The 144,179-nt window shown below is 43.8% G+C and overlaps 3 protein-coding genes, 2 non-coding genes and 1 pseudogene across 7 annotated transcripts; 2 read left to right on the forward strand and 4 right to left on the reverse strand.

Moving 5' to 3' along the window:
• Positions 1-7,237: 7,237 nt before the first annotated feature.
• On the reverse strand, positions 7,238-7,310 carry TRNAM-CAU (transfer RNA methionine (anticodon CAU)). Its single transcript has one exon. It is a non-coding gene; the product is annotated as a tRNA-Met (tRNA).
• A 16,518-nt stretch (positions 7,311-23,828) lies between these two features.
• Positions 23,829-42,940, reverse strand: LOC125164123 (V-type proton ATPase subunit E 1-like; annotated as a pseudogene).
• A 212-nt stretch (positions 42,941-43,152) lies between these two features.
• On the forward strand, positions 43,153-44,695 carry CLDN23 (claudin 23). The gene has a single exon (XM_047856625.1). The coding sequence runs from the start codon at positions 43,290-43,292 to the stop codon at positions 44,163-44,165; it is 876 nt and encodes a 291-aa protein (XP_047712581.1). The 5' UTR covers positions 43,153-43,289; the 3' UTR covers positions 44,166-44,695.
• A 7,514-nt stretch (positions 44,696-52,209) lies between these two features.
• LOC125163262 (very low-density lipoprotein receptor-like) lies at positions 52,210-73,250 on the reverse strand. 3 transcript variants are annotated; one of them, XM_047854784.1, is made up of 19 exons: positions 72,825-73,250; positions 71,823-72,038; positions 69,825-70,063; positions 68,148-68,277; positions 67,747-67,931; positions 66,311-66,497; positions 65,516-65,734; positions 64,938-65,121; positions 63,306-63,507; positions 63,055-63,219; positions 62,678-62,878; positions 60,961-61,231; positions 60,682-60,849; positions 60,134-60,259; positions 58,921-59,031; positions 57,390-57,626; positions 54,799-55,276; positions 53,062-53,170; positions 52,210-52,348 (listed from the first exon to the last, which is right to left on the reverse strand). In XM_047854784.1, the coding sequence occupies exons 1-19, from the start codon at positions 73,138-73,140 to the stop codon at positions 52,322-52,324; spliced, it is 3,771 nt and encodes a 1,256-aa protein (XP_047710740.1). In that variant the 5' UTR covers positions 73,141-73,250; the 3' UTR covers positions 52,210-52,321. The 3 variants fall into 3 exon arrangements, with proteins under 3 accessions (XP_047710740.1, XP_047710739.1, XP_047710741.1); XM_047854783.1 differs by having other exon boundaries at positions 60,682-61,231; XM_047854785.1 differs by lacking the exons at positions 69,825-70,063; positions 72,825-73,250 and having other exon boundaries at positions 60,682-61,231; positions 71,823-71,931.
• Positions 73,251-73,914: 664 nt separating this feature from the next.
• LOC125164136 (low-density lipoprotein receptor-related protein 8-like) lies at positions 73,915-93,507 on the reverse strand. Its single transcript, XM_047856644.1, has 14 exons — positions 93,399-93,507; positions 91,606-91,725; positions 90,922-91,161; positions 89,939-90,052; positions 88,581-88,700; positions 87,327-87,452; positions 86,548-86,751; positions 85,686-85,854; positions 85,217-85,385; positions 83,833-84,058; positions 82,902-83,027; positions 80,825-81,049; positions 75,081-75,392; positions 73,915-74,460 (listed from the first exon to the last, which is right to left on the reverse strand). Exons 1-14 carry the CDS (start codon positions 93,493-93,495, stop codon positions 74,069-74,071), a joined length of 2,640 nt encoding a protein of 879 aa, XP_047712600.1. The 5' UTR covers positions 93,496-93,507; the 3' UTR covers positions 73,915-74,068.
• Positions 93,508-106,795: 13,288 nt separating this feature from the next.
• Positions 106,796-106,902, forward strand: LOC125164993 (U6 spliceosomal RNA). Its single transcript, XR_007151902.1, has one exon. It is a non-coding gene; the product is annotated as a U6 spliceosomal RNA (small nuclear RNA).
• Positions 106,903-144,179: the final 37,277 nt, after the last annotated feature.

Genomic DNA, 144,179 nt, shown 5'->3' on the forward strand with positions numbered 1-144,179 from the left:
TGAGGTGCTGGGGATCAGGACTTCCACGTATGAATTTGAGGGGGATACAATTCAATCCATAACCGTAAGTGATCATATAGCTGACCGTGGAGGGCAGTCCTGTATTTACATGCCCACGTCTGTTATCCGTAATGCTGATCAGTAATTCACGTTCAGTATTCAGGGAAGAAAAAAACCAACAACTCGCACCGGCACATAGCTTGTACGTACGCGGAGTTCGAGAACAGCTGTCTAGTTGCAAGTAACCCAGGGGAAGTGACCAAATGCCGTGTGTGGCCTTACAAGACAGTCGGCTTTGCCGGCTGGTGGCCGCAGCAGTGGGAGGGCAGAGTGTGACACCATGAGGTTTGCAGGGTCACGACGAGAATGTTACACAAAGCTTCTGAGGACTCGGGCAGATGGCCTTAGCTCCCTGCCTTTGCCCTGCTCAGGGGCTGCCCCTCAGCCCGACGGTGCCCTTTAGACAGATTCCCGGAGGCTGACTCACCTAACACCCAAGCACGCACACTGAAATGCCAGTGTTTCATTTCTGCTGAAGGTTATTTCTTTCCAGTAACAAAAATGCTCCAATTCCTGTCAAAGGCCCAGAAGCTTAACATCCTAACATTAATCAGAAGGAGGCTGAATGAGCTTGGAGTGAAGGCAGGTGAGACCTGACGCATTATCCTCACCTGGCCCACCATGGTCAAGGCCTTTCCGGTGGGGGACCCAGGTGGGGGGGGGCCTCTCTCCCCTGGACATTCCGGGGGAGCACTACCAAGCCCTGCTTCATGCCGTCCTTTCTCCGCACCCCAGGCTGGCGGCTCCCTTCTGTTCCCATGGTCTGGCTCCACAGAGGCTGCAGGGGAGTCTTGTGAGGGTTCATCCAAATGTCCCCAAGGGAGCCGAGGGAGGGAAGGGGGAATGGTGGGCATTTCTAGTCTCCACAGATTAAATGGAGAAAACTCCCAAGTGCTCCCCACCTTCTCCAGCCCCCAGTAATCTCAGGTTCTTTCAGGAAATCTATGGGCCATGCTCCTGAGGATGAACACAGTTGCCTGGGAGCTGTGGATCCAGGATCCGGGCAGGTCAGAGGTCAGAGCAGCTCTAGGGACCACCTGAAATAAGGGTACAACAGTTCAGATGCACTCTCTTTTCCCCTCCTAACACACACACACTTTCTCAATCTCTCTGTCTCTTTCTCTTCTGGACTCCAAAGAAGACCGGCAGTATGAGCCGCCCTCTTTTGCAAAGCTGAGCTGCTGGAGCCCCCTATGTGTAATGCAGCGCTAAGTCCATTCTCCTAGAACTTTCTGCCTGCCAGGATTTGGAAGAACATCAGGAATTAATTTGGTAATTCTACTCCTAAGAACATACTTAAAATAATTCCACATACCCACACTACACGTGCACACACACATACACACACACACACACACACACACACACACACGTGTTCACTGGAGCCTTTCCTTTTTAAAGTTTTTTAACATTTATTTATTTTCAAGAGACAGAGAGTGAACACAAGCGGGGGAGGGGCAGAGAGACAGGGAGACACAGAATCCGAAGCAGCCTCCAGACTCTGAGCTGTCAGCACAGAGCCCGACGCGGGGCTCGAACCCACTGACTGTGAGATCGTAACCTGAGCTGAAGTTGGATGCTTAACCGACTTCACCCAGGTGCCCCAAGGAGCCTTTCTTTTATAGTAGAAAAAATTAAAAACCTAAGTGCTGGGGCACCTGGGTGGCTCAGTCGGTTGAGCATCCGGCTTCAACTCAGGTCACAATCTCTCAGTCTGTGAGTTCAAGCCCCGCGTAGGGCTCTGTGCTGACAGCTCAGAGCCTTGAGCCTGTTTCGGATTCTGTGTCTCCCTCTCTCTCTGCTCCTCCCCTGCTCGTGCTCTCTCTCTCTCTCAAAAATAAACATTAAAAAAAAAGCCTCAGTGCTAGCATTAGGAAAAGATTTTAAAATGTATGTTTCATCCATACAAGGAAATACAATTCAGCTGATTTTAAAACATATTCTTTTTTTTTAATGTTTATTTATTTATTTTGAGAGAGAGAGAGAGAGGCCAGAGAGAGAGGGAGAGAATCCCAAGCAGGCTCCTTGCTGTCAGTGCAGAGTTTGATGTGGGGCTCAGTCTCGTGAACCATGAGATCATGACCTGAGCTGAAATCAGGAGTCAGATGCTTAACCGATTGAGCCCCCCAGGCACCCCTTACAAACGTATCCTTGCAGATGTTGCAATGTCTTTGGAAAATGCCCACAAAATAATTACTAAAAGAAAAAAAGTAGGCTATGAGTCTATACGAAAATAACATTCTCCAAAAAGTTGGTGGTATTTATCCTTCAGTTTTAGTAGATGAGTATTTTAGTTTCCTTCTTTAGGCTTTTCTGTATTTTCTAGCTTTTCAATAATGCGAATATGTTATATTTATAAACAGGGGGAAAAAAGCACCAATAATGGAAAGTATAAGAAAGAGCCCACGTTTCATTCTTTTCCTTACATCTTCCGCCTGAACCCTAGGCCTCTTGTGCAGGAATTTCTGCATTTCTTGTACCTCTGGCCACCTAAGAGGTAAACGGTGCTGAATCTGATACCTAGCCCAGGCCAGCCCCGCTTGTCTTCACTAAGAGAAGTCGCTCTGGCTAAATTCCTCTCCTCATCTCTCCTCCCACTACCCTTGACTCCCAACACAGAGAATCCTCCCAAACTCAGCAAACAGCACCCTAGTCTTTTCACCATGGCCCTGCGTGGTTCAGTTTGTCCTAGCCAGAGTTAAGTTTCACCAAAGAGAACAAGCAAAGGAGGGAGACAGAGACAGGGAGAGACCGACAGACAGAGACAGAGACAAAGGGGGTGGGGGATAGAAATAGACTGATCTGGCATTCTGCCTTCCCGGATGGAATTTGTCCAATCCAGGCAGGATGGATGAGGAACACAGACCCATTCCTTCCCACGTGTTTGGAACTCTGGCCCCGAGCCCTGAGCTGAGCATTCCATTTATCCTCTTTGTGGGCTGGACTGATGAAATTGCTTTAGCTGAAGGAAGTGGTATGGATTTACTGATGTATCAGATCTGCAGGATGCATCCATCATACAGACCTTCGGGTCGGCTCGAATCGTGAGACAGGTACGCATTCAGCAGGCAAACGCTAGCATGGTGCTCGTGCCTCCAGGCCAACAGGGTGCAGCGAGACCCCCATCGGTGCACGCGGGTGGGGTCAGCGGGCTGGTGGGCTGGGCCACTCCCCTTCCTAGATGTATGGTGGGTGGGTTGGCAATGCCCACGAGGTCCCCCAATTGGAGAGAGGGAAGGCTGGTCACTGGGACCCAACTTCCCATCTGGCCACCACTGTGAGATGAGGTGGGGAGGGGGGGCAGCCGGGGACTGGAGGCTCTGGGGAGAGCTTCAGGGTCCTTAGGGCAGTGTGAGACTGAGACTCGTTAAAGTGAACCAACCCAAAGGAAGTTCTTTGTACTCTTCTTTCCTTTCTCCCCAAACCCTGTGCTCCCCTCCCTGCCTTTCCTCCCACAGACAATAAACCATTTAACAGAGAAGGTGGCTTTGTTTCCTCTCTCGCCTGTTCTGATACATCTTAGGCTGAAATGCCACAGGGCCCACCTCTGATGAAAATTAATATTAAACTGCTCTCATTCCCAGCACCAGCCTCTCCTCCGGACCTGAGAAGTCAGCACCCCCCGCCCCTGCGGAGGCTCTCCAATTCCCCGTTCTCACGCCCCCACCATGGCTGCCTTCCTCCCTTGCCTACCTCCCTTCCCAGACAGACGCAATGTGTTAACGTGTCCCCACCTGAGACAAAGAAAGGAGGCTTTGTTATACCTGTGTGATCCTAAATATTATCATCATTTAATTACTGCCATTCTCCCAAGCCAACTTCTTGGCAGCGAGCGCTCCTTTAGTTAAGTAGGCTTTTCATTTTCCCAGGGAGGCCGCATCAGAGGTGATTTGTGAATGGAAACTAATTTGGGGTGTTGCTGCTGGTATAAAGAGGGGACTCCAGGGTAACGGAGCCTTAAAAGACAAATCGGGGAAGGGTTAAGCATTCCCTTCAGGCACAGATCGTCTTTTGGAAAGGGCCGCCACACGCAGATTCAGTGTCCTGGGCACAAACCAGTGGACTGCGTTATTAACTGGCCCAGATTCAATTCTTCTTCTTTTTTCTTTCTTTCCTTCTTTCTTTCCTTCCTTCTTTTTTCTTTCTTTCCTTCTTTCTTTCTTTCCTTTTGTCTTTCTTTCTTCTTTCCTTCTTTCTTTCTTTCCTTCCTTCTTTTTTTTCTTTCTTTCCTTCTTTCTTTCTTTTGTCTTCCTTCCTTCCTTCCTTCCTTTCTTTCCTTCTTTCCTTCTTTTTCTTCCTTTCTTCCTTTCTTTCCTACTTCTTTCTTTCTTCCTTTCTTCCTTTCTTTCCTACTTTCTTCTTCCTTTCTTTCTTTCTTTCTTTCTTTCTTTCCTTCCTTCCTTCCTTCCACCCTTCCTTCCACCCTTCCTTCCTTCCTTCCTTCCTTCCTTCCTTCCTTCCTCACAAGAGAGCTGGGTCACATTCATTATGCCTTCAGTTGCTCGGAATTGTTCTCCTGCTTGTGTGCTCAGGCAAAAAGGACAACTTGACTTCAGTCTTCTGGTATGTGAATCAGCCAGGAGTGTCTGCTTGACCCTAAAAGGTGCCAGAAGCTTTCAGATTCTAAAACGGGCGCTTGATCTGCAAAAAGTACAAAGTATTCTGTACCTGACTTGATGACCCTGGCCAGCTCCCAGCCTTTGGAAATGGGAACCCAGGTTTGCCGCAAGTGTTAATGTAACAGTAGGAAATCGGATTCCGCTCGCACTGCCTGGACATTCCTAACTTTATTTGGTTAGGTCATAACGCTGCTGTTTCCTCATGATGTTCTCCTAGAACATCTCTGATTATGGGTTGCTCTAATGCTCCCAGCTGGAGCCATTCTTGCCCTCACTTTTGGCCACCTAGGCTGGGAAGAAAACCAGCCCAATCCGGTCAGTGAGATCATTGACCATCCCTGATGTCGGAGGACTGGAGTTAACGCCCGAGTGCCCAGCTTTTCTTTCTCTGTCCTACTCCTTTTTTATTATTGCTGTTATTGAGATATAAGTGACATATACCATTGTGGAAATTTAAGGTGTACAACATCCTGGCTTTACACATTTATATACTGCAATATGATTACCACCATAGCATTAACTATACCTCCATATATCACATCACTATTCTCTTTTGTGGTGAGAACAGTTAAGATCTAGTGTCTTAGCAACTTTGAAGTTTATAATACAGTACTGATTACTGTAACCTCCATGCCGTGCATTACATCTCCAGTAACTATTTATCTACTAAATGCGGGTTTATATCCTTAAGTGACATCCCTCCCAGCCCCAGCCCCTGCTGACCACCGTTCTATTCTCTATTTTTACCAAGTTTACCTTTTGAAAATTCCACATATAAGTGATATAATCCAGTATTTGTCTTTCTCTGGCTGACTTATCTCAGCATGATACCCTCAGGGCCCATCCATGCTGGGGCAAATGGTAGCATTTCCTGCTTTCTCGTGACTGAATAATATTCCGCTCTGTGTATTCCAGTGGAATACTTACGAGCAGGGTCAGGGAAAAGTCGTCAAATTGAACTTGGAGAAAACTCTGTAGACAGAATGACAATGTGGCCCAAAAAGTTAAAAAAAAAAAAAAAAGAGGGAAAGAGAAAGTGCGCATCACCTTGATGACAAAACATTTTTTTTTATTTTTTAAAAAGATGAGCAGCTCATCTGTTATCTCACTATTTCTATCTCCTTAAAAGATCTATACCAAGATCATCTGTCCTATGCATTTTTTCTGTTTCCAGACCGAAAGTGACCATTCTTTGTAAATATCTGTGGAAATAACTATGCAAAAGTGTTCCTTTGGAACCTGTTCAGGTGGAGCTGTGGGGTGTAGGGTACACATGGAAAGAAATGTAGGACGAGTCAAGAAGAGGGTTTAGGAGCGTGTAGGGACATTACCAGAAACGGCACCCCAAGAGGCCCTGGGGAGGAAGGTGAAATGGCAGGTTTGGGGGCTCGTGCTTAGAGAATTGCCCCCACTTGGAGTCCTTAATGTTTATTTATTTCACCTTGGCATTGCCTTCTTTGTTCTGGTACTGAAACCACCGTGTAGTAGAGGGGACTCTTCACATACCGCCTGGCAAGGGATCATGCACGTTTGTGTTCAGTGAAACCTTCTGATGCCAATGTGCCTGTGTCAGTGAGCAGGTGCTTCACAGGGATCCTACAGTGTCTGGGTCATCGTTCTCTCTCTTTTTTTTTAATTAAAAAAATCTTTTTAATGTTTATTTTTGAGAGGCACAGAGTGCAAGTGGAGGAGGGGCAGAGAGAGAGGGAGACACAGAATCTGAAGCAGGCTCCAGGCTCTGAGCTGTCAGCACAGAGAACCTGGTGCGGGGCTCCAACTCAAGAGCCCTGAGATCATGATGTGAGCCGAAGTCAGACGCTTAACTGACTGAGCCACCCAGGTACCCATCATTCTCTTTTGGAAGAGACTTGCGGCTCCTGGACAGCGATGCCACACCCTGTCATCTCTGGACAGTGCAGGTGATGCTTTTCTAAGAGAAAAATCCACCAGTGAGCGCACACCTCTGTAGTCCCTCTCCTTACATTAAGAGCATCAATTATTGGACTGTTTACTCCTTGCCAAAATATGGGATAAGATTCTTCCATTTACTGTAATGTATCAATATCTTTTAATATGTTCAATCAACCTTGCCAGTTAGGTGTTATTATTCCCATTTCACAAATAAGGAATGAGCCCTTAAAAGTTAAAAAAAAAAACCCAAAACCAAACCTTTGTCCCAGGTCACTGGTAAGAAGTGGCAGACCTGAGATTTGGAGCTGTTCTTCTAAGCTCAAGGCTCCCACTTTTCTTTGTTTTCCCACTGCTGGGCTTGCCAGGACCCTGGCATCATGATCTGAGCTGAAATCAAGAGTCGGACACTCAACTGACTGAACCGCCCACATGCCCCTTCTTTCATTCTCAGGAAAGTGGACAACTTCCTTTTGGGGGTGGCTTGTGTTCCTTTTATTATGAATGAGATTGAATGGTCTGCAGTTACCCTTCCCTCTGTGGGGGGCATCCCTGTATCTGCTTGGTCACATACAGGGCCTCTAAGCACCTTTGCTGAAAGTTTTCATTATTTTCTTGAAATGCCCCTTTATAGCACAGCAAAACAGCTGTGCCCTCTCTGAGGCTCGAACTCAGGACCTTCAGATTATGAGACTGACGCGCTGCCCACTGCGCTAAGAGGGCTGCAGTGCAATTTCTCAGCATGAGTAATGATGCCTCCTGAAGTGGTAAGCTCCTTAAAGAGAAAGGTGTCAGCTCATCTTCGTAGGTCAAGCCAATGATCGAGTGGATTTGGAATAGCATCAAAAATGTTCTTTTCCCACATCTCCTCCCACAGCAGTAGATTCCTAAGTAATCTAGAAGGTAACTCAGCAAATGATACATGTACTTTGGAAAAATGAAAAGACCTCATTATGTTCATTGTAGCCCATAAGCAGAGGAACCAAAATGTATTAGGCTTGTCTAAAAGAAGGGGTGTATAAGCCTATAAATATTAACAGAAATTAAGTACTTGTCAACTTTGGCACCAGAATCCCTTCTTCCTTGGGTATCGAAAGCTTTTTCATTCTGGAAAAACCAGAGTCAAGGTGCTAGACAGTGGAGTTCAGAAATTATCAAACAAAACTTCTGACTGAAACTAGAGCAATGAGCGTACCTACCTGTGGCCGCTCGTCCGAAGCCTCACGATATAACAGTGAAAGGATTTTGAAAGACATAAGTGCAGAGCCCCCGGGGGGCTTACTCAGTTAAGCATCCGGCTCTTAGTTTCAGCTTTCAGCTCAGGTCAAGGTCTCGTGGTTTCTTTCTTTCTTTTTTTTTTTTTATAAATTTTTTTTTAACGTTTATTTATTTTTGAGACAGAGAGAGACAGAGCATGAACGGGGAAGGGTCAGAGAGAGAGAGGGAGACATAGAATCTGAAACAGGCTTCAGGCTCCAAGCCATCAGCACAGAGCCTGACGCGGGGCTTGAACTCACGAACCACAAGATCTTGACCTGAGCTGAAGTCGGATGCTTAACTGACTGAGCCACCCAGGTGCCCCAAGGTCTCGTGGTTTCATAGGTTCGAGCTCTGGGTCAGGCTCTGCTGCCAGCACAGAGCCTGCTTGGGGTCCTGTCTCTCCCACTCTCTCTGCCCCTCCCCCACTCACACTGTCTCTGTCTCTCCCAAAATAAATAAACTTAAAAAAAAATGACGTAAGTGCAAAAGACACAGGGAGAGGAGAGAGGACAAATAGCAACAAATCTGGAAGCTGGAAAGCAATGTCATGGAAACCCTGTCTTTGTGGAACCTTCCAGAAACTCAAGAGCTGGTGGCGCCAGATACTTCTGAAAGTAGAGGTGAAGATGGAGCTGAAGACAGAAAATTGGTCTAGTTAGTTTGCTGAAAAATTAGTGAGACCCTTAGGTGGCCTCCCTAAATCTAAGCACGAGGCATATTCTCCTCCCCTCACCGGGAGATGCCTGGAGGTGTCTTCTCTAAAAGGTAAAACAGAAGAAGGTCTCTGGACAAGAAACATCACGTCCACTGAAGGTGGGGAGCCACACTGAAAATGGGGCCACATACCAATGTCCCATGTAAAGCTTCTCTAGCCTTTCCCCTAGTTGGCTCCCAAAATACTGGGAGTCAGGATTGGACCTCAGCCTAAAAGTTCACTGTGTGTGGAGTATGACCAGCTTCAGACAAGGAGGGCAAAACTAAGGGTACTAGCATCAGGAGTCTCCTCCAAGAAAATAGTGCAGCAAGATCATCCTACAAGGAAGACCACCCGTGAACACAGAGCTCTAGCAAACAGCTGTTTAGTACCTCATGCATAAACATGAGCAGAATGCAGGGATCACTAGACATTTGAGGAAATCATATAAAATAAAATACAAAGATTTAAATCTGTATTTTTTAAACTTTTTAAATGTTTATTTATTTTTGAGAGACAGAGCACAAGCTGGGAAGGGGCAGAGAGAGAGGGAGACACAGAATTCCAAGCAGGCTCCAGGTTCTGAGCTGTCAGCACAGAGCCTGACATGGGGCTCGAACTCACAAACCATGAGATCATGGCCTGAGCAGAAGTCAGACACTTAACCAGCTGAGCCACCCAGGCATCCCACACACCTGTATTTTAAAGGAACTTAGAGGAAGCAAAGTTTAGATGGGGGTAAGAAAAAAGTATTTAATTAATATGAATATTCTCAGAGAGATAAGACAATATATTGGATTCATAAAGAAAGAATGGATGATATACAAAATGAGCATTTGGGACACATAATTGATTTCATTCATATAATAGAGTTATATAAGGCAATGAGACTGACTAATTATTACTGTGTATTGTGATGAATCTCACAAACATGATGTTGAATAAAAGAAGCCAGACACACAAAAAAGTATATATTCTGTGATTCCACCTATATAATGTTCACCAAAAAAGTCTACAGTGATAAAAGCCAGCATGATGGTTACTCTTTAGAGAGAAGGTGTGGAGAAAGTCTTTTCAGTTTCTAATACAAAAATAAAAATAAAACAGGTTTTATACAAAGGATGGGGAATCACATTGATACTGAATTTCTCAACAGCTACTGAAAGGTAGAAGATAATAAAGCGATGCCCTCAAATTTCTGAAGGAAAGTGACCTCCGTATCCTGCTAAGTTATCAATTAATTGTGAAGTCACACTAAAGATACTTTCAAACATACAAGGTCTTTAAAGATTTACCTTCCTTTTACCTTTTTTTCAGGCAAGCAACCAGAAGTTCTCAGAAGCTAGATACACCAGAAATATGCCCAGGAAAAGGGATACAAGAAATCCAGGAAATAGATGCACCAATGGAAGAAAAAAGCAATGGTAAGTCCCAAGATGGCAGCCAAGAAGAAGCTTAAGGTGACAGGTATGCAGCAAGCCTAGAGGAGCTAGCGTACAGTGATGTCCTCATGATTAACTGACAGAATATAGAGAGGGGAGATTTACACAATTAGGGAAAGTTTAAGATTAAATATATGTATGTTATATATGTACTATTGTATATATATTTTTTAATTGTTTATGTATATTGTAACTAATATGTTATGCACATTATGGAACAAAGTATAAATCAGACAGGGTGGAAGAAAAATGAATATACATAAGAATTCTCTTATTTTCTTCCCTCACCCTAGTCAGGATCTGACACCACCCACTGCACCCTTAACACGAGGGATAACTTTCTTGTATTGGTTGATCAGATTAGCTGGGGGAGGTGGGACCTTGAGGAAATAGGTCACGAGAAAGGTCAACATTGACAACTGGGAGAGAAGATCAAACACTGGTAGGGTCTTGCCGGGCACCACAAGCGGGGTTCTGGGTGGCCGCCACCAGCAAAAGGAGATCACTGTCCTCCATTGCCTGATAGCCAGCGTCTTGGCTGGTTGTGCCATATATTTGCTTTTTGTCTGTGTGTGTGTGTCTGTGTGTGTGTGTCTGTGTGTGTGTGTGTGTGTGTGTGTGTCTTTCAGGCAGCAGGCAAAATCTGTCCTTTTGACTCCATCTTGAGTGGAATTCCTCTCAAAAGGTGTGGCTTGAGCATCAGAGAATCATAAACTCTTGGGAAAAGCAATTGCCTTTGAGACCATCTCAGTTATAGATCTCAGTTTACCAGTGAGAATAATTTATACTTCAGAATCTTGCTTACGTCTAGTTCTAAATCCACTTAACATAGCTACATTTTATGAATGCCCAAGTGAAGGTACTAAAAGCAAATATAAAGAATTTTTTTTTTAATTTTTAAGTAATCTCCACACCTAACATGGGGCTGGAATTTACAATCCTGAGATTAAGAGTCACATGCTCTACCGACTGAGCCAGACAGGTGCCCCGCATATATGAAGAAATCTGCTGTGTGTTTAATTTCTTGTCCTAATTGTCTCCCACTGCCTACCCATGCCACCAACTCTCCTGTTTGCCACTGTCCAGGATACAAGGTTTCTCCTATCCATGAGTCTGCAGTTCCTATATAGGCTCTGGGCCGGAGCTGGGTGGGTTCTTCAGAAAACATCCTCTGAAATATGTCTGAAGAGCTTCACAGAATCTTTGTTATCTAGTAAATAGGCCAAAAATCTGACTGCAGGCACGTTTTCCTTTTTTGTTCCATCAAAGGAAAATAGAGATGAAGACTTTTTACAAATGCTTATGTCTCATTAGGATATTTTTAAAGTAAATAGCTTTAGTTATAAATGTTACAGGCAATCTGCCTAAAACAGAGGTATATTTAAGTGGCTAGATTTAATAAATTCCAGTTTACAAATTGAACTCATTGACCATAATTGCTTGCAACAGTTGGCCCTAAACAAAGAGATTAGCATAATTGCGATTGCAACTCCTATTAGCATTTATAAATATGATTAGAGCCAAGCATTGGGCTGAGTTGGAAAGATTCCACTGAAATTTCTCTCATGAAGACATGAGAAGCACATGTTCTCCACCAGGAGGCAGCATCATGATTAGGGGATGGGTCGGTTTGTGACCTTTAACCTCTCCATTTCCCACTTTCTCATCAGCAAAACACTGTGATTATTCAGTATGCCCTGGAAAAGAGTACTGGTTGAGAAATTCCACTCAAGATGGAGTCAAAAGGACAGATTTTTGCCTGCTGCCTGAAAGACACACACACACACACACACACACACACACACACACACACAAAGCAAATATATGGCGCAACCAGCCAAGATGCTGGCTATCAGGCAATGGAGGACGGTGATCTCTGAAAGACAGGAAATGCATTCAGAGAGCTCTGCTATTGCCCCAGCTTACTACCTTGAGAGAGCTTTTAAGCTTCAGCCTAGGAGGGGGAGCCCAAAGGAAGGCAGAGCCTGGTGGATTCCTGGAGATGAAAAGATGCAGACGAGAATCCAGGGAGACCAGGCAGCTAGAACGTACAGAATACCAGACAGGAGACCGTGGCACCAAGAGAGAATGCTGGAGATCTGGAGGGGGTCCCCTCGAAGATTCAGCAGAGTTCTCACCATTACACACATGCGAACATACTACCCGATGCCAGAGGAAGAAAGAATATGATAGGATCAGGTAAAGCCACCTGGCATCCCCAAAGGGCCAAGAACATAGCCTGTTCCTGCAGTCGGCCGAGAAAAAAATCAGATGTTTCAGGACACTGGGCAGAGTACCCCTGAAGGTTGTGCCTCAGTAGTGAGAAATATTTAGACCCCGACCAAACACTGACTCAGATCCACCTCATAAATCAGAAAGTAGATCTGAAGAGCTCAAACTGTTTCTAAGTAATTTAATGGCATCCCAGAGCAAAGCTCAAGAAGGGCTATAGGAAAACAAAATGTCTCGCATCCAAAGAAAGTAATAACACAATGGCTGGCATCCAATCAAAAACTGCCAGACATTCAAAGTATAAGGAAAATGTAACTCATAATGGGAATAATCCATCAAAACTGACACAGAACTGACATAGATATTAGATTAGCTATTAGACAAGAATATTAAAACAGTTATTATAACTGTGATTCAGATATTAACAAAGTTAAGTACAGACATAAAGAATGTTTTCAGAAAAGCACACCCACATTGAACTACAGATGAAAACTGCAATATCTGAAATGGCGAACTGATGGAATTAATAGATAAAACATTGCATAAGAAGACATTAGTAAGGTTGGAAACATGGCAATAGCAACTATGCAAAATAAAACCCAAAACGAAAAAAATCTGAAAAAAAAATTAAGAGTATCAAGTGGCTTAAGGTATGTGTAATTGGAGTTGCCAAAGGAAAGCAGACAGAAAGAGAGATGATGGGACAAATATTTGAAGAAATAAGACCAAAAATATTCTCGATTAAATTAAACTTGTGAACCAATGTCTTTATTCCTATTTTTTGCCATCTTTTGGATTGATTTTTTTGTATGTGTGCTTCCTGTATCTTGGTGTCTTGTCTTTTTTCATATGGGTAGAGGTTTTTGTAGTTCTTCATTTGTCAGGTAATTTTGTTTCTCATCCTGAACGTTTTAAGTATTATGCTATGAGGTGATCTTATTGATATCTGATAGTTTGACAATACTTAGAATTCTGGGCTCCTCGCTAATGTGCCTGCTGACTTATTTTTCAGAGTTCCCAAATAGCTGTTCTTGTATTCTGTCCAGGTTTTATAGTTGAGTTTAGTAGAAAATAAAGGGAGATGTGTGTTAATTTCACATGATCCATAGACTTCTATAATAGGTCCCAAGATTCCTACCCTAATGTAGATGCCCTTTATAATCTCCCCCGCCCCTTGACTATGAGCAGGATTCATAAATATGATGGAATATCACTCCCATGAGTAATATTTTATGATTTTTTGAATTTTGGTGTAGTCCCATAATTCTTTGTATTTCTTTTTTAAGTAAACTCTGGGCCCAACATGGGGCTTGAACTCACAACCCCAAGATCAAGAGTCACATGCTCTACTGACTGAGCTATCCAGGGTCTCAGATTATGTTACTTTATGGCAGTAGGGATCTTGCAAATGTAATTAAGGTCCCTAATCAGTTGACTTTAAATGAATCAAAAGAGACGATTAGATCAGGATGTTCCTGATCTAATTAGAAGAGCACTTAAAAGTTGTCAAAGAGATTCAAAGCCAGATCGATTCTCTGGCTAACCTTGAAGATGCAGGTAGAATGTGGCTGAATTCTGCAGCTGCAAGGATATGAATTCTGCCAACAGCCATATGAACTTGAAAGAAGACTTCAAGCCTCAGATGAGACCTCAACCCCAGCCGAAACTTTAATTGCAGTCTTGTGAGACCCTGAACAGAGAACTCAGTTGAGCCCTGCTTGGATTTGTGACTTACAGAAACTGTGACACAGTCCATAGTTTGCTTTAAGCCTCTGTGTTTGCCATCATTGTTACACTGCAAATATCTAATATACTTTCTCTTACCTGGAACAGCGTTGGAAACGAAGTGTAGGTACAAATGTTATTCTAAAAGTGCTGATTATTTCTCAATATGGTTGTTTTTTTTTGTTTGTTTGTTTTTTAACAAAGCTGTTTGTTGGATTTTCCTTTCTCTGAATTCCCGGTATAGTATTAGAGGGTTATCTCTACATTTCAGCTCTTTCTGGCAGAGTTCTATGTAGCAACTCATCTCTGTGCAATCATAAGCTGCTTTATTACTTTTGTTTCCTTGGCACCTCTCGGTTCATCAAGTTCACTGAGTTTTAGGCAAGAAAAGTTAATCTTACTGTATGACTTTATTAATTATTACATGAATCACCCAACAGGGACAAATAGCGAGCCTGGTATAATTAGTAACCTAGAAGAAGTAACCGTTTATAGCCACCCATCAGATAGGCCAAGTGAAAGTCACCATGAACTGACAGGTTCCCCCGCTCCCCAAATTTGACAGTTGTCAAAAGAAAGCATGATCTCCTGGTGAGAGATGAGTCATGTCATACCCATCTAATCCACATATGGGGACATGGGACACATAGAAGCAAGAGAGCATATCTTTTGAGAAAAACCAAAAAACGAAAAACCTCTACTCACATATTTGGAAAACACTAAATACAAACAAGCCCCTCTTAGAGATTCACAACACTTAATAAAGTCAATCCAGGTTTGTACAGTAAAGAAACCTATTTAAGTTGGTTTATGCCAGAATTTCCCAAACTTATTAGCTATGTATCCTGTCCAGGTTTTGTAGTTGAGTTCGCTGGGGGGCAAACGGGTGCGTGTTTCATTCCCATGGCAGACAGAATCATTTCTTTGGCACACCGATTAATCCCTAGAAATTCAAACTTTTTTGCACGGGAAATGTGGATCTACAGATTTAATTTAATTGTGTGTTTATTTATCCTGTCCCCTCTTTCTGATGATATTCCACACTAGGCCAAGTGTTGATAACATGTGAATTGATGAGAAAAATTCCCAGCATAACTACTCTCAAATAGAAATTGCCGCCCCAACCTCACCTCAAGCTGATGTAAAGCACTAAATGCTCCTGAGATAAAATGCATCCTCTGTGACTCAGAAATTTCAGGCATCCCTGATCAGTCGTGACTTATCACACCAAATCCAACAGACATCGGTTCAGCACCTACTTTGTGCTAGGCTCAGTGCATTTACTGGCATGCCAGCAGCACGTTGGCTTTGCGAGTTCACAGAAGATGTAGCCGTAACTCAGCCCCCAGAGGCTTTTGGGGGAAAGAAAATGAGCAGCCAGGCTTGAAGGTGACATTCAGCCCCAGTACAGAGAACCTCAAGCAAGATAGTGGGGTGAGAGCTGCCCTGACTGCCCAAACAGGGCCTTGGATGGGACTGGGTGGGATAGAGAACTCGTGCCCAAGAGCAAAGCCAACTTATGGCAGATACTAGGTTACACCAACCCCTGAAGGAAATTTCTTCAAATTAAGAGGGGGAAAAAAAAAGAATAGGAAAGAGAGAACGGAAAGAATAAATTACTTTCCATTTTGCATTGATTCCAAGATGCGCATTTTTTTCATACATTAACATCTCTACAGCTTGACATTGGAATGTATCTTCTGATCCAAAACATCTTACAATTGCTGTCCTCCGGTGTCAACGTGACTTGCATGTGCCAACTCGTTCACAGCTGTTGCTGTTGTCATCACGTCAGTGGGATTATGTGTATTGTTGGTACTACATGTGCAGGGCTTAATTGCCGTGTAAAATGTCTTCAGAAAGATTACACCACGATTCGGTCCCGAAAGGAAAACTTACGAGGCGACAGAGCAGTGAGGCATATGTTTGTTATTTGTGAAGTGAATGTTCATTACAGAAGAAATGCTTGCAGTTCCATTATTTCTTGCAAAACCAACCGAGTGCTTTACACTTGCTACGGAGACTGTGGTCCACGATCGAGCAGCATCACCTGGGAGGTCGTTAGAAATGCCGAATCTTTGGCTCTACCTTAAACCTCCTGAATCGGGAGCTGGGTTTTAGCAAAATCCCCAGGTGACTGCGCGTCAGAGTTTGAGAACTGCTTTAAAGGACATAATGTGAAGCTAAATTACACTGAATTATTGAGATGCATGCAAAGCAATGCTCATCGAAAGCCAAGCAGCGCAGCTGAAGACGGGGAGACTGTCAGGTGGTGCAGAATCGATGAAAGAAATTTCAACACGAGAGGCCCACGTGACCATTTCGCTCACAGGCAGGGCTGTCATGAAGACACAGTGTCACAGCCTCGGCAGTTTTTTTTCTCTCTTTGGGGTACATAAAGGAATGATATGACTTAAAATGGAGGGCATTTTAGATTCGATTAAAGGTGGCAAGGAATGCTTCTCCAGGGGCATGTAAGAAATTAACATAAAGGGGCGGCTGAGTCAGTCAAGCCTCCGACTCTTGACTTCGGCTCAGGTCATGATCTTGCGGTTCGCAGACAGTGCAGAGCCTGCTTGGGATTCTCTCTCTCTCCTTCTCTTTCTGCCCCTCCCCCCTCTCAAAATAAATGAAAATAAACTTAAAAAAATTTTTTTTTAATTTAAAATAAAGGCATTGCCCTCAGTGAGGGGGAACTAGCAGTCAGCAGAACAGGGATAATGGAGCTGGAAATCTGAGAGAATTAAGGACACCAAGAAACTTTTAAGCCCTCTGAACCTGGCTGGGGGAAGGGAGGGCCTGAGGTCCCTGGGGTGCTGCTGGGCATGAGCCATCCTGTCTGCACGCGGCTGTAGCTGTGGGCTCCAGGGCTGCGAAGGACCCTCCAACCAATGACAAAAATGACATTTGACACCTTAGCCTTTCAAGTAATTTTTATATCCACTAGTTTGTATTTTTTCTTTAATAGCTGGTAGTGTGTTTTATCATCTCACCGAGTCTCGCAGCATTCCCTGGGGAGATGTGGCATGAGCTGGAATTCTGAAGTTTGGGGTGATACTGTCCTTTCCATGGCAGAGATGAGGAAAATGGGTCCACAATTGCCCTGCTGGTAAATAGCAGAACTGGGATTAGAACCTCAGGCTTCTGACTCTACTTTGAAAACTCTAACAGGTGGGGTGCCTGGGTGGCTCAGTTGGTTAAACCTCTGACTCTTGGCTTTGGCTCAGGTCATGATCTCGTGGTTTGTGAGGTCGAGCCCTGCATCGGGCTCTGCTCTGACACCTCAGAGCCTGCGTGGGCTTCTCTCTCTCTCTGCCCCTCCCCTGTTCGTGCTGTCTCTGTCTCTTTCAAAATAAATAAATAAAACTTAAAAAAAAAATTCTAAAAGGAAAACAGGTATTATTAGCATTTTGTGCAAGGAAAAAACAGGTCTCTAAAAGTTCAAGGGACTCGCCCACGCATGGCACTGTGACAGTGTGGGGACTACAGCCCAGTTATCCTGGCATCTAACTTGCTGCTCTTTCTTCTATTCCTGACTCCTTGGCAAAAGCTGCTTAGTTATTAGTGATTTGTAGAGCTTTCTGTTATGGCTGTAAAGTAAATTGCTTAGCGGCTATGTTAACTTTACTAAAGACAATAAGTATTATTTGAAAATACTGAGGGTAGTCACCAGGGAGGTGTGTCACTCATGGGGACCTTTGAAAGCACTTAGTGCCAGGAGTGTTGTGGGTGCAGAGTCTGCACCTGCCACGTCTTTGATCCCCTGCACTTCTATATGGTTTTTGTTTTTAATTTTTGAGAGAGAGAGAGAGAGAGAGAGCATGAGCAGGGTTGGAGCAGAGAGAGAGAGAGAGAGAGAGAGAGGGAGACAGACAGACAGAGGAGCCGAAGCAGGCTCTCTGCTGATAGCAGGGAGCCCAATGTGGGGCTTGAACTCATGAACTACGAGGTAAGAGGGGAGCCAAAGTCGGATGCTTAACCGACTAAGCCACCCGGCATATGTATGTATGTATGTATGTATGTATGTATGTATTTGCCTATGGAGGTCCAGTCGCTCTGGAGCCATCTTTTCAAAAGGCTACTTGTAGATCTTCTATTGATGCTGCACTTTTGTTGAAAATCAGTGGGGTGTATTCGTGTGTATCAGTTTCTGCATTCTCTCTCCTCTTGCAGTGATCTATACGTCTATCCCCTGCCCTTACTACAGTTTTGCTTACTGTAGCTATAAAGCGTGTCTCAAATTTAGGTAGGCTGATTCCTCCCACTTTATCCTTTTTCAAAGTTGTTTTCAATATTTTCATTCCTTTTCTGTGTGAATTTTAGAATAATTTTGTCATCTACAAAAGTATCTTGCTAGGAGTTTGTTAGGAATTATGTTGAACCTGTAAATCAATTTGGAGATATTCACACCTTTACCAAATTCCATCTTCGAATTTGTGAACACAGTAGATCTCTCCATTTATTTCTACCTTCTTTGCCTTTTTTATTAGTACCTGTTGCTTTTCACATACAAGTCTGGTACATACTTTGCTAGATTTCTACCTGTTTTTCTGTCTCTCTCTCTCTCCCTCCTTTTTAGCAAATGGTAGTGTGTACTTGAGCAAGTAGCGTGTTTTTAATGTCAGTGCCCCCTTGTTCATCTTTAGTACACAGAGATAAAATTGCTTTTTGTATTGTGATCTTATATCTTGTAGCCTTGCTAAGTACACTCATAAGTTCTAGGAGTATTTTTTAGATGTGGGGAGATTTTCTATGCGAGGTGTTCTAGCACCACGTTGAGTAAGTCATGAAAGCGAACATTCTTGCTTCATTGTTTCCTTCCTTCTGATTTCCCAAGTTTTATCATTTTGTCATTTTTTCATGTTTGGAGAACTTCCTTCAGCCATTCTCAGAGGGTAAGTCTGAATTTATTTTACAAAAATCAGAGCAGAGGTATAGTCCTTTCTTTACGTATTGTCTGTAGCTCCTTCACCACTCTAGTGGCACGGTTGAGTAATTGGAGGCAATGTTTGTCGAACCCTCTTCCACTCCGTGCATTGGCCCAGATTGCAGACTTTGAGGGCCTCTGTGCAAGGCATTCCATTTCTTCACAGAAATATTCCATGCCCCTAACATTTCTTCCATTCCCACATTTGCCAAGCCAGAAAGTTTCTTGCAACTCCCCGAACACCCCCTATCTTGGAATGGAGGAAGAGAGAGATTACTGCACAATCTCTGCTCAGGTAACCTCACTTCCTGCATCCTGGGGGTCATGCCCGGGCCGCAAAGAGTGCACTCGCTAATCCCCTCTGCGGTGGGCTGACAGCTGGTTTCCCAAAGATGTCAGGTCCTCATCTCTGGAACCCACAAAGGTCACCTTATATGGCAAGTCTTTGCAGATGTGATTAAGGACCATGAGATGGAGAGATCTCATGGAGGGATTATCTGGGTGGTCCTACATACAAACACACATTTCTGTATTAGAGGCAGAGAGCGAGTCTGCACACAGAGGAGAAAAAGGCAATGTGACCCTGAGGCAGAGTGGCCTGGAGTGGTGTTGCCACCAGCCAAAGAATGGAGAACAGCCCTGCCAGATTTCAGGCTTCCAGCTTTCAGACTGTAAGGCAATAAACCTCTGTGGTAATTGGTTGTGGCCGCTACAGGGGATTAATAAACCCTTCTATGACTTATCTGTGCAGAGACTGTAGATTACGTTTTTAATGTAAATTGATCTGTTGTCAGCTCAATGAATGAGAGGAGGCAGTCACTGATGTTTCTCCCCGCCATTTTTTTTTTTTTTTTACCAACACTCTACTTCCAGGGTGCAATAGGGAAGTATAGGAAGCTAACACATTCTATGGCATCTTATCCTGAGAGGTTGGTAGGGTTTGTTCTCATTTTTACAGGCGGGGTAGTGGTGGCTCAGAGTTTAAGTCACTTAAGTAACAAAAGTGACGAGGCCCCGAAAAGGCTTGCGCTGGTATTTAGACACCAATCTCAAGCCATGTCTCAAGGACGACACTCTGTCCCTTTTAAGGAAGCTCACTCCGATATAGGCACAATTGGTACATCACTGCCCATTTTCTTCATCCGTCTCCTCCCCAATTTTGTGACAAAAGACTGCATCTTGGTACAGTGCATTTTACTTAACCCTGAGATTTGCCGACACCTGCTGACAAGTGGAAGAATAGCATAGGGTAAAGAAGGTTTTGTGAAAAGGCGACCGAGCAGCTGTGCAAAGCCAGAGGCCAGAGGTGGACGTAAACTTCACCGAAGAAGACAATGAAGATAAAAGCAGAGAGCACTAGAAAAGTCACCAGGAGCTCTGAGCCCGCCCACTGGTCTCAGGCCAAGCAGTTAGAGCCACAGGACTCCCAGTTGTGCCAGATAAACACTGTATTACCTGTGGGATGGTCTGACGCGGCGTCTCGGGGTTTCTGTGTCCTGGGCAGCATGGAATAGATGATTAGTTTCTTACAAGACAAGTATTAAACTCACTGAGTAACCCTGGGCAAATTACTGCAGTCCCTTGCCTCTGCTTTCCTGTAGCACGCATATGAGACACATTCTAGAGTTATCCTAACTAAATTCTTAATGATACAAGGCACGTTTAGATTAAGAACAACCATAGACATAAACATACAAACACCACCCCATTTACAACTGGGTCTAAAGACAACCACTACGTCTGGCTTTTAAGACAATGAAATACCACTTCACTCCATTAGGTGGAGCCAGAAGATCAGTCGAAGCATATCTTGGGCCTTGACAAGTATTTTCCAGCAACAATCATATTTGGTGGGATCAGTGAACAGGGTTTTATGAAGCCCATATCCATCCTCATTTGTAGGCGCCCCACATCGATCATCCTTTTAGGCATAACTTACGCCTCCACCAAGTCACCCCCTGTATATAGATGGGAGTGCGGACCACCCACGCCTTGCCTCCCTCCTGGTTATTCTCACCAAGTACATCTCTCTCTAATCTCAGCCCTAAAATTGGCAAATCATGGTATCAAAATACCAAAATATTCCACCTCGTAGATGCTACTTCTACCTCAACCGTGGTGACCTGACAGAGTCAATCACTCAATCAAAGAAAGAAACTAATGTTTCTTGAGTACCTGCTATATTTCAGGCATTTTCACATGCCATCCACAGATGAATGGATAAGCAAAATGAGCTATATACATACAGTGGAATACTATTCATAAAAAGGAATGAAATTGTGATAAGTGCTACAACATGGGTGAACCTTGCAAATGTTATGTTCCGTGAAATAAGCTAGACACAGAGAACGAATATTATATGACTTCACTTATAGGAGGTACCTGGAATAGGCAACCTCATAGAGACAGGAAGTAGAAGAGAGGTAGAAGAGAGGTAAGAGTAGAAAAGTAGAAGATCGGGGTGGGGGGAATTATTTAATTGGTACGGAGTTGTGGCAGGATGACGAGAACTCTGGAGAGAGAGCGGTTGAACAACATTGCGAATGTACTTAATGCCCCTGAATTGTACACTTATGAATGGTTAAAATGATCAATATCATATTATGTATAATAAACATATATATATATATTTACACAATTTTTAAAAACGTCTGTTTATGTGCCTACCTCACCTACTAGATTACACCTTCCCAAAGGACCAGATTTCACTCATTTTGAGATCCTCACCCCCTAGCCTAGACCCTAACACGTGGAGACCACAATAAAGGGCAGCGTAATAAAAATATACAAAGAGAAGTCAGAGGTTTTAAGTTTATTCCCCCAAAGTAAAGGACAGGAGGAGACAAATCTACTGAATGCTTACTGTTTATCGGCATTTTAAAAGTTTCACTCATCCCACACAAATGTCATGAGCCTGTCCTCTGTGTATCATGTAGAATATGGATTTCTCTGTCCGTTCCATGGATCGGAAACATACCATTGTCACACTGTCACATAAAGAGAGAAGTACCAGGTATAGTGTCAGATGGAGCTGTGTTCTGAGAGGAGGGTAAAATGAGGTAATGGAAAGCGTTGAAATGGGGTGGAAGGCCCTTCCTGCCAGGCACGTCAGGACAGTCTCTGAGCAGGAACCATCGAAGACCTACATCATGAGGAGAGAGCACACGACAGTCTCAGGGAGAGAGTTCCTGGCAGAGAAGAGAAGTGCAGAGGTGCTAAGGAAGGAAGAAGCATGACACGTGAGGGAGACAGACAGGTGGCCACTGAAGCTGGGTCTGGATGGATGAGGAGGAAATGTTAAAGATTCAGGTGGAGAACAAGACGGGTGTCGGGTCGTGTCAGAACTACAGGCCAGGCCAAGGACTTCGTATTCCCTTCTGGCGGCAGTAAGAGCTACTGGGAGGCTTCAAGCAGGAGAGTGACGTCATCACGCTTTCTGTGTGGATAATGGACTCTCGGGTGACCAGCCACCAGGCAGACACCAGGTGGAGTCATGATGGTGTTTGGCATTACAGTTTTAGCCACGGAGATGATGGGAAGTGGTTGGATTCAAGATACATTCTGGAGGCAACCCTGATACAACTTTGATGGGTCGGACATGGAAAGGGACAGAATGGAGTCCAGGATGGCTTCTAGGTTCTTTCCCCAGCAACTCGATGGAAGGGACACCAGTGGAGTCAGAAGAGGAAGACTCGTGGAGGGCGATGAAGACTGGCGGAGGTTCAGTGGGGCTCTGGGTTATGTTAAGGTTGAAGTATCCTATTGACCTCCGGGTGGACGTGGCCACATGTAATTCCCAGGGTAAGGCGACGGACCAAGAGTCGTTGGCATATGTGTGAGATGACCTGATGGCCTAGGCAGGGAGGGGAGGACAGGAGAAGGCTGTCCCCGAGCGGGGGCCTGGAGTACTCTCCCACTTAGAAGTCCACAAGGAGAAGAAAACTACAGAGACACGAAAAAGGACTGTGCAGTGAGAGGAATTCCAGACAACTGTGAAGTCCTAGAAGCCTGGAGAAATGTGTTGTCAGAAGGGCAGAGTGCTCAGCTGGGAAATGTTGCTCTGAGGACAGAAGGCTGAGCATGAGGTAGCAGATGGAAGTCACTGGTGAACTTGACGGGGGCCGTGCCTGCAGAATTCCAGAGACAGAGAACTGACTGGAGTAGGGTGGGAAAGGACCCGGGTGAGAGCGCAGGTGCGGTGGCAACTCTTTTGAGACTTACCCTGGTAGGAGGCCAAGTCCTGGGCCAGTCTCTGAAAGGAGAGGTGGGTGGGATCAGAGGATGAAAAAAAGATGGCGGTGTGTATCGTTCTAGCACAGTTGCCATCGCGTAGTGCATATATCCGTAATGCCGATGTCATTGTCTTCATTTAATGCATGAGAAAACTCAAAGCAGGAAAGTTTATTTCCTACCCGCCAAAATTTTTTTTTTAATTAATGCTTGTTTATTTTTGACACAGAGAGAGAGAGACAGAGCATGAGCGGGCTCATGCCCCAGGAGGGGCAGAGAGACAGGGAGACACAGAATCCAAAGCAGGCTCCAGGCTCTGAGCTGTCAGCACAGAGCCCAACGCGGGGCTCGAACTCACAGATCGCGAGATCATGACCTGAGCCGAAGTCGGACACTCAACCAACTGAGCCACCCAGGCGCCCCTACCCACCAAAATTTTTAAATGAACAAACAGCAAATGCTAGTATTATACAAGACCCAAATTATTTCCACTAGACTCAGTCACCTCCCATCAAAATACAAAAAAACAAAGGTTAAGTACCTTTGTTTTCCTGTTTAGCACAATGACACGGTTGAATGCCAAGCAGTGTAAATGGCTGTATTTTTAATATTCCTGTTATTTGTTGACGTGGAACCATTTATTAAATACAGAAAGGTTTTTGTCACATTTTAATCACTACCCCGTGTTTGGTTTACAAGCTGGCAGTCCCCCTCCCCCCCCCCCCCACACCTCTAGCTTTACCTCTCAAATCTTTTATAGGAAACAACACAAGTTTTTAAGGCATCAGAAATTTCTTGTTGAAGTCCACCTGGGTGGCCCAGCCGGTTACGCATCTGACTCTTGATCTCAGCTCAGGTCTTGATCTCAGGGTCATGGGTTCAAGCCCCACACTGGGCTCCATTGCTGTTTTAATTCGTAAAAGTAGTGATCTTCATTCCACTCAAGATTTCAAGGCTCACACAGTCAAATGTTGCCTTAAGAGTTATTTACTCGTGTGTTTATATAGCAGCCTCTGTATAGCAGGCACGGTGTTAGATGCAGCGGGAGGTAGACACAAGTTCACAGTGCTCCTGCAGAAGTGGGAAGGAGGTGCCTCAGGAGCACCTCTGAGAACGAGCCAGAGAGTCTGCCAAGGCTTCAGTGGCACAGATCGGAACACCTCCTTCCCAAAGAGCTGTGGATCACGTCCACCGCTCCCAAAAGCTAAGCCCAAAAAGTTCCTGTTGGCATTTGCACCACATAAAGCACCCGGTACTTCTGGCATCATCTGCTTTCTGGGCTATGAGATCCAGCTGGCTTTCTAGGGGACTGGAAACTTTTATTTTACGATCCCCTTTGTAGATCTCAACTCCGCCAGCTATTTCCTCAGGCAGGGCAGCCTCCTGATCAATGTGGACATCAACATCTCTTTCTGGCAGCGATTCTGTACATAGGAATCGCTTTCTGCACTGCGGCCTTTACCGGAGGGAAATCCTGTTTCCTGCAGCGAACGATCATTCGGAGCGCCGACAATTGGTAAAAACCTGGAGGACCGGGCCATCCAGGATCACCCGGTGCCTGGTTGTATCCTTTACCACTTTGCCGAGTCTCTGTTTTGCTCCATTCAGCAGGTCTGTAATTAGGTCACCTCTCACTCTGAGGACTTTGAGCCTAGCTTGATTCATTAAATTAGACATCTGAATTTTCGTCTGCTGCTCAGTCTGCTTTTCTTTCTTCTCACAGTAGTCCATCCTTTTCAGTCTTTGGGTTTGCGCAAGACGACCTTTCTCAATGTTGAGCTCTTCCTTTGCATCAGTTTCTTCTGCTTTCTCATCAGCTTCTTGTTCAATAAAAGCCATCACATGCTTAATCTGCTTCTGCACATCAGCATCACTGAGGGCCACTGGCTGGAGAAGAGGTTAGAAGGAGGCGGTGGAAGGAAGGGATAAATGGTTTTAATTTTGGATAACAAACGTAATCGGTCCTTCTTGGGAAAATGCCACAAACTGTCAGTGCTGGAATGCCACCTGACCGTGGCTCCCAGATGGGGTCCCTCTCTGCTGCTGTCCTCTGGTCGGTGCACAGCCCCGATTGCTCCATTCAACCCGCTAGCATGCGTCTCGGTCATACTCAGCAGAGATAGGGTGTGATTGCCAGGAGTGACTTTCCTGAGACCGATTTCAACCCACGTCCATTTTGCCAACTCCGTCCAAAGCAGCATACAGAGGGCCGGGTTGGTTGGCAATGTGTTTCTGAGGCATTCCTGTGCTGCTCTGGCACCCTGGGGACTTTCTCACTCCCCTGCTCCTTTCTCTGCCTCTGCTGTATCCTGAAGTGTTTTTCTTCCAGCTCAAGTCAAATGGTTGACATTTATAAAGTAAAGATTCTAGGAGGGATACCCTACATAATTCAGGGCCAGCAGTGGATGAAATCCCTTGTGTCTTGGTGGGGGATCTGACGCCCAGCGGTAGAGCAGACAGAACCGGCCCCCAGGAGAAGGCAGGCTTCAGAGGCAATCTTAGATTTCTTCGCAAAGAAGAAATTCTGCTTCCAAGTGGACTGGAAACGTGATTGATTATTGCTATGGGTTGAATTGTGTCCCCTCCTCGCCCGACAAAAAAAGATATGTTGAAGTCTTAACCCTCAGTATCTCAAAATGTGACCTTCTTTAAAAATAGGGTCCTTGCAGGTGTAATTAACTGCGTTAAGATGAAGTCATACCAGAGAAGGATTGGCCCTTAATGCAATATGACCGGTGCCCTTATAAAAGGTGGGAAATTTGTGCACAGACACACAGGGAGAAAGCCACGTGATGATGGACGTAGAGACTGGAGTCATGCTGTCAGAAGCCAAGGAACACGTGGGGCCACCAGAAGCTGGAAGATGCAAGGAAGGATCCTTCCCTCTGCTTCAGAGAAGGCACAGCCCTGCCTACACATTGACTGCAGACTTCTGGCCTCCAGAACTATGAGAGAATAGATTTCTGTTGTTTTAAGCCGCCCGGTTTGTGTTACTTTGTCACGGCAGCCGTAGGAAACTAATGTAAGAGTTAACTGAAAATTAACAAACTCCAAATGCCAACATTACACAAGAGCACTACAAGAAATAAAAAAGCTGTGGGGACAGCGGGGAGACCTGCATGGCTCAGTAGATTAAGCGTCCAACTTCAGCTCAGGTCATGATTTCATGGCTCATGAGTTCGAGTCCCAGGGCTCTGGGCTGACAGCTCAGAGCCTTGAGCCTGTTTTAGATTCTGTGTCTCCCTCGCTCTCTGCTCCTCCCCCACTCACGCTGTGTCTCTCTCTGTCTCTGAAAAATGAATAAACCTTAAAAATAATTTTTAAAAAAATCTGGGGGGTAGGGGGTGTTCATAAGCTAGCGTCACGCTATCCTTGTATTTCTTATTCTAGGGAAATGTTAAGAATATACTACTTTGCCACTTTTCTTCACTGGGCCTATTTACCAATTCAGATGGGAAAATGGACTTTTGCAGTTGTGGGGTCACCTGAGCCTTTGCTCCAAACTCTGGGAACCAAAAAGGACTCGTGTAGAGTCTGAGGGGCTTTGGTTTTCCTAAGAAATAAAACTTGAGCTAAACCGAACCATACAACAGATCAAGTCTGACACGCTTATAGAGAACATGGCTCTCTATCACGGCATAAAATTGCTGAATGACAAACTCAAGCCGTGATTTTTCTCAGTGGATTTTTTCACTTTGTCTTGCAGGTGGGTGATGGGTGACAGTGGCAGAACAGGTTCTACAGAAATGTCTGGCATCCCTTGTTCCCAAGCTTTGAAGCCTCTGCCAAATACATAGAGACGTCACATTTAACATCCTGTTACAAAGGCATAGAATGAGTGGGTGTGAGCTAAGGATTTTGCGCCGGACTGGCACACGGGTAGGCACCCAGAAAATGGGAGCCACTGTTCTTTCTTCATGAAAGATATATAATCTCAATTTTATAAGAGGCAGAATCGTTGCCGAAATTCACCAAACTCTTTAACCGTGCCTATAATCTGCAATTCTACTGCCTGAATAATAAAGTTTTGGTGTATCTTTTTGTTTCAGGGATCAACGAATGGGGATGAAAATGCTATCAATCTGAGCTCCCAATGCTTCAAGGAGACACCTAAAGAAGAGGAGAGTTAAGTTTTTCTGTCCCACTGCCTCCCAGAGGTGGTAGTTGACCAACCCTGCAGAACACAGATGGGAAAGATGTCCCATACTCTTACCCTCTAAGTGGAAGATTGGAAAAGAATATCGAGAGAGGGAAAAGAAGTGGATACATACGAGCTATGGGTGTAAAGGTAAAAACAGAGCAAGGGAGATAGGAAAACTGACAGCTCTATACTCTTCAAAATACATATATATGTATATATATGTATATATATATATATGTATATATATATATAGTTTATATATAGTTTATATATATATAGTTTATATGTATATAGTTTATATATATAGTTTATATGTATATAGTTTATAGTTTATATATATATAGTTTATATATATATATAGTTTATATATATATATAGTTTATATATATATATATAGTTAGTCACTTTTATTTTCAAGTGAAGTGACCTGATATTTTTTCCATTTCACTTTAAATTTTAGGGGCGCCTGGGTGGCTCAGTCAGTTGAGTGACCGACTTCAGCTCAGGTCATGATCTCACAGCTCATGAGTTTGAGCCCCGCATCGGTCTCTGTGCTGACAGCTCAGAGCCCAGAGCCTGCTTCTGATTCTGTGTCTCCCTCTCTTTCTGCCCCTAACCCACTCACATTCTGTCTCTGTCTCTCTCAAAAATAAATAAACATTAAAAAAACCGTGTAATTTTATTGTTGTATACAGAAAGCAACACTAAAAATCTAGGGGACTATAAGTTGACAGTGAGATCACCCGAACGGGTGAAGGAAAGTCTGAAGAGGTTGGCAGACCTAAGGGGTACTGAGCTGGCTGGAACCAAAGGCATCACACCTCAGCTTGATCCCTGTCAGATCTCTGAGTCATCTATGGAATCTTTTTCTTTTTTAATTCATTTTTTAAAAATTTTAACTCCAATACACTTAACCTACAGTGTTATATTAGTTTCAGGTGTAAAATGCAGGCTCCAAGAATTCTCTACGTGACTCTCTGCTCATCTGGGAGGTGTACCCTGAATCCCTTTCACTTATTTCGTCTCTTTTTTCTTTGCTTGTTTTGTTCCTTAAATTCTGCCTGTGAGTGAAGTCATATGGTATTTGTCTTTCTCTGACTGATTATTTCACCTAGCATTTTACTCTCTGGCTCCATCCACGTTATTGCGAGTGGCAAGGTTTCATTCTTTTTTTGGTTGAATAATATTCCCTTATGTATATATGCCACCTCGTCTTTATCCATTCATTTATCAGTGGTCACTTGGGCTGCTTCCGTAATTTGGGACTTGTAAATAATGTTGCTATAAACATAGGGGTGTGTGTAGCCTTTTGAATTAGTGTTTTTGTATTTTTTGCTCAATACCCAGCAATGCAATACTGGATTATTGGGTACCTCTATTTTTTAACATTTTGAGAAATCTCCATACCATTTTCCACAGCGGCTGCACCAGTTTGCATTCCCAACAAGAGTGCAAGAGGGTTCTTTTTTCTCCACATCTTCACCAACACTTGGTTTTTCTTTGTGTTTTTTATTTTATTATTTTTTTAATGTTTATTTTTGAGAGAGAGAGAGAGAGAGAGAGCGAGAGAGCAGGGAAGGGGCAGAGAGAGAGGGAAACACAGAATCTGAAGCAGGCTCCGGGCTCTGAGCTGTCAGCACAGAGCCCAACACGGGGCTCAAACCCACCAACCTCAAGATCGTGACCTGAGTTGCAGTTGGACGCTTAACCGACTGAGCCACCCAGACGCCCCCATATTTTTTTATTTTAGCCATTCTGACAGGTGTGAGGTGATAGCTCACTATAGTTTGGCTTGCATTTCCCTAATGATGAATGATGTTGAGCATATAGAATCTTTTTTTTTTTTAACCTCCAAAGTCTCCAAAGGCAAATTTACCCACACCCACATCTCAAGCCCTGGCCGTCTTCCTTCACCAACACCCCAGCGTCGAGTCCCCATCTTAACTCTTGGACGTGGCTTTCACCATTCACCCAGACGCCAGGCTAAGCATCACCCTCACCCTTCCCCCACCACATTAATTTTGCTTTTCTCTTCTCCAGTACGATCGCTTCTGTCCCAAGTCTGACACCTATCACCTGCAGCATTACAAAATCAGCCTCCTAGCCAGTCTCCCTGCCATGTTCCCTCTGTCCTGCTGGAGAGATGGCTCAAAACCAAGTCAGGCATTCCCTTTCCAGCCGCGGTACTTTTCTTGCCTGCAGAATGAAGACTACGCCCCTCAGATGGCAGCTTCTTTCAGAAGACACCTTAGCTGCTGCTGCTCATGAGATCACACGTGCACACATTCACACCAACACATACTCACTGATTCTCAAGAACCACTCCATGGTCTTGGGCCTGCCGGTTCCTCTGCCTGACACCCTTTCCCCTTTACCTGCCCGAAGTCTCATCTTCCAAGGACCGGTTCACCGTGTGTCCTCTCACTGGCTTCCCTCAGGCCACCCCCTGCCCCCTCCCCTCTAGGAAGGGGGCTCACGGCCCTGCGTGACAGGTAGGCATTGTTCCTCCTGAGGACCCCACGCGGTACCAGACAGAATCAGTGTGTGCGCCTTGGGATGGTGGTGGCCTGGGGTGGATTATGCCACTAAAGAAAGTCCAAGAAACAAGAGAACATCGTTTTCAAGTGACAAGCACGGAAGCAAACAAAATGAATAAGGAAAGAGTCACTGAAATGAGAAGAAAGAAGTATGTGGGACAATGGGCACATACGTTCAGCTCACCAAATGAGACGAGATGGTGTCACGTCCTTCATTGTTTTCAAGTGGCTTGACATGACATTCTGTCCAATTTGACTTTAAGCACTGGAATAGTACAACATATCCTTTAAAAAAAAAAAAAGAGCCATTTATTTCCATATTCACCAGGAACTGGTAATTGGTCCGGTGCTCAGAAAAGAACCTGATTCCCTTGATACGGCCAACAGTTCAACTTCTGAATGAGGATGTGGGTTGAGTAAAAATAAAAACAATGTTTGATACATTTTTTCCTTTTATCTGCAGGAATAAACAGATTAGCTAGACTATAGATTGGAATTTTAAAACTCCCAGGAAACACATTTCCTTAGTTACATATCTAGACAATGAGAAACCCTTGACACTGGGCCACATTCCAAACAGTGATGTTCAGACGCACTGCAAGGAAGTTCAAGGGCATGCTTTGATGACAAAGAGGAATGTGCTGAAGCAGATAGGGGGCGAATTTATAAGATTCTCCTCTTCTGCCCGGAAAGAAATCCATCTGTTCATTTCCCAAGGGCACATCATCTCCAAAAGTCATGCTGGGAATTATGTTCACGTGTCCCTTAGGACAAAGTTAATCAGCAGTGAAATTTATGTCTTATTGAAGAGAGAACAGCAGAAAAGAGACCAAGTGTAAATCCTGAACCCCTAACAAAATATTACAAGAGTTGTCCTTTTAACTTTACAGGCCCTGGCTGGAACTTTTTGCCAAAGGGATGGTGAAGAGGTAGCTGCAAGTAGGATTCTTCGGGGGAAGTCAATCCAAAGTGGGTTGGAAGAACGAGGCCCGCAACAAGCAGGTAATAGCCCCAGTTTGTTCTCATCTCTCTCTATCCATGCCCTGGGCAATCCCTTCCCACACTCACTCTGGCCTTGGCCGTGTGACTTGACAAAAGCGAGCAGAGACTTGCAGAGTACTGGTGCATTAGAGCGGCCCCCTCTTGCTGCCGGAACCCCAGAACCACACACAAAGTGCCGCCGGCAGCCTCCAAGATGCCGAGAGACCCTAAGGCCAGGCCAGGCTGTGTGGACACCTCAGCTGCCCCAGCAGCCCCCAGCCCCCATGTCAGAGGGTAAGGCCAGCAGAAGCGTCACCCAGCCAAGCCACAGAATGAAGAGAAATAGTAAGTTATTGTTGTAAGCCATGGATTCTTGATATACCCTTTATGCAGCCAAGGCCCACTGATTCAGTACTTTCAGGCTTGAAGATAGAAATCATGCTGTACGTAAGTGCGGATTAGTCATAATTCAATTATATGTGAATGGAAAACACATTGTCAGATTCTCTAAAGTCTACAAATGGATTTTAAAGTAGCCAAATCTCTCACCAGGATGTCATTTCTTACCAATGTCCTCCCTTACTTTTACCTGCCTTATCATGCAGTTCAAAATTCAAATACTTTATAGGTCTCCCTTAAGGAACTTCCTCTTCTCCTAACCATTTATAGATAAGAACTCTTGCCTCCAGGAGGTGAGTTTTATTGCCCCCACGATAAGCAATAAGCAACGTTTTACAGGCGATGTGACTAACAAGTGGCACAGCCGGGGCTTCTAAATCCTGTGTCATTGCTTCCCCTGGGAATCTTCCAGCTGACCAATCCCCCAGTCAGCCCCCTCTCAAAGGGATCAGTGCGTGTTCCCCCAGCCAAAGTGGGGGCACCTTTTCCAGTTAATTAAGACTGTTATTTACCACACAGCCAGAAGCCATTCAGAATATCGTGATGAGTATTGTTCATGAATTACATGCACTCTAGTAAAATCAAATGCCCAAGAAATTTTAAATACATTTAAATCAAAACACAAACAACATGTGGCTGGGGTTTGATAATAGCATAGGGCATCAACTGACCATCTTTCTAACGATCATGCAGAAAGATTCCAATTCTGATAGGGTCATTTTCTTTTGATTCACTGCCTTCCTCATTCTACCGACTGTATCTCATGTATCCTCAACAAAGTGCTATTCCCATTTAGAATTTACATTTGTAGTCTCCAATTATATAGCAACATTCTACTTTAGAAATGCTCTATTACATTTTCAGTGACCAAGAAAAAATATTTTTATTATTATTTTTAAATTTTTTTAAAAAACATTCATTTTAGAGAGATCTTGAGCAGGGAGAGGCAGAGACAGAAGGAGACACAGAATCTGAAGCAGGCTCTAGGCTCTGAGCTGTCAACACAGAGCCCAATGTGGGGCTCAAACCTTCGAGCCATGAGATCGTGACCTGAGCCAAAGTCAGACACTTAACCTAGTGAGCCACCCAGGTGCCCTGAGAAAAAATATTTTTAATCAGCTTTAGAGTTCTGTATCAAAATTAGCCTGAAGCAACTTCTAAGATTTTTTATGTAACTCCTTCTGCAAAACTAACTGAATTTTAAAAGTGTCTACGTTTTCAACACTTGCATTTGACTTACAGAATGTCTAACTCAAGTTTAAAGACAAATGGAGCAGGGGCTAAGGATTTGGGTTATCGTTAATGCTACATTGGTTTGTGGACTGGACACACTTTTTTTTAAATGTTTATTTATTTTTGAGAGAGAGAGAGAGAGAGAGTGTGAGCAGGGGAGGGGCAGAGAGAGAAGGAGACACAGAATCCGAAGCAGGCTCCAGGCTCTGAGCTGTCAGCACGGAGCCCGACGCGGGGCTCGAACTCACGAGCTGCAAGATCATGACCCCAACTGAAGTCGGACGCTCAACCGACTGAGCCACCCAGGAGCCCCTAAACACACTTGTTTTAATGCCACTGTCTCATGTGTTGGCTCTTGACCTTATATTCCGTAGCTGGAATTAGAGAGATAGATATACCTAGAGAACTAGATGCACCTAAATGCCGCCTTTTGTTTCGAGTCACTACCACGTCATCACTGTGAGCACACTACTTCCTCTCTGTTACGCTCTGGAGACTTACAGGTTCCCTTCTTTATTATATTTTTGAAATGCTAGGGAAGGAGTATCATGGGGTTCAATCTCTACAATCACCCAGATACAGATGAATCTAGTCTCATTGATGTTAATAAAAAATACTATTTTAAACTGCCTAGTATATGTTACATATATTATGAAGGTTCGTTAACTCATTCATCTTTATAACACTCCGGTTGAGTAGGAGCTAATCGCTCCATTTTATACTTGGAGAAAAAAGTTAAGACCCTGAGAGCCGAATGTGCCCAAAGGCAAACAAAGCATGGCCGAGCCAGGCTTACACTCACGTCTGTTCAGTGTCAGAGCTGGCACTGACTGTCTTCACTCTATAGGTCTGAAAGTCGCTTCTCCTCTCCACACCTCTGAATCCACATCAGGAAAATAAGAAGATTGGAGCCCACCTTCTCATGGCCCTTCCAGCCCCAACAAGTGTTTCTTTGGACACACCATGGTAGGCTCATCCATTTCCCCCTTGTTGGGTTTTGTCCGGGTCAAGAACTGAAGTGTACCTGCTCTGTTGTTAACATCATGTGTTGTTATTGATCCAGGTGAACCAAAAAGCTGATAAAATGCCTGACCGATGGCATCCAACTTCACAGACAACTGACAAGTTTTACAAGTTTAACAGGTTCTGTTTTGAATGGCTTCTACCAAATGGAGGTGGAGGAGAATGTTGGCCTGATGGGAAAATGAACTTTTTCTCAAAAGCTCATGCTCAGAAATTGTTCTGTGTTACGGCATTCATTTTCTAGCTCCTGGGCTAACCAAATCCCATGCAACCCAGAGGTGAGCAATACACATTTCTGCACCTTTCTCAACGATGTGCATATGAAATCACTATCCACATGTCAGTGATACATAACCTCTCTGTTCCTCATACTCAAGTTGCCTCAGTGAAATTCACCCCATCTCCGTCTGTTGATGTGAAACATAACTGTGAAAAGGAGCAAGATAGGACACAGAACTTTCCAGGGCGGTCTAGAGTGTTTTCTCCTTTTAGCAATGAGTGGCAGAGAACAGAAATACAGACAAGAGAGTTTGCCAAATTTATTAACTTTTACTTTATGCATATAAATTGAATCCTATGGAATGGGGCAACAGTTCCTTTTAAAGCACTATAGCTTTGATATCTTTAGGCTAAAACTTCCCCTTGAATCTAGGGGCGCCTGGGTGCCCCGGTCGGTTGAGCTTCCAACTTCGGCTCAGGTCATGATCTCATGGTTTGTGGGTCTAAGCCCCACGTCGGGCTCTGTGCTGACACTTCGGAGCCTGGAGCTTGCTTCAGATTCTGTGTCTCCTTCTCTCTCTGCCCCTCCCCTGCTCACAGTCTGCCTCTCTGTCTCTCAAAAATGAATAAATGTTAAAAAAAAGATTTAAAAAAAAATTTTTTTTAAACTTCCCCTTTAATTTAAACTTCCTAATTGAAGCTTAATGTCTAGCAGTATACAGTTTTTGCCTGTTACTGGGTTTAAGGGATTTCCCACACGTATTTAGACATAAAATAATATGGTAAACAAAACATTGAGTCATTCATAGACTTGTACTATCTGCTTAGCAACCATAAGAAAGTGTATTCAGAGATCCAGGAAGAAAAGGAGAGAATGTGTTTCTTACTATTTGTAAGCATACAACATTGACTACAGTTACAGCCATGATATTATTAAAAATGACCTTCCAAAAGAAGAAATAATGTAAAAATAGGAAAATGGGATATAAGGTCATCTGTTTACCAATCTACACTATAGTTACCAAATATATTCTGGAAGTTCAAAGTGAAGTTCGAATGTAAATTTTGAGGCTCATGACTGATTTAAGTGTTGAATTTTGCCCTTGCTGTTTGTCACTATGTAAAGAGTGCTTCTATATCATGCATAAACATGAAAAACACTTGGAAATATAGAAAAATAGCACCCAATTTTCTTCCTGAAATAAGTGCATATCATTTCTTGTGTGTGCATTTCTGGGAACAACTAAACGTCACGTCACAATAGAATTCAGCTTTATTTTTCATCTAAGAGTAGGTCTAGTTGTGGCCATTTTAAAAGATGGTGCATTCACAATTATGGAAGAGATGTGTGTGTCAGAAGAATACGCAACTTGACTTTGAAAGTCCGAAAAATGGAGAAACTTAACTGACTGTAAACTTGCAAAAGTTGAGTTTTTCAAATTGGGTTGGGGTGCCTGGGTGGCTCAGTTGGTTGAGCGTCCAACTCTTGGTTTCTGCTTAGGTCATGACCTCATGGTTCATGGGTTCTAGCCTCTTGTTGGGCTTTGTGCTGGCAGTTGGAGCCTGCCTGGGGTCCTTTCTCTCCCTTGCTCTGCCTCTCTCCTGCTTGTGCCCTCTCTCAAAATAAATAAGTAAACTTTTTTAAACTCTAAAAAATAAAATAAATAAAATAAAGTCTACAGAAAGGAAAAATTGAAAATGGATAAAATCTCAAAGAAAATAAAAAGCAATAGTAAATCACACCTCTTCAAGAACAGTTAATATTTTAGTGTATCTCCTTCTACTGTTTTCCAATACACGTATATATCTTTTCAACCTAATTGGTTTCATATTGCAATTTGATTTTATAATGTGTTTATTATAAAGGGTACTACAGTGGACATCCTTATAGCTACATCTTCCCACATCCTTAGTTTATTTCCTTGAAGCAAATACCTAGAATGTTAATTGATAAATCATTGAGACAGCACATATCTAAGTCTTTAAAAAAACAAACTGCAACATCACCTCTGCAAAAATTCACTGTTTACTTTCCCTCCGGTAATGACTTTTTCCCCAACTCTAGCCAAGATTGGGTAGTATTTTTCCCCTTAACATTTCCAGTTCAAGAAGAGAAAACTGGGGACACCTGGGTGGCTCAGTTGGTTAAGCATCTGACTTCAGCTCAGGTCATGGTCTCAAGGTTCTTGAGTTCGAGCCCCACGTCAGGCTCTGTGCCAACAGCTCAGAGCCTGGAGCCTGCTTCAGATTCTGTGTCTCCCTCTCTCTCTCTGCCCCTCTCCTGCTCATTCTCTGTCTCTCTCTCCTTCAAAATAAACATTAAAAAAATTTTTTAAAAAAAGAAGAGAAAACTGGCTTACCCATGTTTGGTTTTGGATTTATGTGAATAAAAGAGTCATTTAATTGATCACTTTTTAATTCTTATTTTATTTTATTTTTTATAGAAAGACAGAAAGTGTGAATGGGGGAGAGGGGCAGAGAGAGAGAATCCTGAGCACTCCACACTCAGCGCAGAGATCGATGCCACAACCATGAGATCATGACCTGGAGTCGAAATCAAGAGTCAGACGCCCAAACGACTGAGCCATTCAGGTGCCCCTAACTGAACACTTTTGACTATACTTATAGGTGTTTATTTACTTCTATGACTGTGCATTTTCTTTGCCCAGTTTTCACAGGGGTATTAAGTGTTCCTATTGACTTGCCATATAGACGTAAAATATCGACTACTCTTCTGCTACAAAAACTGAAAAAAAATGTGTCCAAATTTAGAGGCATTACTAAAGTTAAAATGTTAAGCTTCCATACAGTTAAGTCTGCCAAGCCTTTTCTCTATAATTGCCATCTTTGATGTTTTGCTTAGAAAGCCTTTGCACAGCCTATACATCTAACCCCCTCTCTACTTCCTTCCACTTCTTTCAGAATTCCTTTTTGTATGTAACAATATCGTCCACCTAAACTTGTTTTCCTTGGTTCTCTATGTATTTTGTGATGCAGACATATGTTTTTTTTCTTCTCCCAAAATTCAGGGGTTGCCACAACACAACTGAATTTTCATGCCTTTCTCTATCAGTTGAAATTCCACCTTATCAAATTATAAGTTTATATATAAGTAGGATCTGTGTTTTTACTATATTTTATACTTTATTTAAAAAAATTTTTAATGCTTCTTTATTTTGAGAGAGACATGGAGTGAAAGTGGGTGAGGCGCAGAGAGAGAAGGAGACACAGAATCCAAAGCAGGCTCTAGGCTCCGAGATGTCAGCACAGAGCCCGACGTGGGGCTCGAACTCACAGACTGTGAGATCATGACCTGAGCTAAAGTCAGACACTTAACGGACTGAACCACACAGGCACCCCTTGACTATTTTTATTAATCCGTCTTCATATTCTAGTACTACATTCACACTTGAATTATTAATTAGACCTTTATAGCACATTTAATAGCCAGCATGCATGCACTTTACATTTTGCTCTTTCAGAAATGTCTTAATGTATTTCATTCATGTATATTTCCAAATGAGCTTTGCATTTACCTATTCAGTCTTAGCATGACTTTTTATTGGATTTGCACAGAATCTTTACATGAATTTGGAAAGCATTACTATCATTATAGTTCTCGGTTTTTCCATTTAGGAGTTTGCCATGGTTGTGATGCAGCATAAATTTTTGCACATGCACACACACATGTGTGCACACATACATGAACTTGTAAATAAGAAAATACCCAATCTCAAAATGAAAACTATGTCAAAGACCTACAGGAATCTAGTCCATGGCATGGCAAATATGTTTGCTCTGCAGTAGACAGGAATGGACAGGGTTGAAGAGAAGCAGGCTGTGTAAGATAGCGAATGGCAACTGGGTCCTGGGAACACCCCACCCATACCATGCAGCCTTATCTTTGTAAAGCAGCATCCTAATGCTAAGCCAAGAAAGGTTTGGAGCCCTCAGAAGATAAAACTTAAGCAAGCTCTTTTTCCTATGTGGCATGATACCCCAGAATGCCTTCTGATACATATGAGAGGGATGGAAAATAGATTCATGCTTTTGTTTGTTTTTGTGAGAGAGAGCATGAGTAGGGGAGGGGCAGAGAGAAAGGGAGAGACAGAATCCCAAGCAGACTCCACGCCCAGCAGGGGTGCAAACGTGGGGCTTGATCTTACGACCATGATATCATGACCTGAGCCAAAATCAAAAGTCAGACACTTAACCATCTGAGCCACTCAGGGCCTCCAATTCTTGCTTTAGGTAGGCAGTCACCATACAGAGTGAAATATGATAGATTAGAAGTGATATACCATCATAGGAGCCTTATTCACAAAAGCCAAAATGTGGACACAACCCAAATGTCTATTGACAGGTGACTAGATACACAAAAGGTGGCATACACATACAATGAAATATTAACTCAGCTTTTAAAAAGAAAGAAAACTCTGGAGGCACCTGGGTGACTCCATCAGTTAAGCATCTGTCTCTTTACTTCCACTCTCCTTGTGATCTGGCGGTTCATGAGATCAAGCCCCAAATCAAGCCCTGCTTGGGATTCTCTCTCTCTGCCCCTCCCCCACTCACGCTCACTCACACTCTCTCTGCCCCCCCCCAAATAAATAAATAAAGTTGTAAAAATCAACAAAAAGAAAGAAAATCCTGATGGATGAACCTTGAGGACATTATGCTAAGAGAAATAAGTCAGTTATGAAAAGACAAATAGTGTGGAATTCCTAAGGTGCACAGAGTAGTCAATTCACAGATTTTTTTTTAAGTGATGAATGCTGTAACCTCCATATGTGTTATAGTGTGGGAATTTTATGAAACTTCTTTCATCTATGTAGTACACATTTATTGAGTACCTACTGTGAGCTAGGCAGTATCCTAGGTGCTGAGATACAGCCACGGACAAGTGTAGCGAGGTTCCTAGTGTTTGGATCCTCCAATGCGATGGGAGAAACACAGACTATAAACGGGTCAATACATAATTAATTTGAAAAGTTTTGGTAGTGATAAGTTCCACAAAGAAAACAAATCTGGGTGATGTGATACTGAGCTGACTGGGCACCACTTTAAATTAGACACCAAAAGTTATATATTTTTTACAACTTTGGGCACAAAGGCTAGAAAAATCACTGTCGGGCTAGTTGCCAACAAGGTAAGCTGATGCTAATATCAAAGGGACCCAGTTCAGCTCAGGCTGTTTTAATGCTGTTTTACAATACAGAATGATTATAATTTAATTTTTGATCAGTTATTTTTTATTCTATAACCTACTGAAGTGGATTGGCCGTTGAAAGACTAGTGAGAGTGTTTAGGGCCTTCGTCTGTGGGAGTAAAGTATAAGGACCTTGTATAGGGACTCTGAGGACACCTCTGGGAACCTCTTGGCCTGCTGAAGTCTGTAACGTGACTTCCAAGATAAGGCACTGCGGAAGACTAGGATTTTGTACTAGGTGTTATCTGTGAGCCACTCTGTGAAGGCCGACAGAACACCTAGCCTTAGTCCCTTTAGAATTAATGGCTGGGAACTGACTATTCATCTGGAAACCTAGGGCACTGTAAATAGAGTCTTGTCTTACCATAGGGCCCGTCTTCAGAAAAGAAAGCTATTATAGGGTCTGGGGATCAGCTTACACTGACAGGTACTAATCTTAGCAATAATTCATTCCATGCCACGATTCGTGCTTTGTGTCTCACTCAGCCTTACGGTGAACTTTGGAGCCCACAGAACAAAGAGCTCAGGTCTATAATCAGATACTACACTAAGTGCTATCATTTCTTTCTCTTATTATCATAGAGAGTTACCCCCACAGGGCTCCACTTCATCGTCCTAAATATCTGGAGCTATCCTATATTTCCTTGTTTTCTATGCTGAGGATTAGTAAGCATTCAAGCAACAAACCAGCAAATTTCTTTACGGAGATGCATTGACAACCTGTTTTGGCCAGACAGTCATCTGTAAGAGCAGTCTGTGGATAAGATGTCTAAGAATGCAGGACAGAAGGAGATACAATTGATTTGTGAAGTGGATACGGTAGCCAGGCTCTAAGATGGATTTCAGGGCAGAACAGAACAAGAGGAAAATGACCCCTGCCCTCAAAGAATTTACAACCTAGCTAGACAACCAGGTGATTCAAGTAATGAGGAATTGTGGCAGGTGCTATAATAGAAAAGGGTGTATGGCAGGACCCAATAGGAAAAGTTAACTCAATCCAGGAGACTGAGAAGCCCTCCCAGGAAAAATAGCATTTAAGCAAAGGTCTGAAGGGTACCTTGGGGTTGGGAAAGGGCAGGCAGGACTCTAGGAAAAGAAAACAGAAGAGGCAAAGATCTTGGGACAAAAGGGAACACAATGCTTTGGAAAAGAATGGGGTAAAAATCCAGTTTTGGGGGGTAATGGTGTGAGAAGGAGATAGGGAGAAGGGAGATGGGTAGGAGTGGGTAGCTGGGGCTGCATTGTAGATGGCATTAAAAGCAGTTAATTTAGGCACAAGATTCAGCTTTGAAGGCCGGTGTGGCTAAGAGAAAGGGAGAGAGGAAGCACGGGTGTAGGAAACGAGTTAGAAGCCAGTTTAAGGGAAGATGGGAGAACGTCACAGGCTTAGGTAGAGGCAGTGGGGAAGGCGGAGGAATGGAAGGGCAGGAGACAGATATAGGAGGCAGAACATACCGACTCTGGCCCTCCCAGGTCACACAGCCTGGACTTCATTCAATCCACACAGGAATCTACATGAGAAGGTGAGTCAGATCCCATAAAGTCTTTATGAAGTCTCTTTGCTGTCCTATACAACAAAAAGTTAGGTTCCAAGGTAAAGGCAAACTGTGAAATGCATTCAAAAGAAAAAATATCCTCTCAGAGCTGAAAAGGATTTCAATTGTGGTTTTTGTTTTTTGTTTTCTTTTTGGCTGCACTGGCTTTGTGCCCTATACTTCCCTAAGCCTAAGAACTCCGTGGGGCTTGTAAACACAAATGTCATCACATTACCCAGAGGAGTCCCATTCAGTGGGAATCTGTGTTCTCCCTAAGTGATGGCCCCAGGTGATCTTTAGTTCAGACAAATTAGGGAGCTGCTGGGCCATGGGAGACATGCTGATATTCTCTTGTATGTGGTCTTTATTATTGGACTCCACTTACACAAAACTCTAGAAAATGCAAACCAATCTATAGAGACAGAAAGCAGATCAGTGGTTGTCTGGAAATAGGGGTGGCAGGTGGAGATGCAAGGGAGGAGTACCAAGGGCAGAAAGAAACTTCTGTAGGTAGTGGATAGGTTTGCCATCTTGATTAGGGTGATGGTTTCACAGGTGTGTGTACATGTTGAAATCAAGGCTGGGGCAATATTCTTGCAGGTATTGGGTGTCCTGATTCCAACACCTGTATCTGGAGGGGCAAGGATGCCTTGTTGGTATATCTAGCCGACCCACAAATCTCAGACAGGAATGATTTTACCAGTGAAAGAGTATTAGTAACAGGAACTATGTTCATCATCAAAGTCTCTGATTGGAGACTGGAGACAAACATAGGTAAATAGCTGAAGACAGCTGAAGTGTGTATATTCTGGAGTGTGACTTTGACTCAAGGCTCTCTAATGTCATCTAATCACCGTTAGAGCAACTTAGAAGGTGGGAGCAATCAAACTGTGCATCAAAGGATGAATGGATAAACCAAATGGGGCATATGGATACAGTGCGATATTATTTAGCCATACAAAGGAAGGAAATTCTGGTACGTGCTACGACATGGATGAATCGTAAGGACATTATCCTAAGTGAAATGGGCCAATCATAAATACTATATGATTTCACTCATATGAAGTGTCTCTCGTACTCAAATTCACAGGGACAGAAAGTGGGATGGTGGTTGCCAGGGCTGGAAGCCTGAGGACCGGTGGTGGGATGGGGAGTTTTCGGCCGATGGGTAGAGTTTCAGTGTGGGAAGATGAAAAAGTTCAAGAGATGGTTGGTGGTGAGAGCAACATAACAGTCTGAATGAGCTTAATGCCGACGGGCCGTGTACTTAAAAATGGTTAAGATGGTAAATTCCATGCCATGTGTATTTTACCACAACTTAAAAAATACTTTAAGTTTATTTATTTTGAGAGAGAGAGATCAGAGGGGAGCAAAGAGAGAGGGAGAGAGAGAACCCCACGCAGGCTCCTCGCTGTCAGTGCAGAGCCTGACGAGGGGCTCAATCTCATCAACCAGGAGATCACAACCTGAGCCAAACAAGCATCAGCTGCTTAACCGACAGAGCCATCCAGGTGCCCCTAAAAAAATTTTTTAAGACATGAGACGTGATTCCTTTCCCTGGTATTATCCACTCTAGAATGTTCAAAATTGTTTCAAATCAACACTTAACTTTGATTTTTAGAAGTATGTGGTTTTAATTTTAACCAAGTATAAAGGTAGTGCACTTCCATTGAAAGAAATAGGGGAACTGAGAAAAATATTAAGAAGAATTTTTAGTAAAATGTAAGATCATGACTCTCACACAAATATAAAATGAACAGGTGTCAAAGATGTTGTTTATTATTAGTAAGAGAAGAAGTATGTTACATTGACAGGTAAACAGCTAACATGAATTTACAAATTGGTCAGTATCGACTAGGCAATAATCACTTAGGTTCTACTGACACAAACTTACTTGCATTAGGATCCTGTGGTAGATACAACTGAAAAGTGTGCTAGACAGGACATCCAGTAGCACCCTTCCCTTGTTTGGTCTCTTCAAAATCTTCCACGGGGCTAAAACAACAACAACAACATCATCATCATCATCATCATCATCATCATCATCATCATCATCATCATCATCCTTTGGAAACCCTCATCCCAGGAAAACACTCCCTTTGATTCTTTTGAGTCAAACTTAAACCGGAGCATGAAGCTTTTACGAAGCACACTGAGCAAGTGTTATTAAGCAAATGAAGTGCCTTCCCGGACGCCCTACTCGACCAGACCCTCCGTGCGCACCTGCCGGCGCATCTCCCAAAAGGCAGGGAGCGATGGCGCCGCCCACTCGGCCTCGAGCGCCCGAAAGGCAACGGCTCAAAACTTGGAGCTGACACCGGACCCCGCCGGGAGCGGAGCGGAGCGGGGAGAGGCTGGCTGCGCAGGGCCCTCGGGCGGGAACGGGAGAGACTCTGGCGAACCCAGATCAGCCGCGAACGAGGGCAGCGGCGCGGCCACCGAGCCTGGTGGGGCCGTCCGGGCGGCGCCGCCTCTTCCCTCCCCCGCGCTAGGCCGGCGGGGCCGCGGAGCCGCGCGAGGAGCAGGGGCGGGGCGACCTTTGCTCCGTCCCCGGAGACTGCGGGGCGGGGTGTCGGCGCCGCCCGGAGCCGGCCGCGCGCGAGGTTCCCCTCCGCCTCCCGCTCGCACCCCCTCCGCCCCTCCCACCGGGACCTGCTTGGCCGCGGCGGCCGCCTCCGGGCGTCCGCACCTCGGCCCTCGGTTTCGGTCAGACCCGCCCGCCAGCTGGTTTCGATTGGGGACGGGAGGCCGGAGCGGCCGGGACGCGCGGAGGGAAGCAGAAGCGAGCCGCGGAGTGGGGACGGTCCGGCGCCGGAGACAAAGGGCGCACGGGAAGGAGCCGGGCGCCCGCGCTCACTTCGGGGGCCGGAGCCGGGGGCGCAGGGGCGGCCAAGGAGGCAGGTGCGGGCCCCGGGATGCGGACGCCGGTGGTGATGACGCTGGGCATGGTGCTCGCGCCCTGCGGGCTGCTGCTCAACCTGACGGCCACGCTGGCGCCCGGCTGGAGGCTGGTGAAGGGCTTCCTCAACCAGCCCGTGGACTTGGAGCTGTACCAGGGCCTGTGGGACATATGCCGCGAGCAGACCAGCCGCGAGCGCCAGTGTGGCCAGCCCGACGTGTGGGGCTACTTCGAGGCCGAGCTCGTGCTCGTGGCGCGGGGACTCATGGTCACGTCGCTGGCCGCCACGGCCCTGGGGCTGCTGCTGGCGTCGCTCGGCGTGCGCTGCTGGCAGGAGCGGCCGCGCTTCGCGCTGGCCGGCCTCTCGGGCGTGGTGCTCTTCGCCGCCGGCCTCCTCAGCCTCATCCCGGTCTCCTGGTACAACCACTTCTTGGAGGACCGCACCGTCCTACCCGCCGACGCCAGCCCGGTCACGGTGCACGTCAGCTACAGCCTGGTGCTGGGCTACCTGGGCAGCTGCCTGCTGCTGCTGGGCGGCTTCTCGCTGGCGCTCAGCTTCGCGCCCTGGTGCGAGGAGCGCTGCCGCGGCTGCCGCAAGGCGCCCCCTGGCAGCCCGCGCCGCGGCAGCATCAGCACCGTGCACGTCGACTGGCCAGAGCCCGCGCTCGCGCCCGCCATCAAGTACTACAGCGACGGCCAGCACCTGCCGCGGCCCGCCGACCTCGGCGCCGCCCGCAAGCCCAGGGTCGGCTTCCCCATGCCGCGGCCTCGGCCCAGCGCCTACACCAACCCGGTGGACGTGCTCCGCGGGGAGAGGGCCGACACCCCCGACGCCTCCTTGCCGAGCACCGGGTGCTGCCAAGGCTCGCTGCCCTGCGACTCCGACCTGTAGATGGCGGCCCCCCTACCTGCTCTGGCCAGGCTCTGCCCGGACAGAGGACTCGCTCCACCACGTCCAGCCTTGAACTTGTCTGTTACCTTGTAGCCGGAAACACCTGGCTCAGAGTCTGAACCCGGACACGTTCCTGTAACCGGTTTGGAGGGTGATGTTCCTTTCTTGTGGCCAAACTAGACTCCTTGCACAATTAGTTCAGGGTTTGTTTGGTTTTCTTTTTGTAGAGTTTAGTCTTCCTCTCCGAGGGATCAGGGTCCTCATATGGAGTGACGCGTTTTTCATACTTTAAGCTGAAGGAGATATAGAAAGGGTGCTTTTGTCTCGTGTTGACGTGGGACAATAAAACGTCAAAATCAGCAAACAGAGGCCCCAAAACCCTGTTTTAACACCTGGAAATACCAGTCAACCTTACATCAATATAATTTTTTTTCTGCTGTATATAATTTATTCTTATGCAAATTCTCAAGAGACCAATACACTGGCTATGTTTGAACGAAGCTCTTAAAATAAATGTAGAGCCATGCAAATACCGGCATTTTTTGTGGGTTTCATGGAATAACTTGTTTAACTCATATTTCCATTTCTTCAAGTATGCATAGGATTTGTCTTTATTACTTTTTTTTTTTTTTTTGGTGGTCACTGCAGAGTTTCTGTATTAGAAGCCAGGTGGGATTGAACAGACTAACCTTATATTGCTCTATTCCTTGGCTACCTCACCCTGGACTTAGAGGACCATAAATTAAATATTTGGTACCAAGTGGAACCTGTTAATCACAGCGGATTAAGGAACATGGGCATAGATCTCTTATTTATGAATAAAAGCTGAAAACGAGTTTCAGTATATTCCCTCAAGCTGTTTTGTCTCCAGTACAACCTTTAGGAGTTTAATCATTCATTGCTAACAATTTCCTGGCTGCTTAAGCACTGTTTCTGAAATCTAGCACTCAGATCTTTGCCCCTGTTAGCATAGGATTACTAAAAGGAGCCAACCCCCCCCCCCCCCCCCCACCACACACACACTAAATCCCTGATTGCTTTATTTTCAGGTTTGGGCTGGTTTCTGGGCAAAGCCAGGTCTATTGTTGAAAAAACTAGAAGCACCAGTTTCCGACACAAAGTGAGCCTAGAAATCTTTTCCTCTTGTAACAGCGGTGCCTAAAATCACAGGTAGGCTGCTAAGTGTTCCATGAGGGAGACTAAATCTCCAACAGGGCCGGCTCTCATTTCAAGCTGTTGATTTAAGGGTGCCTTTTACTGAGCCGAATCTCATCTTTAAAACTTACCCTTGGCATCCAATTCAGAGGTAGGAATGTTCAGTTCAGTAGTGAACTGGTAACAGAGAACTGTACCGTAAGTAACTAAACGGCACCTGCTGCTTATTAGCAGTGGAAAGGATAATATAAATTCGCTTCCTTTGCCATTTTGTACCAGAATCACCTGTTTTTTGAGATCAAACCTTAAAGTGCAGGCGTATCATTTGGTGACCTCTTTCAAATGCAAATTCTCATTGAGTAGGTCTGGAGTGAGGCCTGGAACTGATTTCCTAAGGAGCTCCCAGGAGGTGCCAGAGCTGATGGGAGGCCCCCACTTGGGGCTGCAAAGGATTTCGTTGGGACTGTGCCTGGCTCAAATTGCAACCCTTCCCAACTGGCAGCACAGAATCAGACCTTTGAGAGCTTGCCCCCTAGGAGAGCTAGGGCACTTGCTCCAGGGAACGGGGCCCAGATGGAGAAAAGGCAACACTGCTTTCTCAGCTAACACCTCAAAAGGCAGGGATTAAGGGCCTGGGAAATCAGGACCTAGCAGACAACAAACATAAAGATACTGGGTTTCTAGCAAGTATTGAATTCACTGAATCCTGCCTGCATAATAATTCCAAATATTTCTTAGAGAAGCCTGAGTGGAAACAAAACTAGTGTTTTGTATGTTTTCACTTTTCCTCCCTGCCCAATTATTCTCCTGTGGCTTATATTCAAAACAGTTCCCTTCTGGTGATTAAGACTTTGTTTTCAAGAATTAGAGCTCCATTTTTGCCCTAGCACAGAAATGAAACCAAAACTGCTTTTAAAAATGCAAACTGGCTTTTTCTATAAAAATATTCAAGAAAGCCTGGAAAGGCACTCCTGCATCAGGCTGGGATCTGTTTGGAGACACACGGGTCATTCTGTGCCACAGCAGCATAAACGGACAATGGCTTTGACACACAAGACGCTGGACCAGGCTGGAGCCTCAGGAGTGGCTGTTGTGGGCCTGAACTTCTCCGGAACTTCCTATGGACTAGCCAGGCGATCTCCCCGCAGGGAAGACACTAATGGGGAACAGCACAGCCGCTCTGCCTCAAGCCTCCCCCTCCCCCACCATCATGTACCAACACAGCTCGTTCTGAATAATCCCAATCACATACAAAGTATGTGTCCCCAGTTACTGGCTGAAGTCTTCTCAAGATTACTCCAATTATGCCTGGAGGGCGGGGAAACACGTGGAAGTGGAAGAGATACTGTGTTGACAGGCTTCCGGCTCTACCTGTTCTGCAGTGAGGCTCTTCTGGGAGCATGCCCTCACTAAGGAGGGGTGAGGTTTTAGCACACAAGCTGTCGAGCCTTTGTGGAGGCTGTAGGAGGGCCGTCAGCGATGCTTTGCAAACCACCCTCCACTGCACAGATCGTCCAACTGATAGTTTTGGGGATGACTGTCATCTCGTCAGCACCTTTGTGGACACTTTGGAAAACCACCGTTCCAGGCTCTGCGTTTGTGGAACTTACACACTCTAGCAGGAGAGCTGTGTACAAGGAAAATGAATAACAGACCAGAGCCAAGGGCTGGGGGAAAAAAAGAGTGGGATTTTAGGAAAGGCAGCCAGGAAGGGGGTGATGGCTTGACCGGAGAATGGAAGGAAGAGAGAGGGGAACCTTGTTGGCCGAGAGAACAGTGATGGCGCAGCAGTCCAGGCACCAGGGTGGTTTGCTTCTGTCTCACTCTAGAACAATCTGCTAAGGACAGGAAGAAGCAGGAGGTACCTTTGAGCAAGCCTTGGGAAATCCTGCCCTCTCCCTGTTGTCAGGTTAACCGCTTCTCTAGGAGGGAATACAGTCTGGAACAAACGCAGTCTTTTACAGAACGTTGTCCGAATCAAGGGGCACCTGGGAGGTTCCGTCGGTTAAGCGGCTCACTTGGTTTCAGCTCAAATCAAGAACTCATGTTTTGTGAGCTCAAGCCCTGCGTCGGCCTCTGCACTCACAGAATGTGTTCAGAATCGAATACGATTCGGTTTGTGACTAACTGGTGAGAAACATCCTGTTCTGTTGATGTATATAGATAGCCCACAATGCAGCAGGCAGAGAAAGACATTTGAATCTCAGGGCCACATCACATCCCCAGGGTTCTGGATCTTACCCCCATATCTTAAAATGAAGACCTGTCAATCATGTCTTTAAAAGCCTCAGGATGTTCCTTGTGTGTCATCCACTCTTAGCTTAAATGCCATTCATGGCTTGGCCAAGGCCTGTGTTTTTTCATAGTTTTCCCCTGTCCTATCGCACCCTAAATGGCTGCTCTCCCCCATCAGCTTCAAGGTGTCCTATTTGAACACATCATCCACATGTTCAAGTGTGCCGTTTTCTTGGGGTACTTTCCTGTTTCACCTCTAAATTGAAGGTAAGGGCATGGTTTCTATGCATCTTTATAGTCCCAGAATGGGTACTAACACTTGTTCAGGGCCTGTTAGCAATTTATTAAGTTAGGGGCGCCTGGGTGGCTCAGTTGGTTGAGCGTCTCACTTTAGCTCAGGTCATTATCTTGCGGTGCATGAGTTCGAGCCCTGCATTGGGCTCTGTCCTGACAGCTCAGAGCCTGGAGCCTGCTTTGGATTCTGTGTCTCCCTCTCTGTTCCTCCCTTGCTCACAATCTCGCCATCATTATTCCAAATAAAAGCTTGTGTGAGGGGCCAGGGAGGAAAAAACAAAAACAAAAACACAATGTGTGTGCAATTCTCATCCAGTCTTCCCAATGACCTCCACCCACATTCCTCTCTCCCCACACTGCAAGCTGTGAAATGAGCCCCTCCAGTAAATCTCCATTACACAGGACTGAACACAGGAAAACAAGGGCTTTGGTCCAAATCAAGGAAAATACAGACAAGGCGTTTTGGAGTGGGGGTGGGCGTAGGGCCTGGGAGAGGCAGCGCTGACTAGGGGGTTTATTCTCCCGTGTTGGTGTGTGGAGAGGAGGGCTTAAACCTTGAGGTAGACACAGTTCTACAGCACTCTTGTCCCACCAGCCTGCCCAACACGTCTGACAGGGAGGCGGGCACCGCTGGGGGGTTTTGGGGTAACGGTGGGGTTTGGAGCTGATGGCCAGGAAAGAATTCTTGAACATGTCTTTGGTGCAAAAAGGTGATTTTATTAAAGCACGGGGACAGGGCCTGTGACAGAGCTACATGGGGGTTGTGAAGAGTGACTGGTTATATGCTATGGAGTTGGGAGGTAAAGTCAATAGGAAGTTTCTTAGAGGGATTTCCATATGCTAAAGACTCACATTACTGGAGGCCTTGCTATTGTCAAGCTAAGATCAGTTTTTTTTTCCCTCTAGCAAAGCATTATGATTAAGACCTAATAAATGGTATAGTCTGTATTTGCCTCAAGTATTTGTCAATGGGCTGCAGGTTATGAGGAAATTTAACTTAACCTTCCAGTTCCTTCTTGCCTTTTTTCCCCCCATCACTATGGAGGGGAGGGTGATGTTGGGGCTCCAGGAAGCTGAGTCTGTAGGTTTCTGAAGATTAGGCTATGGATAAGATTGCCTTTTTCTTATAATTTACTAAGATATTTGTGAACTGATGGAGACTCAGATCCTGCACGACTGTGATCTCTATCAGGTAACCATTGGCTTTCTTTCCTTTCCTTTGTTCTTGGGCAGGCAGGGGTCCCTGAGGAATATCCCACGTAACCCACCTGGGGGATGGGTGTGCTAGCTTGTGCTTGGCCCTCCGCTTGTCTTATGCTTCCTCATCATAGCCACATTCATAAACCAGCATGAGGTCCAGGCACAGAGCCAGGCAGGGCAGGCCAACTCACCGGTGAGGAGCACCTCTGCCATTCAACATGGCCACCACCGCTCTCCCCCAACCACCTTGGCTTCCAATCGTGCCAGTGCCCCCCAAAGAGCTGCCACTCATCACAGGGCTGAGGGTCCCCGCAGTTTTATTAGAATTTGGGGGGGGGGTGCGGCTGGCATATGCTTCCTAATAACGTAAGGAACCTGCCCTTGCTGGGCTTCCTAATAACGTAAGCAACCTGCCCTTGCTGGACTTTGGCTTTCTTGTCTGTACAACGGGGAAGAATGGATTCGATGTGATCAGAGGGCCTTTCTAAATTTAGTATCTTGAGAGTGAAAGGTAAGAGTTAGGTGCAGTGAAGAGGAGAAAAATAAGTAAACAGTGAAGGTTTAGGAAGCTCATTGACCTGTAAATTGCCTGATGGCAACTAACTCCATGTTCTGGCTCTTGGTTTCTCTTGAATTTCAGAAGGCTTTCAGCAGTTAAAATAGTAGGAACTTGATGGATCCCTCCCATTATCAATGATCCCCCATTTATTTCCTAAAGAGAGTATACAGTGTTTAACTGCTGGCTATAAACATAAAAGGTCAAGTTTTGCATAGGGCTCCTTGACTCTAAAGCATGAACCAGTTAACTTTGGTAAAGCTCCTTGGTCTCTCCAGAAGAGAACCCAAACCTCCCAACAGATTATAGATGCTGAATTCCTATAAGGAAATTCAAATTTTATATCTGCCACGGGGTTTACTACTCCAGCTCTTTACGTGGAGAAAAAATTAAGAAATTAACACCTAATACAGAGACCATCACAAAAGGCAGCTCTTAGAGTTAATATGCCATTGCTCCAAACAGGTAAGATTATGAAACTGATATAATTAAAACCAATTCTGGGTATATGGATGGTTAGGAATTGTTCACCTTATGAATGGGTACTTAACATTTATACTTAAGTCTTTCCGGTGAAAAGGACATTCAGATGTGTCTTGTAAACTCTTAACTATAGGGAAAGCGTAACAGGATGTGTTGAACTAGATTCAAGTGGCATAATACTTAGACACACATTCATAGGGGAACAAAGAGAAAAGACATAACTGAGCCAGGGCAGAAGGTGGAGGGAAGGGGTGCATCCACAGACACACAGATTTGGCTGCAGTCAGCAACCCTTTTCCCCAGGAAGAGGAAACGGAGGTCCTATCTGGGATCTAACCTGGAAGCGAGGCCCGCGGGTTAGAAGGTGCGGCCAGGAGTTGCACTCTAGTGGACAGCTTGCAGAAGTAGGAAGTAGACGGAGCTGGCCAGAACACGAGCTTTGGAAGTCCCATGGAGGCTTGAGGTCCACAGGAGGTGAAGGCGACGGCTGAAGTGTGTCCAGGCAAAGTGTTAATACTGCCACAGGTCATCCGTGCATGGTTTCAAGCCAGATTCTTGTGTAGCATTTTTACTCACTTTTGCACAGAGAGGCAGAGCCTTGCCAATGGCCAACTTGGCAGTGAGATGGTTCTCGGGAGAGGTAGCAAGAGAAATCTAAGATTCCCTCTGTGGATGAGAGAGGTCTTAGGCACTTTGGTGCTGAAATGGTTTTTGCCAAATACAGCTAAGCACCCGATCAACTTAATGCTGCTCTGTGCATCTCCCAGGATCAGGAAGGGCGGAGCCCACAGTGGTTGTTTATTTGGTCAAGTACTTGGGAATTTTTATACTTGACTGCAAAGCACAGTCTGTTTTGTGTACCACACTCACAGTAAGAAGCCCAGGACTTCTCTTTATGCTCGGTGGCCTATACAAACCCATTTTGTAAGAAACTAAACTAAACATGTTCTCAGTCTCTAGTGTGCAGGCATTTTTGTATTTTCATGGGATGTTCGATTGGCCTGAGAGAGGTTCTGTTAGCCCCTTTGTTATCACTGGGGAAACAGTTTCATGATTAAGTGATTTGCCCAAGGTTGCTATTTTAGACAATTTTAGACAATACTGCAGTTACCCGTCTCCCATCACTGATACAGTGCCCTTGATTCCTTACATAAGTGTGAAGGAAGATGTCATCTCAAAGGCAAGCGGAAGTATTAGTGGCCAAAGGGACTTTGGGATCTAAGTAGCATCTATGTGTTTCCCCGGCAGGCAAGAGCTGTTTGAAATGCATCCTGGTCCACACCTCTAACTCTGTGTTGAGAACAGTGTCCACCCACTTTACTTCAGGAAGCCTTAGACAAATCGTCTGGTCGAGTTTCTACATCTGTGAAGTAGATTCACCTGTACAGTTGATTCTTGAGCAAACAGAGGTTGGGGTGCCCTCCCCCGGCAGTAGAGAATCCACATATAACTGGGCTGCCTCAAGACTTAACAGCCTCTTGTTGACCAGAAGCCCTACCCATAACAGTCAATTAACATATTTTGTACATTGTATGTTTTATATGCTGTAACCTGACAAAATAAGCTAGAAAAAAGAGTTACTAAGAAAATCATAAGAGAAAACACCTTCACAATATTGTACTTATTGGAAAAATCTGCACCTAAGTGGACGCATAAGTGCAGTTCAAACCTGTGTTGTTCAAGAGTCAACTGTACTTGGTTTTAGAGTCAAATGAGAGCATTAACGGTTTTTATAAATTTTCAACAAAAGCGAGTGCTAAGTTTGTAGGTATCAGAGAGTGGTAAAGAACTAATACTTGAACGCTTGCTACACTGCAGAAACTTGACCTTTACCTGAAAGGTAAAGATTCGAGAGAGATCATTCCCGTTTGCAAGACTGAGAAACCGGTTCAGAGCAATTAACTACACCTCAAAGTTAGTGACAGAGAGAAGATTCAAATTCAGAACCTCTGACTAGAACTGGGGCCAGGCACGCGGGGATTAGAAAGTTTCTGTGAACAAGCCACGACCTAAATCACTTGGGGCCTGTACTGACGTCCACCCCCGCTGGTGATGAGTCTGCCAACACCCACTAACAAAACCAGATGAACTCTCCCAATTTTAAAGAGCAGTTATTTTAATAAATTACCATTTTAGCACATGCAGTTACAGTAAGTTGCAGATGTTAAAACAGCACACAATACAATGTATAAACCATTTTTATTGAGATGTTCCAGCTCCTGTATTCATCAGGTTAGTCAGTTTGTAAAGTTAACAGTTCCTGTTGGAAAAGAGACTTGAGGTTAGAGAATACCCTATAACTATAGTTGTTTTGTGGCAGGGGTTGGGGGGGACGGGGGTTAAGATTTTATTTGTAAGTAATCTCTGCACCCAACATGGGACTCAAACTCACATCCCCGAGATCAAGAGTCATATGCCCCACTGATTGAGCCAGCCAGGTGTCCCTTAATATATATATATTTTTTAATTAATTATTTTTAAGTAAGTTCTACACCCAATGTGGGGCTTGAACTCATGACCTTGAGATTAGGAGTCACGTGCTTTACTGACTGAGCCAGCCAGGTGCCCAAGAATACTCACTATGTTAAAGCAAAACACAGAGGTGGTCAAACAACAAAGATGTTAGCACAGCTCACAGAGGGATGTAAATTGTAGGGGTAACTCCAGCTAACTCTAATGACATCCCACCCCACCATATGACTGAGCTCCTTATGGAAGTTCACCAAAAGCTGAACGTCTAGGTTACTGTTTCATGCATATTTCACTTCAGTTTGAACTAGAGATTGAACAGAGTCTAAACATAAACAAGGGACTGGACATCCATTTGACACACATAATGGCATCATTCACCAATTACAAAAAGCTCTGTAACTTACCACTGCCTAGTTTTGCCCAGCTCGGATTTTTCAGAAGGGACCTTCTTTCACTGTACCCCCACAATCTGTTTTCCCCAAAGACACTTCCCAGGCATACCTGCTCATCATAGGCTTCATTGACAAAAGTCTCACTATTCATTAGATTTTCCTCTTCTTGGCCATTTTCATTATGGTGGGTCATATTTCTTGATGCTGCTGTACTATTTCTAAAAATCAAAGAAACAGTCATCAGAGTTGTTCCTGGAGATTGAAGCTGGGATCGGGCTATGATTAGAAAGGGCCAACTCATCCCCTATCAAACAAAGGCTATCATTATGGAAATGATGTTCTATTTTGTCTTTTGAATGAATCAAATGATCTAGAATGGGCAATACTTGAGTCAATTATGATTTGTTACCAGGCATTCACTCAATTTCCAAAATAATACATCTTCTCAACTGGGGGAAACTAGGTAATTGGGGTCAATGAGAGATCGGACATAGGTGACTTAAGAAAGCAGATTAATGGAGCACCTGGGTAGCTCAGTGGGTTAAGCATCCAACTTTGGCTCAGGTCATGATCTCACGGCTTGTGGGTTCAAAGCCTGTGGCCCTGCACTGGGCTCTGTGCTGATGGCTCAGAGCCTGGAGCCTGCTTCAGATTCTGTCTCCCTCTCTCTCTGACCCTCCCCCACTCATGCCCTATCTCTCTCAAAAATAAACATTAAAAAATTTTTTTTAAGTAAACATTTTTTTTAAAAAAGCCAATTAATGTGGTAGAAAGACATGAGGTGACCATCAGTATCCCAAAGGTAGAATTTGAGTCTATTTTAACATTAGTAAGCTATTAACCAGTGTTACCTTGGGCAAAGATACACCATTTCTCCTGGCCTTCTCTTCATTGTGTGAACGCTGGACAGAGACATAACTTTTAAAACTTTCCTTCTCTCCATATTTCTTGATACACAGGCTGCTTAATGTCTTGGCCCAGTATGTGTAACCTAATCAGTTTCTTCAGTTTCTATAACTTCCTATACTTAAGCCGATTTCGTCATCCTTTCTACCCTTAGCCAGCAATTTGTTATCCTCATTTGTTTCTTTAATCCTGTGACTCTCTTGCTTTTACGCAAAACTTTTTATTTGCTTTAAATCTTTCTGGAGTTGATTTCACCTCCTGTTAGGGGCTGAGTTGCGTCCTGTCTAAATTCAAATGTTGAAGTCCTAATCCCCAAGCACCCCCAAAGAGGTAATTATGCTAAAGTGAGGTCATTAGTTTCGGCCCCAATGCAATATGACTGGTGTCCTGATAAGAAGAGATTAGGACACAGACATGTAGAGGGAAGACCATGTGAAGACACAGGGAGAAGTCTGCATCCATAATTCAAGGAGAAACCAACTCCACGGACACATGGATCTCACACTTCCAGCCTCCAGAACTGAGAAAGTAAATTTGTTAAGACACCCACTAACTAACACCCAGTTAGTGTGTTAGGCAAACTAACACACCTCTGAATTTGCCTCCAAACAAACATTGGCACTAACTCTGCCTTGTTGGTAAAGAATCTCATCACTTCATCCCTGAGATTATTATGCCACTAATGGCTGTTGAGGGCAGTCTTACCTCCATCAGTGCCTCATACATCCCTTACAATCTCATTTGCCCCAGGTCTGACTCAAAGACGTCGCCTCTGTTGTTTTTCTGTAGGTCATCTAACAGGTGAGGGCTGCTTCATCACCCAAATCCTTTCTCAGAGGACAGGCTTCTAGGATGGAGCCATACCTCTGACCCCATTAATCTTATTTTATAAGCCTTCTTGGGAATAAACTCTCCCGTGAGGACATTAATAACTGCTCACCTTTTTAATTTGTGTTCTCTTCTGAAATAGACAAATGCTCCCAGAGCTACCAGGACAACTGATAAGGCAATGGTTACGCCGAGGGCGATGTGGCCAGGGGCGGGTCCACGTGCTGGCTCTTCACAGAACTCTCCACCATATTCCATCAGACAGCTGCACTTTCTCAGCTCTCCTACCACTGTACAGACTCCCCGCCCATTACAGTAGTCGGTGCTACACGGCAGATGTTTTGCCCTCTGTGAGTCCTTGGGATGAACAGGCTCGCCTTTTCCCTTGGTCTCTGAGGTCTTGCTTTCTCTAGCAGAAATTGGAGGGATGGGTGTTTTTCTGAGAGGATAATTCATCCCTTCTGGCCCCGGATATCTAGCCTTGGGAGACTCAGTAGCTTGGAGAGGTAGCTCAGCTTTTAGGGTCCACCTTTTACCGGCCTCTGCATTTTTCGATGTTGGTGCTGAATGGGTTTTATCTGGATAGGTACCTACAAAAACAGGTAGGAGTGTGGGTATATACACATATGTGTCAGTTGAGAACTATTTCAGAAGAGCAAGAATTCCAGAAGACTTAACCAGAGAAGTCTGAACTTATCATTACCATAACCTTTGGACAGAAAATTAAAAACATACAAAACCCTGCATATGGTAAGGCACTTAAAATGTTTGGTTTCAGGAGCAGCCTATCATACCAATCTATTTATAAATGACGGTGTGCCCATTTTTAGCCAATGTAGACCACCTCCATTACCAAAATGTTTTATTCTATAAGGAATAGTGTGGTGGATCTAAATGGTAAATCTCTAGAAAGATTTTTAAGATGTAAGTTTATCTGTAAACATGATTTTTTTTTGAGCCCAAGTAAACTGTTGGCTTAGCGAGATCTACTAGCTGCAAATATTGGACTGGACTTGGTGGCAGTGGTGGGCGCGAGAGAGTGGGCAACAGGGCGCTTCTCACCAACAGTCTGAAAGTTGGGTTTGTGTTGAAGACGTTTCACCATATTCTCCATCCCTGTTGGCACAAGCATTATTCCACATGAAACTGCTAAAGACCAGACTCCTGGGAGGGAAGACAGCAGCACCTGCTGTCTCTGCCTTAGCTGGTGTTACAGGCGTGTTTCCACTCCTGGGCAGTTTAGGGTCTTTGACAGTTGGGTATATCCAGAGGAAGCCAGTCTAGCTTTATGTGCCTAATACCATCCCCTCCAAAGAAGATTCATGTGAAAGTCAGGGTGAAATACTGATTGAGGAGTAGAGCCAATGCTTTGTCATCAGGACGGGAGACAGGAGAGTGTATGTTAGGTTTCCGGTTTAGTTTTAAACCCAGATGGTGAGGGCGATGCATTTCTCACTCACTGACGTGTGTGCTTGAGTCACTGTAACACAAGGCGTTTTGTAAAACCATTCTCATTCACTAGACCATAGAATCAACTCTGGGAGTCAAAACCTATTAACTTTCCAATTTAAGATGAATTGATTAGGGATAACAACTGGTATTCCATCTAGTCAGCTTTCAGGAAGATGAAGGTTTAAATTGAGCAATAAGAACCCTTGGCTATAAGACTCCTTTTCCAGTTTGTTTTCTTACTAGTTATGACGGGTTTCAGTGCTGAGCCCACTGTTTATTCAATTCTAGAGCTCACATGACTTGAATACCATTGGAGCCAAAGCTATAGATTTGAGGATAGTGACTGCCACAGAATTAAGTATCACAGTCGCTTAGCTGACTGGTCAGGACAACAACTTTCCATGAAGGCCCTATGTGGCAGCAGCATTTCTGTAACGACCATCTACCAGCTAGCATTTAAGAACTAACATGACAACAGTATGTACTAAGATGGCGGCTTTATTTGCATGCTCTTGTATTCCTTAACTCTTTGACATAGAAAAGTGCTTTTTCCACATTAACAGCGGGGAGCTGAACCAAGACAGGTCAAATCGTTTGCCCAACCTCCTCCTCCTGGGCTATGCTCACTATGTGATCAATTTAAATGCACAGAATCAAATCTAGATTGAATGAATGTTCTTTCAGACAACATACAAACTGTCGGACTCCTTGCAGCTACCATAATGCCTGTTCTAAAATTGAATGGGAGGACACATTAGTTTTCCAGAAGGTGTCTATATAATTTGATATCCAATTTCCCATAGAAGTTTTATGTTGTTGTTCAGTTTAAAAGTGCCTGTAAGGGGCGCCTGGGTGGCGCAGTCGGTTAAGCGTCCGACTTCAGCCAGGTCACGATCTCGCGGTCCGTGAGTTCGAGCCCCGCGTCGGGCTCTGGGCTGATGGCTCAGAGCCTGGAGCCTGTTTCCGATTCTGTGTCTCCCTCTCTCTCTGCCCCTCCCCCATTCATGCTCTGTCTCTCTCTGTCCCAAAAATAAATAAACGTTGAAAAAAAAAATTTTTTAAAAATAAATAAATAAAAAAAAATAAAAGTGCCTGTAATAACAAGGCTATGGTCTAGAGGATAAAAGCTTGAGGGATACTACAGAATTAGATATTAAGAATTAGATTGAGATATTAAGAATTATTTTATTAAATATTGAAAGTTGTCATGCATGGTGATGAACAGTGGGGTCCTGGATAGGAATTACTCACAGCCCATTTCATCAGATCCATCCAGACAGTCAGCATGACCATCACAAACTTGCTTCATGGAAATGCACTTCTGACCATCCTGACAGGATTGTGATGGCTCAGAGCACTGGACAGCTTTAATACATCTGCTTATGTTAGCCAAGTAGTACCCACTGGGACATTTACAAGTCGGTCCTTCAGGGTTTGGCAAACAGATATGGCTGCACCCTCCGTTGTCCTTTGAGCAGCTGTTACTACCTGTAGATACCCCCCCCCCAAAAAAAAAACATTGATTTAGATGGTTTCAGAAGGGTCTTCTGCAGACGTTCTACAAACAGACTATCAGAGTTATGGGACCCAGATGTGTTTTTCCAGAGTAGATAGCTTTTTAGTTTAACTCCTTTTGGTCAACCAGGTGCTGAGTGTTTGGTGATTCTTCTTCATGGATAATGATCACTTCAGAAGGCTAAGAGTTCAGACAAGTGAGAAGCTTAAGAAAAATTGCTCTGAACTCTGGCCCATCCAAGACCCCCTTGTGAGTTCTCCTTTTTCCCTCACATCAAGCACCCAACAATAACACTAGAAGGGCCTTAGAAATAAAGCTGTCTTTAGATGAAAACATGAAGGCTGTGGTGTCTATTCTCCCTCTGTAAGATTCTGAGTAGAAGTCAGCCATTTATAGCTGATCATGGTTTTGCAAGGCTTAGATCTTAAGCTTTAACCTCTAGTAAGGTTTTATTTTGAGATATTCCAGGAATAGTAGACTAGGTATGTATATAGTGCAGATAAAACTTGCTTCAGGAGTGACAGGGACCCTTCTGCTGCTTCTCAGACCTAAGCCACAGATTATTATCACTTGGGTGACCATTAATCCACACTGAAGAATTCTGAAAAGGTTCTCTCTGGAAAGCCTTCAGAAGTTTAAGCATGACGAATACCAATTTTAGTCATGTTTAGCTTTCCAAAACAAAGCAATGGGGCAGCAATCACTTAAGACCAAAATACTCAATATACACGGCAGTGGTAGATGTGGTTAACTATTTGAGCTCACATTGTTGGTGTTAATCTCAACTAGGAAAAGACTTTTATCTATTACTATTTTAACTAAGCCCATCATCACTCTACCCAAACACTGGAGGAAAGAAAACATCTGGGCGCCCCCAGGTTGGTATTCCAAGGATTAGTTAACACCACAAGTAGATACAAGTGACAACAAGTAGAATAAAGACCAGTTCCACTGCAGAGATAAAAGACAATTCCCATTATACCACAGATGTAATTCCATCCACAATAGAACCCAAGTATACCAAACCCCAGCCCAATATACTTACCACTGTGTTTTATCTCCTCAATAAGTAACAGGACTAGTTATATACCAGAACTATACTGCATAGAACTTCATAAAGACAAGAGAGTTATGCAGATCCACAAGAATTTGCCAAAGTAATTTAATGGGAAACACAGAGTTATTTCAAGGAGATATTGTGGGATGGAAGATCCCCTTCGTGGGGGAAGCGCAGCAGGCTTCAGTGTTGTCATAATTTTTGCTTACCCTGTTGACTAAGTTTGCTGGAAACTTTTAAATCCACAATCTTCTGGTCTGTTTGGAACCACCGGTTTTCAGAAAGTTCTGCCTTGCTGTACCAAACCTTAGTGATTTGGGCTGAAACAAAAGCCAGTGAAATATCATGAAGAAAAGCAAATTTAATTTTTTTTTTTTTAAGAAAAGCACATTCTACTTCTAAGACAACTTCCTGTGCAAAAGAAATTGCTCAGTATGGAAACTGTCACCCATCTGCATCAACTCCAGTTGAGTAACAAGAGTTTTACCAGAGAGACAGGTGTTTTTCTAAATCTTGTTTCTGGGAAGAAATTTAAGATAAATAAAAACAGTTCTATGCCTTCCTCCAAAATAAAGTCAGGTGTAAATTATGTTGAGCACATTCGTATACATCCTGATATACAAAGACAGAAAATTAGGACATGAGACATTTAAATATAGCCCATGCAAATAATGGGTAATGATTTTAAACACTGTTCTAAAACATTTCTGAAAATGGTTTTCTGCGATAAGCATCACCAGGGGATCTTACAACAGAAAGCAAAGATCTCACTACATACCTAATAAATTAGCATCTCTGGGGTAGGATCTGAAACCTTGTTTTTGCAGTTGTGATGTGGCCAGCCCAAGGGGTCAATGGACCAGCATTTGGAAATTATAAGAGACAGCTTTTAAATAGCGTTTTCCAGTTTTACCAAATCTGGATGCTAGCCAGAAACGACATACTAGAACACTGTGGTTTAGGACAATCGCTTTAAATTCTAGAAATTCCCTGCAAGTACAGAATGTTCTGTAATTCGCTTAGTACGTCCATGCATATTTAGTCAAGTGAGTCATGTACTGTCCTCATTTTACAGGTAAGGTGTTATAGCTACCAAGCAGCACAGCAGTTATACTACCTGGTTCCAACTCCTGGCCCAGTTCTCTCTGTACCATATCACAATGTCCTCTAAGGCAGAGAGCTTTTAATGAAAGCCAGAAATTTCAGGTAGAACAGGATTAAGCCTGTTCGTATATAAAGAATAATATTTTTTTCACATAAAAGCTTCCCCAAGTCATAGAATCTCTGTTACATATACATGTTAGATTAGAGAAGTTGCTTAACTATTCTTCCAGAAGAAAGACCCTACCAAAGATCAATGCTAAGCATTAACAGATTTGCTTTAGAGATCCAGGAGTAAATTCAGATCACAAAGACACCCACCATCATCAACTGTTGTCCAGAACATCATGCCTTGGCCATATGTAAAGAGGTTAAGGCCCTCAATTCCTCTGCGGTCTACTCTGTATCTAGAGCCATCTTGTTGAATACTTTCTATGAGTCCTCTCCCTAGAAAGAGAGGCTTAGTTAATCTCACTTAGCCTAAACAACCATAGTCTATCCTGTAGCTCTTTGGGTCTTGTCCTGCCTCCCCTCCAGGAGGATATGATCTACCATGCATTTTCGGAAGGACAGCTCTCCTTCGTTCACTCCAACAGAGATACGCCACGATTTGCTCGTGCACATTTGTTAAGTTCTTGATTTTATTCCTTCACAAAGGGGCAACTGCATGATTCTGGGGCCTATTACTTTCTACTCAGAATGGGGAATCATTGTGTTTGTTTGGAAGGTGGTACAGGATATATAAACTCAGACCTAAATGCTATTTGAAGGTCTTCATGGCTGAAGACCAGAAAGCAGGACATCACTATTTCACTCTGGCCAAAGAGTCCTTCGGACTCACATTTAGGGCATAGGTTATAATTGCTTACCAGTGTCAGCCCAGTACACTCGGGTCCCCGAATCCGAAAAGGTCAGGCCTGCAGGGACCTGGGATTTCTGCCACAGCACCTTCCTCCTGCTGCCGTCCATGGAGGCACATTCAATGCTGGCCCCACGCCCACCATCCTCCTGGGAACCCAGGTCCACAAAGCACATGACTGCAGAGGGTGGGTGGAGCACAACAGAGGCAGGATGGTAGAGGTTTTCACTGAACAGGACAGTGGGACACTGACCTTCTGAGGAAGCTACATTGATGTGGGGATTCTCACTGTCAATCCAATATATGTTTCCACTCAACCAGTCCACAGCAAAGTCGATCACGGTCCCCTCCACGGATAGGATTTTCCTCCAAGAGAGTTTTCCAGATTCTTTGAGCCTCAGTAGCCTGATATCACCATTATCCAACTCTGAAAGGTAGAGAGCCTTTTCTTGGACTAGGTAGTCCAAGGATGCAAGCTGGTTCACAGTGGCAAAGGGAAGTATCCTATGTTCTGGTAAAGTTGGCTGTCCTAGTAACGCTTCTAGATTTTTCAGATAAATCTGTGGGGAAAAAATTAGGTGGATGGCACCAGCTGAATCTAGTGTCATTCTTCACCTTGATTTTGCATTAACGTCACGCTGCTTGGAACATATGAGAGTTTGAACTTATCTTCTAAAAACCGATAGCAGTTATTTTTCTCCCTTCATGGAGCTTTAAGCACTTAAAAGCCCTTAAATCCATGGGTTTTAAAGAGGTACTCCTTCATTAAATGCCCTCCCCTTTATTTTGTAAATTTTTGAACTATAATTGACCTATGACATTTGTGTAAGTTTAAGGTGTCCAAGGTGTTGATTTGATACATTTATATATGAAAGGCCCTCTCCGTTAAATGAGACTCCACTATTAATATCTTACTGAAACTGAAGTCAATCTTTCACCCCAACATTTTTCATTTTCATCAGCTTCTTTGCGAGAGAGACAAAGAGTATGTGTGTGCACACACACAAGGGGCAGAGAGAGACAGAGAGAATCCCAAGCAGGCTCCATGCTACCAGTGTAGAGCTTCTTGTGGGGCTCGATCTTGTTACAAACTGTGAGATCATGACCTGAGCCGAAATCAAGAATCCGATGCTTAACCAACTGAGCCACTCAGGCACCCCTCAACATTTGTCACTTTAAAGTACCCAAGTTGACAAATCGTCTCTATAGGACAGAAGTTAGAAGTGACTTGTTTGTTGGTACCTCCTATGATTTAAGAAAAGTTCCCTCACAGAATGTACTCCCCCACCCACTCACCCTCCCCCACCAGGCTAGAACCCAGCTGAGCTGCTTGTATTTAGAATTATTCCACACCACCAGTGAGATGTTTGGACAACTAAACGAGATTAATCCCACTCTCAGATCCCTCACCTGTGTTCTGATGTGCTATTTCTTAAGAAGTGGTCTTCATTTCATAGCCTCTTTATTTTGGTCTTTATTTTGGTCATGATAGCTCCCAACACACAGTGAATGCTAGAATTTAAATTGTATTTGAAGAATATCCCAAGGGGGTGGGGGTCGTGCCTGACTGGCTTGGTTGGTAGAGCCTGTGACTCTTGATCTCAGGGTTGTGAGTTTGAGCCCCAGATGAAGTGCAGAGACTAAAGAATAAAAAATTTAGGGGAGCCTGGATGACTCAGTCGGTTAAGCACCCAACTTTGGCTCAGGACATGATCTCGCAGTTCATGAGTTCGAGTCCCACAATGGGGCTCTGTGCTGACAGCTCAGAGCCTGGAGCCTGCTTCGATTCTGTGTCTCCCTCTCTCTCTCCCCCTCCCCTGCTTGTACTCTCTCTCTCTTGCTCTCTCTCAGAAATAAACATACACTAAATAAAAAAAGAAAAAATTAGAAAAAAAAAAAAAAGAACATTCCAAGGGCAAGGGCCCCTACTATGTATAACTTGCAAATTACTCGGTCTGAAATGGACTGCGGCCCAGGCCCAGACACGTAAGGCTGTGGAACAGTACCTGCATGATAACTGTGGGCAACACAAGGAACATAAATGCAGACTCCTCGAGTGGAACGCAGGTGGTGCCATCGTCTGCGAGCAGGAGTCCAACTGGGCAACGACAGCTTCCCTTGGGGCGTGGGCTCAGAAGGCACAAGTGAGAACATCCAGCGTCCAGACAAGGATTGGTAGACTTGGGCTGGAGCACTTCATGCATGATCTGGAAGAAAGCAGCCAGATGTTACTACGCATCACCGAATCCTGACAAATAGCTAATGAGTAAATCTTGCTTGCTAATCATGACAGAAGGATGTCACTAGTTTGCACTTGGGAAGTTCATACATATGGCCTTTTTAGGGAGACTGAGGGGCAAACTTTGAAGAGTACACTGTAGACCTTGAGTCCGTACGGCTGTTCAGAACGCTTGATGAGGACAGCCCTGTCCTTGCCTGTTGTCTTCTTCATGCGTTGTACAGTTCTCGTCTTCATCTCAGACCAGAAGACTTCATCTTCAAACACAGCGACCGAAAAGGGGCTCTTGATTCGAGTTAGCTGCAGCATCTAAAATGGTGGTGATGAGGTTTCTGGGATGAGTTTTATACAAGGCATAAGACATTACATACAGCCTAACACCAAGGGACACTTACAGTAATACCAGTGCCATCTAGATTAGCAGAGCCAATACAGTGAAATTTGTCATCAGACCAGAATATCTTCCAGCTAAACTGGTCAAGCGCTATGCTGGTTGGCGAGCCAAGACCTTGATCGATGAGTACTTTTCTGCTGCTACCATCCATCCCGGCTTGTTCTATTTGAGGTTCTCCTCCAATTTCAGACCAGTACATTAACCTATACAGATGAAAGTCAGCTTTAAAGTATTACCTCACAGAAAATATTCATTCATTCCTTAAAACACTGATCTCTAGCCCAATTATTTCTTTTCCTCAAACTTGGTCTATTCCTTATGTGAAATTGTGAAGTGGTTGGGGCGCCTGGGTGGCTCAGTCGGTTGAGCATCCGGCTTCGGCTCAGGTCACAATCTCACAGTTTGTGGGTTCGAGCCCGCATAGGGTTCTGTGCTGACAGTTCAGAGCCTGGAGCCTCCTTTGGATTCTGTCTCCCTCTCTCTCTGCCCCTCCCCAGCTCACGCTCTGTCTCTCTCTGTCTCTCAAAAATGAACAAATGTTGGAGCGCCTGGGTGGCTCAGTCGATTAAGTGTCCAACTTCAGCTCAGGTCATGATCTCACAGTTTGTGGGTTCAAGCTCCGCGTCGGGCTCTGTGCTGACAGCTCAGAGCCTGGAGCCTGCTTCGGATTCTGTGTCTCCCTCTCTCTCTGCTCCTCCCCCCCTCATGCTCTGTCTCTCCTTCAAAAATAAATAAAAACATTTTAAAAAATTAAAAAAAAATTATGAAGTGGTAAAAGAAAGTTTCCCTTGAAATTTTACAGTGCTTGTTTATTCATTACTTGGAGATAAAATATCATAACAGCTATAGAGGCAGCCAAGGAATACCTTAGTTCTGGGCCTGGAAAACAGCCAGGGAACCTGCCGATCTTCTCTGGGCGAGAAAGTAGGCTAGTTCTATGGGAAGATGTGTGCCTTAGACCTTATTCTTAGTCACAATTGAAGCCATTAGATGCATCAGGAACTATTGCCAATTTCCTGAGGACCATGTTAACAGATTCCTGGTTGAAGGTGTTGAAAGGGTGAGAAAAGCAGAAGGCCCCTGATATGGGTCACCTTTGGATCCTAAGTTTTGCTCTATCTTGTTCTTACATTTGATACACACATGGCCATCCCAGTGAAGGTTTGGCTCTGACAGACACAAAACATGGTCTCTAAGTTCTTCGCCCTTTCCACAGAGAAAGGACTCTGGATGGAAGAACCTAGATTCAAGCCCAACACATAATTATTTCCTCCACTAATACCAAGCACATCAGTATAAATTAAACACTATCCCTAGTTCCATTCTCCTTCCTCCTGCCATTTAAAGCCATAAAATAATATACCTCTGAATGGAGCATTATTTTAGCAGAAGAAAGTGTAGGTGGGCCAGCAAGTGAGCATACCTATATCTCACTTCACTGAAATAAAGGACTTTTACCAGAAACTTTTACGATTACCATGTGTATGGTTGACCCACATCACCATAAGATCTAAAGTCAAGTCAGATAGGTTTTTACTCACTCATTCTGTGTTGGGTGAACACAACCAAGGTAGAACTAAGGAGGAATGACAAACCTAAAGGACCTCACTGGCGTTGTGATCCCCGGACTCACCCGTTTAGGGGATCTAAAGCCAAAGACTGTGGTTGAGTCACGTCATCATCCAGGACAATCGTGTGCTCAGATTTTCCTCTCCAGACAGCAGTCAGCCGAATTGCCAAAATCTGGCCAGCTGTCCCATCCACCCAGTACAGATTCCTTCCGATCCAGTCGACCACTATACAGTCTGACCTTATCCCTGAAGAGAGGAAGCCATTCAACATGTGAATCGAGGTTAAATTACAGCCTTTACTGGGTTTTGGCTCCTAGGCTTCAGGCTTGAATATCATGTTAATTCATTTTCCTACGAGTACCTGCATCCCCATCAGAGCAATCTTTAAAATACTCCCAAGTTCTATTCCTAGAGGAAGACGGCCATTAGAAATAATGGCCTCTGGCTGACAGTTTGGCCCCCACTGTCTTCTGGGGTGACAACGCATCTTTCCATTTCCAGCCAATTAGCAGGCTTTGATCTCTTTTAGTGAAGAAGATTTAATGAAATCAGTGTTTAGAATGTTAATGGCCACTCATTTTATTTTTCACGCTATATGTAATTCACAAGGGCAGCATGAAGTCTGTGCAAAGGGACATACCTTTCACCATGGTCCCTTTCTTCTTGGTGTCCATACTTATCCACTTAATACTTTCCGTACCGACATCCGTCCAGAAGACCTTCTGCCCCACTAAGTCATAGTCAATAGAGAAAATCATCATGTTCTTGTCTACGGTTGCCAGAATATCTTCCTTCAAGCTCCTCAAGCCATAGAGGAGTAGGCTGAACTGAATTGCCACAAGCAGGATTGGTTCGGTACCTGCCAAATTAGAACCGCTTTCAGCACGGCCTTAAGGAGTTTGATTGCTGAACCCAGCATGGGCTAAGGAATAAGAGAACAAAGTCGTCTTTGCCTTCTCACTGCCAGGGCTGGGACACCAGCCAGCTGGTATGTAAGTAGTTCTCCCCTCGATGTTATTAAACTTGAGCTAATACCCACAGTTCAAAGATACTCAGAATAAAGGCATGGCTAGCATAAACTGAAAACAATATTTCTAACTAAGGACTTGTGCATAGTGGGCAGGAACAAAGTGCCTATTGGAACTTTTGACACTCATTCTAACTTCAGGTAAGGCTGACCGGTGGCGACATAAGCCGGAGTTGTGGTTCTGTTATAAGGATGCCTTATCTGTAGACACCTTCAGACTCTAACCCAACCTAAATGGCTACATATAAAAAGGGGGCTTGGGGACCGTGCTAGTCCTGCTCTGCAGACAGAAAGCAGGCAGGGGCATTTAGGACTTGAGAAAGGAGATTTGCACTTGTTATTCCTGGAAAATTTAGAAGCTCAAAGCTCCTGATCCGGGGCTGAGGAGACATCCGGGCTCCAGTTTACCTGCTGCTTTACAGGTATGGCCATCAGGCTCCAGGGAGTAGCCAGGGTGACAGGTGCAGCCATAGGAGCCCTCGGTGTTGACACAGGTCTGACTGCAAGGCTGACCACCTGGCTTCTGGCACTCATCCACGTCCTTGCAGACTTGGCCGCTGCTCTCCAGCTCAAAGCCTCGCTCACAAGCACATACCTGAATGAGTTTCAAAAACATGAAGACTTCCTGAAGACATCGATACATAACATTGAGGAAAAGGCCTCACCTTGCTATTAAAAGCACATGGTGATACACTCAATTTCAACAGCTGAAAACAAAAAAGTTCTTAGAACCAGCTTCATTTAAAATTTTAATGTTTATGTATTCTTGAGCGAGAGAGTGGGAGGGAGAGGGAGAATATGAGCTGGGGAGGGACAGAGAGTGCGGGAATCTCACGCAGGCTCCACACTATCAGTACAGAGCCCAGAGCAGGGCTCGATCTTACCAACTGTGAGAGCGTGACCAGAGCTGAGATCAAGAGTCCGACGCTTAATTAACTGAGTCACCCAGGTGCCCCAGAACCAACTTCATTTTAAATATAGTCATTCTCGGGGCCCCTGGGTGGCTCAGTTGGTTGAGCATCCGACTTCTGCTCAGGTCATGATCTCACGGTTTGTGAGTTTGAGCCCTGCATCAGGCTCTGTGCTGACAGCTCAGAGCCTGGAGCCTGCTTCGGATTCTGTGTCTCCTTCTCTCTCTGCCCCTCCCCAACTTGTGTTCTGTCTCTCTGTCTCTCAAACAATAAGTGTAAAAAAAATTTTTTTTAATATAGTCATTCTCTGTCTTATCAACCTTGCTGCACACCTCACACCCTTGCCACCACCATGGTTCCTGAATCAACAAAGGGGTCCAAGTTCAGTCCATGACACCCCAGAACCCCAGTAGAATCAGTAAGAGGCATGGAGACTTAACTGGCAGACCAGCAGTCTGCCAACAGAGAGAGACATTACTATGATGGGACATCAGAATACCGTTTTCTTCTACTTGCCCATCAGAGTCAGGCAAGTTCATGATGTTCGGCCAACTACTAATGCCAGACCAGTGCACGGGCTGTGGCTCTCCTCAGTTTAAGGGCAGGTCACATCCAAATACACACATGGAAGGGACTTCCTTCAAAACTTCTGGCTCAGTCCCATGTGTCCCCCTGAGCTCACAGCTCGCAGGCAGTGGAGTTTCTGCAGGCTGGGTGCTACGGTTCCAGGAGACACGACATGGGGAAGGAGCTCAACGGGATTCCCTAGGAGCTGGCAAGGACTCAGGGGACATCAGAGGATGGGTCGGGGCGGCTCTGCCACATGAGACTTAGAGCCTCCGGAGCAGTCAGGGACAGCCTGAGTGAGGACGTAGCCCCCTTTCGCTAAACCAAGTCTATGGCTGCTGGAGAAGAGTAGCTGGACAAACTCACAGGCCCGTGCGGGGACTGGTAGCAGGCGTGGGAACACCGCGCTCGGCTGCATGCTGGCCACGCACACTGTCCACCTTCGTCGGAGCCATCGGGACAGTGCTCCTTCCCGTCACACACCAGGCGGAGGTCGAGGCAGGCACGGGAGCCGCACTGGAACTCAGAACTCTGGCACTTCTCAGGGGGGCCTGGAGAGGAGGACTTTCTACTTTTATAGTCTGCCCCCGAACCCCGAACACCCCTCCTACAGCAACGACGTGCCATCAAGACGCCTCCATTCTGGTAAGGGGGTAGATGTCAGTGCCCGCACCGCTTGCTTGTGGAGCTGGCTTCTCACGCCAAGAGGAGGCCGGCAGCCGGCGCCCCTGAGGCCTCCCCCGCTCAACTGGAGCCCCTGCACTTACACCCAGCCTCGTCACTGCCGTCCCCGCAGTCTCTCTGCCCGTCACAGCGCCACGCGTCAGGCACGCACCGCTCCCCGCTGGCACAGGACCACTGCCTGGAGCCACAGCGAAGCTCCTCGGGGTCACAGTCCTGCGGAGACAGTGGCTCCGTCAGCGACACCTGCATTCAGAGCCCAGGAAGCGGTTCTCGGAGGGAGAACAGGCCTGGGTTACGAGGCAACGCTCAGGTCCCCTCTGCAATGAGGCCAGAGAAAGCCCCAAAACTCAGAGAGAAACACTCTCAGTAGCCAGAGTTTAGGTGAGGAGTTCTAGGTAAACTGAACCTGGGTGGAAGTGGGAAGAAAGGTCTTCGTTTAAGAAACCTAAGAATGGGAACACCTGGGTGGCTCAGCCAGTCAAGTGTCCGACTTTAGTTCAAGTCAAGATCTCTTGGTACATGAATCTGAGCTCCTCGTTGGGCTCTGTGCTGACAGCTTGGAGCCTGGAGCGTGCTTCGGATTCTGTGTCTCCCTCTCTCTCTGCCCCTCCCCCACTCATGCTCTGTCTGTCTCTCAAATATAAACATCAAAAAAAATTTTTAAGTAAAAGAAAGAAACATAAGAATGTGCTCTAGAAACTTTCTTTAGATTGTTTTACCATATCAAACCCACACCCTAGCATGTTAAAAGTTATAGCACCAATTTGCACCTAATCTGACTTGGACACTCAGATCTGGGACAAGAGGGGAGGGGACATCTGTACGCCTACTGTAGCCCCGAACCTTCAGATGCATTCTCAGCCCCTCGGGTACCAGCAGCAACATCTTTCACACATTTGACAGATGAGGGAAAAAAACACTCAGGAGTAAGTACTTTCTTAAGGTCCAACACAAGCCGTAGGATTCTAGCCAGGCTGCACCTCACATACAACGTGGCAGCCTCAGTGCCCCTCATGGTGACAGGTGAGCAGAGCTTCTGAGTGAGACACTTAAGCCACAGCCATTAAGACCGAACATTTGAAAACCTACAATAAAAACCTCTTAAACATTTTTGTTTCAACAGGAGATCTTCTCACTTTGGACACTTCAATGTAGTTACAAGTAACTTTCTGAGCAGTAAGGAGGAGAGCCTTCTCTGTTCTTGTATTTTCTCAAGCTTTCTAGAGGGAAGCACATATTCCTGTTGTGAGGAGAAATCTGTTCTTCTAAGTTGCTTTTTTTTTAAATCTTTTTTAATGTTTATTTATTTTTGAGAGAGAGAAAGAGCATTGAGCAGGGGAGGGGCAGTGAGAGAGGGAGACACAGAATGCAAGGCAGGCTCCAGGCTCTGAGCTGTCAGCACAGAGCCCGATGAGGGGCTCAGATTCATGAGCCAAGAGATCTTGACTTGAGCCAAAGTCAGACACTTAACCGACTGAGCCACCCAGGCACCCCTAAGTTTTTTTTTACTGTTTGTTTATTTGGGGTGGGTGAGGGGCAGACAGAAAGTGGTGGGGGGTGGGGGAGAGAGAGAGAGAGAGAGAGAGAGAGAGAGTCAGTCCAAAGCAGGCTGCATGCTGTCAGCACAGAGCCCAACATGGGGCTCAAACTTACTAATGGTGAGATCATGATCTGAGCCAAAATTAAGAGTCTGACACTTAACCGACTGAGCCACACAGGTGACCCGAGGAGTCTGTTTTTTCTGAAGAAGGGTACACTACCTTCTCGTCGGTTCCATCTTCACAGTCTACGTCACGGTCACATAGCCACTCTGCTGACACACACTCTCCACTCCTCCGGCACCTCACCTCCCCTGACGGGCACCGCGGAGGCAAATCAACAGGACAGCCCTCTTCGTCAGAGTGGTCCAGGCAGTCTTGATTGCCATCACAGCGCAGAAAATTAGATATGCACTGGCCGCTCTTGCATCGAAATTCAGGTGTGCTGCATTTTGCATGAACTGGAAAATAGAACTTTAGGTAAGAACTCAGCCAGAGGTGGAAGCAGTTTGATGGCAAAAGAAATGGTCTGAAGACTCTTCAGTCTCCTGCTGTCACCTTGGGAACTAAACCCTGGCCCTCAAAGGTGGTTCGAGCAGTGTTAGGTCAGAAAAGGCCTACTAAGCTTGCCCGGAAAAATCCTGTCTTGGAGAACAAGGGCTAGAGGACAGGGATGGAGACATGTGGAAGGACACTGGGATAGGCTGGGGAGGAAGACTCTCCTGCAGGACCTTAATGTCATCCATGAAAAGAGAAAGTCTCTCACAACATCCAACATACCCTACATGTTCTGTTCATGGGCTCCATTCCTACAGACAGAAGTTGCTTGGTCCAAGAAAAAAGGTCAGATCCCAGGCAAAACCACAAATACGTACTGAAAAGTAAATGATACCTTGGGTTCTTCCTCCTAATGTTCTTCTCATAAGCACGAATACAGTCATATCATCTGGCTACCCAGTCACCTCCACATTTAAATCCATCATGGTACCTCGACCAGCTCCCTCTTCTGCTCACTTCAATTTCTCCAAAATCTCTCTTCTACCCTATTCCCACAAAATGATCAAGGTCTTTGGAATAAGTCATTGGGAAGACTAAAAAGAAAGATCGTGTACCCCACAAAAAAGAGGGGAAAGTGGTAACACCTATAGATGAGGATAGCCCATCACATGAGAAGACCTAGGATCAAAATTAAAATCTTCAAGGAGGGAGATTCTAGCTCAAGAAATGTGCTGTCAAGTAGACTGGTTTCCCACTAATGGGAATCTTGTCCCTCCAACTTGGAACCTTCCGTCCTAGTCTGTTAACTTTGTGGTAAGTACAGTCCATCATTGGTATTTGCAGATTATTTGCACATTCGCCTACTTGCCAAAATTTGTAACACCCTTCCTAAACCTGTGCTCCCACACTTTTTTGGTCATCTAAGGATACACATACACGGGGCACCTGGATGGTTCAGCCGGTTAGATGTCCCGACTCTTGGTTTAGACTCAGGTCACGATCTCACGGTTTCACGGGCTCAAGACCAGCATCGGGCTCTGCACTGACAGCTCAGAGCCTGTTTGGGATTTTCTCTCTCCCTCTTCTCTGCCCCTCCCCCACTCACACGGTCTCTGTTTCTCTCAAAATACGTGAATAAACTTAAAAAAAAAAGATGCACATATACAGCAGCAAAACATTTGTGTTGTTAACGCACATTTCCAGTTGCGATCAAACAAGGCGGCGCTCTGCCTTCTTGTTTTGGTCCTTATACTGGAAACAAGTGTCCTTTCTGCAGTCTGTTTAGGGCCATACTTCCCACATTTTTGTATTTTTGGTGATTTTGCTGTTTAAATAGGCCCCCAAGTATAGTGCAGAAAGGCTGTCTAGCATTCATGAGTGCAAGAAGCCTTACAGAGAAAATATATGTATGAGATAAGCTTTGCTCAGGCATGAGTTAAAATGCTGTTGGCTCTGACTTCAGTGTTAATGAGTCAACAATATATTATCTAGTGGTCTCTAAACAGCAATACTCGTAAAACAAGGTTACACATGGATTGGTTGACAAAAATATTATCGCGATAGATTCTCCGAAACCTCACCCTGCATTTTTTTCTATGAGCAATGATGTGACACCTGCTTATTCAGTGTTTGTGGCAACTTTATAGAATATAACTATCACAGATAAGGAGAATCAACCGTAATGCATTTTCAAACACTCCAAGGGAGCCATATGGCACTTACTACATCCTTGTTCGTCTTTCCTGTCAGAACAGTCTGGGTTGCCATCACACAGCCAGCTCTTAGGGATACAGCGGGTCTTGTTGTCACAACGCAAAGAACAATCTTCAGTGGGCTCCCAGCAGTCCAGCTCATCGGACCCATCAGAGCACTGCTGAGCCCCGTCGCAGTGGTACTTGCCCTCAATGCACTGGTTTCTGTTCAGACACTGGAAGACTCCTAAAATGGAAAGGACCGGAGGCTCTCATCATATACTCAGTCATACTGAAGACTTAAAATTAGATTAACTCGGGGTGCCTGGGTGGCTCAGTCGGTTAAGCGCCAGACTCTCAGTTTCGGCTCCTCTCATGATCTCACGGTTTACGGGTTCGAGCCCGGCATCAGTCTCTGCGCTGACAGCATGGAGCCTGCTTGCGGTTCTCTCTGTCCTCTCTCTGCCCCCCACCCTTGCTCTTGTTCTTTCTCTCTCTCAAAATAAGTAAACATTTCAAAAAATAAATAATATAAAATTAGATGAACTCCCCCTCATCCTGGAGTTTGCATCCTATTTGTGTGAGCTTTAGAGCTTATCTAATCCATGAGCAAGCTTTAGTAAAGTACTCAGGCAAATTATATTAACAAGCTGAACTAAGTTGTTTCATAAGCGCTCATATTGGTTTGGTTACTTTAAACACTTGTTGGGACACTCCAAATCTGTTACAAGTGGTCTATTTAGGTCACTTTATGGCTCAGCCTTTCTAAAGGCAAATCCTGGAACACTTATGCAAATATGAGGAAGCAAGGAAGCACCAGTTAAATTACAGCCAGTAGAACATTTGCCTTCAATGTGATAAAACGGATACTGGTAGAACCCACATTCTGACAGACTCTGACCTTTATTGATGACAATTTATCTAAGAAAGCAAAGTGTGATTAGAATATAAACATGGTACCTCATAGCATGTGCCCGGCCGGAGTGGCGTCATATGCCTGGCACAAAGGACTAGACAGGAGACCGTGACAAACCTGGTCTGTTGCAGAAGTGGGAACAGTTCCCTTCATCCGAGCCATCCTGACAGTCCCGTTTGCCATCGCAGAGGTACTCCTGAGAGACGCATTCCTCCCCGTTCTGACAGGGGACAGAGGATTGGGGGCAAAGCAGAGGGGGCGCCGGAAGAAGGGCGGGGGGGCCGTCTGTGGCTGCCCCTTCCAACTCAGGATCTAGAATAAACAGTTGCTTCAGGAAATCAGTCCCTAAGGTTTCAGCAACAGAGATGTGCTCCCATTGTCCCCCTCCTCCAAAACCACGTGACGGTGGGGTAGTGCCATTTCTCCACCTCATCGGGACAAGCAGGGAGATGGACTCAAAGCCTAGATCCTTAGATTAGATGTGCTGCGTTGGCCCATCGTCTAATGGCTTCGAATTTCGGCAAACTGTTCTCTCCTTTCAGGCCTACCAACTTTTTTTCACTGCCTGATGCCATATGCTAGGAATAAAAAATAAAGTTTCAGCCAGACTTGTTCTGTCTGGCTCCCTGCTACAGCGTCTTGTGATCTGGGACAGGGACCAGCATAATGTGGACACTCCCTTGTTGTGATGTGTCAGTTTCACTTCTAAAAGTTACCAGTTAGTACGTTCGACAACTAGCACAGCAACCTAACAGATCAGTTTGTAGGATAATCAAAGTTGGATTTTTACCAAAACGTTAACCTTTCCTTGGCACACCTTATTCCCTAAGAGATAGGTTCCTATGCCTCATGTTTCTCAGCCTTGAAAACCAGGCTAAACGAACCAATGAGTCAAAAGGTAAGGCAGTTCAGACAGAAGAGGGAGAGGAGAGATCTCTATGGACTGGGCACATCGAGGACAGAATGAGTCTGCCCTCCTTGTTTCTACCCTTCCTTTGGACTTGTGGCCACTCTTGCTGACAAAGCCCCCTGAATCCTGTGATAGGATTTCTTCTTTTTCTGCCGCAAGATCCAGGATCAGATTTTTGGGCTCCAGGCCAAAGGCATAGGTGAAAAGAGAAAGGTAAGCCAGCCTTAAGCAGGGCAATCTGAACTACAGGTACAGCTTCAACAGCAGGAAAGAAGCGCTTCTCCTCGTACCCACAGCCCCAGAGCAGCTTTGCACACGATGCTCCGCAAGATGCTGCTGCCTGGAGGAAGGGGGTTCCTTGGTAAAACCTGTCTGGGAAAGTGGTTTAGAACAAATTAAATGGATCTCTTTATGGCCAGAGGTTTATTATGCATTTGCTCGGGGTCTTGGGTCATTTAGCAAATTTTAAGAAACGTGTCAGCTTCTTACTCTTCCAGGATAGGGAAGTTAGGAGAAGGCCTGCTGACCTGTGGGTCGGGACAACTGCCAATATAAGATTCCTCTGAAAACACACTGACAAGAGGCAGGTAAAGTGGAGTTCAGAGAATGACCCCACACAGGAAGACTCGCCTGAAACCTGCTGATTCTCTGCCAGGATGATCATTTTCCTTACGTCTGGCTCTTTTGACACGGAGAAGGGCTCCGGCATCCTCCTGTTCCACAGCAGTAGAGCTCCTCTGTGCACGGTCACCAGGTAGGGCTCGTGGGCCGCTATAATGCCGTCACTCCAGGCCTTGTTCAAAGCGTATGTTCTATTTTTTAGGAGGCTCAGACTTTGCAACCCTAAGGAAGAGTCAAGTTCTTACCAGCTGACGGAGAACATGCAACCTGTGATGGCAGGGGCAAGGGGGGTCATGGGCACCACTCAACTGAGGTTCAATGACCCCAACTGAAAATAAGTCCAAGGAAAGTGTTCAAAGCTCCAGGAAAGTGAGATCTGCCACGTGGAAGCATCAGGTGTGGTTTTACTGCCTCGCATGCGGTCTGTGAACACACTCAGGCACCAGCTGCTGGAGATGGGTTCTGGGTGAGAGGACCATCAACAGCCGCGAGGCAGAGGCCGTATCTGGTGTCAAGCGTAGCTGAAGCATCTCTGCTCCATTTGCAATGGAAGTTGGGTTCTGTTACTTCCACTCACGGGAACAGAAACAGATTCTGGACAAAAAGCTATTAAGCATATTAGCTCTGAAGCTTACTACCTTTCAAGTCAAGAATCCAGACTTACAAATGGAACCAAGTGTGAGGTAAGTGACACGGGTCCCAGCTTTGCCTACGAGAGTCAGAATCTGAGCCTGGGTCTAGCCAGTTCTAAGAATGGCCAGAATCCTTGTGCTGAGACAAGATTCTCCCGCCACCTCCCGTCCCAAGCTTCTTCCAACTGTACTGCTTGGTGTTGCACTTACCTGACCCTTTGGTAGTCCAGAGGATGCTAGACGAGCCAAGGTCTAAGGCCATATGGGTGTCGGCCGTCCAGGTGCCCATCCAGACTTCCTGTCTGCTTTTGCCATCAAGGGTCATACTTTGCAAATGTTTCCCACTCTCTACCCAGTAGATCACCCTCTTTGGCCAGTTGAGAAGAAGATGCAGTATAATGCTGCCTGTCCTGTAAAGGGTATGTGTGTCTGGGCCAGTAACGTTGGTCTTCTGAATAGCACTTCTGTCACAGGGCAGCCAGTACAAGTCCCCAGTGGATACATCCACATTTGCTGAGCAGACTGTAAGGAGGAGAAGGAACTTCCATTAGAAAGGACACTCAAATACACTCATGCATGGTCTTAAGTTTTGAGTTAAGGATGGACTCAACTAGAAACAATTAGGATGCAAAGACTGGTTCCTAACAAGCCTACATGGCTCATTCATCTGAGTCCCATCATACCTATCCTGGATCCAGCACCTTGTCTGTAGCACCAGCTCATGTGACCCTTACAACCAGCTGCTAAGGGAGAGATTCACCACCTTTCAGGAGTTGGAGATCTACGTGGCAACGCTGACACTTGAATGCAGGTCTGCAACTTTGGATTCACATCCCTCTTCATCGGTTAAGTATGAAAATCAATCGATTACATGTCAAGTGCCTAGGACTGAGATTGCTGCGGGAAAGCAGAGACTGAGTAAAGGGAAACCACAACGGTGGTATCAAAGGTCATTCGTGGGATGGACACATAGGGAGGTGACCCACAGCCAGAAGACACAGACACGATAGGCACCAAGTATATGAAAGCCACAAAGCGTTAGCTTCTAAGCATGACAGCTGGGCACGACCCTACGAAGCACTCCCTGCTCCCATTCCGCTCACCATAGCTGGACAATTGGGTCTAAGCTACATAAAGTTCCTACTACTGGGCTGCAGTATAGCATAAAAGTTAGGAGCAGTATCAGGCTAGCGAGTCAGATTGCCTTGTTTCAAACACGTTCCAAAATAAGGTGCCCGTTAATTTTTGTGCCTCAGTTTCCACAAATGCATGGTAGGGACACTGCTTCTCTCAGTGTTGAGGATTAGAATTAGTATGCATAAAGCTTAGGACAGTGTCCAGTATTTTATTATTTTTTTAAGGTATTTATTTTGGGGAGAGGGCAAGCAGGTGAGGGGCAGAGAGAGGAAGACAGAGGATCGGAAGCGGGCTCTGCACTGACAGGCTGACAGCAGCAAGACAAATGTGGGGCTCGAACCCAAGAACAGTGAGATCATGACCTGAGTTGAAGTCAGACACTCAACCAACCGGACCACGCAGGTGCCCCACTGTGTCGGGTATTTTCTAGCGCTGTGCCGGAGCTAGTTTGCACGAGCCTGTAACGGCCAGTTGTTAAATTCAGGGATGCTGCAAATTTGCTGTCCAGTACGGTCATTATTGAAACTAAATTACGTAAGCCTACTTGTATTTGAAACAAAACTAAAACACTCATCACTTACTTTCCCGCGTTTTGTTACTGCACACCGGCGTTAAGGGACATCACATTGGTAGCTTGAAATCTGGCACCGTGGGAGTATTTTCAAGCAGAGAAATTGGCAAACGCTGCACATCAGGGCTTTGTGTTAGGTTTTGTTTTCTAGTCCAGGGACTGACAAACAACGGCCCTTGGGCGGATTCCAGCCTGCAATCTGTTTTCATAAAATTTGGTGGAGCACACCATGGTCATTCTACAGTACATGTTTTCGGCTGGTTGGGCATTCTACTGTTGTATCTTTTCAGATACAACTGGCCTTTCAGAGGAAGAGGTTGAAAACCCCTGGTCTGGGCTGAAGTAGCGGAGAAAGATGCTAATATTGCAAATTAAACTTACATGTGTCACATCTACAGCCATTACCCTTTAAATACCACAAAAATTGGGAAGATATTTTTCTAGTCCTTGAAAACTATTATCCAATTCCACACATAAGTCCTTTGTGTCAATAAACTAATTCCAATTAGTCTCCATTGCTACACTTTTCACTTGTTTACAGAAACACATAGCAAACAACACTTCAGTAGGACTATATTCACTCAACGATGGCATCGACATCTTTGCCAAATCAGATAGCAATCAAGCATTTATTCACAGTTGGATTGTGTTAAATCCTGATTGAATTGCAACTATAAACTGCTTTTTTTATTTCTGAGTTCTTGAATCTGTAGCCAATCTGAAAATCGTGTGGCTATATGAAATTTACAGTAAAGAATGTCATCTATTTTATTATTTGTAAATAATGTCACATCCTTTATGCCAGCTTTATTAGAAACGTATATAATGTATATATGAACATATCCCCCAACCTCCAGAAAGCTGGTTCTTAATATAATATCCGGTGGTATGCTGGGATATATTTAAGAACTCAATTGTTAGGACTCCTGGGTGGCTCATTCAGTTAAGCGTCCAACTTTGGCTCTGGTCATGATCTCAAGGTTCGTGAGTTCAAGCCCCACGTCAGGCTCTGTGCTGACAGTTCAGAGCCTGGAACCTGCTTCAGATGCTGTGTCTCCCTCTCTCTCTCCCCCTCCCTGCTCACCCACTGTCTCTCAAAAATGAACAAACGTTAAAAAAAAATTTTTTTAAAAGAACTCAAATGTTAACTACCAGGAAGGTTGAGAAACAGACAAGGCATGGAACTGGGGCATGGTACCAGAATGGTGAAGCCAGTACCCACAGGCTTAACGTGTGTTAGTTTTTCCCACTTCCTGGGTGTTAGGGTAGGAGCATATCTTAATATCCCTCACATTTTCTTTTCTTAAGTTTATTTATTTATATTTAGAGGGGGGAGGGAGAGGGGGCAGAGAGAGAGAGAGAGAGAGAGAGAGAATATCCCAAGGAGGCTCTGTGCTGTCGGCACAGAGTCTGACTCAGGGCTCCCAGTCACAAACTGTGAGATCATGACCTGAGCCAAAATCAAGAGTTGGACACTGAACTGACTAAGCTACCCAGGCACCCTTATTCCTCATGTTTTCATGAGGAGAAACTGGCGTAGAATTGTCCCCATGTTCCTTAAGTCTCACTCCAGGAAAGAAGGGACTTAAGGTTGGCCAATTAGCAAGAACAGACTGGCCACACCCGGTTCAGCTTCGGTCTTCTCTGTCGGGCTCTGATGTCTGCACAGAAGATGCGCTCTCTCTGGCATGAGATTCAAGTGGTGCCGTGCAGATTCAAGGTTGAGTGTCCAGTTGCCAGGACCACGGAATGTTCTTTGAGCGATTCTACATAGGTTATTAAAGACACACACTCTTTCCTAAAAGAGGATATTGAAGCCCTCCCATTTTTTTATTAGCAATCTCAACTGTATTTACCAGCTTCGCTTCTCAGTAGGACAGGATTAACACATTCAAGAGAAAATACTGATGTTAGTATACTTTGATGTGAGGATAAGCTGGAAGCTGGGTCGTGAGGAGTCCTGGAGATCTGTAAACAGGCCTTGAGATGTAGTAACCAGCCCTTTCCCTGCTGTGAATGGCCTGCCTGGCTTTGTCAAGCTTTCAGCCATCATACACGAAAAACACACCCCTGTTCTCCAGATACATGTGGGGTTTCCCTACGCCAAGCAATTCTGCAACACGAGAACGTCCTACAATTCAGGGGCGCTTGGGGGTGTCTCAGTCGGTTGAGTGTCCGACTCTCGGTTTCGGCTCAGGTCATGATCTCACAGTTTTGTGGATTCGGGTCCCGCGTCGGGCTCTGCGCTGACAGTGTTGAGGAGCCTGCTTGAGATTCTCTTTCTCTCCCTCTTTCTCTGCCTCTCCCCCACCCACATTCTCTCAAAATATAAATAAACTTAAATTGTAGGACATTCTTAAAAAATGTTTTTAATTCAGTTCTGACACCATCTACCTGCAGTTGGCATCAGACCCTGCAGGGTAAGGGTTCCCTCCCAATACTGCCCCCACTTCTGATGCCAACCATAAGTACAGGTTGTCCCCGGACTCTGAGCCAATGGCCCTAAATCGGGGTTCCCACAACCCCCTCGAATTTGATCATTTGCCAAATGGCTCACAGAACTGAGGGAAACACACTTACTGGTTTAGCGCATACAGGATACAAATGAACAGCCAGGTGAAGACATTCACAGGGCCACATCCGAAGGGCCCACAAGCAGGAGCTTCTGTTCCCATGGACCTGAGGTTTGCCTCCCTTCTGGCACACAGGTGGAGGCTTCATCACATAGACGTGACTGAGCACCGATTCCATTTCCAGCCCCCCCTCCCCTCTCCAGAGAATGGGGAGTAGGGCTGAGAGGTCTAAGTCCCTGGTCATGGCTTGGTCTTTCTGGTTAACAGCCTCCCAGGGTCAGTGATAAGGGTTTTAAAGTTTTTCTGGCCCTAAGTCATGGAAATGGACCTTAAATTCAATTTTGCATTCTTGGCTCATTCAAGCCAAACCTATTCCTCTCGCCCAGGAAACCCCAAAGGACCTAGGAGCTCTGTGTCAGAGCTATCACTCAGGAGGTTACAAAGCTCTGTGCCAGTAATCAGGGTCAGATATGTGTATTTTTTTCCTATTATTTCAGAGCCACCTACCCCAAGGACTCAGTATTCCACACGAGAACCCAGCTCAAGTGAAACTGCCAGTCTCCTAAAATTCCTTGATATAATCATTGTAACACTGAAACCTATTAGCTAAGATTAGCCAGTGGAGCAAAGGTGGCATTTTTAATTAAATGGGAAGAAATTTAAGGCCACAAGTTTCCTCAGACAGCCATCAGCTGTATTGCAAGATCACTGCCCGCTTCACTTTTTCCTGAAAGTTCTCCAGGGCAGGTACCGGAAGTTGCAAGGCACCAGGCACTGTGCTTGCCCTCAGGACTCAGCAGAGTCCACTGCTCTGAAGGACGTCCCGGGAGCACATCTTTCAGGACAGCACTGCTTGTAGTAAAGCTTATTGTTGGTACTTACAGTACGCAGGGAACATCCGGAAATCAAATTACTCACCCTAGAGCTCTAGCCTCAGTTCCTTTTTATAAAGTAGATGTTTGCCGTTAGGCAGAGCACAGGGCCCTAAGCTTGGGGTATAGCACCCAGGAGTGGGAGAGAAGAGAAAATATATATTACCACGGGAAGAAAATATCTTGCTAGTTCTCTCAGAAATCTGCATTGCAAATCACTTCTAAATTAGTGCAAGAAAAAAATCTGCATTGCAAAACTGAAGGATTTGAGGTCTATTTCTGTCCTGCCCAAACTTAAGGCCAGGAAAATAGAATCTCAAAAAACTTACCACTGACCCCAGGATTTGCCAAATCATGGTAGCCTTTTAACAGTCTGCACAGCTCTCCTAAGCATAAGGGTAACTCTGATACTTCATATGTAAGTTAGTTTAAAACCATTCTTTCGGAGGTGCCTGGGGGGCTCAGTTGGTTGAGCGTTGACTTGCTCAGGTCATGATCTCACGATTCGTGGGTTCGAGCCCCACATCGGGCTCTGTGCTGGCAGCTCAGAGACTGGAGGCTGCTTCAGATTCTGTGTCTCCCTCTCTCTCTCTCTCTCTCTCTCTCTCTCTCTCTGCCCCTCCCCTGCTCTCGCTCTGTCTCTCAAAAACAAACACAAAAAATAAAAATAAAAAAATTCTTTGGCATTAAGACGGATTCAGATCAGGAATAGGTACCTTTTTTTTTTTTTTTTTTTTTGGCTCTACTTAATTTTAGAGCCAGAAAATAAAGGGAAAAAGCCAAAGTAGCCACCCAACTTACCTGTACGCTCTGTCCAAATCTCTCGCTTTTCTCCCGAATAGCCAGTTGAGAAGAACAGACGTCCCTGGGCATTTGTCCAGTAGATGAGGTTTCTTTTCCAGTCAATATCCAGTAAATAGATGTTCCTAGGATGCTCTTGAACCAGGGTTCGCTCTATTGCAGTTCCCATAAAACCAACTTTCAACAAGTAGAGACGTTTGCCAGAAGAAAACACCACCTTTAACTCTACCAAGGGAAAGAGGAGATTTACTGTTTGGCCATTTGCTAGGTAAGCCCAAATGCTCCCTTCTTGAGCAATCCCTCCAGCTGAGGTACACCTAGAAAGGGGTCTTATCAAATTCGCTTCTGAGGCACACATACAACCCAAATGCCCTAGCTTCCTTAGAGAAGGGAGCCATTTGGGCAAATGAAGTGCTGATCAGCTTTCCCAAGGCACAAACCCTTTGGATTTTCTGCTGAAAGGTCCACACAGAAGCAGGAGGATTAGGGCTGGGGTGGTGCCCATTTCATTCAGTAATGTCCTTGAATCCTTGCTCGTGGCACTCAAGTCTCAGTAGAAAGAATTTTAAATTCAATTGCCCACTTAAAGAAAAGTTACTTGGGAACTTAACTGGATATATAATGTTCAAGGTACGATTTAAGCTCAAGTCCTGAGTCTGGCACAATAGTGTATTATATACACCACGAGTGCATTCAGTGGCTACCCCTGAGAATTGTGTTCTTTAAAGGTAGTTAGAACGTGAACATACTCATAGCATTTTTTTTAATTTTTTTATTAGTTTTCTTTATTTTTGAGAGGCAGAGAGAGAGAGAGAGATCGCGAGTGGGGGAAGGGCAGGGAGAGAGGGAGACACAGAATCCGAAGCAGGCTCCAGGCTCTGAGCTGTCAGCACAGAGCCCGATGCAGGGCCTGAACTCACGCACCGTGAGATCATAACCTGGAGCTGAAGTCGGATGCTCAACCGATTGAGCCACCCAGGCGCTCCCACCATGTGTTCTTAAAGCCTCAATGTTCTTTAGGAAAAAGTAACTTGGATAGAGGGGTTCAATAGAGCATGTAGCCTTAATATTTCAAAGACAAAAACCAGCAGGAAGACTTTACGTTAACAATATTGACATAGACTCTCTGCTCACAAACAGAAGCCAGAACACATAATAGTTATAAGACTATGGAGGATTACTTTTCTTATACAACTTAAATTTTCTGGTAAAACTGAGTGGTGTAAGCTATGTTTTTCTAGTTTAAAATCAATCAAACCCAAATACCCACGGATGGATGAATGGATAAACCAAATGTAGTACAGATAAAATGGATTGTTATCCAGCCTTAAAAAGAAATTCTGGGGGCACCTGGGTGGCTAAGCGTCTGACTTCAGTTCGGATCATGATCTCGTGGCTCGTGAGTTTGAGCCCTGCATCAGGCTTTGTGCTAACAGCTCCGAGCCTGGAGCCCGCTTGGGATTTTGTGTCTCCCTCTCTCACGCGCTCTCTCTCTCTATCTCTCTCTCTGCCCCTACCCTGCTCACGCTTTCTCCTTCAAAAATAAACAAACACTAAAAAAAATTTTTTTTAAATTCTAACACCTATTACAACATGTATGAACCTCAAAGGTATTATGCTAAGTGAAATAAGCCAGCAACGAAAGGGAAAATACTGTACGATTCCACTTAATGAGGTTCCTCAAGTAGTCAAATTCATATGGACCGAAGGTAGAATGGTCGTCCAGGGGCAGGCAGAGGAGGAGAGGAAGGGGGAGTTATTGTTAAATAGGTACAAAATTTCAGTGTAGGAAGATGAAGACGTTCTGGAAATGGGATGGTGGTGATGGCTGCACAAAAATATGAATGTGCCTAATGCTACTGAACTGTACACTTAGAAGTGGTTAAAATAGGAAGTTCTAGGTTATGGACTTTTAACACAACTGAAAAAACTAATCAAGATCTTTGAGAGCGAAACTTAACCAAAGTAAGGTTGTCAGTGCAAAAGTGATTGATCCCAAAATGGAAGCCACGTTATTTCCAGGCCTACCATGGAATGTGACTCCCAGAGCCAAACCCATTTCACCCAGCAGACTTACCACTACATGTACCAGAAGGTAAAAGAAACATTCCTTCTGGACAAACACACTTATATCCCTTGGGATGGATGGGGGACAGGAGACATAAGTGGCTACAAGAGCCTGGAGCACATTCTGGGTATCTGCCTGTTGTAAAAGAGAAATAGGTTAGATACAATTTCAGAATTCTCCATATACTAGTTCAAAACTGAAGACTCAAGGGAATTAAATTAGTTTTGCCTTAAGAGGAATCCCATTATCCTCGTTTCCTTCTAGGTTAGGCATGCCGACCTTTAAACTCCCACGATCCCCTTTCAGATACTGGCAATTACTTATCCATGTTGAGCTCAAGCCAATAAAGCTTCAACCACCAGCATCTTCTCCCCCCAGAGTTAAGGCAAAATGCTGCCTAGTTCGCTTATAGGAAGACTCCTTTAGAAGTAAATAGTAGTCTAAGTTCTCTACTTTGCTTAGTCTCTCAGACACAGTAAGAACCATTATCTGAGTTGAATCTGACATATAATTGCTGATTGACAAAAGTTTTTAACTCCTACTCTTCTATAAATGGGATACTGGGCTTTCTTCAACTTTCTATCAAGAGCATAAAACTTTAAGGTCAACGACAATTAACGTGTCTGTGAGTAAGCTATTTTAGCCCTTATGTGAATAGCTTATTACCCCGTTTCATGTATTTCAGACTTCAAGAATCTGGTTACTACATTGGACTTGGACAAAGCACAAGGTACATGCTTGGAAGGAGTTTCCCAGAAAAGGATTTTGTTCATTTTCTCTTATTTAGAAGTCCTATAGAATTCTGGAATAATACCCAGAACATTTTCCCTGCCTAAAAAAGTAGCAAGTTCCAAGAGCAGACCAAGGTAGTAATTTAGGCCATTTCTGTTTAGTGTACATTCTGATGCATTAGCATTTCAAAAGCAAGTCCTTGACATACCCTTGGGCTGCTGGGATTTGTGCAGGACAGAGAAAGCAGATATGGAAGCATTCAGCAGCACCACTCTCTCCTTTGGGGTGTGGGGTGAAGTGCGAAACAGCCGTATTTTATTTGCCCAGAAGAAAGAGTTCTCAAATACAGCTAGTCCTATTGGATTGTCACCTTCCAAGAAGATCTCAGGAAAGGTGTGCCTCCCACTGCCGTCCACGTTTACCGTCTCTATGGACTAAAGGGTTAGAGTCATGAGAGCAGTGTACCGTTAGCAAGAGATGCCGAGGTCAGTGCACCTCTTTCATGCACACTGATTAACATCTTCATGAGCTATCAACTTGACAGAGATGAAATCATCTTAGGATTCACGGAAGGTAATGCCAAACCCAGTGGTGCAACTGCATCTTGCACAAACCGGGTCACAGATAAGTTACAATAGTTACTTGTACAACACATTGTCTGCATCCAAACGTTGTGCCAAGTTCTTTCCCTACATTTTCCAATTGTCTTTTGAAGAAAAACATTTTAGCTGTTTTCAGAGAGGGCAACGGGAGCCCAAAGAGGTGCCATAAATTGCCAAAATCACAGCTGATGTGGTAGGCTTAAAAATATGATTCCCCAGGGCACCTGGCTGGCTCTGTTGGTACAGCATGAAACTCTTGATCTCAGGATTGGGCGACACACTGGGTGTTGAGATTACTTTAAAAAAAAAAATTGATGTCTTTAAAAAAAATGACTCCTAAGCCTATGCTTTTGGCTACTGTGTCATATTGGTCTGTCAGTTTGATGCTTCCAAAAATGAGATTACACAAACTGTAATATTAAGACCTCGAAATAGGAATATAAGTAAGTACTAAGTACTTAACTATGTTATTTCAAGGAGGTGGTCTGCCATCTTAAAAGGTTTTACATCCTAGGCATGACATAGAATATGCCCTATACTACCAGTGCCAGGTTTGACTGTAGTATTTAAGAAAGTCACAATAGGGGCACCTGGGTGGCTCAGTTGGTTAAGTGACTCTTGATTTCAGCTCAGATCGTGATCTCACGGTCATGGGACCAAGCCCTGCATCAGACACCACACTGAGCATAGAGCCTGCTTGGGATTCTCTCCCCCACTCTCTCTGCCCCTCCCCATTCCCTCTCTCTCTTTTCAATAAACCTAAGAAAAAAAAAAAAAAAAGGAAGTCACGCCAAGTCTCCCAACCTATGTTGATATCGTCAGACTCTACCTAAAGACACTGTGCAATCCTAGCTTGCTTCTCTCCGTTTTCACAGCCAGAAATATTTCACAGTGTTGATGCAAGACCAAAGAGAACTTCGCAGTTACCCACAGTCATACCAAGACCCAGGTTTAACGGTTTATCTTCTCTCCCGGACCTATTTCCAGTACCTCTTTATAGTCACTGATCCAGTAGAGCCTGCCGGTCACGTGGTCGAGTGTCAGTCCTACAGGCTCCTCCATGTTTACAGCTGCGAGCACCTTCCTATCTGAGCCATCCATCCCTGCAGTCTCAATAGTTCTCATGCCTTTCTCACCACGATTTACCCAATACAAGGACCTGAGAAAAGTAAAAGGGGCAAGATGTTAACAGTCCCCTCCACTGAACAGCCAGGTCCCCTTAGCTCTCTTGTACAGGTCCCAGATCACCACACTGCTAAGAATGCAGGAGATTTCTGCCCTCAGACTCAATAGACTGAAAAGTTGGGCCTCATAACATTCGATTTAGGCTTTAAACTCAAGATTTATTTTTTTTTTTTTTGGAGCAAATAGGTTGAAAAAGTTGAAGTGTTCTCTTATCAACTTAAACTTCTAAGATAACCAATGATTTGGGATATAGTCTCAAAGAAACACTACTTACTTCTTTGTGGGAAACACGATGAGCTGCTCTGGCACCAGATCCTTTTCCAAGATTTTGACGTAGCCTCTGCCATCACTTAAACCAGCACAGATGACCCTTGCGAAGCTGCTCGCCCAATACAACTGTCCCGTGAACCAGTCCAAAGAGACACTGTTCACCGTTTTAAGTTCTGGGGATACAGGAGACAGTGTTCTGTTCCCACAGATTTGGACCGAACTTGTCTACATGTTCTGATTTCAAGCTGCACAATGAGGCAAACAGGACACAGGGAAGGAGGGCCAGAGATGTGCTATGTCCAATATGCAGTGTGCAGCAGGGAAAGAGAAAGATCTTAGCAGAAACATAACCAAGAAATCGAAGAGACTGCAAGCTCAGTTTGGGGCACTATCTATTACGGAAGTCTCAGGTGCATTGTTAGGAACTGTACGCCTTAACCGCTCGCAGAGGATTTCTGGGCACCCGGGACAATGCTAAGCACTTCCGCACATGTACCAACTCTGGTTTAACCCCCACACTTACCCAATCAAGCAAGTGCTATTCCCTTCATCTTACAGACGGTGGTTCAAAGGAGTTAGCAACTTGCTCAAAGTCACATACCTAGTAATAGAGTGGAGACAAACCTTGGCCTGAGCCCACATCCCCAAACTTTCTGGACTACTTAATAGTGACTTCATTCTCCAGGTAGACTCTACCAAAGCTCCCATGGAGCCAAATTAGATAGTCTTATCTCAAATTGGGACTGTATAAATCTCATGATTCCCAAGGAAGTCACAGAAGATGTCCAGATGAGTAACACAGGCTGCTTATACTCTGTTGATGTAGCTTTAAGAAGCTATAGGGTTCTTCACGTCAAGAAATATACCTGGATAGAGAAGAACCGAGTTTGGCTTCCCAAGGACAAACACATTTAAGATTCCATCCACCCAAAAGTACATGCTTCTCTCAAGATCATATGCAACGGAAGTAGGCCTCGATTTTATAGGTACAAGAGGTTCGTAGATGCCTGTTCTTCGATCCAGGACACCAAGTTCTCGATCTGCTGCTATAAGAATTTTAACAGCATCATCTGTAATAGAATTGGAAAAGGAGTAGTGACACATCCTTTGAAACTTTCTTTCATGCCATTCTCTTTAACCAAAGAAGCTGTCCCTGCTGAAATGCACTTACCCTGAAGTCTGGACTCAGGAGTGTCCAGAGGAGATCTAGGGGACCACCTTAAGTCTTAATTCCTCCTCTAAACTCCAACACATTCAAACTAATCTTTGGAACTCTTGGCCCATTTGATTTCAGATTCAGCCCTTCCCCCAACCCTAAACGGACGTCCTCTCTATGCCTCATACACAGAAGCCAAATAAATGAACTGTCCCATCCTTAAAGAAACACAGGCCCAGTTAAGATTTTATCAGTGGGGTCTCTGGAGCCCCTAGGTGTATAGCCTAGAGAATACGTCATTTTAAAGACACTTAATAGCAACTCAAACTCAAATTGGCCAAGGAATGTTGTCATAGCAGCTTCTTTATGGAAAGAATAAAGTCTTCTCTAATACTAGACCCTAAAGGGAATCACCCATAGTATTTCTATCTATAATTACTGCTAAGGGCACAGCAAGAGCTAGGCTTTACTTAGGGTCTCAGAGCTCACCTGTAACTCGGCAACTGGTACCATTGTAGAGCTGGTGACCTTGAATACATTCACAGGAGTAAGAGCCTGGTGTGTTGTGACACAGCTGGCCACAAGGACTGTAGGCCTTGGAGCACTCATCTAGATCTAATGATAGACAGTCGTAAGTCAGAGATGACCAAGGAGCAATCCCTTGAGTATTTTTGTTCCTTTGAGCTACTTTTCAGACGCTCACTGGACATGTATTATGTGGAAACCACTGCACTGGGTGCTGGGACAGACAGTCCCTGCTCTGTTGAACTGCCATCCACATAAGTGTAATTCAGCAGAAACATCAATATAGAGACCCCAGAAGATGGATCTAGGTTGCCCTAACAACGTTCTTTGGGGTGTTGCTGATTCAGAATGAATGGTAAGATGTGGAAAAACAAAGACTTGTGCACTGCTGGTGGAAAAAATCAAATGGGCCACCCCTGTGGAAAATAGTTGGATGGTTCCTCAAGTTAAACAGACTTGACCACATGATACAACGATTCCACTTCTGACATATACCCAAGAGTATTGAAAGCAGGGATTCAGACATCTGCACACCAATGTCCGTAGCATTGTCCACAATCGCCAAAAGGTAGAAACCGTGGAAGTGTCCATCAACAGATGGATAAACAAAATGAGACATATACACACAATGAAATATTATTTGGACTTAAGATTTTGGGGGGCCTGAGTGGCTCAGTTAAGTGCCTGACTCTTGGTTTTAGCTCATGTCATGATCTCACCATTTGTGAGATCAGGCCCCACATCGGGCTCTGCATGGACAGCACAGAGCCTGCTTGGGATTCTCTCTCTCCCCTACACTCTTTCTCGCTCTCTACCCCTCCCCCACTCATGTTCGCTCTCAAAATAAACTTAAAAAAAAAGAGAGAGATTCTGACACATGCTAGGACATGGATGAACCTTAACAACACGCTAAGTGAAATAAGCCAGACACACAAGGACATTTACCACATGATCGTATTTAGATGCAGGACTAGAACAGGCCAATTCATAGAGACAGGAAGTCGATAGAGGTTTCCAGGGATTGGGGACAGAGTTATTATGTCACAGGTATGGAGAGTTGCTGTTGGGAGGATGACAAAGTTCTGGAGATGGACAGTGGTGATGTTTGCACATGCTGAGGCCACTGGAGTATATATTTAATGATTAAGATGGTGTATTTTATATCATATCCGTCATCCTGCAATAAAAACTTTGAAGATGAGCCAAATGAACGCTGACCTGCACAGCTTTGAGCGTCCGGCTGTAATTGCCACCCGGCTCCACACGAACACTGGACTCCCCAGTATGTGTCCCTGCACTGCCCCTCACAGCCCCCGTTGGCCAGAGAGCAGTTTTTACCTGGTAGAGACAGGGAAGCGGTCAGGACGGCTTAACACGGTGCAGATCAAACATTTCATAAACCGTTGTGTTACAAACCCCCACACTTTGTAAGGGCCATATGACTGTTTTGACCCTGCTCCCTGACCTAGGAATGTGGAGGCTTTGGGAAAAGACCAGAAGACAGGGAAAGTTAGGAATCTTGGAGCAGGGGAAAGGAATTTTTAGGTGGACAGTCCGGACAATTTCAAATGTTGGCATATTGTTCCACCCACAGAGCGGCCAGCAACCTCTTCCTTAATTTCTCCAGAAATGTGGGTGGTCAGGACCCTTGCCTCAGGAAGCTTTATAGCAATTTATTAATTGCAGTGAATTATCTACACAGGACCAGAAGCCTGTGCTTTGTCCCACTGTTTATGCTTTTACGATCTTACTTGTTCCTTTAGTAGAAAGCTGCTTTCACAGCCTTTAGCAGCACTAAAGGGGCTTCATTATACACATCTAATACCAGATTTGAGGAGGAAATAAGACAGATGACAAAGTGCCTGGAGTCAGGTGCCCCCTCTCCCTCCACAACAACTTGAATCAACAGTGATTTTTATAGTGAGAACTGCAAGGTATTAAAGTTTGAGAGGCGCCTGAATAGCTCAGTCGGTTAAGCATCTGACTTCAGGTCACGATCTCACAGTTCATGAGTCTGAGCCCCACATCAGGTTCTCTGCTGTCCGTGTAGAACCCGTTTTGATCCTCTGTCCCCCTCTCCTTGCCCCTGCCCCGCTCTTGCTCTTTCAAAAACAAGTAGACATTCAAAAAAAAAAAAAAGTTTGAGTTGCTTCCCTCAGTTCTTTCCATCCTCACCAGGAAACAGTCTTCCTAAGTCTTTCTTCAGTTAAATCCTTAGAGAATTCACCATATGGTCCTGAACACACGATGTGCTTCTCAGTAGCAAAGTATGTGTTACTCCAGAATTTTAGGAGCCATGTGGCTTGGGGTATTTAGCTAGTCTATTTCCCTAAAGCCACAACAGGAGAAGAACTCTCAAAGTTTCATGGCACAAGTAACATTGGCTCAAACTCAGGAGACCAAAACCAAGGCTTGGAACCTGTCACCTGGGATGGAGCCATCACTGAAGGATTAACAGGTGTTTTAGTCCACGCATTCCCAGAGTGTAGACCCTTATGACTACCAAGCAGCACTGGCTTACTTGGTCCAGTTCTCCCCACCCCTGCATCGGGCCAACCCAGCAACGGGGTCCTCACCGCATGTGGCGGGCTCATCGGTACCATCTGCGCAGTCTGCTTCCCCGTCACACATCAGGGATTCCAGGATGCATTTCCCTTCGTCACACCTCACAGTGCCTTCTGGACAGGAAGCTGTGGAGGCAGGAAAGCATTCTTTTCTGACAGCACTTGGGGGAAGGGGTGATAGAAACACTTATTACAGAAAGGTGGCCGCAGTATTTCTAGAACCCAAAGCAAGTCTAGGTAGGAAAAGACGTTGTGTCATTTGAAGCAGGGTTTTCAGGGAACTGGGACTTAAGACTTGATAACAAGGATGTTATGCCACTTGGGCACTGGACTGAAAGAATATTGAATTTGAATTCAATTAGCATTAAGTAGTTCCAATTGAAATGGTGTTACAGTGAGTTAACACGCGCCCTAAAGGAAGACTCTTCTTAAGCCAGTTTAAACATTACAAAAATGTTAGAATCTGAATATATTCAATACTGCAGATTTAATTCTGGAAAGATTGAAGTAGGATTGGGATTTACTGAGAATTTGGAGTTTCTACCACATTGTTGGGGGCGGGGGGGGAGGGTGTAGAGAAAAGGAACGTAATACTCATCAAGTGCTTCGTAAGGCAGGGCAGTGGGGGGGAATCCTCTTTTAATGAGAAATTTTCCTCTCCCGTCTTCACTACACCAGGACGGGAGGCACCTGTTAGGAGACTGCCTTCATAAGCCGGTGCTTGGGTGTTCTGTGCATTGGCCACGTTGAGTAGTGGAAACATTCGAGGCAACGCTCAGAGCGGCCACCACAGAGCTATTATTTGAGCACTGCTTTAGGTTTCCATGGATAACTAAATCTCGGTTATTGCTAGGAAACATCCTGTTTTTAGATATAGGATGGAAGTCTCAGTCACAGGAATGAAACGCAGCTTGCAGAAAGCGGCCCACATAGTACAGCCTTCCCCCTTACACGAAAGGCCAAGGCCGGGGAGGTGGGCGGGGCGGGGGACTCACCACAGGCTTCCTCATCGGAGGAGTCACCGCAGTCATTGACGCCGTTGCACTTCCAGCTATCCATGACACACACCTTGTTCCTGCACTGCCACTGCCCGGCCAGGCAATGGATCGGGGAGCACGGTGCTTCGTCAAGCCCGTCGCCGCAGTCCTTATGCATGTCACAGAGCTCCCAAGCATCACGGCACCGAGAATTTCCCGGACACTGGATTTTTCGGCCAGGACATGCTGTTGGTATCTCTGTCAAAGGCAGGAGTGGGCTCAGGGGGGCAGCGCCCCTGAACTTGCTTGTTCATTCAGGTTTATTCAGGTATTTATGGTCTGTAAGCAGACCATAGGTATTGCTTGTTTATTCAGGTATTTATGGTCTGCTCGTGGATTTGGTCTATAGAAAACCCAGAACTGAAAGGGATGGTAGCGATTAACGGTGTGGCCCCAACTTTGTATACTCAAGTTCATCCCAGAGGAGCTTAAAAAGGCAACGGAGGCAAGAATCTTTTAGGTAATTTTGCAAAAATGCAGAAGTGGATAAAACGTCCCCTCTAATAACAGAGACCATATCTGGAGTGAGCCCATGTGGCATAAGGCTGTTTAGTGACTTGTGTGTTACGCTCAATTCTGTGGGGGTTCCTCGATGCCGCAGACACAGAGAATACGTGTGAAGATACACGAAGTTGTACGTACCACAGTTAACCTCATCGGAGCCATCCAAGCAGTCTCCGGTACCGTCACAGAGCCAGCTAATAGAAATACATTTCCCGTCATCACACTGCCAGGCCTGAGGATGTCCACCGCATACTTCCTCTGCAGGCCAGGGGCGGTATCCGGGGGGGCAGAAAGGAAGAGGGGTTTGTCAGACCACACGCAGCTTTTAAATTTGGGTTTCATATTAAGTCTTGTCATTGGCAAAAGAATAATTAATTCCTGATTCGCCACTGAGTCAATCCTGAACTTGCCTGTCCTTTTCAGGTTATCCTTAAGAACACATTGTATCCCGGCCTCAGGGGTAATCACCTAGCAGCCCGATAAAGCTTATGCTCCCCAACATGCTTCTAGAACACAGTTGTCCGGTAAAACCTGTTGTGACTACAGAAGAGTGTTTTGGACCTATACTCCCCAAAATGGTAGTCACCAGTCTCCTGTAGCTGTGGAGCAACTGTAATGTGACTTGTATGATAAAGGAACTGTATTTATTTAAATAAATTTAAATCTCCACATGTGGCGGACACCTGGGTGGCTCAGTCAGTTAAGCATCCGACTCTTGATTTTGGCTCAGGTCCTGATCTTGTAGTTCGTGAGTTCAAGCCCTGCATCGGGCTCCACACTGACAGTGTGGAACCTGCTTGGGATTCTCTCTCTCTCTCTCTCTCTCTCTCTCTCTCTCTCTCTCTCTCCCTCTCCCTTTTCCCCTCCTGCACTCACTCACTCTCTCATGCTCTCTCTCGCTCTCAAAATAAACAAACTTAAAAAAAATCTTCACATGTGGCTAATGGCCACGGTAGTGGACAGTACAGTTTTACAAGTTTGCTTCTTCAAATGCCTTTGGTGTTTGAGACTATATCAAGAACTCAGACAACCTGGAGACTGTTAGTTTGGGGTTTAATTAGATCTTCAAATACTTCGAAGTATGCCTTTGGGCAAGTAAACCTGGAGAAGTGGGGTGAAGTATATGGGGGAGCAGAGCACAAGGCATTGATGCAAGTATGAAATTTAATTCTAACCTGCCCTATGACAGGTTTTCACACCAAAGGTTTCACATTAAATTAGTTACAGTAAGTGACCAGTCCAGGAATGTGCATGTGGGGTACAGAAAAGGAATACAGCACTCTCCAAGTTCTTTGCGGGGGGTGGGGGGGAGTTCCTCTTTTAATGAGGGATTTTTTCCCTCCATATTTACCGCCCAAGGATGAGAGGCATCTGTTAAGAGGCTCTCCTCATCTATAGGTGTTCAGGTGTCCCTTCTGGGGCTGGGAGCACTCTTAGCACGGAGCCGTTTGAGCTTTATTTCAGGAAGACATTTACCAAGTAGCTAACTTAGCTTCTATTGGTTTTGTAGTTTTCTTTATACTCAATTTGTAAAGATATCTTTTAGTTGAACAAAATCCCTAAGCAAAGCTGAACTAACTTACTGTATATATTTACAAGTAATTGTGTGCGCTGAGGTCTGCCAAGGTTTCCTATACAGGAATCTGTATGATTGCAGTTTCAGGAACTGCCACATGCTTCAGCCAGAATTTAAGGCGAGAAGCCAGACTTTTGCTGGTTTTTCTATCCCAACCAGCCCTCCACACTCATTTCGATAATAATGCTACCAACACCTACATCCCTAGGTTTACCGACTGAAAGCCTGCAACAATCCAGAAGGCCCAACATTTCCGGATACCACCTAAGAGGGAAAACCACCAAACCTGGCACCATCAGCCAGGCACACAGCCTGAGGGGCCATCTAGGAGTCCAGACACAGGGAGGCCGCTCACCACACTGCTCATCAGTTCCGTCGGGGCACTCTCGCTCTCCGTTGCAGAGCCAGGCCACGGGAATGCACCTTTCCCCACAAGCAGCTTGCCTAGTCATGTTGCACCTCACTTGGTCTGCGTTGGATGAAAAAAAGCAAATCCGTGAGAGTTCCTGGCTATGTTGGCTACAAGGGAGCACCTTTTTGTGGTAAGCTGCCGTCAAGAGGTCATTCAGAAGGCCTTCCGTCAACTCATACTCAGGAAGACACTTGGGGGGATTCAGTATCATAAAATCGCATATGACTTCTGCAGTCGTTACTACATTGGAAATAGTTCTTCAGGTGGTATAAAGTTGGGGAACTGCCATCGCCTGTCCCCATTAGAATAAGGGGCTGGCGTGCACTCTGCTCAAAGAGACACAGGCACTGCTTTCGCTCTGGTTCCGTCTTAAACACTCAGTATGAATAGTTGCACATTTAGAAGTCCAAGCTCAAAGACGGCACTCTAGTTTACTTTTAAGCATGTGCAGACACATCTGAAAATTAGATTAGCATTGTGGGCCCCTACATACCATCTTGATAAGAATGCCTCTCATAGGCCAGTTATAAGCATCTGTTAAGTCTTCAGTTATTTGCAGGAGATTGATTTACACTCTCAGTTTTGTTCAAGTTATGAACTTGTGTTTGTCAACCTTGAATGATTAATGGTCAAAAATCAGCCTGTTATAGAATGTGGTCCCCAGAGGGAGGCTCCAGGAAGGCCTGATTGTACTTAGTTTATTATGCTGTCATAACTTTGAAAAAGAAAGAGCCAGCCTTTGGTTCCTAGAAAAGATGAGCCACATGGCCCATACTAGAAGACTCTGCAAGATGCACTGAAAACCCTGTGCAGTCCTACTCCCTGGGACAATTTCAATATGGAACGGAAAGTGGTGCAAAGTTGTGTAATGGAAGTTGACAACAGAAGGTCGTTGTGTAGACCACAGCTTCTTTGCTAAGGGACCATTTCATAGTCTTACTTGTATCCCTCTAACATAGCGATTTTAGCATAGCTACTCAAGGTATGTTTTTTTTTTTTTTAAAGCTGGCTTGCAAAAAATATTTTAATGAAATATTTAGAAAGTATTGGTTACTAATGGGTAGCTAACAACTTTGCCGATGACTCACATACCATCCAGGCAATCTTACTTAGCTTAACCCAAACCACTGAGAGCAAGTGATGTTACCAACCGCTAATATGGGAGCACAGACTCAGCTGTCAGACTACACAGGTTGGCATTTCAGTGAAACCGCTTACTAACAATAGGACCTTGGGAGAGTCACTTCCTCTCTTTGGATCTCGGTTTTCGGGTCTATAGAAGGAGACTACTAAATAAGTGATCAGAAGAGGAAGAGTCAGAGATGAAACGACCACAAAGCCACTTGGCACAGTATACCCACCATATAAATCTTCATAAAGTGTTAACTCTTTTGCTGCCTCTTCCAGCAGATCCTTCCAGAAGGATCCCAGTTAGGGGTTCAGTCAGCCCTCAGAGACTCATACTGCCAGGTGAGTCACACCTTGAACAATACGGTGCTCTGGTGCTTCTCAGTTTTGAGACCATGTGTGCATCGAGATTCTACACATCTACAGATGCATCTCAAAACATTACTTTTCACTTACATAGACGCTTGCTGTGAATGAATACGACACTTATTAATATTTTTACTTCTATATTAATTTTAGGGTAGCTTTCTCATAGTCTGTCAATACACAAAGTACAATGATCCCATGCTATTCTAAAACGGACATCCTAAAGAGGTCTTCATGCCAGAGGGCCTTGGTAACCACTGCTTGGTTAAAAACCCAAGTAACTTAAAACGTTCTCCAGGAGTGGTACAAAAAGACCACCCAGAGCAAAGGCTTCTCATCCCTGCAGAGATGCTCTGCCAGGTTAGGCAAAAATCTTGTGGGTGAGAATCCCTCCTGGAAGACAGAGAACTCAGTTAAGTGGTACCTCCTCCAAACTAGTTAACAGCACCTTGACCAGGAGTCTGCACGAGTTAAAATGACCAGCCTTCAATCTATGAGGGCCAGTAACCAGGACCTGTCAAGAGATCAGCATGCCCGCAGGCTGGGTGGTTTGACAAACGCTGAGCACCTCCTACACCTGGCTAGGCCACCAACCAGTCGCCCAGCCAGCTACCATCTGGGAACTGTGGGTGTCTCAGTCACCCTGGGACACGGATTCAGCTCTCCTCTGCCTTGGGGTCTGCCTAAACCCGAGAGGTATCAACAAGTGCTGCAGGAAGTCGCTTCCTAACTGCACCTCCGGCCCAAGCCCCGTCCCCCCACTCCACCCCTGCCCCCGGAGGGGGGGGGGGTGCTGCTGTTTCCGGAGGGACTTACCTCTTCCCCAGGCCCCGGGCCTCCACCAGGCTAAATCTGCTGCCTGGGGAACCCTGAGCGAGGGTCCCATCAGAGACCAGGGCTGCAAAGCGGATCCCACTTGGCCACGACAAGGCAGGGGGGGGGGGGGGGGATTGGAGGGGGGGAGAAGAAGGTGCGCCCTGCACTCAGTGTGCAGAGAGCTCGCTCCCACAGGCTTGGGGTGGGATGAAGGAAAGACGCCGGGTTTGACCGCTGTGCCCACCTCCTCTTCCACCCACTGGGCAGGCGGGGAAGGAGGAAAGGGCAGAGAAGCAGGGGGCCCCCGCACTCAGCCGGCGGCCCCTCCAGAAGGCCGGACTTCACCCTCCTCTGTGGAAGGTCACTGCAGAAGCGGGGGGGGGGGGGTGCTTCGCGCACACCAGCGAGGGTGCCCCAAGCTCTCCTCCCGCCCCTACAGCGCCTCGCAGCCCGCCACCCCTGCACGCTGCCGTCCCTTCCAGGACGCCCTGCCGCGCGACCCCACTCACCGGTCCCGGAGCCCGCGAGGCCGCCCAGCGCGGCCAGCACCGGCGGCAGGAGCACAAGGAGCGCCCGGAGCCCCATGGCGGGGAGGGGACAGGGCTCCTCGGGGCCGGAGTCGCGCTCGCCGGAGGAGACCGCTGGCGGGAGGAGCGCAGGCTGCGCCCGGGGCGGGCTTTCTTCCGCTCGCGCCGTTCATTGGGGATGACGGCGGCGGGGGCGTGAGGAGCACCGCCGCGGCCGGCCCCCGAAGAGGCGCTGCCCTGGACCGAGCCCGGCTGCGGGCGGGACGGCGCCCGCCTCCCCGCGGGGTCTCCCCTCGGGCAGCAGGACAGCGGCCACTCCGCTACCTCGGGTCCTGGCCTCCGCCACGCTCGGGGGCCAAGTGGGACTGCTCAGCCGCGCTTAACTACGGGGTTCGAGAACTCTTATGGGCACAGGAATCACCTAGAAATCTTACTCGGCAGACTCTGATCCCGGAGGTGTGGGGCGGGGGCCTGAGAGCCTCTAACAGAATGATCCTCAGGTGACGCCTTGGCTGCTGGTCCTCAGACCTCACTTTGAAACAGCAAACTGAGGACAGCACGGCGGCCGCGGGGCTCAGGAGCCCTTCTCTGCTAGGACTCCCTCCTCTCTGCCTCCTGTCTTCCCAGCGCCCCCAGCCAGAGCCGGGCCCTCCTGCGAGGGGTCTGTATGACAGCGCGGAGGGGTGGGTCGTCTTGGCCGGCGGTCAGAGTCACAGCACAAAAGCCCCGAGAAACATCATACCGCTTTCCGTGTGTGTCCCCCGCAGGAGTGGAATTACTTTCCTAAACAATGGGACGGGGACGTGGATCTGGTGGCTCCAAGCCAGAGTCCAACATAATCTCTGTAGGGTCATAGACTTACAGGACTGGGAGAATTCGGAGGTCGTTTTATCCAAATGCTGCCATCGGGGGTGAGATGATGGATAAAAAAAAAAAAAAAAAAAGAGAGAGAGAGCTGGTGACACATTAGCAAAGCCATAGAGCACCCTCCCTTCCCCTTACTAAGCTGTGGCATTCCTTCTTTCCAGTACACCAGGGGATGTGAGTGTCAGATTCTTGGAGAGAACACGCCAGCGGAGTTAGAATTTAGAATGTAAAGCCGGCAAGGAACATTTATAGCGTTGGGAAGGGCAAGGCAGCAATAAAACACCAGGGGAAAAAAAAAAATAGAAACAGAAAACTGAATTGCAAAGTGCCTTCTTAGATTTTATTTGCAACACAGTACTCCAACAGCTTTCTTTTAAATCATACCTCTCTTCATGTTCACTGCTGGCCCCATCAAATCACACTTGGAAGATATCAGAATGCCATATGCTCTGAAGTTTTCTTTAAATTCGTTGGGTGCTCTGATTGCATAAGCCGCTTAAAAGGACCCTTCCGCGCTTAACAAAAACCTCTTAAGATATCATAATGATTTCTGCTGAAATGTTGTTGCTTTGGAACCAGATTCTATCGGATGCTTAATGGCATTCGGAGACACAATAGAGCAGCTCAGAGTTTTAAGAATATAGACGCGTTTTCCTCCCAGAGAGGCACCGAAGCCGGTGGTCAGAAGCTGGAATTGCAGTGTGGTAGACCTGGGTTCGAATCTCAGCTAAATGAGGCTATACGTGGATGTAAATGGCAGCTGTATTGTTAGGCAACAGTCAACGTGGGCTCTTAATAACCCATACAGGCTGAGAAAGCCATAGACATGGGTGACAGAAGTAAGAATTTCAGTAGCATTTATATTTGGCTTTAAATCCTTGTATTCTGACTCATTCTTGCTTGGTGACATGTGTGGTCCCACGGTCCTCTGTCTCTCCCCACATTTCACGTCTTCAATCTGTTCTGTCAGCCTGTGGGTGAGCAGAATGATGCCCCCTCCCACACACACACCACCTGAAAAGGGTAAATTTCAATTCCCAGAACCTGTAAATTGTGATTTACTGTTGTTTTGGTTGCAGGATATGAAGAAAATCTGGCCTCACACAGATATGTGTTGCCTGCAAAAGAAGTAACAGTCTTTTCAAAGGATATCTAAATGTAGACGTTCTTCTCTGGGTTGTTGTTTTTTTTTTTAATGTTTATTTTTTATTTTTGAAAGAGAGAAGGAGAGAGAGAATCCCAAGCAGGCTCCACGCTGACAGCAGGGAGCTCGTTGATGGGGCTTGAACTCATGAACTGTAAGATCATGACCTGAGCTGAAGTCGGACGCTCAACCGAGCCACCCAGGCGCCCCAATATTCTTCTTTGATATTGTAATTTTCTTCCTCCTACAAAATATAGGTCCTGGCTCTCAGTACCTCAGAATATGACCTTATTTGGAAATAGGGTCTATGCAGATTTACTCAAGTCCAGGTGAGGGCATTAGAGTGGGCCCTAATCCAATATGACTGGAATCCTCATAAGAGAGAACTGTGGACACAGACATTAGAGAAGAAGACGGTGTGAAGAGACACAGGGAGAAGGCCATGTGATGATGGCAGTAGAAATAGGAATTATGCTACTCAAGCCAAGGAGCTCCTGAAGCTACCAGAAGCTGGAAGAGGAATGGACCTTTCTGCTACAGCTTTCGGAGGGAGCATGGACCCCTTGATCGCAAACTCCTGGACTCCAGAACTGTGAGGCAATAAATCTCTGTTCTTCCAAGCAACCCAGTTGCTGGTAGTTTGCTATGTCAGCCCTAGGAAATTGGTGTAGATACGAAGACCAAAATGGTCTTAAGAATGGCCATTTCTTAAAGGGTAATTGCAGTGTGGAATCTGAAACCATGTGAGTGACTGTTTCATACTGTTCTTATTAAAATCCACCAGCCTATTTTATACTTTGAATGGATCTTTCACCCATGCATGACTTTGTAACATCGTGCACTAATCATTTGGAAAATATGGGCTCATTAAGTTATGCTGATAGTCCAAATGTTAACAGTTCCTATCATACAGTAGTTTAAAACTCACATTTGTCACGGCGCCTGGGTGGCTCAGTCAGTTGAGCGTCCGACTTCGGCTCAGGTCATGATCTCGAAGTCCGTGAGTGCAAGCCCCATGTCGGGCTCTGTGCTGACAGCTCAGAGCCTGGAGCCTGTTTCGGATTCTGTGTCTCCCTCTCCCTCTGCCCCTCCCCTGCTCGTGCTCTGTGTCTCTCTCAAAAATAAAATAAACATTAAAAAAAATCACATTTGTTAATATCACTACTGATATCATCTGGAAAGATTTTGACTATTGAGAAGATAGTAAGCTCCTGTTGGTGGACTCACGTTTTCAAATATTGTAATTCTCCCTTGAAAGCTCAAATTATATCATTGGCGACAAATACAGTCAGTTGTTTTCCTTGAAGTGACACAAATGCACCATTCGTTTCTGAGGAACATGTTGCCAAGTACCCAAGTCTGAATAAATAGATGTTTATCATCACAAAATGGCGTTTAGCGAGAAGCGTGACTGGTTACGCTTGCAACTCAGGCAACTGCATAGGTGCTTGCCTCTTCTAAGTCAGGTGGGCAGCAGAAGGGCCTCGTGCAAACTTGCCATTTAGTAACAGAATATTTAAAAGCCATAGACTACAAGGCTAAAATAATAAAATTAATAATTTTTACTGCACAAAGTACATTTTTAAGTTTTTTTTTTTAAGGCATATTTTTAAACTACAAGTATGTGGCAATGAAGAATAACTGACTACTAGTATGGTTTGGTGCCACCACCCTGATTCATGGTAAGGAGCCAGGGGGTTTACCACCACTGGTTTTTGTTTGTCTATTTACCCTCAGGGCAAATGTCAACAAAACAAAAAAAGCAAATATTCTTTTAAAAATAGTTTTGACCTCGGAGGCCCACTGGTATCCATAGACCATCTTAGAAAGGAAAGGTCTTGTATCCACCATATGTAAAGAGCTTTTACAACTCAATAATAAGAAGCAAAATGACCAGATTTTTTAACTGGTCAAATGTTTGAACAGTCACCTCACAAAAGTAGATATATGGCTGGCCGATAATACCTAAGGAGATTTCTCTCTCTTTTTTTTTTCTTATAGAGATTTGTATACTTGAAATTGTCAGAGGAATACAAATGAGAACAAATTAGGTAGACCCAGCTTTACAAGCTAAAATTTAAAAACAACAACTTGATAATACCAAGTCAGGATGCGGAGCAACCAGAACTTTCTTTCATTGCTGGGAAGTGTGTAAAATACAACAACCGGTTTAGGAAAACCATTTGGCAGTTTCTTATAAAATTAAACATCTACTTAATATATGACCCACTGATCCCTCACCTAGCTGTTTAACAAAGAGAAGTGAAAACATGTGTTCGTACAAAGACTTTTACATGAATTTTATAGCAGCTTTATTTCCTCTAGCCCCAAGTTATACTAATGCAGATATTTATCAACAGTGCATCGACAGTGTGTGAAGTATGTCCACACAGTGGAAAACCATTCAGCAACAAAAAAGAACAAACTACTGGTAGGTCCAACAACACGGATAATTCTCAAACCATTGTATTAAGGAAAAAAGACTGGCGCAGAAGAGTACATATTGTTTGATTCCATTTATATGAAGGTCTGGAGCAGGAAAACTAAGCAATAGAATTCAGACCACTGGTTGACTGGGGCTGGTGACAGGGACTGAAAAGGCATAAAAGGAAACTTTTGGAGGTGATCATGTGTGGGACGGCCATTCTACAGGTGTGTTCATTTGTTAGACCTCATTAGACCGTCCTCTTAAAATGAGGACATTTTATTGTAAACTATAGCTCAATAGATGCTTTTTTTTTCTTTTTAAGTGTTAAGCTCAGGCATTTCTTTTTTTTTTTTTTTTACTGAGATCTAGTTTGCTTTTAAAGGAAAACTAATTTAGGAGCTATTAAAACTATTACTGATCAAAGAAAAATATGGAAATAGCTCCAATTTATCTTATGAAGTTTGTGTAATTTTAACACTTCACAACAGACATATTGCATATGAAAGTGGAGGTTAAAAGTCTAAACACATTAAGGTAAATTATATCAAGCAGTTCAAAAAACATAATCCTGAATAACAAGTACAGTTTATTTTGGTAAGGCAAAGTTCATGTATCATTAGGAAATCTTTAATATAATTAATTACCTCAACAATTAAAGGATTAATATTATATTATCCATATGATTTGGAAATATATGCTCAAAACCTTCGGTGAAATTCAGCAGCCATTCCTACAAGACAGGAAAGCAATGTACAATAAAACATATCATAAAAGAAAGAAAAAATTTTGTATACCAATGCTGCTATATCCAGAAAACTTAATCACTAAGTTAAACTAAAATTAGTAAGAAAATTTGCTAACATGGGTGGAAAAATACAACATTGTCTTCTCTTTAGGAAAGCAAAAAAGCAACTGAAATGTAAATATAAAAAAAATTTTAATAATAAAATCTATAAAATACTTAGAATAAAAAAGGCGTAGGACATATGTTGGATTATACAAACTTACCAGATTTTATTAATATTAAATACAATATATAGTAGGGGTTGCTGGGTGGCTCAGTTGGTTAAGCATCTGACTTCGGCTCACGTCACAATCTCAAGGTTCTACGTGTCACATTTGAGATACTAAGAGAAGCCCGGATAGCTGATAAAACAGTATTTCTAGGTGTGTCCGTGAGGATGTTTCTGGAAGAGACTCACATTTGAAACGGTAGACTGAGTAAAGACCACCCTCGTCAATGTGGCCTGACATTGTCCAATCCATGGAGGACTCGGATAAGAACAAAAATATAGAGGAAGTTGTTAATTCTCTTCCTTCCACATATCTATATCAATATCTCCATTTGTACATCCTATTGGTTCTGTTTCTTTGGAGAACCTTGACTAATCCATCAGTGTCATAAAACGAATGGATGTCATCCTGAAGTTGAACCTTATACATGAAACTGAAATCTGGACTTCAGCTCCTGGGCCTCTAGAGTTCTATCGGGTAATTTTTTGGCATCTTCAAGATTCTGCCTAGAAAAATCTTATATTTTTATGCATACCTTACCAGGAGATTTGCATTTATGGTTATACCCCCAAATTTCAACCCATGTAAAGAAAACAAGACAGAAGAATTATGTGATATAATTTGCAATGCTGAACTCTTACAATTGGGATCTATTCTGCAGTCATTCTGAAACTTCATATTTTCACTGGTTTTTTTTTTTTTTTTGAAATTCAACATGTAGTGACAATGAACCAATATCTTAGTAACCAGTGTCTTGCATACAGGAGATACACAATAAATATTGAATCACGTTGAGCAGCTATTAATGATTGCTCTGCTGTTAAGGTTTTTTTTCTTATTTTTGACTTTCTAAATGAATGCCTCAGACTTCTGATCAGATCTAGAAAATAAAGGTTGTTTTATGAAAGGTAACGTGCTTTATGAATTTAGTTGGCTAATATTAATACTGCACTTGTTCTCAGCTCTGATTGATTTGAAGAAAAGAACTGTTAAGAAATGAAACGCAGTTCCCCATGCAGTAAGCTCCATAATTTGATGAGGCATCAAGCACTGAAGATTCAAAATAATGTAAGAGGTATGTCCTACAATTTACAGCAGTGGTAACAGACCCGCAAACCAACGATTATAATACAGTATGATAAATGCAATAGAGGAACACACAGGTATGTCTTAGACACAAAGAGGAGACAGGGGTTGGCCAGGGATAGACACAATCAGGGCAGGCTTCAGAGAGGTCATGATGTTGAGTTAATTTTTTTTTAATGTTTATTTATTTTTGAGAGAGAGAGAGAGAGAGAGAGACAGAGACAGAGAGCAAGGGCTAATGGGGGAGGGGCAGAGAAAGAGGGAGACACAGAATCCAAAGCAGGCTCTAGGCTCTGAGCTGTCAGCACAGAGCCTGATGCGGGGCTCAAACCTACGAGCCATGAGATCATGACCTGAACCGAAGTCAGATGCTTAACTGACTGAGCTACCCAGGCACCATAATATTGAGCTAATTTTTAAAAGACGTGCTATCTGTGTGTAGGACATTCCAGCCAGACAGAGTAGACCATATGAAGGTGCCAAGGTGTGTTCTAAGAAATTCCCGTTAATCCAGAGTTGCTGGAGTGAAGGCTTCTCCCGAGGCAGTGGCTGGCTAGGAAGCTGGACAGATAGGCAGGTCCCAATCATGAGGTGCCTGGTGAGCTATGCTGAAGAAAGTTCTGGGGAACTTTTGGACATCCAAGTAGGCGTATGAAGATTCAAACTAGGCCCAGGCTGAGCCATCAAGAGGTAAAGAGGATATCGGGCTGGGTGTAAGGGACCTGTAGGTATGGCCCTTCTAGGAGTTCTAACTAGTTGGAGCAGTAGTGGTTCAGCAATGGGAAGTAAGAAATCAGACACATCCTGCTCCCCTCTCACTAACCCCAGGAGTAGGGTACAGCCGCCATAGACAGAATCTGCCAGGAAAGGAATGGTCTGGAGGCAAGGATGGGCAACAACCTTTATTTCAAAATCCGTTGGCCATAGGTTCTTCAGTAACATTCATGTTCATAATTAGGATCTCAAAGAACCTTTTGAATTCTCCAAGATATATAGAAATGTAGTGACAAGGCAAAGGACTTGGAGTGAGCAGACCTGAATATTACTATAAAGCAACATTTTGTTGATTTTTTTTTTTGTGCCACTGACGACCTGAGCCCCTTCTTAAGAGCACCTGAATCTCCTTGTAGAGAATCACGTCATCCCTGCTGTGGGGGCATCTTGGTAGGAGCCCAGCCCCTGCCTCCCACTAATTCCTGGTGTCAGATTCATTCTCTGTCCTCCCCAGTGAGGGAGCTGGCATGTAACCCAAACTTGGCTGATTCATCTCCCGTGGGACTTTGAATTTGGAGCCAGCAACATTCCCAATCTCGAGGGAAAGCATTTAGGCTTTCTCCATTATATAAGATGTTCGCTATGGGGTTTTTTTTTATAGATGCCCTTTAACAGGTTGAGAAAGTTCCTTCTATTCCTGTTTTGTTCAGTATTTTTTTTTTATCATGAAAGTGAGTTGAATTTTGTCAAGTGCTTTTTTTTAAGTCTATCGAGATGATCATGTGGTTTTTATCCTATTTTCTACTAATATGATATATCATATTGATCTATTTTTAGATGTTAAACCAATGGTTTGGGTTGATCTCAGCCCATTAGCAGGGATGCTATCAGGTAGGAACGCCTGGGACACTCACCTGGGCCTGTTCTATGCCCTGCAGCCCCCCACAGACACTTCCAGATGAATGCTGTGCCTGGATTGGTCCTTGTGGTTCTTATTATGATTACAATGGGGTAAATTGCTACAAGGCTTTATGCCAATGATTGATATTAAAATTTATTTGGTGTCACATGTATTTTATTTTCTAACTGCGAGATTTGCTAATTTACGTATGTTTAAGCCTAGTGAATCGGCATCCGTGAGCTGATTCACCAATACCTTATTTTTTGCCAAGCTGGGTAGCAGAGAACTGTGTGGGTGTCCATGCGTGTCTCAAACACTTAAAAGGAATAAATGTTGAATGATGATGTGCCAAGAGATATTATTCTGGAAAGATTTCATGAAAGAGGTGGAATTTAAGCAGCCATTTGAAAGAAAAAAAGAAACACACTACAGAGGATCATTTATGTAGCAAGTGAGATCTATGTTAATTTCCCTAACTGTTGATTTGGCGCTTTTGCAAGCTGAACCGCTTTGGAAGCACCCATCTGTCTGAGTCTAAATACCAGAGAATCACCTTTCCCGAAGAACCTCCCTCGCTGGTGTCCATCTGGGCCATCTGAGTAACAGATTGCTAATACAACCTGGTTTGACAGGAGCTATTTTGAAAATGGCTGTGCTTGTCTCATCCAAGGTGACGACCTACTTCTCCACCAATGACTGTAACCATGTTTCTTGGGTTCTTCACCCCTTGCCCAAATTTGTGTCATTTATTATTTCAATTTAAAATGTTGCACTTTTCCAGGGCACCTGGGTAGCTCAGTCGGTGGAGCGGCTGACTCTTGATTTCGGCTCAGGCCATGATCCCAGCAGGGTCATGGGACTGAGCCCCACGAGCCTGCTTAAGAGTCTTTCTCACCCCTCTATCCCTCTCCCCCATTCACTTTCTTTCCTTCTGTCTCTAAAAAAGGTAAAAATAAAACAATAAAACGTTGCATTTTCCATTTCTCGAGAGTCATTATAATGTTATCGTCACTGGTAAAAATGAGTCATCTTAACTCCTTTTGCTGTGTCTCTCCAAAGAGCATATCCCGGGGACTCAACCTGGAGACACAGGGTGTCAAAGATCTTGAAGTTACAGAGAAGGAGAAAATAGTAAGTACCTTACTGGCATTTCATTTATAGCATTATTAGTCTTTATTTTAAAAATAGTGGCAAATGACAGCATGAAATCATCACAAGCAGGGACCACAAAAGGTACAGATATAGCAGGACTTCAGAGCCGCAGTCGAATATTTGGGGGCAGTGTCTATTCCAGTATGTTCTGTTTACATATTAAGTTTCTAACAAGAAAAGCATTCGTTAGTGAATTTCCTCTGTACCGTACTAACAGTTTCCTTGTTGGTTCAATCAGGTGTTCACCAGGTCAAGTAAGTCCTCCTATTCTACCTGCTTGTCCCTCTCACATCGCGCCCCCCCCTCCGTATGCCCCCTGTCCATACCCCGGCTCCAGCCCCTGGCCCTCTCACATGCCCTTCTCAGCGGCTTGTGCTCAATGTCTGTGCTCAGCACCAGCGTGCTGGAAGCCGGTTACGTCTCTGCAGCAGGCTGCTCTCCGACGTGGCCCTGAGCAGTCTGGTGTTCCACGCAATTACAAACAGATCTTTGTGTATCAGAGATTTTCTTTCTCTGTTTCTTTTTACCAAATATTGCAAGAGCATGACTAAGAGAAAGCTAAAGCGATTTGATTTCGCTAGACTTTTGAAAAGTGTGGCTTGAGATTTCATTTACTGGATTTTTTTTCTTCCCTGCTCCCTCCCTTTCTTTCCTTCTTTCCTTTTTTATCTTTTGTGGTGGTGGTGGTTTTTGTTATCTTGATTTGGTTCTGGTTTAGGTTTGTCCTGGCAACATTTGAAGATCACACTCATTTGTTGATAGAACAACAATAAAATTTACTGCCCAGGAAGATCTGGGCAGTGAACTGGGGAAAGAAAGCAGCGGTCTAGAGATGAAGGGATTGAATTCTTCCCTTGGCCATGCTACGGATTCGCTCTATGACATGTATTAAGCTTTGGAGCCCCTCTGGACTTCGTGTACAAAATCAGATGGTGGAAACTGATTCTCTTCCAGATCTTTCTTGACTGCAGCATTCTATGAATTGAAAACCAGATTGTCACAAACATCTAAAAACACTCCCGCAAACCTGTAAGAAAGGGATTTTGAGAAAAATGGCAGGTTAACTGTACATTTCCAGACCCTCCAATCTCCCACCTCCTCGCTAAGGCCGCCCAACAACTGAGAAAATTATGACGTGACAGCAGGTGTCCACGGCTGGGGCATCATCTTTTTAATGCTTTAAAATACAGACAGATCGTGCTCACTTCGGCAGCACATATCCTAAAATTGGACCGACACAGAGAAGATTAGAGTGGCCCCTGCACAAGGATGACACACAAGTTTGTGAAGCCTTTCATATTTTTTACGTATATACAATGGAATACTGCTCAGCGATGAAAAATAACGAAATCTTGTCATTTGCAACAACGTGGATGGGACTAGAGTGTATTCTGCTAAGCAAATTAAGTCAGAGGAAGACAGATATCATATGATTTCACTCCTATATGGAATTTGAGAAACAAAACAGATGAACATAGGGGAAGGGAAGGAGAAGTAAGATAAACACAGAGAGGAAGGCAAACCATAAGAGACTTAAATACAGAGAACAAACTGAGGGTTGCTGGGGGTGGGAGGTGGGTTAAATGGGTGATGGGCATTAAGGAGGGCACTTGTTGGGATGAGTACTGGGTGTCATATGTAAGAGATAAATCACTGGGTTCTACTCCTGAAGCCAATACCACACTGTACGTTAACTAACTTGCATATAAAATAAAATAAAATAAAATAAAATAAAATAAAATAAAATAAAATAAAGACAGGGATCTTCCCACCACAAAAACAGCAAAGTCCCCCCTCCACTGTCAGACTAATTCGCCAACTCATTCACCATTTCCTGCCAGTTCACCACTTGCCATGGTTTTTAACAGCCTGACTTTGGTCCTGCCCACGAGCGGGCAGGAAGTGAGGCAGGGCGGGCAGGCTGCCTAAGAACAGGTGGTTTCTTTTGAAGTAGAACCAGCAGACAAGACCGGGGAAAATTTTAATAAGTACATAAAAATAACTTTGGAGATGTAATTGGAGCCAAAAGAAGACTTTCAGAAGTTCAAATTCTGATTTACAAATTTAAATGTATTTAAATATATTTTTATTTTGGAGAGAGAGCCAGAGAGGGGCAGAGAGAGAGGGAGACAGAGAATCCTAAGCAGGTTCCCTGCTTTCCATCCAATCTCTGCGCAAAGTGTGAGAGAGGGAGGCAGAGATTGGATGCGGGGCTGGATCGGAAGACCCTGAGGTCATGACCTAAAGTGAAATCAAGAGTCAGACACTCAACCAACTGAGCCACCCGGGTGCCCCTGATTTACAAACTTAGAAATTCAGCAGACATGGGGCATCCAGGTGGCTCAGTTAAGCATCCAACTCCTGATTCAGCTCAGGTCATGATCTCAGGTCCGGGGGTTCGAGCCCCACATGTGGCTCTGAGCTGACAGTGGAGCTTGCTTAGGATTTTCTCTCTCTCCCTCTCTCTTTTTCCCTTCCCTACTCATACTCTGTCTGTTTCTCTCTCTCTCTCTCTCTCTCTCTCTCTCAAAATAAATAAATAAACATGAAAAAAGTATATAAACAGCAGACATGAGAAGTACAGTGGTCAATGCTGAGAGCTGAACTGGGATTTGGGGAGAAGAAAGGGAAAAAGTAGCTGAGTACATTGAGCAAAATACAAAGTAACAGAAAATATGAATGAAGAGATAAGAATGAACCTGGCCTAGAGATTTATTATGTGAATAATAGAGTTTCCGAGGGAGAAAAAGCACTGGATGGAGAAAAAGTAATGCTTGTATAAGCATATAAGAAAACTTCCCTAAGCCAGAGAGAGACTATTTTCTGTTACAAGGTGCTCGCCAATTCCCAGGCAAAATGAGAACAGACATATATCTGGCCATACATCATTGAAATCTCTGAACCCTGAGAATGGAGAAAACACATTTCAGACAGACAAAACGGTACTTGCATAAAAAGAGAATCTAGGCTAGCACCAAATGTCTCATTTGCAGGCTTGGAGTAGAAAAGGGCTGTGATCTGGGAACTGTGCACAGAGGCATACATTCAGATGTGAGGGCAAAAGAGGGGTATTTTGGGTTGTTCAAGAATTCAGAAATATATCGCCCTCATTCCATTACCAAGGAAACTACACGACACTCCAATAAAAGGAAAAATTAATTCAATTCTAAGACTTCACAACGGGGGGGGGGGGGGGGGAAGTAAAAATACCAAAAAATTGTGACAAGCATACATATACCTACAAAATGTATAATTTAAATTGATAAGGCATAATGCAAATGAGTACAAACAATATATATTTTGTTGTGCCCTCTCTCTCTCTTCCTTCCTTCTTTTTTCTTCAAGCATGTATTTATATCAATATGAACTGATAGACTCTTACTTTACCCTTTTTGTTATAATCCAACACTACTTTAAAAAAATCTTCTTGCTCAAATTGTTCTTACGTGTGTACAGGAAGGAAGGAGGGAGGGAGGAAGGGAGAAAGGAAGGAAGGGAGAACCAAGAAAGAATCCAAGTACCTTTCAGTAACACAGTATTTGCCTATATTGCCTCATTTGGGGGCATTGGTGGGGGGTCAACAATTGAAAATAAATCTTGAGGGGCACCTGGGTGGCTTAGTCAGTTAAGCCTCCAATTTAGGCTCAGGTCATGATCTCACGGTCTGTGAGTTCCAGCCCCACATCGGGCTCTGTGCCGACAGCTCGGAGCCTGGAGCCTGCTTCGGATTCTGTGTCTCCCTCTCTCTCTGACCCTCCCCCACTCACGCTCTGTCTCTCACTCCTTCACAAATAAATAAACATTGAAAAATAAATTAATTAAAAAAAGAAAAGAAATCCTGAACGCTTTTTAGCGATTTGCTTACTTTAGCAGCATGGACAAAGTAATTCTGAAACTACTGTAGCTGTATGGGAACTGAGGAAATGACTACACCTGCTGATATTGTTGGAAGTCTAGTTCTCACGGTGGAGGAAGGACACACAAATCTGACTCCCGCTGCCAAATCTGAGATGATTCAAGCATCAAAATAATTAAGTACGGTACTGAATTACAAGCCATTGAAAACCTAGGGATTAATCAGTCTGTGCCCATAGATTAGGTAGATAGATAGATAGATAGATAGATAGATTAGATAGATAGAATTAGGGCTCTCCTTCCAGCTAAATGTCAAGTGCTCACTGGTAAATGTGTAGGGCGTGATAGAGCTGGAAAAATCGCTACTTTGCGAACAGCATGAGGAATGACTGGATCGGGCAAGAATCACCAGTGGATGATAAATCTAGGGGGGAGTTTCGATCGGCAGCAGGAGGGCTGCATGACAATAAGGTATATCACTCCAGACTGCTTATTAGTTGCAAGGGAGAGAAAGGAAAACCATAATGATAGAGTGGAGAATCAGTCAACAGCCTGCGTAGGTGATCAAAATTCACATCAGCAGTGGAGGGCAGGTAGATGTTGTGTGAGGGCACACAAGGTAAACTGAGGAAGACACAGCTCACTTGTTGGGAATGAGATGAGGGCGCGTGACCTGAATCAATCATGACTGAATAATCAGAAAAGCACAGAACAACATGATAACAATAGAAACAACATCATATATTTTTAAATGTCAGGGGAAACTGTACTCTTATAAAACGTGACTCTCTTCCAAAGAAGACACCCAGATGGCCAACAGACACATGAAAAGATGCTGAACATCACTCGTCGTCAAGGAAATACAAATCAAAACCACAGTGAGGTGTCACCTCACACCTGTCAGAATGGTTAAAACCAAAAACACAAGAAACAAGTGTTGGCTAGGATGTGGAGCAAAGGAAACCTTCGTGCCCTGTTGGTGGGAATGCAAACCAGTGCAGCCACTGTGGAAAACAGTATGGAGGATTCCTCAAAAAATTAAAAATAGAATTACAATATGATCCTGTAATCCATTATTGGGTGTTTACCCAAAGAAAATGAAAACACGAATCCCAAAAGACATATGCACCCCTATGTTTACTGCAGAATTATTTACAATAGCCAAGGCATGGAAGCTCCCAAGTGCCCATCTGTAAGTAAATGGATAAGGAAGAGGCTATATATATATACACACACACACATATACACACACACACACACACACACACACATATATATATACACATACATACATATAGGAATATTACTCAGCCATGAAAAAGAATGACATCTTGCCATTTGCAACAACAGGGATGGACCTAGAAGGTATATAGTTGAGTGAAATAAGTCAGAAAGAGAAAGATAAATATCATAAAATTTCACACATGTGTGGAATTTAAGAAGTAAAACAAATGAACAAAGGTAAAACAACATAAACAAAAAAACCCCAGACTCAAATACAAAGAACAAACTGGTCGTTACCAGAGGGGAGGTGGGGGGGGGGGGATGGATAAAATAGGTGAAGGGAATTAAGAGCACATTTGTCATGATGAGCACTGAGTAATGTATACAATTGTTGAAATTGATATAACCCTGAACATTAATTACCCTTCAATTTAAAAAATGTGAATGCCATAAAATACCAAGTAAGGCTGTAGAGATTTCCAGACCAAAGGAGGCTAAAGAGGCACAACCAAAAGTGACACTTAGCCTTAGACATGGCCTTTCCCTGGAGGGTGGGACTGCCATAAAAAGCATTATTAGGTCAACGGACAAAAATATTAACTCTACATTAAATTAAATTATTATAACAAAATGTCTGAAATTATAATTATACTATGGAAATTGTAAGAAAATATCACTCTTCTTAGGAAGTACACACAAAGTGTTTAGGGATAAGAGTAGCTATTCGGGGGGGGCACTGGGTAGCTCAGTTAAGCGTCTGACTTTGGCTCAGGTCGTGATCTCACAGTTCATGAGTTTGAGCCCCACATCAGGCTCTGTGCTGACAGCTCGGAGCCTGGAGCCTGCTTTGGATTCTGTGACTCCCTCTCTCTCTGCCCCTCCCACACTTGCACTCTGTCTCTCTCTGACTCTCAAAAATAAATAAATGTAAAAATAATTTTTTAAAAGTAGATATAAGGGTATATATGTAACTTACCCTGAAAAGATATAATTACATCTCTGTGTGTGTGTGTGTGTGTGTGTGTGTATAGAAAGTAAATAGAGGTTAGAGGAAATTGGGGTCAAATGTTAATAGGTAAGTCTGACAAAGAGCATTGTAGATGTCCTTTGTACTAGTTTTGTTTTTCTAATCGTATAATTGCTTTAAAAAAAAAAGCGTAAAGAATCCACAACGACGAATTCTAATTTTATCAACAAGATATAAGGGTCAGGAATGGGAGAATGAATACATAAGAAAGCAAAAGTATTCCTAATGTCCCAGTTAGGTTGGTAGGGAGGACAAGAATGCTGTTAAACCTTTAGAGGGTCAAGGGGACTCTGTGATTCCAGCACACTGATGGAGATTTCCAACTTTAAGGAGGAGGCAAAACACAAGAGCTATACAGTAAAAGTGTATCGCTTGAGACAAAGCAGGGCGGGGAAAAGAACTTAAAAAATGAATGTCTTGATTACCCCAGATGAAATGTGAAAAGAGGAAAAGCATGAACAACAATATATTTAATAAATGGTTAAATATAAAGTAAGAAGGAAGGTAAGAAATCATACTATCAGAATGGATGTGAAGGGGTTGAAATCCAGTATCAGATGATAGGACTCTCAGACTGGGTTAAGAAATAATATCAAGCCATATGCTCTTTACAAAACACATATTTTAAATTCTTCCTGGAAAGTTTGAAAATTAAGGGACAGGTAAATATAAATCAGGCATATGCAAACCAAATAGTATCCAGCGAAAGGAAATTCAAAAGCAATCATTTTGATATTGGCTGTAGGAGAGCCACACGGGTTTGCAAACGATGAGGGATCATTTTAACCCTCTCCATCTTCTGTCTACACTTTGGAAGGATGGCATTGTTTCCTTAGCAACCCACTTGAAAGGGAGAGCTTGCTCCGCCATGAATAACATCAATGATGGCTGTCACAGGCCATAATTTGGAAGCTCTCTCTTTAAATGTCGAACTTAACCTAATGAGGTCCTATTCCTGAAGACATTCGGATGTTTTTTTTTTTAACAGAAAGAAATACAAATGCCTGATTTAGGGGGAGTTTGTACTAGTGAAGTCATATCTTCATTCACGCTGAAGAACAGATAAGATGGCGTCAAATGATGGTGAATCCACTAACATTACGGATGCTAAAAACTTCCAGGTATTCTTTGTTAAGTCGCTACAAAGTGAGTAATGGACCCCCTACCGGACAGTCCCAGGAAAGGCTTTGTGGACGAACGTCTTTCTCCACGCCTGAGTTTCTGCTGCCACCTACAGTCCAGTCTGGGCACAGCACTTTGCCCTTCGTGCTATTTTTCACAGTTGCCACAAGATCCCTTAAACATTGTATTTGCTGACTCTTGCACAATGGGTATGGTCTGTATCCAGGCCAGGACCTGCAGACATACATCTACATGTCAGGGAGAAAAATGATACAATTAATTCGTACCAGGAACAGCTTCCCTTGCGAGGCCCTGAGATGATCTCTGAGTCACACATGCCAGCATTAACATTCTCACCCAGGAAATTCCACTTCGTCAACGCTCACCCCTGCTTCTCCCCTCCTGGATTAGCCGGAGGTTGAGATGAGGACCCACCCAGCCCGCACTGTCACTCCAGTGGAAATAAGAATGATAATATTCACAAGAAACACCAGCATTTCTTTCATGCTTCCTGTGTGCCAAGGCACCTTGCCTGTGTATGACCCCATTTATTCTTCATGATACAATAAGAGAGTCATTCTTATCTCCCCCCCCCCCTTTTTATGAACGAGGAAACAACTCAAGGCTCAGAAAAATCAAGTTGCTTGTCCAAACAACTAATAGAACTAACAAGTGGTAAGCCCCAGGTTTAAACCCAAATCTGTGGTTCGAAGTCAACAATTCTCAGGGTTCCTGGGTGGCTCAGTCGGTTAAGCGTCCGACTCTTGATTTTGGCTCAGGTTATGATCTCAGGGTCTTGAATTCGAGGCCCACGTTGAGCTCTGTGCTGGCAGCGTGGAGCCTGCTTGGGATCCTCTCTCTCTCCTCTCTCTGCCCCTCCCCGCCTCTCTCTCTCTCTCTCTCAAAATAAATAAATAAACTTTAAAAACATCTTTACACTATGACATGCTTGATTTGCTCAAGCATACGGGAAGATCACCCCCACAGGTATCTTTTGGGAGTGCCCCATTCCCAAAAACTCTAGAGCAACTGAGCACATGAAATTGCTAAGTTCTTGAAAAGTCACATGAGTAAAATGGCCATATTAGGTGAGCACGCTAGCTTCAGTGAGCTGTTCACCTGGTAAAAGAGATTGCCGCACCTCCCTTCCTTCCTCCCTTCCTTCCTCCCTTCCTTCCTCCCTTCCTTCCTTCCTTCCTCCCCCCATTCATTCATGTCAACAGCTCCCTGGAGCTGTGTGGGCCACATAAACAAACCAAACTACGATACAATGTAGTAGTTTCACCAAGAGGGGTGCTCGGGGCACATGGGGCACAGTATGATGTACTCATCATCTGCCCACATTCATCTCGAGTCAATTACTGCTTTTCCTTCTTCACATACCTTCTTCATGAAAACTGAGACTTCCTCAAACTACAAACAATGTGTCCAAGGATGAGGCAAACCTTTCTTTTCATTGCTATTGGTTTCAGTTTACATTTTTCTTAACTTTTTCCACTTAAATTCTCTAACTTGAAATGTGTTCATTTGATCACATCACACATCATCAAGGGAATTTTCAGGGCAGGTTTTCCTTTGCTTGGCTTTACCCTATCTTCTCCCTCCCCTGTGCTCCTCAGGACGGTCCCCATTTGTCAGGGTAACACATATTACAAATATTACATTTCTGCTCTGTGTTTATATATTCATGTGTGGACATATAAATACCTATGCATTGGGGGAGAAGAAAAGCCAAGAAAAAAAAAAAGCTTTTTTCTGTGCATATCTATAACATGTTCAAAGCTATTGTTTGGTTGTTACCTTTCACCCGTTCAGTATCCATACACTCTTTCAGCTGGAAGGTTCCAGAACCCACCTGATTCAACTCCTGCCTGATGAGTGACTCTACCTCAGATTATTCTCCCCTTAAAGATCTTCCAGACCAAAGGCTCAGTTGTGACCCCAGGCAGATGAAAAAATATTTCTGTTTTGTCTTCTGGGGGCAGATACAATGTTCTCTTACATGTAAGTAACACCTTTCCCCACTTGATTTAAAACCATTTTACAGAGTATGTATTTGTTAGATACTCTGTTTCTCAAATCCTTAAAAGTTATGTGAGAAAACAAAACCTGCCCTAAAGGAGTAAGTACTGATACCAGGGGGAATTTAAGGAATGGTAAGAAAACAGACTCTAAAGTCTCACCAAGTGCTCTCAAGCCCCAGGCCGGCAGCCGCAGGCTGTGTGGCATTGGGCAAGCCAGTTCCCCTCTCTGCGCCTCTGTGCAAACATTACAAACTTTTTGTTTTAATTATTGAGATGATATATGCAAAGCATTTAGCAAAAGCCAAGACTTTGGCATTAGTGATAGATTTTTTTAATTAATTAATTAATTTATTTATTGGGTGGGGGTTGGTAGAATTGTACTTTAATGTGTCTCTGTTCACTAGCAGAACAGGAATTTTCCAATGGTACTTATATTTTCCTGAAGGAAATGATTTATTTGTTTATTAAAGTTATAATTCTGTAAGCCACATAAGATTCCAAGATTAAAAAGTCCTAAGGATATACCACACATTGATAAACTATAGGTTTATTTAATTTATTTTTTCTAATTTTATTTTTTATTTTTTAAAACTTACATCCAAATTAGTTAGCATATAGTGCAACAATGATTTCAGGAGTAGATTCCTTAGTGCCCCTTACCCATTTGCCCATCCCCCCTCCTACAACCTCTCCAGTAACCCTCTGTTCTCCGCATTTATGAGTCTCTTCTGTTTTGTCCCCCTGCCTATTTTATATTATTTTTGTTTTCTTTCCCTTATGATCATCTGTTTTGTCTCTTAAAGTCCTCATATGAATGAACTCATATGATTTTTGCCTTTCTCTGACTAATTTCACTTAGCATAATACCCTCTAGTTCCATCCACATAGTTGCAAATGGCAAGATTTCGTTCTTTTTGATTGCCAAGTAATACTCCATTGTATATATACACCACATCTTCTTTATCCATTCATCCATCAATGGACATTTGGGCTCTTTCCATTCTTTGGCTGTTGTTGATAGTGCTGCTATAAACATGGGGGTGCATGTGTCCCTTCAAAACCGCACATCTGTATCCTGTGGATAAATGCTTAGTAGTGCAATTGCTGGGTCGAAATGCTTAGTAGTGCAATTGCTGGGTCGTAGGGTAGTTCTATTTTTAGTTTTTTGAGGAACCTCCATACTGTTTTCCAGAGTGGCTGCCCCAGCTTGCATTCCCACCAACAATGCAAAAGAGATCCTTTTTCTCCGCATCCTCACCAACATCTGTTGTTGTCTGAGTTGTTCATGTTAGCCATTCTGACAGGGGTAAGGTGATATCTCATGGTGGTTTTGATTTGTATTTCCCTAATGATGAGTGATGTTGAGCATTTTTTCATGTGTCAGTTGGCCATCTGGATGTCTTCTTTAGAGTAGTGTCTATTCATGTCTTTTGCCCATTTCTTCACTGGATTATTGGTTTTTTGGGTGTTGAGTTTGATGAGTTCTTTATAGATTTTGGATACTAACCCTTTATCTGATGTCATTTGCAAATATCTCCTCCCATTCTGTCGGTTGCCTTTTAGTTTTGCTGATTGTTTCCTTCGCTGTGCAGAAGCTTTTTATTTTGATGAGGTCCCAGTAGTTCATTTTTGCTTTTGTTTCCCTTGCCTCCAGAGATGTGTTGAGTAAGAAGTTGCTGTGGCCAAGATCAAAGAGGTTTTTGCCTGCTTTCTCCTTGAGGATTTTGATGGCTTCCTGTCTTACATTGAGGTCTTTCATCCATTTTGAGTTTATTTTTGTGTATAGGGTAAGCAAGTGGTCCAGGTTCATTCTTCGGCATGTTGTTGTCCAGTTGTCCCAGAACCACTTGCTGAAGAGACTGTCTTTATTCCATTGGATATTCTTTCCTGTTTGGTCAAAGATTAGTTGGCCATAGGTTTGTGGGTCCATTTCTGGGTTCTCTATTCTGTTCCATTGATCTGAGTGTCTGTTCTTTTGCCAGTACCATACTGTCTTGATGATTCTTTGTAGTATAGCTTTAAGTCCAGGATTGTGATGCCTCCTGCTTTGGTTTTCTTTTTCAAGATTGCTTTGGCTATTTGGGGTCTTTTCTGGTTCCATACGAATTTTAGGATTATTTGTTCTAGCTCTGTGAAGAATGCTGGTGTTATTTTGATAGGGATCGCGTTGAGTATGTAGATTGCTTTGGGTAGTACCGACATTTTAACAATATTTGTTCTTCCTATGCAGGAGCATGGAATCATTTTCCATTTTTTTGTGTCTTCTTCAATTACTTTCATAAGCTTTCTATAGTTTTCAGTGTATAGATTTTTCACCTCTTTGGTTAGATTTATTCCTAGGTATTTTAAGTTTTTTTTTGTGCAACTGTGAATGGGATTGATTCCTTGATTTCTCTTTGTCGTTTCATTGTTGGTGTATAGGAATGCAACTGATTTCTGTGCGTTGATTTTATATCCTGCAACTTTGCTGAATTCATGAATCAATTCTAGCAGTTTTTTGGTAGAATCTTTTGGGTTTTCCTTATAGAGTATCATGTCATCTGCTAAGAGTCAAAGTGTGACCTCCTCCTGGCCAATTTGGATGCCTTTTATTTCTTTGTGTTGTCTGATTGCAGAGGCTAAGACTTCCAATACTGTTGAATAACAGTGGTGAGAGTGGACATCCCTGTCTCGTTCCTGACCTTAGGGGGAAAGCTCTCTGTTTTTCCCCGTTGAAGATGATATTAGCGCTGGGTCGTTCATATATGGCTTTTATGATCTCGAGGTATGCTCCTTCTATCCCTACTTTCTTCAGGGTTTTTATCAAGAAAGGGTGCTGTATTTTGTCAAATGCTTTCTCTGCATCTGTTGAGAGGATCATGTGGTTTTTTTCCTTTATTTTATGATGAATCACATTAATTATTTTGCAGATATTGAACCAGCCCTGCATCCCAGGTGTAAATCCCACTTGGTCGTGGTGAATAATTTTTTTAATGTATTGTTGGATCTGGTTGGCAAATATCTTGTTGAGGATTTTTGCATCCATGTTCATCAGGGAAATTGGTCTATCGTTCTCCTTTTTAGTGGGATCTCTGTCTGGTTTTGGAATCAAGGTAATGCTGGCTTCATAGAAAGAGTTTGGAAGTTTTCCTTATGTTTCTATTTTTTGGTACAGTTTCAAGAGAATAGGTGTTAACTCTTTCTTAAATGTTTGGTAGAATTCCCCTGGAAAGCCATCTGGCCCTGGACTCTAGTTTTTTGGCAGATTTTTGATTACTAATTCGATTTCCTTACTGGTTATGGGTCTGTTCAAATTTTCTATTTCTTCCTGTTTCAGTTTTGGTAGTGTATATGTTTCCAGGAATTTGTCCATTTCTTCCAGATTACCCATTTTATTGGCATATAATTGCTCATAATATTCTCTTATTATTGTTTTTATTTCTGCTGTGTTGGTTGTGATCTCTCCTCTTTCATTCTTGATTTTATTTCTTTGGGTCCTTTCCTTTTTCTTTTTGATTAAACTGGCTAGTGGTTTATTAATTTTGTTAATTCTTTCAAAGAACCAGCTTCTGGTTTCATTGATCTGTTCTGGGGTTTTTTTTGTTTTTTATTTTTTATTTATTTTTTTTTGTTTGTTTGCTTGTTTGTTTGTTTTGCTTTCGATAGCATTAATTTCTGCTCTAATCCTTATCATTTCCTGTCTTCTGCTGGTTTGGGGTTTTATTTGCTGTTCTTCTTCCGGCTCCTTAAGGCATAAGGTTAGGTTGTGTATCCGAGATCTTTCTTCCTTCTTTAGGAAGGCCTGGGTTGCTATATATTTTCCTCTTATGACCGCCTTTGCTGCATCCCAGAGGTTTTGTGTTGTGGTGTTATCATTTTCATTGACTTTCATATACTTTTTATTTTCCTCTTTAATTGCTTGGTTAGCCCATTCATTCTTTAGTAGGATGTGCTTCAGTCTCCAAGTATTTGTTACCTTTCCAAATTTTTTCTTTTGGTTGATTTCGAGTTTCATAGCGTTGTGGTCTGAAAATATGCACGGTATGATCTCAATCTTTTTGAACTTGCTGAGGGCTGATTTGTGTCCTAGTATATGGTCTATTCTGGAGAACGTTCCATGTGCACTGGAGAAGAATGTATATTCTTCTGCTTTAGGATGAAATGTTCTGAATATATCTGTGAAGTCCATCTGGTCCAGTGTGTCATTCAAAGCCATTGTTTCTTTGTTGATTTTTTGATTAGATGATCTGTCCGTTGCTGTGAATGGGGTGTTGAAGTCTCCTACTATTATGGTATTACGATTGATGAGTTTCTTTATGTTTGTGATTAATTGATTTATATATTTGGGTGCTTCCACATTTGGCGCATAAATGTTTACAATTGTTAGGTCTTGGTGGATAGACCCTTGATTATGATATAATGCCCTTCTGCATCTCTTGATACAGCCTTTATTTTAAAGTCTAGATTGTCTGATGTAAGTATGGCTACTCCAGCTTTCCTCTGTTGACCATTAGCATGATAGATGGTTCTCCATCCCTTTATTTTCAATCTGAAGGTGTCTTTAGGTCTAAAGTGGATCTCTTGTAAACAGCATATAGATGCATCTTGTTTTCTTATCCATTCTCTTACCCCATGTCTTTTGATTGTACCATTGAGTCCATTGACATTTAGAGTGAGTAATGAAAGATATGAATTTATTGCCATTATGATGCTTGTAGAGTTGGAGTTCTGGTGGTGTTCTCTGGTCCTTTCTAATCTTTGTTGTTTTTGGTATTTATATATGTATATTCATCTTTTCTCCCCTCAGAGAGTCCCCCTTAAAATTTATTGCAGGGCTGGTGTAGTAGTCACAACCTCCTTTAATTTTTGTTTTTCTGGGAAACTTTTTATCTCTCCTATTTTGAATGACAGGCTTGCTGGATAAAGAATTCTTGGCTGCATATTTTTCTGATTCAGCACATTGAATATATCCTGCCACTCCTTTCTGGCCTGCCAAGTTTCTGTGGATAGGTCTTGCTGCAAACCTGATCTGTCTTCCCTTGTAGGTTAAGGACTTTTTTTTTCCCCTGCTGCTTTCATGATTCTCTCCTTGCCTGAGTATTTTGTGAATTTGACTATGATATATATGCCTTGTTGATGGTCGGTTTTTGTTGAATCTAATGGGGGTCCTCTGTGCTTCCTGGATTTTGATGTCTGTGTCTTTCCCCATGTTAGGAAAGTTTTCTGCTATGATTTGCTCGTATAACCCTTCTATCCCTATTTCTCTCTCTTCTTCTTCTGGGACCTCTATGATTCTGATGTTGTTCCTTTTTAGAGTCACTGATTTCTCTTAGTCTTAAATCGTGCTTTTTTGCCTTAATCTCCCTCTTTTTTTCTGCTTCATTATTCTCTATAAGTTTGTCCTCTATTTCACTGATTCTTTGTTCTGCCTAATCCATCCGTGCTGCCGCAGCATATATCTGTGATTGCAGCTCAGGTATAGCATTTTTTATTTCATTATGGCTATCTTTTTTACTTCTTTTGTCTCTGCAGAAAGGGATTCTAATCTATTTTTGACTCCAGCTAGTATTCTTGTCGTGATTTTAAATTCTGGTTCAGACATCTTGCTTGTATCTGTGTTGGTTAAATCCCTGGCTGTCGTTTCTTCATGCTCTTTCTTTTGGGGTGAATTGCTTTGTTTTGTCATTTTGAAGGGAGAAAGGAATTAATGAGGTAGAAAAATTGAAATTAATTTTTTAACGTTTATTTATTATTGAGAGACAGAGAGACACACAGTGTGAGCAGGGCAGGGGGCAGAGAGAGGAGGAGACACAATTGGAAGCAGGCTCCAGGCTCTGAGCTGTCGGCACAGAGCCCGACATGGGGCTTGAACTCACAAACTGTGAGATCATGACCTGAGCTGAAGCTTGTCGCCTAACCAACTGAGCCACCCAGGTGCCCCGAAAAATTGAAATAAAAAAAAATTGAAATTAAAAAAATTGAAGTTAAAAAATATTAAAATTAAGAATTAAAAACACACCCACACACAAAAACTCAATAGATGATGCTATAATTTAGGTATGTTTTGGTCTGGGTGTTGAAAGTGGTTTGACAGATTAGAGGGGAAAAAGGGGGGGGGAAGGATATTGTTTGAGAATTTGAAAAAATGAATACACTGAAGTAGACTAAAATGAGATGATGGGTAAAATAGAATTTGAAAAAATATACACAAAAGTAAAGAATATAGTAGAGAAAAATTAAAGACAAATATTTTGAATGAAAAGTAAAAAAAATATGATTTTTTTCTTTTTCTGTATTTAAGGAAAAAGAAAAGAAATGAAAAAGAAAAAAAAGAAATCGTTTGAAAATTTGAAAAAGTGAATACACTGTAGTAGACTAAAATAAAATGATGGAAGTAAAATAGAATTTGAAAAAATTTACACAAAAGTAAAAAATATAGTGATAAAAATTAAAGAAAACTATTTTTAATAAAAATTGAAAATAAAAATGAATTTTTTCTTTCTGTATTTAAGAAAAAGAAAAGTGTAAAAGAGAAATTTTTTTACTAACAGATTGAAGTAGGACTGAAATTGCTTGGTTTTCCCCTAGAAGCAGGTGGGGAGACTTGTGTTCTTGAAGAGGGAAGTTGGCCCAGTTGGGCGGGGCTCAGTGTAATGGCTCCGCTCTCCACTAGATGGCGCTGCTAGCCTAACTGGGCTGGAGTGTTTCCATGCTCGTAGGTGCGTAGGTGCGTAGGTGCGTAGGTGCGTAGGTGCGTAGGTGCATATGCGCGTATGCGCATGCGCGGGAGCGGTGGAAAATGGCACCACCCAGCTACTCAGTCTGTTCTCCGGGATCAGCATTCGCGCACCCATCCTCAGTCTTCAGCTTTCATCTGCTCCCCGCTTTTCCACTCTCCGTGACCAGGCCCCAGGCAGTAGCTCTCTCCCGAGTTTTGCCTCAGATGCGGCTGTTTTCCCCGGCCCCTTACTTCCGAAGGACTGCGGCTTTGACCCGTTCGTTCCGCCCCTCTGCGGGAGGGTCTCACCGAGCAATGGCCGAATGAGCAATGGCCAAATATCGGCTGCACCCAGGAACACTTGCTGGACCCTGCTGCTGCCGGTGCCCCGAGACTGGCCAGGTGCCAGCCCGTCCCAGAAAAAGTTCGTGAGACAGTGTAGCTGCAGCGTTTCAGGGATGATGGAAAATCACAACACACACCTGGCACCAGGCTTCACCCTTAAAGACCTTGTTCCAGCACCAGCGAATGTGGCCGCCTTCCGGGGTCTGCTGGGACCCGGTGGCTTCAACGGTCTTTACCAAGTGTCCTTCCAGCAGTGGAACCGCTTTTCCTCGTGTGGCCCGAGAACCTCCCGGACCCCACTCTGTTCCTGGGGATTCGCCCTTCCCACCAGAGCACCGCCAGGTATGGAACTTCAGAGTTGCAGCCTTTGCCCTCCCCTTGTTTACAGTCTTAATGGAATTTAAACCCTCTTCTTTCTCCTTTCTCCCTTTTTAGCTTAGTCCCTGCGGCTGTTTCCAATTTTCTATGTTTTCTCCAGCTGCTTTTGGGAAGGGGTGCTTTTCCTGTATTCCCTCCCCACCACCCCCCCCCCCGTCTCTGTCCACTCTCTGCTTGCAAAAGCACCTCCCTTCCTGCTCCTTCTCTCTCCCCAAGTTCACCCCCCTGCGCCGCATACCTGCTAAATTTTGTGGTTCAGGTTGTGCAGATTGTTGTGTTAATCCTCCAATCGGTTTTCTAGGTGTGTCTATAGGTTTATTTTTATTTTCATTTTTTCCTAAATATGGAATACTTTATTTTCTTTAATTTTTTAGTTTTTAATTTTTTTAAAATTTAAATCCAAGTCAGTTAACATATGGTGTAATAATAATTTCAGGAATAAAATTTAGTGATGCATCTATTACATATAACACCCAGTGCTCATTCTACAAAGCGCCCTCCTTAATGCCCAGCACCCCTTTAGCCCTTCTCCCCCACCCAACACCCCTCCAGAAGCCCTCAGTTTGTTCTCTTGTACTTAAGAGTCTCTTATGGTTTGCCTCCCTCTCTGTTTTTATCTTATTTTTCCTTCCCTTCCCTTTATTCATCTGTTGAGTTTCTCAAATTCACATACGAGTGAAATCACATGCTATTTGTCTTTCTCTGACTGATTTCGCTGAGAACACCCTCTAGTTCCATGCATGTTGTTGCAAATGGCAAGATTTCATTCTTTTTGATCATCGAGTAATACTCCATTGTATATACACACCACATCTTCTTTATCCATTCATCAATGGACATTTGGGCTCTTTCCATACTTGGGCTGTTGTCAGTAGTGCTGCTATAAACATGGGGGTGCATGTGCCCCTTTGAATCAGCATGCCTGTACCCTTTGGATAAATACCTAGTAGTGCAATTTCTGGGTCATAGGGTAGTTCTATTTTTAATTTTTTGAGGAACCTCCATACTGTTTTCCAGAGCGGCTGCACCAGTTTGCTTTCCCACCAGAAGTGAAAAAGGGTCCCCCTTTCTCCGTATCCTCGCCAACATCTGTTGTCGCCTGAGTTGTTCATGTTAGCCATTCTGACGGGTGTGAGGTGGTATCTCATTGTGGTTTTGATTTGTATTTCCCTGATGACGAGTGATGTGGAGCAGTTTTTCATGTGTCGGTTGGCCATCTGGATGCCTTCTTTGGAGAAGTGTCTGTTCATGTCTTTTGCCCACTTCTTCACTGAATTATTGGTTTTTTGGGTGTGGAGTTTGATAAGTTTTTTATAGATCTTGGATAGTAACCCTTTATGCCATTTGCAAATATCTTGTCCCATTCTGTAGTGATAGATTTTAGAAGAATACTGCTGACCCAATTTTCTACCCCAGAAGAGATGATCCCCTTAGCTAGACAGAAGCAGAATGGAGGCAAACATGAAAATGTTGCACAGTGACCCAGAGAATGAGGTTCTAGGTCCGCCTCCCACATCCCCACCTGACCTGTGGGGCATGGGATAACAAAACCTCCAGAGGAGCTAACAGCAGAAGTTGCCTGTATCTTTCCTCCTGGATGGATCCTGGGAAACAGCAGGACCCCGGGATTCCTTCCCCCAGATGAGGAGAGGCTGCAGCCAGCATGCAGTCACCGTGAGGGCAGCTGAGACAGCTCCCCTGGGGTCCCCCTGCCCCATGGTGGCACTGATGGGCATCACAGTGGCCCAGAGAGGCCTTGAGGCAGAGAAAGACTGAAGTAAGATCAGCTGCAGATCTTTCCATGGGAAACCAGATGGATATGGCTATGTTCCAGGCGCTGGGAAGCACAGAAGTTCAGAGCCCAGTCGCAGTGAGACTCAGCAGAAGGTGCTAATGTGGACACCAGCACTGCCACCTTGACTCTGGTCCCAGAGTCAGGGCCTCTGGTCTGCAGGCTCCCGGCCTGGTCCCCATGCTCCCGGTCTGCCCCTCACAGTGTACCCCCAGTAAATCCCTTGCTCACAGAATCCTATTTTGGTGTCTACTCCTCAGAGGAGCCCAGCTAAACAAGAGTCCTGACCCCACCATCCCCAAGGGCCAAAAAGGACTTAGATAGCTTCGTGAAGAACTCAGTCTTGGGGACCAATAGGAAATAGATTCGGCTGGGTTTAGGGTCAGAGAATGAGCTCTCAGACCCGCATGACCAGCGGAGCAAGTATGGCCTGGGCTCTGATTCGGCTGCTCAAGTCAGGGTCCGACTGCTGACCGGGTTAAAGAGGCCGGGCTTTCTGGAACCATCAGCAGGGAGCTTGTTGAAGGGCTTTTGTCCCGAGGACAGAGGACAAAGGAGCCGACAGCAGCTCAGGAGTTTTGCTCTTCAGGCTTTAGCTGTTATTGTGGGATGCAAAACCTGATCTACCATCAGACGAATTCCACGCTTTAGCAAGGACTTGAGGAAAGGTATCTCATCGCCGCACAAGCCAAGGCTGATCCTAGAAACACAAAAGACTTGGTGTAATTGCTGCAGAAATACCCAACTTGAAAAATCATCTGTATTATAAAAAGGATGCAAGGTTTGGGGCACCTGGGTGACTCAGTCGGTTGAGTGTCCGACTTTGGTTCAAGTCATGATTTCACAGTAGCTCATGAGTTCGAGCCCCGCGTCGGGCTCTGTGCTGACAGCCCAGAGTCTGGAGCCTGTTTCAGATTCTGTCTCCCTCTCTCTCTGCCCCTCCCCTGCTCAAGCTCTGTCTCTGTCTCAGAAATAAATAAACATTAAATTTTTTTTAAAAAAGGGGGGGTTATCCAGCCATGAGTGGTGGCATCATTGCAAACTTTCATTTCAATAGCCAGGAAACGCTAGGCTAGTTATATCTGCTAGTGCTGGATATTATGTCGTTGAAAAAGATTTCTAAACAAATGTGTCTTTCTTGTGACATGAGACTTTTCAGTGTCATCCATTACATGAATAATTGCTGTTGACAGTTTATACTGACAGGTGTTTGAACACTTGTCGGTTGGTAAGATGTTCGTTTATTTTATTGCCTCTTTTTCTTGTATCTCATGACTAAAATATCTGTAGCTCTGAGTGTAAATAGTAATTGAGCAGGAACCGCTTCCTGATGTAGAGCCGCGGAATCAGCATCTTTCCCTCTGATGCTCACCTGTACTGGAAATAAACAGGATTGAGGAAATAAAGTCCAGCATCACAGTCAGGCTTAGATTGGTATCTGAATAAGTTATCAAGAAACCCTAAGAATAGCTGCAAGTTTTTTTTAGAGATGATAATCAAGGTCCCTCCGATGGGTGGAATGAGATGCCAGATTAAAAACAGGAGTAAGTGAAAGTCTGCAAGTTGAGCCAGGAGCCACCCCACCTGACCCCTTTCTCTGCCATGCTCCGTAACATCGGCTCCCAGACTTGCACCCTCCTGGCAGGAAATGGGGGACATGCATCCTCCTCAGGGAGGTGTGAACATTGAGATGTCACCCAGTAAAGCAGTACAGCAGTGAGGTCCCTTTCCAGCCAAGCTGCAGTAAAGCCCACCAGACACCAAGCTCAGAAGACACACAACTTCTAACCAGCTCAGACATATGCCCCTCTCATTAATGGCCAGGCACCACTTGCCAGGTATTTGAGGAAAAGAACTAAAACAAATGTAAAAGTAAAGTGAAAAAGACCAAAACAAACAAATGGAAACCAGAAATTTAGAAGAAACAGAGAAGAAGAAACAGTGTTTAGAAGAAAACAGTGTGTGTGAAACAGGTTCTACTTACATAAATGGGGTAGAAAAAAGCTTAGGGTGGAAAGCCACCACAGCGGGGAAGTGCCCGAGGTTAGCGAGATATTGTAATGGGCTCACGAGTGACTTGTTATATCACCTGCAGGAAATTACTTTCCACTGGCGCTGATACCCTATTGAACTCTGATCACAAACTCCACTTGCCCCCTAGACCCTTTGCTTCTTACACATTCAAGTTGATCATTACTGTCTGATTGTTTTCTTCCTGTTCATGTGTGTAGATCTTGTTTTCCTCATGTTCGCCACATGGGTACTATCTTGTGAGCTCAATAAATAAGGAGACAAGGGGCGCCTGGGGGCTCAGTTGGTTAAGCGTCTGACTTCCGCTCAGGTCATGATCTTGCGGTTCATGGGTTTGAGCCTTGCGTCCAGCTCTGTGCTAACAGCTCAGAGCCTGGAGTCTGCTTCAGATTCTATGTCTCCCTCTCTCTCTGCCCTTCCCCTACTCATGCTCTGTCTCTCTCTGTCCCAAAAATAAATATAAATACATACAAACATACATACATACATACATACAGAGATGAAACCCCTGTTCAAGGCTCTTTTCTCCTTACGGATATTAGACTCTCTCATATTCAATTCTGCATCTGCTCTCTTGCTGGATAAGAGAGAACTCTAGACTCAGAGTCTAAAAAAAATTCCATGGAAATGAATATGCTCAGAGAAATAAGTCAATGTGGCATCTATGAAACAGGGTGAATATAAATCTTTGAAAAGCACAAAGAACAAGAAAAGCCTTGGAAATTAAAAATCTGATAGCCAATATTTTTAAAGAATTGGTAAACATGTCAAAAATAAATCTCTCAGATGGTTCTTTTAAAAGACAAGAGGAGGTTAGAAGTAAATGAATCAGAGGATCATCACAAGAGGCGCAATGGCCAAATAATCAGAATTCCACGAGGGAAGGGAGAAAATAGTGCAGAGAGTGTTGTCAAAGACAAACGGAAGAAAACTTCCCCATGCTAAAGACAGTTCTCCAGATTCTAGACCCATCGAGTGCCTATGACTATAAAGACTCACAACATATGACACATAGTCCATCAACTTCAGAAAGGGAGATGAAAAGAAAAATCTAAACATTTCTAGAACTATATACAATAAAAAACAGGAATCCAGATGGTGTCAGACTTCTGAATGGCAACCCTGACAGTAAGAAAATAATGGAACAAAGACTTTAAAATTCTAAATGAAAGGGGGTACCTGGGTGGCTCAGTCAGTTAAGTGTCCAACTCTTGATTTTGGCTCAGGTCATGATCTCACGGTTTGAGAGTTCAAGCCCCACGTCAGGCTCTGTACTGATGGTGTGGAGCCAACTTGGGATTCTGTCTCTCTCCCTCTCTCTCTGCCTCTTTCTTTCTCTCTCTCTCAAAATCAATAGCTAAACCTAAAAAAAAATTCTGAATGAAAGTGATTCTTTCAATGCAGAAATCAAGACCCAGCCAAACAATCAAGTTTGAGGCTAAAGGCACCTTCTGTGTTACCTCAGGGAAGTGTCTTAATTTCTGCTCTTCGAGGGTTCCCACCTACCAAAACAATGGAGAAGTGACATCTGCCTTGCCCAACTCACAGCGTCCTTGTGAAGCCATGAAATCGAAGGAGTTGATTCCATCCATGGGGTACTCATTCTTCTGTAAATCATAAATTCTGGGCCAGTGTCTAATCATGTTTGGATCCTCTAAATTACCCAGGCTGGTGACTTATACATAGTAGATATGAGTAAAGAACAAATGAATGAGATCTGTAGAAATACTTTCTAAATGTTGAAACATGGGGCACTATATAATGATAATAATAATAACAAGATAGAAACTTAATATATATAATACTATATTGGAGAAAGGATGGCATAACCATGAAATAGAATATTGTGTATTCATGTGACCTGGGAGAATGTTCATGCTATAATGCTGTAGTGTTAGAGGACAGTTACAGGTCTGTAGGATGTGACATCTTATACACACATACACACACACATGTACACAGCCATACCCCTGCTGTATGTCCCAATTTAATTAACCCAAAAGAAAGAAATTAGCAGAAATGTGGTTACTCCCTGAGGGAGCAGATAAGAGGTCTTGAGAGGTTTGTCCTGGCCCTTGACTTCCAGCTGAAAGGACTGGCGTCACTCTGTCCAGGCGACTCTGTGAGGGTTGAGAAAATAACTAAGTCTTTGCAGAATCCCTTCCGTCTCATACAGAGGTTAGCATCACCAATCTGTCATAAATACGCACTGGTAATCTATGTGCTTCCATTTGAAGAAATACGTATCAACATTGATCTTCCCTTGTTCCTGACCCTGGCTCCATAGCCACAAGGCTGCATCCCGTTCCAGGCCGCAGGTAGAGGCCGTCCCTAGAGGGCCCTCGGTAACGGCTCTGCCTGCTTCTCTCCGTTGGTTGCCCCAGGAGGCCTATGTGCTCACCATCTGCCCCTGCTCTGATTCCATCCGTTCCCCGGCTGGTTCTCAAACGGTGTGGACTTGAGACCACCATCACACATCCATATAGTCCACGGTCTCAGATAGTCAGTCAAAACTATGGAAGAATAGACTAGAAGAAAATAGGATAAAGTTTTCACGGGGACTGCCTTTGAGTCGTGGAAATTCCAGATAAGTTTTTCTTGTGGTTCCTTCATTTTGTGCTCTTCTGATTTGGCTCTATTGCTTTTTCAGTACTGGCTGAAGGCTCTGCAGCCCACAGGCATCAGGCAGAGCAGAGGAAGCCCTTGGCACTGTGGCTCTCGCACACTGCTGGGCACAATCAGAAATCATTTGTCCTGTAATCATGACTTTCACTGTCCACAAAGCAAGCTATTTTTTTTTTTAATGTGCTATGCAAAGATGTTGAATATCTTACCAAATACAATGGGGCATAATTGTTTCTATGAAGTTTTGGTCAGTTAGGACTTTAAGTCCCTGCGAGATAATAGAAAACATATATTGGTCTCTGCCCCTGGTTTCTGGTACAAAGGTCCTGAAACCCTCGTGACTTCCCGGATGAAGGGAGTGTCTTTGTTCTAATGGCTCCTGGCTGGGGGCTGGTCACCAGAAAGATGGAGCCCTGATTAGATGCTTGGGATTGTCAGCCCCGCCCCCCATTCTCTTGAGGAAGGAGAGGGGCTGGAAGATCAGTGAGTGATTAATTATGCTTGTGCGATGAAGTTTCCGTAAACATCCCAGAAGTATGAGTTGCAAGGAACTTCCAGGTCGGTAAACACATCCACCTACTGGGAGGGTGACCCCAACTCCATGGAGACAGGGGTTCTTGCGCCCGGGACCCTTCGAGAGGCCATTCTATGTATCTCTTCATTTGGGCGTCCGTCTGTGTCCTTAATCATATCCCTCAGTAACCTGGTGAGCAGAAGCAAGCGTTTCCCTGAGTTCTGGGCACTGCTTTGGCAAATTAATCGGACCTGAGAAGGGGGTCATGGGAACCTCCAATTTGTAGCTAAGTTAGACAGAAGTTGCGAGTATGGGGGCCTGCTCCCCGTGATTGGCGTCTGACGGAGGAGGCAGTCAGCATTAGCCTCTGGGGTCTGACACTGTTTCCTGGCAGACGGTGTTAGAACTGAGTTAAATCGTCGGGTGCCCAGCTGGTGTGTGCTTCGTGTGGGGGGAAAGGACCCACACATTTGGTGACCAGAAGTGAAGCGCTCCATGTGGGAAGTAAAGGAGGCACACTGGGGTGCGGGGGGAGAACCAGAGGCTTTTTTTAAAGCGTTCAGCTTCTATTACGGTACCGGTTAATACCATTTTCCAGTAAAATCCGATGTGCCTCGCATCTTTTCAGCTTATGGTGAGGCATAATTCTGAGAAACGGTGGGGCAGTACGATCCCATCTGCTAGCATGTACTGCCCTCTTGGGTGCATGTTTCAAACCAAAAGGAGTTCAGAAATTGAAAAAATAAGGACATGGCCTTCACAAAGCAGAGGAAGGAGTGTGAGAAGAACTGAAAACCTAACAAACTATTTAAAATCAGAATTTTTAGGGGCGCCTGGGTGGCTCAGTCGGTTAAGCGTCCGACTTCGGCTCAGGTCATGACCTCATGGTCCGTGTGCCCCACATCGGGCTCTGTGCTGACAGCTCAGAGCCTGGAGCCTGTTTCAGATTCTGTGTCTCCCTCTTTCTCTGACCCTCCCCTGTTTGTGCTGTCTCTGTCTCAAAAATAAATAAATGTTAAAAAATTAAAAAAATAAATAAAATCAGAATTTTTAAAAGTTTATTTACTTAGCATGAGCAGGGGAGGGGCAGAGAGAGAGAGAGAGAGAGAGAGAGAGAGAGAGAGAGAGAGAGAATCCCAAGCAGGCTCCTGGATATAGTGAGAAGGCTTCGAGCCCCATCAAGCATATGTTCACTTGCTGCAATAAATCCAAAGAAGCTTCATGAGAAAAATTCCCATAGCACCGCTCCTCAATTTCCAGTGCCCACAAATCCACGATAAAAACATGAATGCTATTCTCAGGATATGGACAATTGATGCTTTTTCAACCATTTGTTTATGACGTGAATGAGAATAAAAGCAGCTAGGGGTGCCTGGGTGGCTCAGTCTGTTAAGTGTTCGACTTCAGCTCAGGTTCATCTCACAGTTTGTGGGTTTGAGCTCCACATCGGGCTCTGTGCTGACAGCTCGGAGCCTGGAGCCTGCTTCAGATTCTGTGTCTCCCTCTCTCTCCACCCCTCCCCTGCCCACACTCTGTCTCTCTCTGTCTCTCTCTCTCTCAAAAATAAACATTAAAAAACGTTTTTTTTTAAAGAATAAAAGCTATTAGAAAGCTTTGCTATTTTTTGATGATCTGTACTATGCAGTATAAAAACAAAATGCTTATGCAAATAAATGCAGCTTTTCAACACATGCCCCACTCACCCTCAGGCTGTAGCCAAGCCCCCTCACATAGAGAGACTCTATGGCAGCGTGCATCATTCAAAGAGTGACCTCAAGGGGTGCCTGGGTGGGTCAGTCAGTCAAGCGTCTGACTTTTGATTTCTGCTCAGTTCATGATCCCAGGGTTGTGAGATCCGGCCCCACATCAGGCTCTGTGCTGGGTGGGGAACTTTCTCTCTCTCTCCTTCTCTCTGCCCCTACCCTGCTCGCTCTCTCTCTCTCAAAAATGAAGAATGACGTCAAACTTTTACTTGTAAAACAGAATTGGTAAAAAAACTACACACCTTGCACATGGTTAAGCTGATATAGAGACTTCTTCATCACACTTAAATCACTACAAAAGATGTCATTTCTGATGTATTTGTAAATGCTGACATTTAGAAACAAAACTATCCGTCCTTCTAATATATTCAACAGAATCCAAACAGTCTAGAGATTTAATAACCACCACGATCCATTTTAAATATGCATGAGCTCCTTTCACAGTAAGACATTTGACATTATTTCTTTTCCTCCTTGTCTCCATTTCATTTCTACCAGAATCGTCTCCTCTGGCAACACTTTTTTAAGCTCGGAACTCTTTTTTTCCAGCCATGCTTCATATTTCTTGGCCACAAAGACATATGTATCTCAATAGAAATTTGAATTTTTTTTTGTTTGTTTCCAATCATCATAGAACTCTATTACAATTTTCTTCCTTGGGATTGATTACCTTTACAACTAGTGGTACATAATTTTAATCAAAGCAACATCTTTCAGGATCTTTCAAATTGTGATAAATATTCAGCATAAGAAGTGAAGACGCATTAGAAGTACATCATTTCATTACGTGAATGGGGCTCTTTTATTGCTAACTTCCTGTAAAAAAAAAAAAAAAAAAAAGACTGAAACGAAGAGAAAGGTCATTGACATAAGTAAATAAGTGGAAATAGTAGCTGTGTTGTTACATCCACCTCTTAAAATTCCTCTGCAACGATACACCAGGAACTGCACCCTCATCGATCATATCTTCATTTCCAATCTTCTGTCAGCTGACAAATCAGCTCTTTCATTCTGCTCCTGACTTGCAAAAGCACTTGTTACCCTGACATTAAAGTCCAGCAGACACCAATATATAAAACTGTTCTTTTGCTAGTTACCGCAGAGGCTTTTGCGCTGCAGGGCAGAATGGGCTTGGGGGTGGGCGGGGTGTGGAAGCAGAGCGGGTGGGAAGGGCACGGCGTGTTGGGAAGAGGCGCCCCCTGGTGGCGTCACACCTTTAATTTTAGACAAAGGGAAGGATTTTAGCACAAAGGGAAGCCACTTATCTGTAAACAAGTGTCTGAAGACGTCTTGCAAGAAACTCTTGTAAAGTTCCCGTGCAAGCTCAGAGCTATCTATACCTCTGTTTTGAAGACTACTGATTCGGAACCCTGGTGCTAGAGGATCTTGCTAAGAGTACAGGCTGCTAAGAGAAGCGCTAGTTAGGCAAGGTGCAGAAAGGGCTTGGCAACGTCCCCTTCCCTCCCTAGGGTCTATCCGTCTCCAAATAAGCTTCCTGGATCACCTGCCTCCGATATGGCCTGGGCGTTTATTTATTATGTTTAATGTAAGGATTTCTAGACTCCGCTCCAGGTCAACTGAACTGGAGTCTTTAGGAAGAGAGACCTAGGAAGCTGTTTTTATTTAAGGAGCGAGCCCTGTGTTTCTTAAGCACAGTAAAGCGGGAGAAATATTCTCTCGGCAATCTATTATTTCGCATCTTGCTGAAGCATCAGAGGGTATATCCTTAGCTATATCTTTTGCCTACGGCCGCCTTTACTGAATTTCATCCTATGTCTTAGGATTTGCATAAGTCACACTATTACGTCAGTTTATTACATTGTCATAGTGCACATTGAAGTCTCTATCACCCAGTCTCCTACATTATAAGCCTCATTAAGGAATGTAATTCAGAAAGCAGTGCTTAGAAATATAGTTATTTCCCTTGCTGGTCTGGTATGAGATGCAACACATTGCAATGAAAATGTGCTGACCCTGTTTTTTTCTTTTTGCCCTAACTACCTGAAGCTCATAAGTTAATTTAAAGTTTAATCACACCAACTCCGTTGAACTTCATAATTAAAAAAAGGGATATTCTTTTTTTATTGATCCTGAATTTTTACATCATTTTTTTTTTTCTAAGTCAGTGTCTGGGGGCATCTGGGTGGCTCAGTCCATTGAGTGACTGACTCTTGATTTTGGCTCAGGTCATGATCTCACAGTTTGTGGGATTGAGCCCCAAGTCGGGCTCTGCACTGCTAGTATGGAGCCTGCTTAGGATTCTCTGTCGCCCTCTCTCTCTGTGCCTCTACTGCTCACACTCTCTCTCTCTCAAAATAAATAAATAATAAAACTTTGAAAAAGTCATTGTATATGTTTTTGTAATAAACTATATTCAAACCTAAATCTAAGTATTTTTTAAGGGACGCTTGGGTGGCTTAGTTGAGCATCTGACTTCAGCTCAGGTCATGATCTCCCAGTTGCTGGGTCCAAGCACCCCCTCCATCGGGCTCTGTGCTGACAGTACAGAACCTACGTGGGATTCCCTCCCTCTGCTCTTCTGCTGCTGTCTCTCTCTCAAAAGTAAATAAATAAACATTAAAAAAATAAATATTTTTAAGCACTATTTATTTAAGTAATCTCTACACCCCACATGAGGCTCGAACTCACAACCCTGAGATCAAGATCGCACGCTTTTCCAACTGAGCCAGCCAGACGCCCCTCAAATGTAAATATTTGACAAGACTTTCTGCAAGTAACTTAGGCCAAAGGTTTGATTATTTCCTTTCTATATTTTATTACTTTATTTATATTTATTACTTTATTTTATATTTTATTTTATTTTAAAGTTATTACTTTTTTGTTTGTTAGAATAATATAGGTTAATTGTACGTAATTTTGGAAAGCCCAATCAAAGTATAAAGAAGAATCAATCCACAATCTTATCATTCGGAAATAGTCACAGTTAATATTTTCTTGCTTTTCTTTCTTTCTTTTTTTTCTGTACATATAGACAGGTTTTTTGGGGGGTGGGGGGTTGGTTTTGTTTTTACAAAATTGGAATCATACCATACGCTGTGAAGCCTGATTTTTTTTTTAACATGATTGTATCTATCAAAAAGCACTTAACCGTGTCATTAAGTACTCTTGAGAAACATAACCTGATATTTATCTCTTTTTCCGGATCTATCAAAATACATATATATCCTCTGGTTTCTTCTGCTCTATCAATACTGTGATAAGCATATGATAACGCACATCTGATGCTCACCTGTGATTACTTTGAGATAAACTCCTAGAAGTAAAATTACTAGATTAATAGGTAGGAACATTTAAGTCTTTTGTGATGTTGCACCAATTCACTTCCTAGAAATGCTCCCTGAAATTTGTTTAATTCCCCAAACTCCACAGCAATAAAACCCATCAATTCTCCTTCAACAAACTTCCTTTATCCACTCCTACTGCCCTAGTTCAGGTCCTGCCATCTCTCACCGGGGCTGTCAGGAGCCCCTCCTGCCCATGGGTCCATCTCTGATTCTTCTCTTCCCATCTCCCCTCCCCTCTCCTCTGCCTCCTCCTCGTCCTCCTTTTTTAATTGGGAAGCTTTTTCTTTTTTAGTATCTTGTTTCCCTTTTGCCCAAATTAGTTTTTCCCCCTCTTTTATGAGTGAAAAGTTGTTCATTCCATGAAACAGAGCTTTCCAGAAGTGGCAAGACTAGTGAGCAACATTCTTCATCTCTTGTTAAAAACGTCCAAGTCCTTCTCTTTATCAGGTGAGGAGTTTGGATGCCCTGTGTGCGTAGGTGGAGAAGAAGCCCACATTTGGCACCCAAAGCCCACACAGCTTGGACAGATAACTCTTGACTTGTGGATCTGGCTCTCTTACTTCTTTGCTTAAAAACATTGAAAGGTTACCTAATGTTTGATTACCACCTGGATGAAGTCCACGTTTCCTGCACAGCAATCAAGACCATCAAGATCTGTCCCCCGCCTACTTTCTAGCGTCATCGCTCATTACTTGTGCCTCATCAACATGCTGTTCTGACTCCAGCCAACATGCGCTGTGGGTCTGCTGAAAATTCCCCCAGTCTGTGATCTCATCCCTCCGTTCGCCTTTCCCTATATTCTCTGTCGGGATTTGACACAGACTTCAACGTCAGTTTTCACGCTCCTCCGGGAAGCCCGCCCCAACCCTCTGCTTCGAACCTTCTGCTCTTGTCGTTAGCAACCACAGATCCTGCTTTGCCCAGTGCTCCCACATCCTTGCTTTGCCTCCACCACAAGCCTGGTGAGTCCTCAGGGCAGGGTCTGTGTCTTCTCTACATCCACCTCTCCCAGCCGAGGGGCTGGCACATGTTTATGCTCAAGAGATGTTTGCTGTATTGATGAATTAATACTAAGTGGAAAATACAAACATGAAGAAGATGGAAAGAATGGTTGGGACACCCCTTCCCCAAATAAGGTTGGAGCTTAACTGCATACACTAAAGAGATCCACGATGGGATGGTCACGACCAAAAGGTAGCCTCCGATCATCTCTATCTGATGACATATGTTTTCTATTATATTAAAATCATGGGACACCTGGGTGACTCAGTCAGCTAAGCATCTGATTTTGGCTCAGGTCATGATCTCACAGTCTGTGGGTTCAAGCCCCACATGGGGCTCTGTGCTGACAGCTCAGAGCCTAGAGACTGCTTCAGATTCTGTGTGTGTGTGTGTGTGTGTGTGTGTGTGTGTGTCTGCCCCTCTCCCGCTCACACTCTGTCTCTCTCCAAAATAAATAAATAAAAATTTAAAATAAAATAAAATAATGTACTGAGACAAGGTCCTTGATGGAAATAGCAGGATAATGGGATGAAGGATAGGGCCGTGCCTTTAGTTTTTGGAACCGTGAGCTAGCAAAATGGAATGTGTGAACACCTATTTGCTGAGGACCCTGTAATCCTTCTAGAAAATAGTGACAAGAACTTTGGGGTGTTTGTCAAAACATTAACTATTCTGATTAATATTTCTAAGCCAAGCCTGGCGATACTCTCCACTACTCCACCGGCAATCTCAGTGAAGGACAAAAAACCTGGTAATTTGTTAGTCAAGTGCCCTTCAGCCCAACGTCTGAGAATTTATCTTAAAGGCCTTCGTGTAGGATATTGTAAGCTAAGAGAGTCAAGTTACCCATTGGAAGTCTAATTAATGGCTGAAAATGCTGGTGGGTAAGGAAAGTCAGTCAGGAAGAGCCCAGAGTGCAAAGAATGCAAGACAGCACGGGGGAAAATAGCAATTGCGCATTGTAACCACCAGGTGGCGGAGCAGAACTCCAAAAATCTCAGCGGTAGAAGGCAAACCCATTCCTTGGCTGTTCTCCCCAAAGAAAAGAAAGTCTCGGAAACGGAAATTTGTCTGGGGGAGTGCTCAGAGTCAGACACCATTGAGACTGTAACCCAATACCTTACTTTCATCCTTCTTCCAATTTTACACTAAAAAGGAGTTCCTTAAAATATATTATCTGATAGAACGGATTCTTGAAAGCCAATTGCTAAATTCTAAAATGAGAATTAGATTTTATAAATTTACAATTAACTACATTGTATTTAAGCTAAGGTAATAAACACTCAACATTTTTACTGTTTCCTAATTCTTTTATTGCATGTTACTATTTTCTGTGCCCTTGAGGTTATATACATCTATTGTAGCTCTAGGATACAAACACTATCTAATGGGGTGCACGTCTACATGATATAAATACTATATAATGGGTGCTACTTCATGTCTTTTCCCAACTCCGTGTTCAGTGACATCAGGCTGGTCATTGGAAATTGGCCACTTGGAAATTGGCCCAGGAAATTGGCAAATGCTACAGACCAGCTCTTCAGAGGGCCGGTTGTTAAACATTAGCCAGATACCGGTGTGCAAGGAAAAGGGGAAATGACACATAAATTGTGCCTGGAGGCAGAGGGAAAGGAATTTGGCATTCCAATCTGCCTCTGATAATAATTCAGACACAGCAAAATGCAGTAGCTAAAAACTTGTATTCTGTAGTCAGGATTCAGGCTTTGAATCTGTTCTCTGCCACTTATTAGCAGTATACCTTCAGCTCTCGACTCTCAGTGTCTATTTATGTATAATAGTACCTAATTCATAAGGTCATTGTAAGGATTCCATGAATTTGTATGTATAGAAGCCACCTTAATTAGCTGCAGGTACTGACTGGCTCTTGCTATTGCTAAAAGGTGATGATGAATTAACACCCACGACAAAATTAATGACCCAAACAACAGAAACACACTTGAATTGTAAAATCCTAAGGCTTGCTACATTTTTACATTTTATTTCCCATCATGATTTAAATTCATTTTCTGGAAAGAGACTAAACACAATGCCAAATTTCAGTACAGAAAAATACATGTGTCCTATCATACCTTCCCTTATTTCGGAAGTAAAATTTAAACGTCCAGGGTTTAGTTGTACAGGCTTTTATCCTGATTTCTTAAATATTTTGTAAATATCAGAAACTCAGTTGGGTTTTCCCAGAGAGCATGCCATTTAACCCAAGAGTGTATTTTAAATTGTTGGAGTCAAACAGAGAGGTTACTCAGAAATTGGGGTCATAGAAACTCCATGTCAAATTCCTCTAACGAGGGGTTAAGAATTTTTCTCCATGTTTGAATGGCCGCAGCCTCTGAGAATAAATTTAGGGAATACTCTCTCCTAATGACAGAAAGGAATGAGAAGAATTTAGAACAATTAGACATGTGATTCTCTTTCCAAAATTACAAACTAAATAAAAGACCCAGCTTTGCGATATGAAGAGCTTGATCAGTTAGGACTGGATTTTTGAGTGATATAAAATTTAGGATGTCTGCTTGCATATTAGCTGCGAAAGCCCTTTCCAGAAGTTGTGGCGAATGTGGGAGTGCCACCTGCCCTCTGAGATCCTGAAGTCTTAACGCTTTGCTGCAGAGGAAAACTCAGTGACCCACCAGAGTCACCTCCCAGTTGCAGACACCGGAAAGCTGTTACGTAAATGGGTCAGAAACTGTCAAATCGATTGCCTAATCCAGACTTTAAAACCCGGATTGCAGAGCCCTCTACTCACACCTGTCCCTCACACCTGACACTTAGCTAACACTAGTTAGCTAATCAAACTAGTATTTACTGGCTCTCTGTTATTTATGCCCAACGTTGTGAGAAACGCTGCTTTGAGGTTTATTTTTAAAACTGTAACTAAGGGAAAAAGAATACTTTTCCAAGACACACAAAAATTAAGAGGGCATGTTCTGCAAATCTGTAATAAATAACAATTCGTGCTAAAAAAAAAAAATCAATGACACTTTAACCATGTGGACATAGTCCAAGTTCATCACTCTGGGACCCGTAGGCCACCAGAAAATGACAGGGTATTTCTGCACCAGAGTATGCGCGTTGCCATTCTCGGAATTCCTTCTGTTACATGATATACTCGTGGCCTCAGGGGACAAACATGTGACATTCTAAGTCATTTGAGACTACAGCTGTCTTACTGTCACCGTCCCATTCAGAACTATTTTGGCACGACCACAGCTGCTGGGAGGGCCCAGATGGGTGTAACCATGTACGAGGAGAGTAGTGATCTGGCCAAGACAGCTGAACTGACAAGGTGCCATGATGACATCAACAGTCACAGCCCTTGATCGCGCTTTTTAAATTTTCAAATATACATTATGTTCCAAAAATAGATATATGCCCATGATTGAATATGTTCAAAATATAAAAGCATAAAGGAGATTGATTTTCTTTTCTTTCCCCCAGCTTTATTGAGATATAGTTGACATACAACATCATGTAATTTTAAGGTGTACAACATGATGATCTGACACAAGTATAGACTGTAAAATGTTTACCACACTTAGGTTTGTTAGCACACCATTCATCTCACACAATTGCCTTTGTTGTTGTTATTATGGTGAGAACATACAAGATCTACTGTCTTAGCAATTTTCAAGTGTACCGTGGACTATCGCTAAGTATAGTAACCATGCTCTACATTCCACGGCCAGAACTTACTTACCTTATAAGCAGAGGCTCTTCAAGATTTTCTTCCTGGACATTTTTGAGGAGTACAGGCCAGTTAGCTCATAAGAGAGTTTGGAGTTTATCGATGTTTCTTCATAATTAGATCCACACTTACTTCAGCAGGAATGCCACAGAAGTGAGACAGTGTTTGTTCTCAGGACATCAGATCGGAGGCACGTGTGCAGGGTTAACATATTACTGGAGATGTCAATTTTGATATGCCAGTTAAGGATGGGGTCTGCCAACATGTTACTGTAAAGGGTACTATTTTACCCTTTGTAATTAAAAACTGTCTTGTGGAGAGATGACTTTTAATACCATGTAAATATCCTGCTAACCTTGCATTTCTTTTACTTGCTATTGTTACCATCCTGGCGGATTGTTGCCGGAATCGATTATCATTATGGTGCTTATAAATGTTGATAATTCTCTAATTCCGTCGCTATTCACTTATTAATTTACATTCTACTATAAGGAAATGCTTTTCCTCCTCCTCCTTTATTCACTTATTTATTCAGGATCAGTACTCATGGATTCTCATTTTAATCTTTATTTATTTTGATGCTTATACTGTCTCAGACTTGGTCATTGGGAGCCCCTCAGTCTGGCTGCCATGTCTTCTTGACATGTGCCCAACATCCTTTGAGTATGTCCTCGCTTATCTGCACAGTAAGAAGGTCCAGCCCTAGAATCAGCCAGTTTGCGAAGTATTCTAGGTCCTGTTAGTGGAGAATGACATTTAAAACCCAGATACGGGCACTGAATGTGTTTGTTGCTCCTAAGGTGTCATTGTTGACAGACATCTTGGCAAACAGGAATATGTTTGGGTCCTGAGATTCATGTTCGTTTCCAAATCTGTATATTTAATAACCGTGTTTATGTTAACACCTCCAAATCCAATACAACTTTACAGGGTACATTCTAGCCTTCTCCCTTCATGTATTTGTAACTTTATTCCCTGATGGTGAAAAACCTGGATCCCATTATTTGTTCAACCTAAGAGCCTCCATAACATAGTTTCAGAATTGCTAACATATACCACTCTGGGCAGGGGAGGGGGATGGTGGCGGGGACTCCTAACTAGTCAGTAGTTTTCGTCTTTAGCCTGCGGGTATAAAATCAAATCACTGTCTTTAAAAATTACTTAATTGATTTCCTATGCTCCCTTTTTGTAGGGTTGTTATTTATTTTATTTTATTTTTAATGTTTCATTTATTTATTTTGAGAGAGAGAGAGGGAGAGAGAATGAGTGGGGGAGGATCAGAGTGAGAGAGAGAGAGAGAGAGAGGATCCCAAGCAGGCCCTGTGCTGTCAGCGCGGAGCCAGATGTGGGGCTCAAACTCACAAACTGTAAGATCATGACCTGAACTGATATCAAGAGACAGACGTTTAATGGACTCAGCCACCCAGGCGCCCCGGGTTATCACTTATTTCAAATAGCATTAGGATTATTTATGTCTGCTCACATTCTATTTGCAACTTTTATCCCATAGCCAAATTGACCTATTTATCAATGTGCTTATTTATTTCCTCTTTGAGTATGTGAAGAATAAACATGGTTCTAAAAGTCAAAACTATACAAAAAGCTTACTCAAAAGTGTCACTCTCCTCATCCGTTCTACCCTATTTCACCCATCTACCCTGAAAGGTAACCAATCTCATTTATTTCCGGTCTATCCTTCCATTGAATCATAGGATTTTTTAATCTTTTTATTATTTTTAAAATTATTTTTCTTATTTATTTATCTTTGCACCAATAAACAGATAAAATGAATATTTTCTTATTTCTCCACGTCTTTGTTACACAAAAGGTAGTAAAATATAGATACTCCTTTGCGCACAGCTTTTTCATTTAATAGCATATTCCGAAAATTACTCTGCAATCAGTCCATTGTGAGATCTTCATTCTTTTTTTTTCTTTTCTTTTCTTTTTTACAGCTCTATTGTGTGCATATATCATGGTATATTCAACCCCTCTTGTATGCAGGCACTTGGGTTGTTTCCAATATTTTAAACAATGCTGTAGTGCCTAACCTTGTGCATATGTATTTTAATTTTGCTGGAGTTCATCTGGAGGATAAATTCTTTTTAAGTGTATTTTACTTTATTTTTAAAATTTGTTTTAAGTTTATTTATTTTGAGAAAGAAAGAGAGAGAGTGGGGCGGGGGGGTGGGCAAGCAGAGAGAGGGAGGGAGAGAGAGAAACCCAAGCAGGCTGTGAGCTGTCAGCACAGAGCACGACAGGGGGCTGGAACCCACAAACCGTATAAAGTCATGGCCTAAGCAGAAACCAAGAGTTTGTGGCTTAACTGACTGAGGCACCCAGGTGCCACTGCAGGATAAATTCTTAGAAATGGAATTGCTGGGTCAAAAGGTAATTTTAAATAGATAATGTAGTTACTAGATATTGCCAGAAACCCCTCCAAGGCACTGTATGGGTTTCCTATTCCCACCTGCAGTGCATGAGCTTGCCTATTTCCCACAGCGTCTTGAATTGAGTTTGTTGTCATACTTCTTAATTTTCGCCAATCCGGTAGGTGAGAAATGGCATTTCAGTGAAGTTGTAATTTGAATTTCCCTAATTACGAGTGGAGTTGAATATTTTTCACGTGTTTAGGCTGTTTGGGATTTTTTTAAATTAATGATCTTTTGCCTTTTTTCCTATCTAGTTTTTGGTCTTCTTTCCCTTAATTTTAAACAGTTCTTAATATATTGGGGGACATTATTCCTTAATCTGTGATAAATGTTGCAAATATTTTCTCCCAGTTTATCGGGTATATTTTGATTTTGTTCATTGTTTTTGGCAAAAGATTTTATTTTTATCAAAAGATTTTTTTCATATTTTTAAATTTTTTCCTTTGAGTCTTAGAAAACCTTTCCTTATATACATAGTATAATAGATTTCACTCCTGCTTTCTTCTAAATTTTTTATTTAAGGTTTATTTATTTTTGAGAGAGAAAGAGAGAGAGAGAGACAGAGTGCGAGTGGGGAAGTGGCAGAGAGAAAGGGAGACACAGAATCTGAAACAGGCTCCAGGCCCTGAGCTGTCAGCACAGAGCCCGACGCAGAGTTTGAACCCACGATCAGTAAGGTCATGACCTGAGCCAAAGTCAAAGGCATAACCAACTGAGCCACCCAGGCACCCCTCTCCTTCTTTCTTCTAGTACTTCATATGATTTGATTTTTTAAAAATTCAGATAATAGATTTTGTGCCCTTTTAAAAAAGCTAACATTATATATGAAGACTTTCTTGTGTTGATAAAAATTATTTGAAAATCTAGATTTAAAATGCTGCATTTTCGGGGCGCCTGGGTGGCGCAGTCGGTTAAGCGTCCGACTTCAGCCAGGTCACGATCTCGCGGTCTGTGAGTTCGAGCCCCGCGTCAGGCTCTGGGCTGATGGCTCAGAGCCTGGAGCCTGTTTCCGATTCTGTGTCTCCCTCTCTCTCTGCCCCTCCCCGTTCATGCTCTGTCTCTCTCTGTCCCAAAAATAAATAAAAAAACGTTGAAAAAAAAATAAATAAAATGCTGCATTTTCTTTGAGGGATTGATTATAATTGCTTGATTCATCTTTTATTGTTGGACAGATAGGTAGCTTCTACTTTTTTGATAATCTAAGTAATGCTATAATATACTATATATATATACAATATCTAATATACTATATATATAAAATATATAATAAAAATAATTTTTATCTTTATATATATCCTTATATATAAATCTTTGAACATGTCTATAATTATTTCCTTAGAATAAATGTCTAGAAAAATATAATGGACGATGTTATGTCAGTTGGCAGGTGACTCAATAAATAAATGATGGTAAACCCACCCCATGGGATACTACTCAGCAATTAAAAGGAACAAGTTACATGCATGCAACAACATGGATAAATCTCACCATCGTTATGCTGAATGAAAAAATAGAGGCCAAAAGAAAAAAAAAGATGATGTAATGTATTATGTAATTTATGTAAAATTCTTGAAAATGTAATTAATCTATAGTGACAGCAAGCACAGCAATGGTTCCTTGTGGATGGAAGTGAAAAGCGCACTAGGCTATAAAGAAATAGATTATAACAGGTTATAAAGGGAATAGATATTACATAGAAACATTTGGGGGACATTTTCTCAAATGATGATAGTTTCATGAGTGTATGTGTATGTCAAACTTATCAAATTATGTCCTTTAAATATGTGCAGTTTATTGTATGCTAATTATACCTCCTTAAAATTGTAAACAGGGAAGATATCAGGTCAAGTAGACCAGGAGAAAAAAGATAGGTACTTCAAAGGCCCTTAATACTTACTTAACTGCCAATTCCCTGCCATCTTCTGCTTTACAGAGTAGATGTGTATAACCACCTCTCCATAGTCATTAACAGCAACTTTGCACCTTTAAAAATCTTTGTTTTTTACAAATACCAAAACAATCTAAGTTTGTTCTAAAGTGCATTGCATTAATAATGCAGTTCAACATTTTCACATGTATGCCTGTGACTTGTATTTCTTCTTTTATGAATTGTATAGATTCTTGACCATTTTGTTAAATTTTAATTTTTAAGTAGGCACACATGAGCGGGGGAGGGGCAGCGAGAGGGAGAGAGGGAATTTCAAGCTGACAGTGCAAAGCCCAACATGGGGCTCGATCTCACAAACTGTGAGGTTATGACCTGAACTGAAATCAAGAGTCAGACATTCAACTGACTGAGCCACCCAGATGCCCCAAGATTTCTTTTCATAATATGCCGTATCTTCATTCATGTATGTTGCAAATATTTCTTTAAATTTGTCTTTTACTTTCTTATTTTGTCTAAGATATTTTTAGATGGAAAGAGTCTTTAAAAGATGCATGTAATCAAATGTGGTGATTTCCTTCATGGCCCTTATTAGAAAATCGAACCATATTCTGAAGTCAATTCACTCTATTTTCCTAAAGTGTTTAATTTCAATTTTTACACTTAATGTCCTCATTTCCCTCTGGAATTTACTCAGGTGTATGCTAAGAAAAAAAAATATCTAGCTTTCCCCCCCCCCTCACGAGTAGTATAACATATTTCTTAAGATCATTTTGGTGATATTTCTAAAGAATAAATGGCCATTAAAAAAACCCACGATTTCTATTCATACTGTCCCAGTTGTCCTATCGGTA

The sequence above is a fragment of the Prionailurus viverrinus genome, chromosome B1, assembly GCF_022837055.1.
Source record: "Prionailurus viverrinus isolate Anna chromosome B1, UM_Priviv_1.0, whole genome shotgun sequence".
NCBI classification, from domain to species: domain Eukaryota; kingdom Metazoa; phylum Chordata; class Mammalia; order Carnivora; family Felidae; genus Prionailurus; species Prionailurus viverrinus.

What these genes read in the sequence shown, in the direction of transcription:
- LOC125164136 (XM_047856644.1), bottom strand. Translation starts at nt 93,495, where the DNA reads ATGACTAGGCAAGCTGCTTGTGGGGAAAGGTGCATTCCCGTGGCCTGG. An exon ending in CGGAACTGATGAGCAGTGTG is followed by an intron (nt 91,726 to 93,398) that starts GTGAGCGGCCTC and finishes CCTGGCCTGCAG; the next exon opens with AGGAAGTATGCGGTGGACAT. An exon ending in CTCCGATGAGGTTAACTGTG is followed by an intron (nt 91,162 to 91,605) that starts GTACGTACAACT and finishes TGCCTTTGACAG; the next exon opens with AGATACCAACAGCATGTCCT.
- CLDN23 (XM_047856625.1), top strand. Translation starts at nt 43,290, where the DNA reads ATGCGGACGCCGGTGGTGATGACGCTGGGCATGGTGCTCGCGCCCTGC.
- LOC125163262 (XM_047854783.1), bottom strand. Translation starts at nt 73,140, where the DNA reads ATGAGGTGGAGAAATGGCACTACCCCACCGTCACGTGGTTTTGGAGGA. An exon ending in CGGCAGTGACGAGGCTGGGT is followed by an intron (nt 67,932 to 68,147) that starts GTAAGTGCAGGG and finishes CCTCCTCTCCAG; the next exon opens with GCCCCCCTGAGAAGTGCCAG. An exon ending in ATGAAGCCTATGATGAGCAG is followed by an intron (nt 52,349 to 53,061) that starts GTATGCCTGGGA and finishes CTTTTCCAACAG; the next exon opens with GAACTGTTAACTTTACAAAC.